The 106,199-nt window shown below is 40.2% G+C and overlaps 3 protein-coding genes and 3 non-coding genes across 6 annotated transcripts; 2 read left to right on the plus strand and 4 right to left on the minus strand.

Moving 5' to 3' along the window:
• Nucleotides 1-28,252: 28,252 nt before the first annotated feature.
• RPS12 (ribosomal protein S12) lies at nt 28,253-34,824 on the minus strand. Its single transcript, XM_060753389.2, has 6 exons — nt 34,745-34,824; nt 34,582-34,625; nt 30,969-31,085; nt 29,516-29,618; nt 29,121-29,222; nt 28,253-28,342 (listed from the first exon to the last, which is right to left on the minus strand). The coding sequence occupies exons 2-6, from the start codon at nt 34,593-34,595 to the stop codon at nt 28,280-28,282; spliced, it is 399 nt and encodes a 132-aa protein (XP_060609372.1). The 5' UTR covers nt 34,596-34,625; nt 34,745-34,824; the 3' UTR covers nt 28,253-28,279.
• LOC132762271 (small nucleolar RNA SNORA33) lies at nt 28,548-28,681 on the minus strand. Its single transcript, XR_009630157.2, has one exon. It is a non-coding gene; the product is annotated as a small nucleolar RNA SNORA33 (small nucleolar RNA).
• On the minus strand, nt 29,292-29,379 carry LOC132762273 (small nucleolar RNA SNORD100). The gene has a single exon (XR_009630159.1). It is a non-coding gene; the product is annotated as a small nucleolar RNA SNORD100 (small nucleolar RNA).
• Nucleotides 29,904-29,979, minus strand: LOC132762253 (small nucleolar RNA SNORD101). Its single transcript, XR_009630139.1, has one exon. It is a non-coding gene; the product is annotated as a small nucleolar RNA SNORD101 (small nucleolar RNA).
• Nucleotides 34,825-45,107: 10,283 nt separating the features above from the next.
• SLC18B1 (solute carrier family 18 member B1) lies at nt 45,108-80,233 on the plus strand. The gene is made up of 14 exons (XM_060753388.2): nt 45,108-45,379; nt 49,821-49,960; nt 52,908-53,003; nt 54,640-54,713; nt 56,584-56,731; nt 61,757-61,913; nt 63,328-63,464; nt 66,574-66,675; nt 67,810-67,901; nt 71,289-71,384; nt 72,963-73,037; nt 77,974-78,067; nt 78,164-78,213; nt 79,711-80,233. Exons 1-14 carry the CDS (start codon nt 45,331-45,333, stop codon nt 79,775-79,777), a joined length of 1,377 nt encoding a protein of 458 aa, XP_060609371.2. The 5' UTR covers nt 45,108-45,330; the 3' UTR covers nt 79,778-80,233.
• A 6,900-nt stretch (nt 80,234-87,133) lies between these two features.
• Nucleotides 87,134-102,135, plus strand: LOC132760979 (pantetheinase-like). The gene is made up of 7 exons (XM_060753386.2): nt 87,134-87,404; nt 87,492-87,622; nt 95,484-95,676; nt 96,108-96,402; nt 97,834-98,207; nt 100,295-100,465; nt 100,909-102,135. Exons 1-7 carry the CDS (start codon nt 87,192-87,194, stop codon nt 101,026-101,028), a joined length of 1,497 nt encoding a protein of 498 aa, XP_060609369.2. The 5' UTR covers nt 87,134-87,191; the 3' UTR covers nt 101,029-102,135.
• The last annotated feature ends 4,064 nt before the right edge of the window (nt 102,136-106,199 follow it).

A 106,199-nucleotide genomic window follows, 5' to 3' on the forward strand; every position in this document is an offset into this window, starting at 1 on the left:
GTAATAAAGAACAACAACAACAACAACAACAACAACAACAACAACAACTGAAGTGACAAGCCATTCTGGTTAAAGAGTAAAGACAAAAGCAAATGCTTTTCTTGAGATAATGCTATTAAAGACCAGACAGCTACCTGAGAGTTCAAAACTGAACACATTTAACTATTTGACTTGAAGGAATGGTGGGGGCAGGGATATGAGTGAAGGAATGTACAATGGGGTTGTGTCCATGGACCAGATAAACAGTACTCACCACAAATTCACCACTGGAAGTCCAGAGTTTGCTTAAAACTTTAGACTATTCCAAAGCTTTGAGGCAGTCCAATTCAGCCCTGTTGAGATGGACCCCAGTGCATTCACCCATTTCTAGTACTGATCAACCACCCTTTACCAGATGTAACCACAGTAGCCAGACACTCAGCTGTGGCCAGCTAGGAGCAGTGGCAACATGAAGGATATGAGAGCCTAGCAGGGCCAGTGTGAGTCCAGCCTTTCTAGAAATATGTGCTGGATCCAGGGTTGTTCTAGGTCAGATTTACACCGTAATAGCCTGCCTGGTATAAATGAGTCCTATAACAACCTGGAACCTTTTCACAGTACATAATTGTACCACTATGTTTCCACTAACTTCCATGGCAATGTCCCATGGACTCCTAGGATTTGCAGTTTGGTGGGTGGCATTCTCAGTCAGAGAGCATGATTGTTAAAAGTGAGATCATAATGCTGTAGCTGTGTGGTGTGAAAAGCTCCAAGATCACGATGTAGAAGAGATCTGTTCCAGCTACTCACATGTTAGGGTCCTACATAAGTCTGTTCCAGGTTACAGTCCTTTAATCAAAGTCATGTGGGAAAAATGCCTGGTCTGGTTATGATGCATTTCAGAGGCCAAATATTATAGTAGAATGCATAACTATGCTCCTTCTTTTGCCTATAGACTCAGCCCAGGGCATCAAGGTGTCAAGAACCTCCTTCAGACATTTAAATCCCCTTGGGTCAATTGCTGTTTTTGCTCATGCTTTGGTCTTTAAACATGGCCAGCTTTTGGAGAAGTAAGTGGCTCTGTGTGTGTGTGTGTTCTCTTAAATCAATCATTTTGCAACTTTTAAAGGACAAGTGTCAGTGATAAATATAACTCACTGCAGTCAGTGTGAGGGGTTGATCTCATGTGCGATACCCAAGAAGGTTAGATGTGTTCACTAATAAGTGCTGAGGGAATAAGCTTTTTAAAAGGGAACCTAATTTGTCAAAGTGCGAAACTAAACCAACTTCCTTTCAATGAAGGGGTAGGGGGACCAACGGCTGAACCCATTTCTTCCAATATGTAACTAGTCTGTCATCACCTTACTTAAACCTTAGAAGTCAGAATGGTCTGGTATGTGCGTGGAGATTTTATGGAGGAATACTTTTTTTATACACACACACACTTACACACACAAAATGCCCTACACCTTTGCATAGTTATTTGACATGCTGCAACAATGAATGATATTTTTTTAAAAAAACACCCCTCTCATTCAAAGCTTTGCATTTTGAAGACTTCTAATTTTAATTAGAACCAACTGGGGATGTTTACTGAATTTTGTTCTCTCTGTACTTTTTGGGAAAACTATCATTTACACGTCTTGGAAAAACATACCTGATAGAACCAGAACTTGAAGAAATTACTTGTTTGGATTACAACTCTTAAAACTCACTGTTTTATATAGCCATGTGGGTTGAGCTATTCCAAAATCCACAGTCCACTCTCAAAAAAAAAAATCCCCCACACTTTTCTAGACTTTGATCAGAATGCATTCATCTTTTCCATTGTGCACTTTGCTAAATTTTGAAATGCAGTTCCCAATTCCTAAATGCATTCAAAGATGTAGTGTTTGAAAATAACAATTGACATAGCTATTTACAGTTAATTCCTTTATCTTACATGCAACTACATATATTACAGTTGTAACTGATAATAGGATAAAAGTAACTCTTCATGGAGATGGAGATGCAAAGCAGGTGGATGGCAACATGGCATATGTTGCAATGGCTCTGAAGGCGGAACAGATGAGAAGCCATCGTCATTGTGTTAATCATGCCACTGGATGGGACCCTCATTCTGTGAAGACTGTGGGTTGATTGGCTGTGCACTGACCTCCACACATTTTTAAAAAACTCTCACACAGGCATCTTCCAAGAAAAATAAAATTAAACCAACAAAAGTCCCATGGCAATCAGTAAGTGACAATGGGGCAGAATTGTGAAATCTGGAAGCCCCTAGTCACATACTGGCACATGGGCAGTGGATATGGATTCAGTCACTTTACCTCAAGGTCCAAAGCAGTTGAGTAGTTCAACAGTTGTATTCACAACTGAGCAGCCCCTTTTAGGATCCACTATGCTCACACGGGTGCTTACGCTGCTCACTCCACCACCAAGACCCTATGCGTGGAAGGCCATGCTACTCAGACACAAGTGCTCGCTGATGGTGACATAGAGGGGTTATGCATACCTTAATAGTATAGGTATGAATTCAGATTAACTTCCAGTATTTCAAGTGCAGTCTGCATTTCTTAACTGCTTGCCTTTAGGAAGAGAGAACAGCAGAATCCACAGACACGCATTTGGACAATTTTTGGTGTGCAGGATATACAGGCTTAGGAAATTTTCTTTTTGGACTATACACCACATTTGCTAGGGGTTGTGTGAGTTGTTTTTCAAAGGAGTAAACCTTTCTAAATTCTGGAATAATAGTTGGAATAATAAAAAGGGACCAATACATATAAAAGTTATTATAAACTACTCGTTCAGAAGGACTGTTGTATGAATCTGCTATCAACCCATTTGCAAATTATGACAAGGAAGACAACAAAAATAGGAGCATTTTATCATTCCTTATAGCTTGGAAATCTGTCACATAGAAATGAAATGCAAAGTAAAAAAAAATCAAAGCCAGTTAGGAGACTTCTACAAAATACCACCTCATGAATCCATGGTTTGGCTGTGCTTATTTCACACTGTGAGTCTGCCAAAGTCACAAGAATTGTGAAGCTTGACATATCACAGAATTCCATGCCCAGTTGGCAGCCATTTGCCAGAGGAAGGCCCAAATATGAAATAATCAAAACAATGGCTGGAAAAGATTTATAGGGTTATTTTGTTCCCCTCCATGCCAGTTTATGATTGCTTCCCACTGTGTGCTATTCTCCATGACTGATGGGTTCATTTTAAATGCTTATGCAGCCCCAAACTAGGCTGATGGAAACCTAAAAGGGTGTCTGTGGAGAAACTGGCATTTGAAGTGTGTGTGATCGAGCTGATGCCACACCACAGCGCTTCTTTATGTCTACTCAGCAGTAAATCCCATTGCATTTAGTTGTGCTTCCTACCTGATCAGTAGGTACTATTCTGAAGCAGGATCATTTGCCACATCCAATATACATTCAGCCTCAAAAAAGCTCCATACTCCAAAGTGTGGGCAGAAAGCTCTGGAATGTTAAAGGCAAAACTTGTGCAGCAGCAGCAGAATATAGAAAAAAAAAGTTATCTCTAGACATTTTAGGTCCTCTGGCACAATTCTCTGGTAGGCTTCTTCTGGAAGTTGACCTAGAAATGCTGGAGAAGTGTTTTCTCTAGAGTTGTTCAAGCCCCACAGTATGATTCTATGGTATGCTTCTACCACAAGGCATTCAATAAGTTTTACTATTATCCACAGTTTCACATTTCCATGGTAAGTCCAGGAACGTATACCCTATGGACATGAGAGTCATACTCTACACTGCCAATTGTCATTGGCTTCACTTGCACACATTTAATAGGGTAGAGTGCTCTTTTAACCTGCAGCTGTCATATCCTGCAAATATGGCTGCCAAAACATCAGGAATGCAATTACGTTACTTAAGTTCCTCCAAGTATTTTAATTTTGTTATCAGGACATCTTAGGGGAATACAATGTTTTTAACTATTATCGCTTCAGGTATTAGATGCAGGTAGGGAGACATTAACACAATCCCTGTAGCAGACAACAAACTTTGGCTGTATCAATACTGCAGAATTATAGCAGGTTGGCACCACATTAACTGCTGTGGCTCAATGCTATGGAATTCTGGGCTTTGTAGTGTTATGAGGTATTTACCCTTCTCTGCCAGAGAGCCCTGATGATACAGTAAACTACAAATCTTAGATTTGCATATGATCGAGCCAAAGCACTTAAAGTAGTGTCAAACTGCTATAATTATACAATATGGGTGTTCTCAACACTACTCTTGGTTCCTTTCATACATCGTCATTATGGCATAATGATTCCACATTTACTACTATAGCAACATCCTGTGGAATCCTTGTTCAGGAAGGAGTGTTAAGAATTCTCAGCCAGAAATCATCTCCTGTTCCTCACCAAACTACAAAACGCAGCATTACATAAGATGCAGCCATGGCAGTTAAAATGGTGTCAAACTTCATTCATTCCACAGTGTAGATGTACCCCAAGACTGTCTTTGGCTGCAAAGAAAAGCAAAACATATGTCTTCCAAACATGGCAGCAAACGAGACAGTCAGACTTGCTGAAACCCAAAGATGGAGGGAAAGCACACAATGTGGCATCAGGTGGGAATCATCAGGAAGAGAGCCAAACCAGTGTTGAAGGAAAGCGTGTGCAGGCGAAGAACCAAAGACAAGAAAATGGTGACAGCCTGTCTTCTTTCCCTACATCGGCAGTGCCCCTGCATATATATAATCTGTTCTCTCACTTGCTACTGCAGTAGAGAACGCCAAGTACAGCAGCAATCATGCTGGGGAACGTGACAGAAATGTCCTTGACAAAATTTCTGCTGAAGCTGAGAGAAATCTAAAATACCCTCAAATAGGCTGAGACTATTCTGGGCTTGTGGCTGTTCATTTATCAAGGTGCTGGGGGAAAGTACAAGAAGCTTCCATTGGAGACCAAATTTCTGCCAAACCCCTGAGATTGCTTTAGTGCCACGTTTCCTTTATTCGTACAATGACCTGATAGAGAACCTTTCACATCTACTAATCCACTGGAGGGGGGTAAATTGACAGCAAATTATAACTGGAGTCTAATAATGCACACAGGAGCGCTGACTCTGAAGCTCAATGAAGATGGCAGCTGCAATGTGAGAGCTAAAGTAAATAATGAAAGAAGCAAAACTACTGCTGTAGACAGAAGGCTCCTAGCAGTAGCATTGAAAACTGTTCACAGCTTTTGGTTCGGAGTTTGGTTCAGATTGACTCAGCTCCAATACAACCCAGTGTTTGAATTGAGATTTGATTAACCTTGACTTGTATTGGGCTACCAAAATAAGCCATGGATGCTCAAGTCCCATTATATGGAATGGTAAAACAGCGCTACCATACTCTTTTGTTTTCCTCTTCTTAATGGATACTTTCTGGTAAAATGAAATGGTGCTAGAAACTTTGGGAAATTCTGGGACAATATCTTTGGAGGCCTCTCATTCAAAGCTGATGTTACTTAACAACGGCTATCAATATATAGTAATAAAATACACTCCCAGTAAGTTTCCATGGGGGGGGGGCAGTTAGTGAACCAGTTGCCCCATGAAGAAAAGGAACACTTTAGGATATTGTTTGCTTCTCCTATCTTTATGATGCTGGCTCTGAACCTTCTCTTTGAACCACCTGTTCCAGTGTAACAAGAGCAGCAAAATATTGCTTGAATTTTTGCAGTAAGTATCAATTCAAAATGATTTTCATTTGTTTATTAAGGAGTTTCTTGATAGTTTTGTAGTTTACATTTCTCTAAAGGTCCTGTGTGTCAGTTGAAAAACAGCAAAAAAATGAGGATCTGCATTGAACCTCATTCCATGTTTACCTCCATAGAAAACCTGAGTTACCCACACATTATTATTTTAGTATAAATGAACAGGAAGGCTTGACCAAAATTGATGACCCAAAGTAGGTGTCACCCCCTCTGACTGTATACTATATAGTGCTGTATTCCAAACTCCAATTTATTAGCTTGTCAGAGACTTCAGTTATATTCATCAAGTGGAGCTTTACATTAAGCATTCCTCCCCTTAATTGGAACCATGCAGACACATTTTGGTCTGCTTCCATATTCGTGCTCAAGTAAAAGGAGGACTTTGTTACCGATTCAGCATACCTTATGGTTATTTTGTGTTTTGCTAGCAATTATAATTAAATATTAAATTCACATTTAACAGCAAGCCTTGTAATTAGGTGGAAATAGTTGTACTTCTGAGAGCAACCTGCAGTGTGAACTAACAACTTTACATTAATAATGAAATAAACCACCCAGAAGATGTACAATCCCAGTATTAATAAGGGACAGGAGTCAGAAGACAAAGTTTGGGGATGCTTCTTAATCCATCTCACCTGCAGCTCTGACCACCCTTGGGACCCACACATTGAAGAATCAGGAAAAATAAATGTAAATCAAGCTTCAAAATGTGGCATAAATTATGAAGGCATGCATTGAATTGTGTCGTTTGAAAATAATATGGCAAATCTGAAATAAAATTTGAACCACAAGATTGCAGAGCTAAACTGAAGGTTCAAAAATGAATTTGAAATGCTGCAGTATAAGAGTCCTCCCATTTAGGTTTCTGCCTTGATCCAGAAAAAGCACACAGAAAGTGCATGCTTGGCAGAGTGTTCAAAACTTATTGGCACATCTAACCACCTCATCAAATGGGCTACTTTCTCTGTCATATGCCGCTTGCTCTCCCCTTTCAGGACGGAGCCCATGACATGACGCACATATATTTCTGGCCCAGCTCCATCAGGAAAAGGGAGAGCAAGCAGCATATGCTGCCACCGCAGCAACACAGGAGGCTTCCATGTTGACTTCAGGACAATTGGGGGGGGGGGGGAAGCTGGGCAGCGATGCTCCCCCCCCCCCCCCCATGGGATGCGAGTCGGGATAAGTCATGCAATGTGGGTTGTGGAATGACAGGTTCTCCACACTCCCTGCCGGGACCCCTTGCATTTGCCCAATTTGACAGCAGACATTCAGGGTTGGTGAAACAAGGGAGACTGAACAGAGGGTCTGAGAACTCTTGTTCCATCTCACTTTCTTTAAAGTATAGTTGTGGGAAAAGTATAGCCTTGGGATGCTATGCTGCCACCAAGACTGTTTCTATAGTCCTAAAACACTCGAAACTTCCTGGACCACATTTTTTCTGGCCAAAGAAATCTGTGATTTGCCTTTTCTGTAAGCCTCTTGAAGCTTAAAACTATCAATTTATCAAACCCAGAAGTGGACATGCTTTGTTTTACCTTTTTGGCAATTCTTTTGGACATGGACCAGGAGACATTTCACACTACACAAATAGAGCACTAAAATTCCACTTTAACTGCTATGGCTACAAACTATGTAATCCTGGTATTTGTAGTTTAATACTTTACTGGAGGAACCCTCTAGCTGAGAATGCCAAATGCTCCTTCCCAAACTGACATTTCCTCTGTAGGAGGAAGATAAGGCAGATACAGTAGAATTGTAGCACTATGATTGTGGAAAGGGAGAATCCTCTGGCATAATTGCCTATCCCTAACTGTATTTGTCTTGCACTAGCTGACAGTAATTTAATTTTAAGTTTTTATCAAATCTTCGTGGTTTTTGTCATATTTCCGCTCTTGCTGGATTGTCATGTACAACAATATTCAAACACCAGTTGTAAAACATAATGATTATTTAGGAGGTTCATAATATCACAATAAAAACACAGCGCTTCAAACAAATGTGCTTGTTTTCCAGCAGCTCAGTTAAAATTATTTTAAATTCATGAATGCTATCAAATCTTTTATTTTTACCTGCACTTTAAAAAAAATTACAAGGAAAAGAAATCCTATGAGATGTCAAATGATTAATGAATGTTCTGACAAGCGTCATCCCCCTTGTTGGCAGAAAACAGGGCAGATGGGAGTTTTCCCTTTCTAAGAAGAAATATTTTTGATCATGGCTTTTGATTTGAACTCCATAGTTCAAATCAATGGTTTTTTGTATTATTGATATTGTTGATGTTGTTGATGATGATGTTTTTAGTTAATGCTAGATTGATATTTTAGATTGTGTCTTGAATTTTGAGCCTTGTTCTTTCTGTGTTGTACACCACTGTGAGTCGCCCCCGGGCTGAGAACAGTGGTATATAAGCAAAGGAAATAAATAAATAAATAAATAAATAAATAGGATCAACCCAGTAACCAGAAAGGATGTGTGTGTGTGTGATTTTTACTTAAAGTGACTACAACAGTTTTCTAGATATAGATACATTTTTCTTCTATTTGTTTTTATTTTTCTTCCAGTGACACTGGATTTCTCCTTTTGATCCATCCTTTTATATTTTTTAGGGCAAAACTAAACATTATATTAAATCCATGCACACATTTAACATGTCTTGTTTTAACCTTTAATAGGAATAGGAAAGGTACTCAACCAGTGACTTCATCACATGCAATAAAATCAGTGTTTCTACACATTTATGAATTGGCAACCCACAGAGGCCATCACATGACACAAGCCTCAACTGTGGGTTCCAGGTATTTCACAGTTTCTTAAATCTTAAAGAAAGTGGGGGAACGGATTAGGTGTGATGAGAGTAGGAAAATCTCCCATTTAATTTCAAATCGGGGCATGGCCAAGATTAAGGGAAAACCAATTATTTACTTTATTTTACTTATCCTGTGGGATGACATCCCAGGATAAAGCTTGGTAAAGTTCTTTTTTCATACCACAACTCACATTTTCCTTCAGGAAGCAGAGGGCATGATTTTAAATAATAACTGTTCATACCATAGTCAATATCTTGTCTCCTGAGCTATTGTTCGTATTATTTTCTTTTATTAAGTGACATGTTTAATGCCACCATAATCTGGTTTTCAGGCATGCAAGAATGTGAACTTTGAATGCAACAAATATTCTATTGCAAGTATTTTCAGATTCATTGACTAGGGAGCTAAAACGAGGGATAGACGATGTGAAATGTGTGATTTGTGTAACCTTAGTTAGATCAGCTAACATGGTAGTCCCTCCTTATACAAAACAAACTGAATTCAACAAGGATTATCTGCCATCTTCTATTACTCCAAATATTCTATTACTGCAATATACAAGGGTTCCCAATCAAGTAAGGTTTTTCATTGTCATGAATGGCTTCAGTAAGCTGCAAATGTATTTTAAGCTCGCAAAGAGCCCATTGTTAAACAGAAAAACATGGTTTTCTTTCCAGCACCTGTATCCAGTCAACCTTCCTCTGTAAAGCTGAACCTATATTTTACAACTCATTGTCAAATCCAATCTGCTCTTTAAACAATTCTGGTTAACAAATGTTTTCTTCTGTATATTTTTAATAGAACATTATCTTTGTTGTATATTACAGCAAATAAGGTATAACCAAACAGTACATTAAAAAAGGTAACTCCATCTGGGGTTTGTTGACATTGATAACCCACTCAGGGGTTCTTTTTCAGTTCAAGGCATCATTAGAGTAATGCAGTAGAATTCTAGAATTTAGGATGGATTGGGATGAATATAAGCATGGTAATTCATGTGGTCATTGGCATTGAGGTGAGTATGGTGATTTAGAAATCCTAGCCAAAGTTCTGGAAGCTTAAAACACGGCTTGTATTTTTTCACTACATAGGCAATTTCTTAGCTGGGACAATTAAATATACAAGTCATATTATTTTCATAAGGCACAATCCAGCCAAAGTTAAACACTTTGAAGTCCTATATGTTTAAAGCAGGAGCAAGTTAAACACTGTTTAACTATCTCATTGAAACTAACAGGCTGCTACCTCAAAGCACTTCAGTTTGGCCACTGCTAAGAAATCTCTCTCCACATTTAAATGCAAGGTCATGGTGACATCTGGCTTGTCAAAAAGCAAAAACTTTGCATACAGCAGGAAGTGGAAGGGAAAAGAGAGAGCAAGCACACTAGATAGCTCACAATTTTAATAAATTACCTGGTCTTGGACCTTGAGAAGGCAAAGCATTCAAGTGATGGTTGTGTCAAGTTTATCTCCTGTATCTCCTGAATTAAAGATAGGAAAAATGGAATGGTGCAGATGTAATGTATATGAGAGTACATATGCAGTAGCCTCTTGGCCATTCCTGCCATGAAAAAGGGGGAAGTGACCTTCTTCGGGAAGCACTGTCATAGACAAGTTCAAAGTTTAGTCAGACCCCAGTTTAAAATTACTCATTGAACTGGGGCCTGACTGATGCAACAAAGCTTGCTAAGGTGTTGGTCATAGCAGGGGTGAAGGTGTCTACTAACAGCTGGCAGCGTTAATAGCTGATGATTTCTCCATCAGATGCTATGTCTATGGATACATCTGCTTCAGGATATAAGATGCGGAACCTCATTCTCAAAATAGGTTCAGCCACTTGGATTGCTCCAAATGAAAACAAAGTGGATTTGCCAGCGGCCCCTGGACTGGAGCATGCATAGGAAGCATGCCAGATGTCATCCTAGTCCTTTTGGCGTCACACTACACAATCATATCAGCGGATGGCCTGACAAGTGATAGCAATGAATTTTAAATATAGCAGTTTGGGTTCAATGACTTGTGCCTTAAAAAAAAAAAACCCTTTTCCATAATAAAGCTAGTAGTAGTCTGCACTTTTGTGTGAGCTGGAAGCCAGGGGTCTAAAGACTAAGTATTCTTTGAAGAACTGAATAAAAAGTACAGGACTCATTGTAAATTTACAAGTCTTCTTCTCATGTTCTTGCACTCTGAAAAATATTAGAGGAAAATTATATTGGCAGAGACTTTGAAAAATCAGTCATACATTCCTCTGGCCACTTACTTCCATGTTCTAGTGGTTCCCAACCTTTGATCCTCCCAGTATTTGGACTTTAACTCCCAGTTTGGCCGATGGTCAGGAATTCTGGGAACCAAAGTCTAAAACAGCTGGAGGGCCAAAGATTGGGAACCACTGCACTCACTTTCCTTTTTTGGGAACTCTTTTCCCCCTTAAAAATGGATTTATATGATGCTCAATTTATATATTGCCACAAATCTTTAACATTTTATATGTTATAGCCTAATATATTTACATGTATGATGCTTCAGTCAATCCAGAAAGATAATGATAATGAAGGTTGTAAAAGAGAGGTTCCAAATTTGGCTACATTCACAGATTTACCACAAACCTGGGAAACATCTGCTCTATAACTGCCTAAATTTGAAATAATGGAATTACACAACGGAGCATTGTGACAACTTCCCCCACCCCACACTATATCCTACAACATCTTCAATGGTTTCCAACCCTCAGAAGAAGAAAAAACTGGAGGAATGGGGGTGATGAAGCAGCAAAGGAAACGAAGTGGGAAAAACTCTGTTCCGTCATCACAAAGGCTATTTTGTTCTTGGAACAAAGAACAGTTGGAACTAAGTCAAGAAAAATAAAGTGAACTGCTATACTAATTTAAACTAGGTATCAAGATCACATCGTGCCTTTGAAAGGACATAGAAAGCAGTATTTGATGCATTGTCTTAAGTACATAGGTACCATGCAATGAAATGTATCTGCAATCCTGAAAACGATTAATTTCCAGGTTCCATTTTTTAAAAGCTGGCAAAGAAACTGCTAACCCAAGTATTTAGACCACACATGTGAAACAGCTTAGACAAAGGGCCTTAGCTGCACCATATTTATCTTAACTCATCCCAACAATTCTACTTTGTTATCATTTGTTTAATACTAGAATCCTATCATGGTTTTTGAACGTTGCACAGCTGTTCATGCCTGTTATTTACATCCATTAATGCAGACTAAGTATCTGCTTAAAAATATAAACTGACTTCTCAGTTAAGCTATTGTTTTAAGGTTTGGATTCTTCGTAGGGTATGATTAAACTATCCACCTGATGTATCTATTTATTTTGCTCGAATTGAATTACAGTATAACGTAATGGGGGACACAGTACTTAAATTTTCTTATTCCAGTAGTTAAATATGTTGGACTAGGATTCATTATACACACACAGTTAAATTCTGCTTGGAAATCTCCATGTGCAGCTACATAAAGGAGAATGTACATTTTGAAACTACTGCCTTCCACTAAGTTTTTTCCAAGTGCAGAAACTGTCACTGAAAATTAGATTTGTATTAGTACATCTTTTTTATGCAAGGAAACTAAGTACTTGTAGTATGTGAAAGAACAGAATCTAAGCAACAACCAACTGGTTAGGAACATAGACAACTGCCTTGCATTGAATCAGGTTATTGACAAGAATGTAAGACTATGAAGCAGATGGCCATCTGAACTCTCCATCTTGCCATCCTGAGCAACTGTTAAGACATTTTCCTAATACTGTAAGTGACAGAAAGAGGAGAAAAATCTGGGGGAAAGTAGGAAAACAATGCAGTTCCAAGCAGAAAGCCAACCAAACTATAAAAAGTGATAATCCAGAGAGGAAGTGCAAACAAATGATTGGCTCATAATAACTCCAACTACTATCCAATTGCGGATGCAATCAGATGTAAAGCAGCACAGGACCACATGTCACCAAGTGTTACATCATGGAGTGAGGCCAATAAAATTTCTGATTTGTTTTGTTGTTGATGCTGTGTCTCTTCAAGTTGTTTCCATCCTATGGCAACCTTATCGGGGTTTTCTTGACAATGTTTATTTAGAAGAAGTTTGTCACTTGTTCCCTATGAAGCTAAGGGAGTATGATGTCCCAAAGGTCACCCAATGGGTTTCATGGCCAAGATAAGGAAAATGTTGATATATACTAATTAACTTTTTTTACATAAGTGGAAGCTACTAAAAGATCATCTCTCTGATTGGACAACTGGATATAAATTCAGCTCTGAAAAGACAGAATCCAGAGTTCAGAGTGACCAGGCATGTCTCTTTCATCCCAAGATAGCTATTCTTGACAGCTTCATTGTGTCCTAGTAGATGAGACTCAGACAGTGAAGGGGGGAAAGCTATCATAAGAATACAAGCCCTCATCACACTAGAGAATGAATCCACTTTAAATCTGGTTGCTACCTCCTGCAAAATTCTGGAGTTTGTAGTTTAGGGAGGAGCTTTTAACAGCCTCACTAAACTACAAACACCAGAATTCTGTAGGAGGCAGAAACCGGATTTAAAATGGATTCATTCTCTAGTGTGATGAGGGCTTGTATTCTTATGAATAGTTTCCAGTTCTTGGGGAAGATGATTATCTTCCATGGATGCATATGTGTTTCTGTCAGATGGCATATTGGTTAGGGCACCTAGGTGTAAAGTGTAATGTCTTACCTCCAATGCAATGTAGTGAATGCACTGTGCTTAGACACTGAAAAGGCTATGTTCCTCTATAAGCAGGGTTTGTGTGTGTGTGTGTATTTGCCTATCTATGACTGCATACAATACAATAGTCCAATAAACGATTGAAGAGGCTGCTCATTCTCCCATATCATGAGATTCCAAGGCTTAAGAGTGCTAACTCTGCTTATTTGGACTTTAGAGTGGTTCACAAGCTAGGAACTCAAATGACCAGAATATGAAAAGAAGGACCTCTAAACACTGACAGATTTGGCTGACAGCTGTTGAAGAACTCTCAGACTAAAAAGATAGGGATGTAAAACCACATCTATTTCAATCAGGTGACGGACTGTTTAATATGAGATACAATTTAAGTGCTGGTTGGAAGCAGATATGTCTATTTATTCATTTACTGAATGATAAATCATTTTTTCTTAATGCTACTGGGATTAAGATAATTGAGATATTATAGCTGATACTTGCAACTGGATTCAAACCATGTTACAAAATTTATACTTTGTTAAAGTGCGCATATGCTTATTTATTTGTATAGTGGGCTTCCATGGGACAGACATCCTGAAAATTATACCTGAAGATGTGCATGTGGGGCACATTTCCTACATTGAATTAATATCTGTATGAGATGTTACTACATGTGAAAACAAGACAACTACAACAAATGCATCTACACCCTTACCAGTTTAAATGCATGAGGGAATAGCTTTGATTATTTCCAGGCACTGTATGTATTTCCACTTTACTGATTACAATAGATTTGTCTGTCTTTTAGTAGCCTTTTTGAGACAACACACATTATGGATTTTATTCTGTTTGGTCCATCATTAATAAATTGGTCAGCTAAGTGCTGTTGAATGAAAGTAATTTGCTTTGAAAATGGAAACACACAGCATTAGAGGATTTCTTTTTTATACCACTGGTAGTATTTCAATTGATAGGAAAGAGCAATTTAAAATGAGACAACTTGAACTGCTAGCAGAGAAGATTCTCATAATGCTGCTTAAAAGTTGTTTGTGCGTACATATACTTTAATGAAAATAACACCATACCCATACAGGAATTGGGCAAAATTATGTGATGAACAGTTTATTTGACCACCTTTTAAAAAACACTTTTCTTAGAGGGATTCCAGATTACATTTTATGATAGAATCACTCCATTAATTTATTAATTTTTACAAGGGCTTTACATAACGTTGCCATCTAATTGTAATCCTCTTTTTCACACTGCTGCTTCTGCCTCTTTTCCTTAGTGTGGAAAATTCATCAAGGAGAAAAGATGGAATAGTGCAGTGCTGCCTAACTTGTAGGGTGCATCTACACTGTAGAAATTAATGCAGTTTAATGTCACTTTAATTGCCAGGGTTGGATGCTATGGCATTAATGCAGTGGTTCTCAACCAGTCCCCAGGTGTTTTGGCCTACAACTCCCAGAAATCCCAGCCAGTTTACAAGCTGTTAGGATTTCTGGGAGTTGAAGGCCAAAACATCTGGGGACCCACAGGTTGAGAACCACTGCATTAAAGTGTTATAGTTTTCCAAGGTCTTCAACCTTCTCTGCCAAAGAGTCTAAACTACAATTCTCAGGATTCCACAGCATTGAGCCACAGTGTAGATGCATCCCTAGAATGTATACTTCCTTCTGGTAGTAGGAAAGTGCTCCATTCTTTTAAAAACAAGGTCTTAGCATAGAATTCTAATGCTTGGAGCCTATTTTCAACTTCTAATGGAAGCACTTTTGTTTAAATTGTAGTTTCATTTCAAACCAAGTTCTAAACTATGTTATTTTTCTACACTTTTAGTGAGGGGGTATTTAGATTCAAGGCACATGTTACAGCAGAAATATAATGTGTGGTACCATTGCTAGAAATAAAATGAGGAATGGCTGTTACAAAGATTTGTTCTAAATTTCTGTAGCTTGAAACGATCCATCCTCCTTTCCTTTCATTTGTTTCAGACTCACTCTGTGCTGGCCACTAGCTTGGACAGAACTGTGAATACAGTTATATGGTTTCTCAGTAATGAAAAGCAAGAAGGGTTTTTAAATTTGCAAACTCCTTGCATTCTCCCCCTCCTCCACATGCCACTAGAAGCATGTCGAGAACTATTTATGAGCTCTTGTGCAAATTCTTCAACTGATAAATTTAATTTCACATTCCCTGGCTTAAGCAAAAAATAAAATATTGCATGCCCCATACACATGTGGAGATTATATTACATACAGTGAAAAATCCAGCAAGCTGTACATTATGAATTTAACCACAAGCTTTTAGGACAGGAATGTCAAATCATTGTGCCGCAAGAGTATATTGCAATTTCGTAGAACTGACATAATGTATTCAGGCAGTGAAAAAAGAACTTTTAAAAGCTAGCCTTATCTTAAAACACGAGTAGAGTCATCTATTTTAGAAGATCTCCAAATGCTTAAGCTTTAGTTTTGGCATTTCATACCTTACTCTATGTTTCTAGATGTAACATAAAATTAAACAATTAATATCAAAGCAGAGAATCAAGGAAACCAAGCTGAAAATGCATCTCTTTTTGGTTTTCTAGCACCAAACAAAAACACACATACTTTTAATTGTGACATTTCATTATAATGGGTGACACATTTATCACATTTGCTGTTGGTCCATTCTTTTTCCTGTAAAGTGTTTCCCTTGATGGATTAACATATATATGTATGTGTAGAGTCAATATGGACTACTGGTTTGGCACTGGGCTATGACTCTGAAGACAAGGGTTTGAATCCCTGGTTGGCCATGAAATCTCACTGGGTGACCTTGGGTAAGTTACACTCTCTCAGCCTCAGAAGCTGGGAAAGGCACCCTTCCCTCTCTGAACAAATCTTGCTGACAAAATCTCTATGATAAGCCTTAAGGTTGCCTTCAGTTGTAAATGACTTGAAAGCACACAACAACATGGACAACAGAACAAGAGATACACAAAACCTGCCACCCTGTGTGCAACTCATTTTAGTGCAGGGTGGGAATCATACAGCTTTCTTGATTTTATTTATTTATCGCATCAAAAGTTAACCGACGGTACAATTGGAATGTATTTAAAAAACACAAAGTTTTAAAAACTCGGCATTATACTAAATGTCCTTTGACCAGTAGCTGGCCACTTGGAGTGTTGCTATAAGAATGTCCTCCATTGTGCATATGGCAGGGCTCAGACTGCATTGTAATAGGTGGTCTGTGGTTTGCTCTTCTCCACATTTGCATGTCGTGGACTCCACTTTGTGACACCATTTCTTAAGGTTGGCTCTGCATCTCATGGTGCCAGAACACAGTCTGTTCAGAGCTTTCCAAGTCTTCTGTGTGCCAAGGGGGGAGTCTCCCATTTAGTATCAGTCATGGATTGAGGTTCCAGGTTTTAGCCTACCACTTTTGGACTCTCGCTTGCTGAGGTGTTCCTGCGAACATCTCTGTAGATCTTAGAACACTATTTCTTGATTTAAGGCATTGGCATGCTGGCTGATATTGAACTATAACTCCAAGTACACCTAGCCAAGTAACAGTAAAGTTTGATAACATTTGGAAGGTCCCATGATTCCCATTCCTGTTGTGGAGGACTTACTGCTGAATAAAGAAGCATAAGATTTAATGGAAGTGGCACTTCTGCCTAAAACAGTTACAACAGTATTTACAACTGAATCTCTAGCCTCAAGCTGCAATAATAAATAAACCAAGAGCATAGTAATTGATTCAGAATAACCAACACCCTCTAATCCTGTAGTCAAACATAATTTAAAATCACATTTCCACACACCAACACAAATTAACAATGTAGTCCTACAGCACAAGTACTTGTTTCCGAGTTTTGCATTAAGCTCTTTTCCTGGGAAGGAAGCCAGTCACATTTCTTCCTTTACTACTTAGTTATGGCAAAGATCTCCACAACTGTTTTGGACTGAAGCACAGCAGTTCACAAAACTAGGATGAAGAATGTCAGTTATAGTGTACTTATTATCTATTACAGAAGGACCAGCCTTGCTATGGGGCAGAATGGGTCAACTGTCCAAGATGACCGATTCTGAGAAACATGAAAGTGAAGCAATTTGGTATTTGTTTCACTTTTATATATTGTGAGTGCTGTGCATGGAAAGGGGTGCTTGTGGAATTTTTTGCTCAAGTTAAATAAACTGGTTTTAATTTTGACATGATTAACTTTGACTTAAACTGGGAGTTGGTTTGCTGTTCCACTGTAGCCTTTCATGATGCCATATACATACATACACATGATGCCATCTACACTAACTATTGTAACATCAATATTATCTCCATTTTGCTCACGGATAATGGCAGTACCCAAAGGAGTGGCTTGCCTAACATCATCTTGCCACTGGTTAGATTTCAACCAGGCACTTTCTTTTCCATAGCTCTATCTCCTGTCCTACATCAGCGTTGGTCATCTGTCATGATAACTTGGCAATACTAGGGCCACTACACTGGCCCTGCACAAATATAGTGGCATGATTCTACTTGACTACATCCTATGAAATCTTGGGTTTTGTAGTTTGATCAGAGGCTCTGAAAAAACTCTGGCTGAGAATAATTCTAGGTGCCCCTCCATATACAGGGAACATCAACATTTCACAGGAAGTTGTCATCACAGTTAAAATATTTTACGATACCATCAATAAAATAGATCAGAAAATGCGAGGCAACCAAAAGGAAGGAGGAACTCCTGCTGGGTCTTTGTCATAGAGGAAGGAGCGACAGTATCCCCCTGTGGCTGGATTTGAGCACAACCTTCCAATGTGCCAAAAAGCTGGACATTGACATCAACACAACATACCTCCTTTCTGTTCTGTCTGTCTCTGTATTGTCTTTCAAAAATGGCATTGAATGTTTCCCATGTATGTCTACTGTGATCTGCTCTGAGACCCCTTGGGTAGATAGGGCAGAATATCAATAAAGTTTTATCATCATCATCAGTATTATCATGGTGCCATATTTGTGTTGTGTGAAAGGTCTCCAGGTGATGGTTGATCATTTCACATTTTCTTTTACCATTCTGAACAGCACATGCATTTCCCAACAAATGAAGAACATGTCCCTAATTAAGAGTTGAATCCTTTTCTTTAATATGGTCAGAGCCCCCAATGTTTGATGGAGTAACACCAGAAGGAGTAGCTGACATTCTTTGGTGTAAAACTTTTTCAGATAGAAATTCATCACTGTAACCCTGCTGACAGTGTCAAGAGAAATATAAAGGATAGAAATTGGGATATGGTTTTTAAAACTCAAAATGTTAAAAACTAATCAAAATGCATTTAAATCTTCTTGTAGGGAAAGGGCTACAAAATTAGAAAAAGGCCATGCAAAGTGCACGGTGTTCTTTGGTGCTAAGGAGAAGCATTGCACATTTGTTTCCTCTGCGTGGAGCCTGAAGGGAGCACAGCAACACCTGCTGCCAGAACTCCACTCTCAATCAGCACTCTCTCTTTCCCCATAGCAATGTGTGCACTTTTTCCTCCTTCTGAAAGCACTTCTTCATTTTTGTCTATAGCAACACTGCCACCTTCTGTTGAAACCATTTCACTTTTGCCCACCAGTACTTCTGAAATATACAGGATGAATACCTTTTATCCAAAAGGTTTGGGACCAGAAGTGCTTTGGATTTCAGATTTTTATTTTTTTTTACCCATGGGATGTTAGAAGATATGAACATTATGGGAACATATAAATTATATAAATACGTGATTAAAGACTATACAAGTGTATCTCTATTCCATTTAACTACCATGACAACATCTTATGGAATCATAGTGAGAAAGGGCCCAGAGAACAATTAAAATGGCAGCTACTTTTCACAGACCCTTTCCTCCCGCATCCTCCGTTTCCAGCTACTCCACCTGATCACTCCCATATCAGGTTGACTATACAATCAGTCTTCAATTTTCATGGGAGTTAAGGACCCAGTAGCACTGGAAAGTTAAAAAATTACAAAGACTATTTTTGTATAAAGGCTTTGAGATATCTCCTCTCTGAGGCTGGATTATCAGCTTTGAAATGGATTATATGGCAGTGTAGACACATATAATCCAGTTCAAGTCTGATAATGTGGATTATGTGATTTGACAATCTGGATTATACGGCAGTGTAGATCAAGCCTAAGAATTGCTAGATCCTCCAGCATAACTCTGTGGTTCACACCTGGTGGAGGCTAACCATGTAATTGCACTAGAGGACCTACAAATACCTAGGGAAGATATATTGATCAAATGCATAGGTGCTTAACCTACAAAGATTGATGGGTAACCTAAACCATGGCTTCTTAAACACTTTCCCCTTTTGGCCTGAGAGATTTTTATGTGACGCAGGATATGTAAGTATATATATAAAAACCCAGACATTCACTAATAACAAATCAGCATTTGCAAGGCTTGATTTTACCTTTTTATGAAGTACAGATAAAGATCTTCTGCAGAGTCTACTAACACTACACAACAGATCTGTGTAAATATCTAAAACAGCCACTAGGTGGTGTTCAGAAAACTTTTACTATTACCAAATCTTTGGGGACCCCAACATTGAGCTAAGGGGATCCCATTTGGGGTCAAGAAGCTGTGACCTAAACCACCTAACTTATTTTCAGTCTACCTCATAAAACTATTCGTGTCCCTATGATTTGAGTGGACAGGATCCAACACTGTGCTTCCAGTAATGGAATCAGAGAGCATACTGATCCTGCTCTTCCCACTGCATCTCCTCTCCCCAGCATGCTCCCAAGTAACTATCTTCAAGTGATACAAAAGGCTGCAAAGAAAAAGGAGGATCAAGGTCAGATAGCTTCACCAGCAAAATGCCCTTTCAGCCCTATAGTGCCAGTCAACATGGCACTCTTCTTTACTCTCATGAAAGCTCACTTTGCAGCATGTGCTTTGCAAAGTATGTGACTCTCTTCTGCCATTTCATGGATCAGCTAATTAATGAGACTGTTGCCACTAGCACAATGGAATAATTCAGTCATCTGAATGGCAGTGTGTTACATTAAATATGAAGTTAATATATCGTAACTGCTTCACTTCACGCCAATGTTTTTAGAGTTAGATCCTGAACTGAATGCATTCATTTAAATAGATCTCAAAATTACTGTCCTTCACCACTCAATAATTTTCCAGCCCATTTTAAATGCAGAAAACTATGTATAACTATGTATAATAATAACTCTGTTGTCCATATTTTTCTCCAAATCAAATCTGTTTATTTTGAGTGGTGCAACAGAATGAATTAATTGTTCAGAATTCTCACTAGCAGATAACACTTTCAGACCTAGCAAACCCTTATATTCATATATAATTTTTATAAAGACACACCACACACCAGAACCATAACAAAGTTGTAATTTTTCACCAATGTGGATGTTAACATGTACTTTTCTCATTATGGAGTACAGTATTTATTATTTTATATCTCCTCTTTACAGGTAATAACCTCATATGCCAGCAGCATGAAATATCATAAAACTTTTAAAGGAATGTTTTCATAATAAGCCAACCAGGTATAAATAAGATTTTTATAACAGTTTATAAATTTTAAAGCATGCACTGAGGTTAAGTAAAGGGGAAACTAGGGTAGTTATATGGAAAGGGGGGTGGGTGAATTATACAATTATTCACTGTGTGTGTGTGTCATTACAAAAATATTTAAATACTTACACTTTAAGTCTGTGAGAATAATGCCCTGATTTAAGTAAGCTTTTGCTGGTCTCAAGGGTCCAAAATTAATTTTAAAATTATTTTCCTTACATCTTTGAAAATGTAAGGTTTTATGTTTACAGTGTAACTCTTTAGTGGTGGAAGAAAGCTCTTTACAACAGAAAAATAATAATTTGGAGAACAAGAGTCCAAGCTCCAGTACATAAACCAGTGGTAGTCCACTCTTTCTCTCAACCCATGCACTGAAGTAGTTCTGTTTCTGCCCTATTCAACGAGATAGAAAGTTGTAATACAAGAATACATGCTTGCCCAAAAACTGGAAATGTTTATTTTGATCACAAAATTCTATGCTGTGCTTAGGCCTGCACGTTAATCAGCTTCTGTCCACATATGCAACGAACCTAGAGCTTGGAATGTTACTTCTTTCCTACAATGACCAGAATACTCCAGTCCACATTTCCAGTGACCACAAAAGCCAGAGGATTCTTGGAATAGCAATCTAGACAAGAAACTTTCCAAGCTCTGCACAGAATTATGATTCCATTGTCACAGATTGACCAACTATTTATTATTTATTTACAGTATTTATATTCCACCCTTCTCACATCGCAGGGGGCTCAGGGTGGATTACAATGCACCTATACATGGCAAACATTCAATGCCATAGACACACAACATATATAGACAAACACAGAGGCAATTTAACATTCCAGCTTTGTGATGGTATGCTCAAATTCTGACCACTGGGGGGGGGGGGGCTGTCGCTTCACGGTCCACTTGTGATACTGAGTCCTTGATGGAGTACTTCCTCATTCTTTCACCCACTGCTGGAGGTTTTTATTGCGTCGTAAATTAGTTAAATTAGCCTCCCCACATAAGCGGTACCTACATTTCCTACTTCACAGATGCAACTGTCTTTTGGGCTGCAAAGGTCAACAGCAAGCTAGACAAATGGTTGGGAACTTACTTCGACTCGGGCTGGCTTCAAACTCATGACCTTTTGGTTAGTGGTGATTTAATGTAGCTGACTCCTAGCCAACTGCTCCATAGCTCGGTCTGATTTCAGCAAGTTCAATGAGAACTTTTTCCTGCTGCCTAAGCCATGAGGCTGCTACTACCTTTATTACACTTGCTCCTGTTCTATAATATATATAACTTCTGAACAGTTGGTCAAGACAAATGATGTGACAATGTGCTCTCACACAACATCTACCCACAAGGCTTCAGCAGGGAAGATAGATACCCATGAAGTGTATCCTACCTCCTAGATCTTCCTTCGCTTCAGGGTTAAATATCATTTTGAGCCCCCCCCCCCCCCCCCCTTTGAACTTACAAGACTGGCACACTCAGAAGTTTGAGATACCAACTGCATTAGCCCCTGCCAGAATAATTCATGCTTAGGAATTCAGAAGTTGTTGTCCAAATCAGTTGTAGTACAAAGCTTCTGGGTAGTACCAGGTTGCAGAAGGCTGTTTTAATCTGTGCATGTTGAAATCTAATATATTCTCATGAGTCATGAAATAACAGTTTCTGTTTCAATTTTGAAAACAGAATCACAGAGTTGATTCACCTACAGACCATCCAATGCTGGATTTCTAGCTAGAGCATCCCCAGCAAGTATCTGTTCAACATCTTTTTCAAGACATCCAGAGAAGACCCGATCACATCTCTAGGAAATTGATTCTCTTGTGGAACTGCTGTCCTTCTAATGTTCAATTGAAACTTATCTTTCTGTAACATAAAATCAAAATACCTGGACCTATTCTCTAGAGCAGTAGAAAATCAATTTGCACCCTTCTCATTGAGGTATTTAAAGATTGCAATAATCTATATAAATAAGAATGTAATGTTCATTTGTGGGATTGACATAACTCAAAAACCACCGGACGAATTGACACCATATTTGGACACCATACACCTAACAACCCAATGAGTTACCATTACTCAAAAATTGATTTTGTCATTTGGGAGTTGTAGTTGCTGGGGTGTATAGTTCACCTACAATCAAAGAGCATTCTGAACTCCACCAACGATGGAATTGAACCAAACTTGGCACACAAGACTCCCATGACCAACAGAAGACACTAGAAGGGTTTGGAGTTATAGTTCACCTACATCCAGAGAGCACTGTGGACTCAAACAATGAAGGATCTAGCCCAAACTTGGTACGAATACTCCTTATGCCCAAATATGAACTCAGATGGAGTTTGGGGGAAATAGACCTTGACATTTGGGAGTTACTGGGATTGATAATTCACCTACAATCAAAGAGCATTCTGGACCCCACCAACGATAGTATTGGGCCAAACTACCCACACAGAACCCCCATGACCAACACAAAATACTGTGTTTTCTGATGGTTTTTGGTGACTCTTCTGACACCCCCTTGAGACCCCCCACCATGGGTCCCGACCCCCAGATTGAGAAATGCTGCCTTAAGGCCAGTCCAACTCCCTTCACCAGGGCAAGAAAACATAAGTAAAGCCCTTCTGACAGAGCCATCCAGCCACAGATATAGATGATTCACACACACACACATATGTATGTGACAGATACATTATCATTGATCCAGGCCCGTAGCCAGGATTTCATTTCGGGGGGGGGGGGGAGCTGAATTTTTTTCAGGGTGGGTTTCGGGGGGGCTGAGTTTCGGGGGGGGGGCTGAGTCTGAGTGAAAGAGGGTCTACCCTAGCAAACCTTTTGTATCATTACCCCAATACCCCCATGCATATGGGATATATTGAGTATGGTGATCAGATCATGATATGAATAAACATAACAGTTTAAGTAATGCATCAGTTAGGCCTTTTCGCGAACCACCATGAGAATTTCGGCCTGAAGCCCCCCGCCCCCCGGCTACATGCCTGCATTGATCTAAAAGGGATCTTTAAAGAGGGACAATTCTATGTTGCATGTTCCAGAGTAGGCAAACCAGACAATCTCTACATCAACACTGACAAAGAAACAAGAAATACTGTTTACCCACAAGCATAAAAATTACAAAAAAATAAAAATTACCCTTGGAGAAAGAGGCAGGTCTAAAACTCTGCATTCCTGAAGTCTGCCACACTTTTGGAAAGTAAGGACTCTTATATAGCATTTCTGCTGGGTTTTTTAAAAAAAAATTAAAAAATTCTATAAATCACACACAACTAACATTAATACAATAAATCAATTGCTGAAGTTGAAAATTGATTAACTTGCTATTCACCTAAAACATGCTGACAGTCCATCACTTCTGGACAGGTTGGTTTTCTTTCTTAACAAATGTTGGTTTTCCTCCTTAATTTAACTCCTTTTTTGACTTCCTTAACTAAGTTATCATATTTCACTGTAAACATGTTTTCAACCGGAATTCAATAGGTCAGTAATGTCAGCAGTTCTCATCAACAACTTTTTATCTCAGTTCAGAAGTTCATGAATTTTTAACCTCCGTTTGCAGTTTTCCAGGCTTCAGTCCCAGAATGGTGTCTTCAGCCTTATATAGGCCTCAATCTTCTTAGGACGGTATCTTCAAACTTAGCCAAATCCCAATCATACACCAATCATACAAATTTATTCAATCCACACATCACACTGAGAGTATGTGACTTCCCAATTATATAGCTAATTAAATGGTTACAATGTTGTGTTCTTTGACAGTAAGCTTTTAAAACACATTTTGTTATTTTAAAAAATGAAGGCTTAAACTCAACATCACTTTTTAAGAGGTTGGTTCATCAACACTGGGAAAAAACCTCTCCATACTATACAAGAACTAAATCAATATTGCTTGAGGTCACATAGGCACTAGTCTTGTTTTGATTTATTTGCCACTCACATAGAATCAGAGTTGGACGAGACCACAAAGGCCAGCCAGTCCAACCCCCTGCCATGCAGGAACACAGAATCAAAGCACCCCCAACAGATAGTCATCTGGACTTTGCTTAAAAACCTAGAGAGAAGGAAATTTCACCATACTACAAGGCAGCACATGCCACTGTTGGGCAACTCTTTCTTTCCATCAAGAAGTTCTTCTGAGTGTTTAGGTGGAATCTCCTGCAGATGAACTTATTTACAGTGATTCAAAGTGTGCAATGAATAATTTAGAAATCCTTTGGAGTTCTTTGAAGTGCGTTTGGCTTTCTGCTATCCAGAATAATTTTGTTACTCTACCCTAGCATATACCATGTAATCATTGGAATTCATGCCATTGTTAGTTTCCCCAGTTCCATTGACACAGTGGATCTTAGCAGCAACTAGAATTAGGTCTTTGCATTTTCTTTTGACTTGGCCACTTCACTGTTATATTGAATATATGTTCATTTGAAAATGAACAAAAATGGTTTGATAACCGGTTACCTCGTTCAGGAGCAACCACCAGGTATTTATTTATCATATCGAAAGCAAATTTAGAAGTTTTAATGTATAAAAAACCACAAACAAAGTTTAAAACTTGGCATTATGCTAAATTTCCTTTGACCAGAAGCTGACCACTTGGAATGCCTCTGGTTACACTGTGAGAAAGTCCTTCATTGTGTATGTGGCAGGGCTCATGCACAATGGAACATTGTGAAAAGGTGAACCACAGATAAATCAACAGGAAAAGACAAACTATAATGGAAGAGTGCATCTACACTGTAGAATGATTACAGTTCGACACTACTTTAAGTGCCATGGCTCAATGCTATGGAATCCTGGGAGTTGTAGTTTGGTGAGCAACAGCACTCTTTGGCAGTGAAGGATAAAGATCTTGTAAAACTGCATCTCACATGACTATAAGCTATATTACCTTTTTTCCTCTCTTAAAAGAAACCCAAAACAACCAAGATCCTATTTGCCCCAAAGAATTTTGATATTTACTACCTGATAGTCTATTCCTTCATTGGCAAGGATTTAGCATAGCTAATGGTTTAAAAAGGAATGGCTGGAAGAAACAGCAACGTTCTTTGCCTAATCTACTGATTTCATGCCGGCAATCCCTGACTCCCCGCCACTGATGTGACTGCAAAACATATCAGTATATAATAATGGGAAATTTAATGGGAAATGAGATCAGTCTACATGATAATGGATTTTAAAGTCAGTCACAGACTCATGGAATGTTGGCAATGTGAATTTGCTTCACTAGAATTTGCATAAAGAATAAACTTCTGGCATTAGTCACCCAGTTCGAAATGGCAAGAAGGTAGCCACACTTAAGAGAAAGTTTGGCAAGATGAAATGACCTGCCCTATTACTGGAGAGTGATACATTTCTATTTTTCCAAATATGTATATCCCTTCTTTTTGGCTAACTGGAGATATAGATTAGATACCCAAGTAATTTTCTTTTATACCAGTGGAATGCCAGCAGATCACTATTGCTGAATTACATAAAGCTCTCCATGAATATATTCAGGGGTTATACCTCCTAAGGAAGTTAAAACGTACCTCCCATCTTTGTAGTTTCACTAGTTGGCCTTCCAAATCTACACATTCCATAATGACTTGAATATATATAAATATTAAAACACCCAAAAAGCAAGCCTTAATGTTGCTATTTTATACAAGACACACCATTTTACACCATTGTACACAATGAGACTTGAGCACCTATGGATTTTGGTGTCCCTGGGGGAAGTCCTGATGCCAAATTGCAACAGATACCAAGGGCTTATGTACTCTTTTCATCAGCACTGAGTGTATTTTCCATTTTGAATTCAACATATGAAGAGCCCTTTACAATTCTAGGAACTTTGGGCTTTCATCACACAAAGTGCTTTTAATTAAGGTTTATTATCACACATACTGCAAGTCACTTCTGGTGTGAATGAGCAGTCTACAAAGATCTTGTCCAAGGGACACATGAATATATTATTATCCTGCAGAACAGTGGATGTGGCTCTTAATGAGACATGCCATATTAACACAGGATGTCTATGCCCTAAACCACTGGAGAAATTATACTGTCTAGCCAGTATTGCACCACCTGAAATCTGACAGGAAGAGATCTTTTAAAACACTTTATGAGACTGAAAGAGGGTTGTAGCATTCACTATTTAGACACAGAGGAAGCAGACTTAAATCTAGAGGTTTATGCTTCCAACTCTTAGTCTCAAAAGTGCAAAAATATCCCTTTGCACACTATACAGCACTGAAATTGTTTACTTAGATATGCTGTAGGCTTTACGATTCGTACGTGCTTCAGAAAAAAACAGATTACACAGGTTCATACATGGTTATCAAGTAACTATATTAACTCTTATACTTAATGGGGCTGCTTCACTTTTTCTGTGTGAAATCCAATGAATGGATTGGAGTAAATGTAAGTGCTAGGTCATGTGCACCTACTCAAATTGAGCTCAATGTAATAGTTATATTATATTAATACATACCACCTTTTTTCCATTTCATAAGTGACTTGAGAAAATGCAAGTAGTTTCTGGTGTGAGAGAATTGGTCTACAAGGACGTTGCCCAGAGGACGCCCCGATGTTTTATCTTGTCATGTCCCTGCATGGGAAGCTGGAGCTGACAGACGGGAGCTCACCCCATCTTGTGGATTCAAACCACTGACCTTCAGGTCAGCAGTTCAGCCGGCACAAGGGTTTAACCCATTGTGGCACCTCGGTTCCTTGTATTCATACTAAAAATCAAGATAAAAAGAGCATTTGCCCTTCTGCTCCACTGGAGGTTTCTGTCCTCTCTCATCTGATAGAGGTAATGACAAACCTGACACTTACAGCAATTACTTCTCCAAGTAACTAAGAACTATGGAATTTGTGTAATAAGGAAATATGCCACCTGGTCTCATGGAATCCGAAGTGTGCCAGTACTGTAGAAGTGTCTTTTTCTCCCAATGCTCCTGAACCCATAATCCAAAAAAGTTATTTTCTAAGTGACTTATTCTAATAGTCTGTATGAAAGAAATCACTTTCCAAGTTTTCAGCACCTTTGTACTTCTGAGGGAAATGTTAGACATTTGTAACCCATTCATCTGCTTAGGGTTAGCTTTGATTTAACCCTGGTAACAGGGCAAACCTGACGAATGAGAGTAGCACCACAGCACAGGATCCTCTCCTCGCCTTCCTTGCAGGAAAATTATGCATCGGTTCCAAGCTTACATGCCCCTAAGTGACATTTATTATAAAGTGGTGGGAGAAAGCATTGCTTTCAAAACCAGTTTTCATCAGATTGTCCCTCTTAACTTTGTATCTATATTTTGTACATTTCTGAAGTTAAAGTCGTAACCTAAAGCCCGACATCATCACTTGAATGAAGTGTCTACATGTTTAAACCTAGCCTCACTGGGTGTTTCGAACAACTCATCACTGGCTGTTCCTAAAGTTAGAAAAAATCCAAAAGTATCAGGCTAAAAAATATTTTATTTGTTCATTTCTTGCACTTGAAGTACTCTTCGATGACATCTTTAGCCTGAGATTCTTTGCCATAGTCCTACAATAAAATAACACATTAATATTACAGTGGTTTCTGACCAAGCACTATGTGTAACTTACTTGATGTGTAAACTGTACATACAAATATTAGGCAAGACACTAAAATAGAGCTGCTGTAAATACATTAAAGCTCCAGTCTTTTAAAACCGTTCTAGAAGTAGGCCAAACTAAAAAAAAACCCTCATATTTAAAACATAAAACACCAATGTAGCCATTTATTGGGACCTCAATGACTACTAAGTCTTCAAGGCTCGTACCCTGGCTTTACTGTTGCCAGCATTATTTTAGATTTCTGCAGAACACTTAAAAGGTAAAGCAGACTTCATTCTACTGGCGGAAATTTGCCATACAACAATGTGCAAAGTGAGTATTTATTCCAGGTGTAATTTTACCGTTTCCAATAATTGGATATGATCTGCCCATTAATTAACACTTGAAAAGTACTGGAATGAAGAAAGTGGCACTCTTTTTTTACATGTAACCCTCAAGCCTTTTTCAGCTGCTTTTAAACCCCTCAACCTTCCTGGACGAATACCGTTCCCATTTAAAAAAACAGTAGGTGAAACATTTCCATTGAAAAGCCAAAGCAACATTTTCCCCATAAACACTTCCCAACAGTCCTAAAAATAGGCAGAAATGGACTAAACACACTGAAGCACTACAGCATAACACCAGAATATATGCACTATTTGTAAAGGTCCAGTAAATGATATAGTGCATGCTGCTACTCTAAGATGATCACCAGTTTTAATACAAGGAAACTTTTGTCAACTTACTTTCACAACCACACAACTGCAGCCCACAACTTTGCGGGGTTTTCCTTCTCTGTCGATCTTGCAGAGACCTACCCACTCTCCCAGCTTCTTGTTGTCATCAACCTGTCAAAAACAATTTCATTACATCAGAAATGCACCTGATAGAAGACAGTAAAGAATAAATCAAAGCAAACTGTACTCAGATATAATGGGTAACATTTATGGTTGTTTTCCTCAACAGATTTCAGTAGAGGGAGCCATGTTGTCATCACTGTACAGCACAGACAGTACTAACAAAAACTACACAAATTTTATCTAATTTCACATACATAGCTTCAGTATTGTTACAAAAGGTTGCAAACAAAACATGGATTTTTATTTTCCTAATTACTACCAAAGAAGATAATAATCATTACCTTTATAAGGTTGATCTGATGTTCAGCACAAAGGGCTTCAACCAGTTTGACATACATGGGCTCGTTGCAATTTGATGCAAGAACACAAAGATGGGCTTGGCGTCTGAAATAAATTGTCCAATGAAGTCATATCACTTATTCAGCAGTTTAATCTCCACAAGAAATAGAAATATGCTGGCTTGGCTTAAAAGCATCACTCTCCCTCACAACACTCTCTATTAGTGTTCCCTTCCATCACATTGACACTCAAGACAAAATTTAACCACGTTTAGAATTACTATTTAGAATAACATACTATTAGCACAACCATTTTAAATTGTTCATGTTACACACATATTTTATCTTTTTATTTTGTGCCTCTAGCATTATGATACATTGAAATCTACAGGTTTGTCAGACTATTATTCTCACTCATAATTAGAGTGAAGGGGTATCCGACATTTAAATATAATCATCATTCAAACTCTGTAGTTTTCCTTTCTGAATTGACCTCTCGGCTGTATACTTATACAATTAATCAGCCTTTTAGAAACTTCCCATTGGTGACTTTGTGTCAGGTGTAATCTAATTACATTTTCACCCTACAATTTCACACAATCACTTGCCACATTGCCATGTAATTTTCAATTGTCTTTAGAGGGAGTACAGGAGAAATATAAGAGGAAAAATTGTTACAAAATTAACTCCAAGGGCGTGGAGTGCATCTCCCCCAGGTCTGTAAATGCTTAGGCCTACTGGGTTAAAGAACACCCCACTCCATGCAAAACCCCTTTTGCCAGCAAATGCTTCAAAATATCTACTAGGGGACATTTCAAGCCAATTTTGTGGTGCCCCTGGGATGATTTACAGGATGAAAATGCCACCATAGACATTTGGGGCATTTCCCAAATATTTTTGTGGGCACAGGTTTGGCCCACTGAGATCTTCTGAGAGCGAATGCCTTCACAGCCTCTAGACTTCTACAGTTGCTTTAACACAGTGTTCTACAAGAACATTAGTATAGATCAGGGGTTTCCAAACTAAGCCTTGTCAGCAGGATGCGGCCCACCAAGGTCATTTACCCAGCCCCCACCCTAAACTTGAGACTTAGGGGCATCCTAAGTTTGAAATGACTTGATGGCACACAACAACCACTGTAATTACCTTGACCACCTCATCAGCCAAATGCAGGCTCACACTTTGAATTGATATACTGGTAAGGTTTTTTTGTTTTGTTAAACTTGACACTTGAATGCAGACTTCCCAAACTGAGGAACTGATCATCTCTCAGTACAAATATTACTCTCTGTGCTAGTAATAGTGAATGCACAAGACAGCATATATATATATATATATATTAACACATCCCCTGTACATAACTCTTTTTATAACTTTTAAGTCTGTCTCAATTGTTTCACCTAAGTGGCAGCAACAAGCTCATAAGGAAACAAAATCAGTAAAGCTAAGCACTTACTTGTCTAAGGCTTTGGCAGCTTCACGAATTCCACGGGCCAATCCATCGTGGATGAGTGCGGTCTTGAGCACTTCTTGAAGGGCGGTGTTGACATCCATTACACCTCCAGCAACAATGCTAGATAATAAAGTCACATATAATTGAATTCCCAAAGTGTCCATTACGCTCAACATTCTATTTATAGTGGCAAATCAGTACTTTACATCTCAAAATCAAGGCACCCATCAGTGCAGCATTCAATATGGCAGGTCCTGAAACACTGTTTTATCAACTGTCTGGAGTACTGTTACCTTTTATTGTGTTAAGTAGATTCTCCTATTTGCCCTCAAACGTTCATTGGATGATTCAAGAATACTATGTGTGTGTAGAGGGAAGGAAAAATCTACTCAGTGCCATGTATATTCAAAAGTATTCAAAATATTGTAAAAGTATATTCTATTCTCTTGCTTACATCATCTCCTTCTAACACAAATGGTAAAAAATTAGCATCTTCACACAGCAAAGGTGTGCCAATATCGTGAATGCTTTGGTTGCTCTGTCCACGCCCTTCTGATTCTACACAAAACCTTCTGAGGCAAGAATACCAGACTACAGAAAACTGCAGTCCAATTACAGGCATACCTAGATTAACACAGGCTTTAACAAAAGAAGCTTTTTGGTGCAGTATTTTTGGTGCTCACTCAAACTTTTCCCCGCCCACATCCAGTTTTTCTTGAATTTTTTAGCAGTGCAAAGATGGGGAGAATAGTGAAAGTGGGATGGAAAAGAGCAGATTAAAGCTGATCCTATGTACATGCCTTCAAGTTGCTGAAAGGGTATGGTGATTCCATGAAATTCACAGGGTTTTAGTGGGCAAGGAATGCTCAAGAGGTGGTTTTACCAGTTCTTTCATCTGAAATAAAGCCTATAGCACCGAGTATTTAGTTTGTGATTTCCTATTGAAGTACTAACCAAGCCTGACCCTGCTTAATATTAAAAATTAGGAGGGTATCTAGGAATTTTATGGGATTTTGGCCTACTGAACATCTATGTATGTGCTTTCTGCAAGAAGGGTAAACAGCATCTACCTTCAGAATTCTTTACTGAGCATGTGCACACTGAGCATGGGCAGTTCAAGAAAAGCTTGTGCCCCACAAGCTCCCCACAGCATAAAGAAGCATAGCTCTTTACATCTGATCTCCAAAACAGAAATCCTAAAAAAAGTGGAGGCTTTGAAAGACAAGATTATCCCTGGATTTAAAAATAAACTTTCAGAATCGTATATACATTCTATATGTGATTGTTGTTAATTTTGGATTAAAAGTTTAATGAAACATGCTCTTTTTGTGATGCAAAGGCCTATTCCTATGTCAATACAAATTTTGGTCAAGATAGCAATGATCAGGAACACATCTACTTTATTAACTGAAGGATATCTGTACCAACTTGTAAGATATTATAACATTTGCAATGTTATATTTTTCCCATAGTTCTTAAAATTGATTATGCCACACAACTCTCGCTGCATATTCAGTTGCCAGTGAACATACTACCATGATCCAAATATCTTGCCTTGATACTCAAGTTGGGTTGTAGTCCAACTGCATATGGCCCTTTTAAATCTCATTGAATAACATGGTATTATCTTTAAATCTGACATTCCAATGTTCACCTCATTCCAGATCATAGTGATTAAATTAGGCACTACCATCCCAACAAAACATTCTTATGAAAGTTCAATTTACTTTTCTCAACTGCAAATATTGTATAGTCCTGCTCTTTTTTCTTACTACTTACTGATTTGCAGAGGAAAAATTAAGTTTTTGTAGATGTTTGTAGTAAGTGTACCTAATAATCTAAATAGTCCATTTGGAATCACTGAGCATTAATCACATTACTGAAAAAATAGCAAGCATACAAGAAAGCCAATTAAAAACATGAAGTTGTATACAATGGGCTCTCTCTATCTATGAATTCTGCATCTATGGCCCCTTCCTCACAACTAAATTTATTTCTTTGTTCACCATATTTATACCCTGCCCTTCTCAATCCTGAAGGGGAGTCAAGGCGGCTTGACACATAGGCAACTCTTCAATGCTTCAAAAACAAAATATGATTAAAATAAACATTAAAACTGTTAAAAGAATTAAATCAATTATTAAAACTATGCTATCCACAATTGTAATCTGGGCCATGCCAATAGTCACTGCATATATTCCATATAAAATCCCACATTATCTGCTTTGAACTGGAATATATGGCAGTGTGGACTCAGATAACCCATGCAGATATTGTGGTATTTTCTGCCTTGATAGTCTGGGTCATATGGCTGTGTGGAAGGGTCCTAAGGCTTCAATATATTCACTCATACACACCCCGCCAAAAGCCAACTCTGATTTTTGCCATTATATGTAAGGGATACAATTTGACTATGCCATTGTATATGACAAGACTTCAGCGCCCACAGATTTTGGTATCCATAGCAAATTCTAGAAGCAAACCCCATCAGCCACCAAGGACCCACTGTGTAACAAAGAATGGCTTATATATGCTATAAATACAGCACGTTTCCCATGACAAAACCTTGGGAGAAAGACAACAGCATAGAGGGGAAAAACTAAGGCCAGTAGAGCTTTAATCAAGCTGAACACTAAAGTTCAAGGAAAACTTTCTTGTCCGCACATCTTGTGCAACATATTGGAAACAGAGAGATGTGTGCATGTGCTTTCGGTGTTGCCTATCAACTTATGACGGCCCCATTAGTGTCACAGGGTTTTTCTCAGGTTAATACCCAGAGGTAGGTTTGCCTGTTCCTTTCTCTGCATGGTATTCATTGTTGTTCTCATATCCAAGTACCAATTCAGGTTAATCCTGTTTAACTCCCCAAAACAGTGGGGACTTGGTGCCTTCAGAATAGTCAGTACACTTTATAGCAAGTTATGGGTTTTGTAATGGTTTTATGTCTTTTTCTGAGGGAGAAGAAATGAATGTTTCTTGGGATCAATGACAATTCAGCACAATCCAGCGCTGATCCCATCTTCACACAGAACCAGATTTACAAGATACTCCGGGACCATTCTGTTCAACCCCTGCCATGCAGGAAAATACAGCACTCTGGACAGATGGCCATCCAGCCCTTTTAAATACCCCCAGACAAGGCGATTTCGTGTATTTCCCTCTATTTTAAAGTCTTGAATGCTTTGTATTGCTGGAGTCCTTTAAAAGTCTAATTTAATGGGAACATGTTATCCAAGTGGTTTAAATTAAAGTTAGGATGCATATGCAGTGTAGAATTCATGCAGCTTGAACCCTTTTTAAATGCTATGTCTCAACTTTGTGGAATCATCGGAGTTATAGTTTTACAAGCTTTGTAACACTCTCTGCCAAGGAGTGCTGGCGCCTCAGCGAAGTAGAGCTCCCAGGATCTCGGGCAGTGCAAGTGGTGCCAGGCTGCACTAATGCCACAGTGTGCCAGATGTACAACTTTATTTAACCAAGTTTCCCAGCCCCTCCGAGCCCCCTGCTATTCAAAGAGAGCTCTGGGCCTCCACAGACCCGGCCAGCCACGTGTTGGGAGTCCCAGGCGGAAGTGGGAGGAAGCGAAGGCCTAGCCCTGGAAGAAGCCAAAACGTACCCTTCCTCGGCCATGGTTGGTGGTGACGATCCCGCCCGGGGTTCCTGAAACGAGACAAAAGGCTATTCAAGGTGGGAAGAACGAAGGCGCCCCATTCTCCCGCTGCCCGCCGTCTTTCCCAACTTTCTCGCGGGCCGAGGCCTAGCCACGCGCGAGCGCTCACCTCACAGCATCCGCGCGAGTCGTCAGTGAAAAGGAAGGGGCGGAGCCACAGAGCCGATTTATATAGCGCCGCGAGGACCCCGCGCTCGCCTCGCGCGCCTGCCGTTAGGCCTCTAACCACATCGCCTGATAAAATGGACAGCTATTGTTGGGGGGGGGGGGCTCTTAGGATATTGGATTCCAGTGGGGGCAAGGCGCTTATTCAAGTTCCTTGAGGTCCTAGCGGCGCGAGGCTCGTTGTGGATAGGTGTCTATGGTATTGCCAGCTAATGGGAGGAGGAGGAAGGGAGGTTGGTTGGGGAGGCGTGCGTGTTTCCCCTCCTTTTTCTAATTTATGGGAGCGTTCAGTTCTTTTTCTACTTAGGGTGCATTTACACTGTGGGCACACACCTGAAACTTAGTGTGATAGTGAGAGTAACTATTATAACTCCCAAGCCACGGCTCCATAAGTGCAGTGTAGAATGCTAGCTATCGTCTTCATTTAGAGTAGATTCATAGAGTTGGAAACTTGGAAAAAAAATAGTTTTCTAAGATCTACAGAGATACTCGCAGGAACACCTCAGCAAGTGAGAGTCCAAAAGTGGCAGGCTAAAACCCAGCACCTCAGTCAGTGGCTGATTTTTTTTTTGTCGTGTCAGGAGCAACTTGAGAAATTGCAAGTCGCTTCTGGTGTGAGAGAATTGGCCATCTGCAAGGACGTTGCCCAGGGGACACCCGGATGATTTGATGTTTTATCATCCTTGTGGGAGGCTTCTCTCATGTCCCCGCATGAGGAGCTGGAGCTGATAGAGGGAGCTCATCCACCTCTCCCCGGATTCGAACCTGCAACCTGTCCGTCTTCAGTCCTGCCGGCACAGGACTGCGCCACCGGGGGCTCCGGTAGTGGCTGATACCAAATGAGAGACACCCTCCTGGGAACACAGAACACTCGCAACTTGGAAGGCGCTGAACAGACTGCGTTCTGGCTCCACGAGATGCAGAGCCAACCTTAAGAAATTGAGATACAAAGTGGAGTCCACGACATGCGTGTATAGAGAAGAGCAAACCACAATAATGCAGTCTGTGCCCCACCACATGCACAGTGGAGGACCTTCTTGCAGCAACACCAGAGGTATTCCAAGTGGCCAGCTACTGATCAAAGGACATTTAACAGAATGCCAAGTTTTAAAACTTTGCTTGTGCTTTTTTTAAAAAAAAAATACATTACAGCTTTACCTTTGGTTCACTGCTAATGCAATAAATAAATCCTCCTCCTTAGTAGCATTTGACAAACCTCCTTGAATTTGCATGAATTTGATGGGGAAAGCACAAGTGGGCTGTGATCATCCTAAGAATTGCAGCTGATAGGTGTCTTTTTGGGATGTTCAAGGACAAAGACCCAAAGCATAAGAAAGAGTTTACATATTCATTTACAAGCCCTTCCACATTTCTGGCCCATCTCCTGTTTGGATATCAGCCAGCACACCAACTCCTTAAATCATGAAATAGATTTCTAAGATCTACAGAGATACTCGTGGGAACACCTCAGCAAGTGAGAGTCCTAAAGTGGCAGGCTAAAACCCAGAACATCAATCCGTGGCTGATACCAAACGAGAGACTCCCTCCTGGGCAAACAGAAGACTGGGCGACTTGGAAGGCGCTGAACAGACTGTGTTCTGGCACCACTAGATGCAGAGCCAACCTTAAGAAATGGGGCCACAAAGTGGAGTCCATGACATGCGAGTGTGGAGAAGAGCAAACCACAGACCACCTATCGCAATGCAGCCTGAGCCCTGCCACAGGCACAATGGAGGACCTTCATATAGCAACACCAGAGGCATTCCAAGTGGTCAGCTACTGCTCAAAGGCCATTTAATAGAATGTCAAGTTTTTAAACTTTGTGTTTTCTCAAATACATTGGTTCGCTCCTGATACAATAATTAAATAAATAAATAGAGTTGGAAGAGGCCTCGTGGGCCATCTAGTCCAACCCCCTGCCAAGAAGCAGGAAAAACCACATTATAGCATTGTAGAGTCCTGTCATTACTGTGTCGATCGTTACTGCAAAATAGTGAAACCTACACCTGAAAGTTAGTATGATAGAGTAACCGTACACACTTCATTTTCAAATGGGTCAATTCATTGTTGTTAAATGGAACATCTCTTTGGCCTGCAATGTAATGTTTAGTCACTAGGTGACAAACTTCCCTAAAAAAACAGATCTCCCTGGGATAGTGATCCTCAGTGGCCTTGGGTTTTGCGTACTCTACACTTCAAATAGCTGAGAAATTGAAGCCCCATCTACACTCTCCATTTAACACAGTTTGAATCTAGCATCAAACTGCAGCAGTTAGGCAACAAACTCCCACAAAGGTGTGTGAAAGTAAGCCCGTAATGTGTATCAGTGCTCCTTTTGTGTGATCTGCACATCGAAACTACTTCAGTACCGGTTTGAAAGTGCATTAAATTGACAAAATAGGTGAGCTCTAGGAGTGGATCTGAATTCCTGTCATGACAGAATGTGGGCTCTTCCACACAGCCGTATAACCCAGAATATCAAGGCAGATAATCCACACTACCTGCTTTGAACCGGGTTATCTGAGGGCCCTTCCAGACAAGCCCCATATCCCAAAATCTGATCCCCGGTTTTCTGTTTATCCCAGATTATCTGGCAGTGAAAGCCACTTAGTCCAGTTTAAAGCAGAAAACCTGAGATCAAATCCTGGGATATAGGGCCTGTGTGAAAGGACCCTGAGCCCACACTGCCATATAATCCAATTCAATTTCGATTTTATACAGCTGTGTGGAAAGGGCCAGAGAATCATCAGAAAGAGGGAAAATAAGGGGTGAACTAAAAGGGTAATAATAATTGCAGGGGAAAGAAAATTGAGGATTAAGATGCACAATTCTTGCAAAGTTGGGTACTTATAATATGTTTATGTATTTTATTATGAAGCACTATCACCTCCTTGTTCTTCGTTTTTCTACTGAAGTAAGCAAAGAAGCCCTTTTTATTTATTTTTTAATGTCCCTGGGAAGCCTGAGCTCGTTTTGTGCTTTAGCCTCACGAACCATTTCCTTACAAGAGTTGGCTATTTGTTTGAATTATTTTTTTTGTGATTTCTCCCTTTTTCCACTTCTTGCGCATGTCTCTTTTGAGTCTTAGCCCAGTTAGAAGTTCTTTGGACATCCATTCTGGCTTCTTGTCCTTTTTGTTTCTCTTTTTTGTCACTGTTTGCACATGTGTCTTGAGTATTTCACTCTTGAAAAACTCCCATCCATCTGTAACTTCCTTGTCTTTTAGTATCTGTGTCCACGAAATGCTGCTCAGTATTTCCTTCATTTTTTTGGAAGTCGGCTCTCCTAAAGTCCAAAATGCGGGTTTGACTTGTCTTAGTTTTGGCCTTTCGCCTCCTCTCCCCTTTGTTCGGTTTCTGTGAAAGAGGTTTTAGCCCTCGATATCTACATTCCAGCAATAGGAGTCATCCCATCACTGGAATGTAGATATCGGGGGCTATAACCTCTTTCACAGAAACCGAACAAAGGGGAGAGGAGGCAAAGTAGCCTTATATGTCAAAAACTGTTATGCCGAAGAAGAGATGCAAGACTACCTGGCTGCTTCCTGTCTGGGGGAATTCTTTGTTTGGGAGATGTTAACTGGCCCTGATTGATTCTTGTCTGGATTCTTGTCTGGAATCCCCCTGCATTTTGAGTGTTGCTCTTTATTTACTGTCCTGATTTTAGAGGGTTTTTAAAAATACTAGTAGCCAGATTTTGATCATTTTCATGGTTTTCTTTCTGTTGAAATTGTCCACATGCTTCTGGATTTCAGTGGCTTCTCTATGTAGTTTGACATGGTGCATGTTAGAGTGGTCCAGCATTTCTGTGTTCTCAAGTAATATGCTGTGTCCAGGTTATTTCATCAGGTGCTCTGCTATGGCTGACTTTCTGGTCGAGTCAGTCTGAAAAGTCTTTCCTGATTCGTGATTCGTGTTTGGGCAATGCTGCGTTTGGTGGTCCCTCTGTAGACCTGCCCACAGTTGCATGGTATAAAAATTTCAAAAAGTGACATTTTATTCCAGTAGATATTTGGAATATTAGCACAAACTGGAATTTCATACTCAGACTACAATTAATGTGTATTTGTGTGGAGTGGAGGTTACTTTAAACAGGCATTTTACGAAAGAGCTCTGTCAAGCAAAAAGAACCAGGTGTATTTCAAGACATGAGTAATAACTATTTATTGTGTAAAATGACTCTAGAAAGGTCATATAAGTATGAGTAAAGTTTTAACATAAATTAATAGGAAATAATTCAGAGTTGGTTTGTTTTATGTTGTCTATAATCAGGTTTTTCTTAACAAAATTCTTTTTATATTTAACATGCAAAATTATATAAATACCTCAAAATCCAAAAATATAATGATATTTGTATAGTACTTTGTGTCAAAAGCATTGCATAAATAAGTATAAAACTGATAAAATATAGGGAACGTAAGTGGCTAAATAAATCTTGACCAAAAATGGGCAACAGTGACCGTATTGCCTGTATCTTTAAACAATTCTTCCTTTGTAGATAAGGCAGGGCATTGTGGACAAGCATACAGATGTAGAGTTGTTTGTTCTGCTCCACAGTCGCACAAGGTGGAGGATTCTTCTAGGTAGTACCATTTAGCCAGGTTGTCTTTTGATCTGCCCACTCCGCTTTGAAGTCTGTTCAGGGACTTCTAAGTTGCCAATTCTTGGTTTCTTAATATAAAGTACAAAGTACTTTGTATTAAGAACAAATTATAAGAGCATTACTTTGTAGTTATGATGATGAGGGGAGATTGCAAATTTTAATGCACAGAGATGAATGTGAGGCGAGAATCAAATGTGGGTTGACGTATGGGATTGAATAAGACACTTTCCAAATGAAGCAATTCATTTATATGTAGTAATTTGATGGTTTCACATCTCTTCTCCTTGCTATCTATGCTGGTTAGGTCCAATGGAACGGCAGTCCAACATCATCTGGTGTAGCAACAGGCCACCTACTTCTATTTGAAATGATCAAAATTTATCTGCCAGTCTTCAACAAATACATTTTCAAAAGACAGAAAATAAGGTAAATTCTATATATTTTGGGATGAACTTTTAGGATGCAGCTATTTTATTATACGTGTCTTACTTTTATTTTGCAAAACAACTCCTTCTACTACACTTAAAATATCAGTAAATGAATGACCAGAATACCCTTAGTATCCACTGGACTTTGGTTTCCAGGGCATGGATGTTCACTCATGCATATAAAAATATGTGAATGCTAAAGTCCCATTATATAAAATCATGTAGTAAAATGGTGTCCTTTATGTAAAAGGGAAAAATCAAGGTTTTATATATATATATATATATATATATATATATATATATATATATATATTCAAGCCATGGAATATGGAGGGCCAATTATATTCCCATTTAAACTTTACTATTAATTACTATATTATAAATAAAGCTGGGAGCTAAAATATTTATCAGATATTAATATAGGGGAAGTAATTTGTCTTGTGTGTACACGGGGAAGGGACATCCTTCTAACAAAGTCCCTATAACTATAAACAGCTATTTCAGTTGTGTTAAAGGGCAACACCCTGTTAGATAGGATGGGCACATGAAGCAGAGGGTAAGGCTCCTATAACTTTTAGTTGTATAGAACCAACATTTTCCTGCCTCTCATTCCAGCATTAAGACTCTGTGTGTGATGTGCTCTTCTACACTAACACTTGGTTGCCTGGGGCACAAGCATTTTCAGGATCATGGCGTCAGTGTAGCAGGCATTCTTATCCTAAACACACTCATTTAGAACACAGTCTTATTAACCCTAATGAGATTTGCTTCTAAGGAGGACAGTCATAGAGTCAGCTTGTGAGCATATATGTTAGGAAGCAAACTCAGTAGATCTTGATTCTGGGGAAACAGAGTTAAATTAAGATTAATAACAATGAATATGGAAATATGAAGGCAATTTAAGAAAACCTTCCTTGGTTTCTATCTAGTGCTATCAATTGAAGGACGGAGCTGGCTGCAGCCCATTAGGTTTTTCAGGATTTCTCATTAGTTTTACCCTTGATCATTATGTCTTCCTCTCTTGAATAAATGACTTGAGTTTAAGGGCCCTTCCACACAGCCATATAACCCAGAATATTAAGGCAGAATCACCCACAATATCTGCTTTGAACTGGGTTATCTGAGTTCACACTGCCATATATCCCAATTCAAATCAGATGATGTGGCATTTTATTCAGATGTGTGGAAGGGGCCTAAGGGGCATAACATGGTGGTTCCAGTTCATCCTTAATATTATTTTCTTTAATAGCGATAGTAAATTCATTTGGAAGGCTCATCCAGATGTTTGCCCTCCAGTGTCATCTGCATGTAAGCTGTTTCTATCGCTTTTCTCTCCTCCAAATAATGCAAAGGAATAGAAGTATTCAGCAAATGTTTTCCAAACTTCAAATGCTTTGCGCTTAAACTCCCTGAAGACCCAACCAGCTTGGCTAATGGTCAGGAATTCTGGAGAACAAAAGTTTGGTAACCACTAGTTTAGATGAAAGAAAGAAAGACTCATATCTCTGGTTTGGTAGCACAAGGTTTAGCTCACAATGTGGAGTGCTCCTCTGCATCTGCCATAGACTTTTCAAAATTTTCTGCTATCTGCACTGGCTACTGGCATGCTTCTAGACCAATTCCATGTCACGGTGTTACCACTTAAAGGTCTAAATGGCTTGATATATATTACCCTCATTTAGATTGACTATCCCGTATCTAAAATGCTTAGGTCCAGAAATGTTCCATATTTTGGATTTGGGGGGGGGGGTGGATTTTTGAATACTTACATATACATAATGAGATATCTTGGAGATGGGATCACATGAAATTCATTTATGTTTCATATACACCTTTATACACCTAGCCTGAAAATAATGTTACACACAGTATTTTTTTTATGCATGAAACAAAGTTTGTTGCATTGAATCATTAGAAAGCAAAGGATTCACTTTTTCTGCTACTCATATGAATGATTTTGGAGTATTTTGGAATTTGGGATGAGGGATGCTTGACCTGTACCATGACGAATCTTCTTGAACGTTAAACTCTACTCCTGTAGTCCTCACATTTCTGTTAAAATTAAGTTGGTGCATGCAGAAGGTGCATCCAGCCCCCAAATTTGTATTTCCTTCCTAATTACATGCAAGTCTGCCTCTTTCCCACATATTACCAATTGAGCACCGGATCACTTTCAAAGTGATGGTACTCACCTTTAAGGCCTTGCATGGTCTGGGGCCAATGTATCTGAGGGATCGTCTCACCCCCTACCAACCCCAGAGATCCCTCCGCTCTGAGGACCAAGATCTATTGGAAGTCCCCAGTGTCAAGACCTTGCGTCTAACGGCAACCAGACGCAGAGCCTTCACAGCAGTGGTGCCATCAGTCTGGAATGCTCTGCCACCTGAAGTTAGTGCCCTGCGGGACTTACCAGCTTTCCGCAGGGCATGTAAGACATACCTGTTCCGACAGGCTTTTAATGTTTGATACTGTTGTTTTTAAATTGTTTTAAATTGCTTTTAAACTTTGTTAGATTTTAGCTATTCTTGTAAGCCGCTCCGAGCCCCAGGGGAGTGGCGGCATATAAGTTTAAATAATAAATAAATAAATAAATAAATATGTTCAGGTGAGCCTTGAACATCTTATTCTTTTATTGAGATTAAAATTAATTCATTATTTTTAAATATTAAATTAAGTATCTCTTTGCAGCATGCTTCTGCATTCTGTGTGGAATCAAAATGATTTAAAGCCGTAAAATTGTTGAATGATTGATATTTCAAACCACAACACAACAGATTGTTAATTTTGTTAAAGAGAGCATCCTAACAGAATACAATAGCATTGTATACCAGTCACGAGGAGCAGGTGTGCACAGAAGTAAGGAAGCATTTCAGAATTCCATCTTTGAATGGTTTTCTATACTATTGGTAGTCCATAGCATTTGTTTTTGGAGTCTGTGGAACTTCAATTCCTTTTATTTATTTAGTTGGGACAAACAAGTAGAGTATAACATAACCACTTTTCCTCATGAGGAAGTTTAGAAGATAACACAGGAGACTTACGGAACATATATTTTAGCAATTTAACTAAAAAGAGATTTAAAAAATCATAGATAATCGCCCTTGTCTCTACTTGTTTTCATTCTTTTTCCACTGTTTTCCCCCTCTCCATCTCCCGTTCACCTCCCTCTCTCTCCGGGAACAGCCATACATTTCCTTTATCATTCATTCTGTTTGTTGGATTGTAAGGATAGTCTGGTTTAATTTCTTATGTTTTCTGTTGCCCTTAGCCTTGGCTATCAGTTATCCCCATTTCCCTTTCCATTTCCCCCTGGGGTATCCATTGGTATATTTATTTTTCCTATCCATGATGTAATCTTGAAGCATATAGCCTGCTAAATATTCATACCATTTTTGTATTTCCCATTTTTATGTTCTTTCCAATGCAGGGTGACCATGGCTTAGGCCACAGCTAACATATATTTAGTCTTCTTGCTTTAGTCTTTATTGCCCCTTTTCTCCTCATTTCAGGTAAAAAAGTGTTTATCATTCCACTCTTATTTTTTGCTCTAATAATTCCTCCATTTTCCCCTTTATTCTTCTATAGAATTTGTGTACCTTGGCACAGTCCCACCACATAAGGATAAATTTCCAGTTTCCCCACATTCCTGCCAACAGATTTTAGATGTCCTTTTTGTAATATGGCTATTTGCCAGAAAGGGGTTCTATACCATTTTGTCAGTATTTTCCTCTGTATTTCTTTGATTTTTAAATGTTTAAGATATTTTAATTGAATTTACCCACAGTTCTAAGTTCTTCTGGTAATTTATTTATATCTCGTTTTTCTCCCATGGGTGGGATTCAAAGCGGTGTACAATGGTTGAACGACCAAATTACATAACATAAAAAAACACAAAACATCATATAAACAAAATTAAACAGAAATACACACTACATAAACCAGGTAAAGGTTTCCCCTTGACATTAAGGTAGTAAGTCTAGTTATGTAAATTAAAAAATTGTTCTAGGGTCCTAAAAGCTCCATATCCTTTTGGTTGTGTAAAAAAATACCGGTCCGAAATAACAATTCCAAAGATATACCATTACCCCTATGTTTCTGGCCATTGTCTATTGTTGATCTTCGGGAAATGTCTGGTACCATAAAAAGGCTTTAACTTGAGAGTGAAAGGCCAGCAAGGAGAAGATTACAGATTATTTCTTCATTCCATACTTCAAACAGGTATGAAACTTCAGTTCCTGGATCTCCTGGCTGTTGCTTTTGGAACTGAAACTGTAAACACCTGAGAGTCCAAAGACTGAGATGCAGATATTCAACTGGTGTGTCTACACATGCAAGAAGGAATAATTAATTGTGTTGTTGTAGGTTTTTTCGAGTTGTATGGCCATGGTCTAGAGGCATTCTCTCCTGATGTTTTGCCTGCATCTATGGCAAGCATCCTCAGAGGTAGTGAGGTAATTAATTACTTTAGATTTGTCTATACTGCAGGAGGAGGAGGAGGAGGAAGAGAAAAAGAATATTTCTGTACCACATTAGCCCCAAATTCAAGTGATACGTGTTCCTTTGTGCAAAAATAAACGCTTCATTGAAAATGTGCCTGGCTTTGAAGTCCCTTCCTTGAAAATTTCAACACAGAAAGTCACCCCTGGAATTCACTGATTTTTCCTCAAATAATGTGTAGGAATGGTCACAGGCAGGCCCGTAGCCAGGATTTTGATTCGGGGGGCTGAGTCTGAGTGAAAGAGGGTCTAGCCTAGCAAACCTTTTGTATGGTTACCCCAATACCCCCATGCATATGGGATATATTGAGTATGGTGATCAGATCATGATATGAATAAACATAACAGTTTAAATAATGGACCAGTAAGGCCTTCTCGCAGACCACCATGAGAATTTAGGGGGGGGGAGGGGCTGAAGCCCCCAAAGGCCCCCCCCCCCCCCACATGCCTGGTCACAGGAAAGCCTGCAAATTAAGGACATGGTGGTGAAGTTGGGATGTATTTAGTCTTTATAGACCAGACTTGGGCAAACTTTGCCCTTCCCTCCAGGTGTTTTGACTTCAATTCCCACAATTCCTAACAGCCTGTGGTATGGGTAAACTTTGGCCCTCCCTCCAGGTGTTTAGGACTTCAACTCTGTTAGGAATTGTGGAAGTTGAAGTCCATGCCTGGTCTATAGATATACACACCAGTTACCTATAGACAGAGGAGTATTGGTTCCCCTTCCTACTGTCCCTTTAAACCTCAAACGGGGAGGGGGGGGCTCCGCGAGGGAGTGAGGCAACTTCCGAGCGGCGCTCCAGCCAAAAGGGCAAAGCCTCCGGCGCCGAGAGGGAGGCTGCTTTTGCCGGGAGAAGGAAACATGCCCAGGAGAGTCAGGGGGAGGCGCGCTCCTTCGGGCTGAACGTCTGCTGAGACCTCGGGTTGGGGAAAAGAGAGAAGGAAGGAAGGAAGGAGGAGAAGGAGAAACTGCCTCCGAAGCCCCTCTGCCCGCCGCTCCTGCGATGGGGAGCCACGAAGCGGCCACTTTGGAGCCCAGCGAGTTCCCCCCAGGTGGGTTGGGTTGGGTTGGAGAGGCGCTCCGCTTGGGCTTGGCTAGCCTTTGCCCCTTGTTGCCCCCATCTCTGTCTGTCTGGGCTGGGTATCCCTGGGCTGAAACGCTTGGGACCAGAAGGGTGTTACATAACTTTGGGGATGGGGCCCAACAAGTCAACACAATGCTCACTGATACCTGTAGGCAGTAATTGCATACTAGAGAGTGTGTATGCAATCTTCTATATAAATAAAAATGTAATGTTCGTTTGTGGGATTAACATAACTCAAAAACCACTGGTCGAATTGGCACCAAATTTGGACACAATACATCTATCAGGCCAACGAGTGACCATCACTCATAAAAACACTGAAAAACACAGCAGAAGTGACTTAAAAAGCCAAAATACAAAAAAAACCCCACATTACAACGCATATGCAAAACCACATATATATGCAAACACACATATACACAAATACACACACACACACATATATACACACAAAACACATTACAGACTGGGCCATAGCAACGTGTGGCAGGGGACGGCATATATATATATATAATTATAATTATTAGAAAAATAATTTGGTACATGGAATAAAGTATGTTTGTATTGACCAGAAAGCGATCTCAGCCACTCATTGGGGTGATTTTGGAATAGTTCAGAATTCCCAGTAAGGGACATACAGCCTGTATGCATGTATTACATATGTGTTTATTATTACATATGTGTTTCAAGGGATGAGCTCATTGGAGTTTACTCCCAGGTGCAGCAGGCTTGCAACCTATCTATACAGAAGACCAGGCAAGGGAAACTTTGGCACTCCAGGAGTTTTGGACTCCAACTCCCACAATTCCTAACAGCCTACCAGCCAGGGGCAGCTCAACCCATTACACAAAGTAATCATTTGCAGTATGGTTGATTTTGCCCAGGGGCGCTCTTGAGGCGCTCTTGGGGGAAAATAGACCTTGACATATGCGAGTTGTAGTTACTGGGATGTATAGTTCACCTACAATAAAAGAGCATTCTTAACTCCACCAACGATGGAATTGAACCAAATATGGCACACAGAACTCCCACGACGAACAGAAAATATATATCAGTGATTGGTTTGGGGGGAGGGGGGTGTGCCAAAATACTGTTTGCTTACCATTGAAAATTACCTAGGGCCGCCTCTGCTACTGGCTGTTAGGAATTGTGGGAGTTGGAGTCTAAAACCCCTGGAGGGCCAAAGTTGTGTTTACCGGAACTCAACCCCACCAGCCAAAACTGTATTAAAACTGCATGCTACACAAAGCTGTTTTTATAATGCGGTAAAACTGTATTACATGAAGTTTGTCTTCATGTGTTTTTAATTATTGTATTTCAATATGAATATCTAGTCAATAGGGGCCCCTGGCAGCACAGCGAGTTAAACCACTGAGCTGCTGAACTTGCTGACCAAAAGGTTGGCAGTTCGAATTCTGGTTGCGGGGTGAGCTTCCGCTGTTATGCCCAGTTTCTACCAACAGTTCAAAAACCTAGAAGTGTGAATAGATCAGTAGGTACCACTTCAGCGGGAAGGTAACAGCACTCCATGCAGTCATGCTGCCCACATGACCTTGGAGTTGTCTATGGACAACGCCGACTCTTCGGCTTAGAAAAGGAGATGAGCACCACCCCCCAGAGTTGGACACTACTTGACTTAATGTCAAGGGGAAACCTTTATTTTAGTGGTTCTCAACCTGGAATCATAGAGTTGGAATAGACCTCAAGGGTTATCCAATCCAACCCCCTGCCAAGAAGCAGGAAAATCACATTCAAAGCACACACCCCCCCCCCCCCGACAGGTGACCATCCTGTGGGTCCCCAGGTGTTTTGGCCTACAACTCCCAGAAATCCCAGGTAGTTTATCAGCTTTTAGTATTTTTTGAAATTCAAGACCAAAACATCTGGGGACCCACAGGTTGAGGACCACTGCTTTACCTTTACCTAGCAAGTCAGTCCAGAGGTTATGGTATGGTGTATTGTGGAGTGTAGTATTAGTCCTACTTTTAATAGTAACTTTCATTCAACCAGAAACTATGTTTATCCAACATTTATCAATCCCCATGAGTGCCGGTTCATTAAGAGACGTCGTACATCCACACACACAAATATACACAAACACACACTAAGCAATGCACACACTTATTGTGCCGTCACTGTACAGGGTGCTTTACAAGGAAAAGCACAACAAAACATTTTCCCTGCTCTCTCAGGCTTACAATCTAAAGAGTTCAGTTTGGAGGCAGAAATCTCTGGCATTCCTTTTATTTATAGAGTCGACTATGGTGAAAACTGACTCCGTGCCAATTAATCGCAATTCCAGAATAATTTCCTATCCCCACTCACTGCAGCCCTTATCTGTGATCCTGAAAAGCAAGCAGGCTGAGTCAAGGAATTGCTCACTGGGGTTTACTCCCAGGTGTTGATGGCTATATTTCAGAAGGAGGAACTGGCCAAACCACTTTTCAGTCCTCCTTGCTTAAGACAACATAAGATATTCAAAAGCCGTTCAATGACGCACACAGAGAATTCAAGGACCAGTCCCTTTATGCCACGGATTATGTTTCACCGGTGTAATGAAATTAAGGAAACTACTTGTGGAATGGGGTGGCTGCAATCTCTCATTTCTTTCTGTCTTAGAAAGTAAATGAATTTTGAACTGACAGCGTGGTCTGGTCATAGTTGACTTTTTGGACTATGTCTCTTGTTGCCAGTCTTCCAATCCCCACATAACCACAGAAACCCACTGGTCCTGGGCCAGTCACACATGCTCAGCCTCAGAGAAAGGCAAAAGGCCATGTGAACAAACCTTGCCCAGAAATCCCTGTGATAGGTTCACTTTAGGGTTGTGATTAGTCAACTTGAAGGCACATGGCGGCAAGCTATGCAGGGTCAACCCTGGTTAGAACTGTGGGTGGAAGACTGCCAAGGAATGCAGGTCTTGCAGCTGTGTTTCAGAGGAATGTGCATTCAGGAGGCGGAACGTGTGGACGAGGCTAAGGGAATTCCTCCTGCTTTGGCAATACTCAGTAGCAGAAGATGGTCTGAAAATGCCATGCATGTGTCATCTGTGCTATAGATAAATGCAAATTCTATTGGGAATGTCTACCACTGCTGGGCACCTTTTGCCACCTGCTAAGCCACAGAAACATGATTTTTCCCTTCCTAGTTTGCTGTTTTATTTTAAGGGTCTTGTAATCTTTAGGTTCTCATTTACCCAGATTGCCCTTCTGGGTATTTCCAAGATTAGATGTCACAGCCCCCTTCTGTCACAATGACCCGCTCACTGACCTCAAGTTTTAGCCCTACAATATTAGAATCTAGATATAACAATAATAATTATCCTGCCCTATCTCCCCCGAGGATCCAGATGTGGTGGATCTAGTTGCCTGCTTGAAAATTAGGGCTTATGAATGGAAACGCTACTAAAGATGATCACATTTGCATTCACTCTTCCTGTTCGGTTTAAAAACAGCCACTGTTAACAGCAGTCCTCAGTCAGGAAACTAATGCTTAGTGCTTTCGAAGAAATCTCCATATAGTTGAATTCTAAAAGCCAGGAGGACTCAAGGGTGCAGATCCATATCATCATGTTCCTAATTGAATTGAACCACCTAACAGTTTCTTAATCGAATCAGTATATGATTACGTTGCATGCTTTACAATTTCTTATCTTTGTCAATGTAAACAATCTTATATAAAACTGCAAATCCAAAGTTCAATATTTTCCATATGTTGGCTTATTCATTAATTGGAATGGAGATTAGGATTTGAAAGAGTATTTGTGAAGGAACTAGACAAGATCCTGAAGTGTCAAGATACATCATTAAATACCAAAGTTTGAATTATCCGTGACATCATATTTCCTATTACTCCATATGATTGTGAAAATTGAGAGGGAAGATAATCAACTAATTTGAAATATGGTGCTACAGACTGCTAACAGCAAAAATAAATGCTTCCTATAGCAAATCAAGTTTCAACCCTCTGCAAGCCAGGATTACTAAACTGAGGTTGTTATACTTTGACCATATCACAAGAAGATATGTCTCACTTGTAGAGACAATGATGCCTGGTTAGGTAGAAGGCAGTAAGGAAAGGATAAACTCAGTCAAGGAAGCCAAACTGCCTGGAGTCTTCAAGGTACCAGGAGGACTGTTGATGATAGGGTGACTTGGAGGTCTCCCATTCATGGGGTTGCCATAAAACAAGGTTGACTTCGTAGCAATGAATGACAACAAAAAGCCAAAGTGCTTAGTCCCAGTTTGTGGGTAGACCTGGGACATGGCTATAGCTGTTAACATTTTTTAATCTGTTTCTGCATTTCTTTTCAACTTAGCAAATCTAAACTTGCAATAGTGTTAGTTTTACTTTTAATATTGGAATATGCTTAGCTTCTTATGTTATAAGATGTTTTTTCCCCTCTTAAGACAATGACAGACCACAAGTTGCCTTTGATGAATCCAGACGGCTCAGCAAAGAACAGATGTTTATATTGATAGCAACAGCAAGTGTCAACTTCAGTTCAATGATCTGCTATTCAATCCTGGGGCCCTTTTTTCCAAGAGAGGTAAATAAATATACAACAGTTGAAAAGAATTCTGTTGCAAAATTGCTTAATGGTACATTTATTTATTTATTTATTTATTTGGGGTTCTTGTACCCCGCCCTTCTCACCCCGAAGGGGACCCAGGGCGGCTTACAGCTGCAAGGCGCACTTAGACGCCTGCTACACAAACAATCATCACAAAAAATATAACAGTACAAATTCCCACAATTCAACATTATCCAATAAAATCAGTAAAATGATAAAATCAGTAAAAACAATACAAACCTGGATCTTCGTCCTACCCATCAGTGTACAATTAACTCAAAGATCTGTTTTGGTTCCATTTCGACAATCCTGCCGATCTTACACATCTGATTGTCTTATTTGGTTGTCATTGTCTAATTGCCTGGTTGCCCAAAGGCCTGGTTCCACAGCCATGTCTTCACCCTCCCTAGGGAGCCCCTGGTGGCGCAGCAAGTTGAACCTCTTAGCTGCTGAACTTGCTGACCGAAAGGTTGGTGGTTCAAATCCGGGAGTGAGGTAAGTTCCCGTTCTTAGCCTCAGCTTCTGCCAATCTAGCAGTTTGAAAACATTGAAATATGAGTAAATCAATAGGTACCACTTCAGCGGGGAGGTAATGGTGCTCCATGCAGTCATGCTGGCCACATGACCTTGGAGGCATCTACAGACAACCCTGCTATTCGGCTTAGAAATGGAGATGAGCACTCCCCCCCCCCCCAGTCAGACACGACTAGACTTATTGTCAAGTGAAAACCTTTGCCTCCCTAAGGGCATCCCTCCCTGTTGTCCTTCAGAAAACAAGCAAAAACCTTTCTCTGGAAGGAAGCCTTTGGGAAAGACAATTGATGGACTTCGTTAAATGGCAGTGTACTTTGACTATGTCAATGTGATGGAGCTGGTTTTAAATATTATTGATTTTTAATACTCTTTATCATCTATTCTTGTTTTAATTTTTGTATACCTTGAGTACCGCATCTTGGCCTACGAGCCCACGAGGACCTTGAGATCATCCGGGGAGGCCCTTCTCTCGGTCCCGCCTGCCTCACAGGCACGCTTGGCGGGGACTAGAGAGCGGGCCTTCTCGGTGGTGGCCCCCCGGCTATGGAACTCCCTCCCTGTTGAAATTAGACAGGCGCCTTCCCTCATGGCCTTCCGCAAGGGCCTGAAAACCTGGCTCTTTGAAAAGGCCTTCAATTAAGTGCTATGCTTTGGAATGACCACCGGAATGGAATATGACTACGAGACTGATTATGACCCAAACAAGACGAAGCGGATTTTTAGTTTAGTTTAGCTGTGTGTTAGTAAGATGTATGTTGCCCTGAATTTATTGTAACTGTTGTCTTTATGTTCTATGTTCTGTACACCGCCACGAGTCGCCTCCGGGCTGAGAGTGGCGGTCAACAAATGCAAATAATAAATAAATAAATAAATAATATATGTGATGTTTTGTATTTTGAGTTTATACTGTCATATGCCTGAGAGGCATTGAATTGGTACCGATTGTTAGCTGCTCTGAGTCCCTCAATTAGGGGGACGGGATATAAAACGAAGTAAATAAAATTAAATAAAATGCATGAGTGTAATATGTTTCACCCTTTACTGTATTTTGGGTGTGAAGAAATCTATTTCTCAACATATGATGTTGCTGGGAAATTGCAATTTTTGTTGTGCCCTACAGCAGTGCTTCTTTTGCAACTATAAGTGCAATGCAGATTGAAATGGTACAGCTGACGGTACATAGTGTTACAACATTTGCAAAAAACATCTAACTAGTGATAGAGCTTTGTCATGGAAAAGTACAAAAAAGTCAGTGATAAACCAAACTCTATCTGGAATTTAATTCTTTTTGAGGTTTAACCTACCTTTTAACAACTTTGGACATTCCCCATTGTTATTGCTTCAGAACAGAGATAGGCTGTTTGGTAGTGTTAGATTCCAACTCCCATCAGTTTCAGCTAGTATGTTCAGAAATAAATGAAGTTTGCAATCCAAAGGACACCAGTGTTTCAAAGTATTTCAATGTGTTCTTCTCTCTCTCCCTTTATTTTGGTAAATAATCCCAATGGTTTTCATATCCATTGGGATATGAAACAGATCACAAATATTGTACATAAGTCATCAAAGAAAACCAACCACAGAAAAATATTCCACTGGGGAAAATTATGTATTGTAAATAATGTGGAGAATATATATTGATATGTGTTTAGGAGTGTAAGGAGGAAATACCCAAATTGTGATATAAAATTTCCTAGAAGGCCTGAATCTGGTCTTTTATGTAAAAACAAACAAACAAACAAACAAAAACCCCAAGTACCTAGCATTGTCTTTTTCATTTGACCAAAAGAGCTGGGAGATCTAGAACACTTTCAAAGTTACATACAATAATCTTTTCCCATTTTCTGATATTTTCACATGTGACATATGAGAGCATCCAACCAAGTGCACCTCTGTGTGTACCAAGGGTAGAGAAAGGGTCTGTAATTCATGTATATATATTATATGGGACAGTCATGAAATGCGTGGCTTTCCCCTCTTTCATGTGTATTTGTAAAAGCTGGAGAAAGCTACATTTTTGAAGTACCATGCTGGCTGGGGGACTTCAGGATCTCTGGTCCCCAAAATTAAATTTTCCCAGCTCTGGTGCCTGGTAGAATGTGAGATGATAAAGAGGTTCTTATTAAGAAACTTTTTTTTTCTCTTTTTCCCACATTCTCAAGTTTATACAGAAAACCCAAGAGGTCTTCAAAACATGGTTTGCGACAGTTGTTGAGCAGCATATAACTGGTGCTGTAGTGTTTTTGTGGTCTTGGGCTTCACTGTTCATTGTCTGATAAAGGAGACCTAAATTAGAATTTCAAGGAAGACATACACACACTGAAATTTAAATCAGGCAATTATTTCCTGCAGGTGCTCATGTTCTGATCCTTTTTGTGTATGTTTTTTTAAGGCAGAAAAGAAAGGTGCTAACAGTACAATAGTTGGATTCATTTTTGGATGCTTTGCTTTATTCAACTTCCTGGCATCTTTGATCATGGGAAAGTATGTAAGTATCTTTGCCAGAATTTCCATATAGCAATGTTGTATAACGCAGAAAGGTGAAACTAAAGTTTTGTTGCAGCATCTTAACTTCTTGCCCACTCACCTCATTAAGGTCTTGACTCTAGTACTGTAATGATAAAACCCCATAATGTTGTAATTTCACCTAGCTTTTAGCTGGGCCGGATTTAATGCAATCAAATCAGCCATGCTACAGAGTAGATTCAAAGGGACTAAATATAAACATAGAGTATGCCCTTGTGGGGAGGGAAAAGTTGAAACTATCACGCATGTGCTTTTTATCTACAAAGATAATAGACTGAGGTTAACATCCCCTTTACTCACCATAAGGCCGGGAAGAACTTTAAACTGGTACTTTAGTTATCTACTGTCTGATCTTGACAGAAGGGTGATGGAGCAGGTGGCCAAATTTCTTCTTGCAGCGGCAAAAAACCACAAGTGCTTCATAAACAATGTGCAATTTGTAATAGCTGAGAATGAAACAAGGAGCACCTAAGCGACTTATTACTAAACTGTAATCGGCACCAAACCTAGAATATAAATATAGTCACTCAACTGGTAGAGAATGGAAATATTTATTAGCATTATATTATGAGCCAGATTCGATGTTATAAATGATTCAGATGCAGTATTTTGCTATTCTATCCTTATTTGACTTCAGCCAAATGTTTGTTGACCGAAATAAAGGCTACTGACTGACTGATAATAACTTATCACATTTCACAGAGCATGTTTTCCACTCGTATGAGGTAGCTACCAGAAATTGCTTCTATTGTATCTGTACCATATAGACTCCCTTCAGACAGCTCTTAGGTATTTAAATGTGTTTGTTGTTGGACATAGAGCTGGGGAATTTTCTTTGCTTTTAAGACTGGAACAGAGTGATTGCACTGTAATCCAAATGTAGTAACCATTCCTATCTGGCTGGATATGACTTGTCCTTTCTGATAATGAGCTTATGCACTGTATTTTTTGAATGGTAGTTTAAGAAGGAAAGACAGCATGTAAGTTTAATAAATAAGTTCAGTTGGAGAGTGCTCTCAACAAATCTATGGGTAACCAAGGAAACACTGCCCTGTGAATTTTAGTTTTTCTAAGTCACTTCAGCAGTATAAGTGTAATCTAACTTTATGTTTCTAAAATATATTGAGATTGATCAATACTGATGTGGGATTAAGTTTGTCTTAGTGAACACAGTTGAGCATTTCAGTGTATCCTCCCATTTTGTTGCTATATCACAAAACTAGGAGACAACATTTGTGAATTCTTCAGTGCTTTGAGATGGTTGTCCAAATGGCTGTTGTGATATGGATAGGTGTATTGCTATCAAATGTGGGGTCATTGATAGCAAAGAGTGCTGAAACAGTTAACTGCACCAGTTTCCTTGTCTTTGTAAAACTGGGTTAATTCACTTATCCATTTAGAATATTTTTAGGCGTGATAATAAGCTGGAGGTAAGCCAGTGGGGTGAGGTGGGGATTAGCTACTTCACCTGTCCCCCTTTTTTCTTTCCTGTAAACTGAATGACAGACAGTGGACTTTTGTAGCATGCTTCGATAGAATGCTTCTCTTAAAGGACCTGAATGTTATGCAAGTGTAATGCTTGTCTTCTACAATTACAGCTTGTACAGATTGGAGCAAAGTTTATGTTTGTTACTGGAATGCTTGTTTCAGGAATTGTGACAATTCTCTTTGGGTAAGTATATATGTGTGTATATATATAACTTTCAAACACTGTGTCTTAAAAGCCTCCATTGTTTTATATGTTTTGGTCTTAGAAAATTATGGCTTTGAATTAAAATTATTGTTACTCAACTTTTTACTCTGTTTGGGATATCTAGAGGCTGCTGGAATACTCTGGGGTGTTTCCAGGCCAAGCATGACTAATGTTGTTATTCAAAATGGCCTTTAAACCTATTTCATCTTTTTTCTTTCTCAATGTAATTTTTCTGATAAGAAATATGACGGAAGAAGCTGTGAGAAAATGAAGGCAAGGGTCACAAGTGAAAGAAGGTGTCATTTGAACAGCCTGTAAAACTTCATTTTTGAGGCTGTAGAAATTGCAAAATCTGTGGCAGGAAGCACTAAAACTATTACTGTCATTGTAGACATGATGTATTTGGCAGGATGTAATAATAATTAGTAGACAGTAACTACTGATAGTACTTTTGTCAGTGGGAGTGGATTATGTTCTACTTTGAACTTTAAGGAGCTATCCAAGGTGCTGAATCTATTTTTTAGCGAGCTCTTCAAGATTTCAAACTGAAACACAAAGCAGATTCACTGCCCCACTACCATAGTTTTGATCACAGTTGAATCATGCAAATTTCTGTCTTAAACAGTGCAGAATATGACTTGAGCACAAATGAGTATAATATGACTTTGTCTATCATCTATATCAAGGCTTCTTAAACTTCTTACACAGGATCTAAGTATATAGTTACAGACTCAAACATTGACTGATAACAAATCATCATTTGTAAGGCTTGCTAAACAGGCTGATTTTTCTCTCTATGAAGTACAGCTGAGGTATCTTCTGCAGAGCCCACGGTAAACACTATGTTTGTAAATGTCAAAAACAGCCCACTAGATGACGTTCAGAAAAAAAAATGGGATCCAAGATTGGGCTAAAGATACCCCATTTGAGGTTGGGACTCACAGTTTAAGAAGCAGTAATCTATATGAATGGGAAACTAAAACATACTGCTTTCTGATTAATGTGATTGATAATTACACAGTTACACTAATTTAGAAAACCATTTTGGACAGCGAGAACAGTTACATAATTTCAGCTGGGAAAAGGAGCCCCCAGTGGCACAATGGGTTAAACCTTTGTGCCAGCAGGACTGCTGACTGAAAGGTTGGCAGTTCGAATCCGGGGAGCAGGGTGAGCTCTCATCTGTCAGCTCCAGCTTCTCATGCGGGGACATGAGAGAAGCCTCCCACACGATGGTAAAACATTCAGACATCCCCTGGGCAATGTCCTTGTAGATGACCAATTCTCTCACCCCAGAAGTGACTTGCAGCTTCTCAAGTCGCTCCTGACACACACACACACAAAGCTGGGAAAAGGGTCTGCTACACAGTGGGTCCAAGAAATTAAATCCAAACATCTCTCCTTAAGAGAAGATAATCTTTGATACAGTTTAGAGCTCTTCATAATTGGATGGGGAGCACAGAGAAAATAACTGTTTCCACTTACCTTTGATTCTTTTGCTGTCCATCATCAATATTCAGCTCCTTGGCAGAATGTGGCTGTTATTTTAAAAAATATCATTGCATTTACATCAAATCCTTCCAACAAAGGTTCAAAGTAGATTCTTCTTGCAGTAGATTAGGGTGATGGATAGTAGTAATTGGCATCAAATAACTTAAAGAGTTTCTTAATCAAGTGAAAGTTTGACCTTGCATGTCCCTTACCCTAGTCTGACACTCAAACTACTACACAACACTGCTCTTTGACTGAGAGAATGGGTCTTCTTTTGTAATAGCACTGCTTGCATCAGATGATGTGAGTTCTTCTTTCCGCATAAAAGAATGGGGAGCTGAATCCATTTTCTTTTTAGGCTGTTGGATAAAGCCCCAGATGGGCCCATGTTCATAGGACTCTGTTTTTTGGTCCGAGCAGTGGATGCAATTGGTTTTGCTGCCTCGATTACTGCTTCATTTTCTATTATCGCAAAGGCATTCCCCAACAACATAGCTACAGTTATGGTATGTATGAAAACCCGTTACATGTAACATTTGTTAACTGGCATAATGGAGGCAGAAGTGCAGCGTAGGGGCAGATGGGCTAATAGCAACAAAGTGCAGCAACACTTCAGTATGATCATTGAGTTATGCTTCCAGTGGAGAATGCAATGATGTAAAATGATGATGTAAAAACTTTTTATGCAGTTTAACAAGTTATATGTTAAAGCAGTTTAAAACCATGTACATTTGTTAAGTCCTAAAATCTTCATAGCCACATTTTAGCTTGGTGATGGGATGCAACATAAAATTGGAAGAGACTTCAAATTCCATCCAGTCAAACAACCTGCCATGCAGAAATATACAATCAAAGAGCTCTCTTTAACCCCCCCCCCCCCAATAAAAAGATTTTATCAAACTCCAAGATCACATATTCCACTCTCGAACAGCTCTTACTGTCAGGAAGCTCTTCTTACATTTTGTTGGACTCTCTTTTCCTGTAGATTCTATTTCCTAGTCTCTGGAGCAGCAGAAAATAAGCTTGTTCCATCTTTCACATGCAATTCTTTCAAATATTTAAACATAGCTATCATACCACCACTTGACCTTCTCGTCTCCAGGCTAAACATACCCAGTTCTTTAAGCCACTTCTCATAGCCACAAGCAGTACCTTCAGTCAGATCATCAAAGGAAGAGCCTTCCTCAAATAAGGTGCCACATCCTAGAAAGTTGTTTTCCATGCCTCCCTGTAATGTGTCGTTACCGCAAACGGGGGAAAGAGAAAGGAAATAGAGGGCTGACCACCAGAACTAATTAACATGGTGGGCAGTTCTGCTTTTCAAATTTAAACATTGCAACTCCTCACATGTTTTGTGAAGAAATACAACGCTCCAGAAAAATGTACTCCCAGTCCTAATTCCTCCCCCACCTAGTTTTCTACACTCTCAGTCTTGCCTCACAGTGGAGTGTAAATATCTGTGGAAAGAAAATAAACATGCAAGCCTTCAATTGTATTCTTTTTGTCACTCTATCTGCAAGGATTCTGTTATCAGTACTGGCAGCTGAACCTGGAGAATATATTCTTCCAATGTTTACTTTGACTCCTCATTTTTCCCAAGGGCCCTGATAGATAGCAGACACAATAAATAGAAAGACTTCCACAGGAAGGGGGAACCAAATTAGGGGGGGGGGGGAGTAGGAGGGCCTGTTCATTTCCAGATCCCTGATAGGTAGGTTATTAGCTTTTCCCTTCTCTTTCCCCCATCATTTACCCGTTATAATCACCTTTCATATATAGCCAGATGGGATGTGTAATACGCAGGAGCGTTCCCTTTTTAATTTCCTGTGGACCTGGTAGTTTTAAATGGAAGAAAGAGGGTGACATGATTCCTTAAGAGGAGGGCACAGTCTCTGTTGCATTGGTTATCAAGAAGGGGAGTATCTTCACTGTAGAATCAATGCAGTTTGATACCGCTTTCACTGCCCTGGAATTCTGTGCTATAGGTAGCTAGGAGCTAAAGTTTGGTGAGACACCAGCACTCTTAAGCAGGGAAGGCTACAGACCTTGAAAAATTACAACTATGATTCCATCACACTGAGTCTTGGCAGTTAAAGTGTTGTTAAACTATTCATTCTACAGTTTGTATGCAGCCAAGGAGGTGCACTTTGGATTTTCTGATCATGACAAAACATTGGCGTGGTGCAGTGTTTCTCAACCTGTGGGTCTCCAGATGTTTTGGCCTTCAGCTCCCAGAAATCCTAACAGCTGGTAAACTGGCTGGGATTTCTGGGAGTTGTAGGCCAAAACACCTGGGGACCCACAGGTTGAGAAACGCTGCCATAGTGTAAAAGTCCAGAAGGCAGGCAACCCGTGCAAGAACAGAGAGGCCCCTTCACACCCTAATAGTTTGGCAGAATCACAAAAATGCTTCCAAGAAAGATTTGTATGGAGAGAATTGAACAGACATCAATTTTATGTCAAAAATAGTGTTACTAATGACATTTTAAAAGGCAGCATTGTTGCTTTTAACTGCTGACAGCGTCAAGTGAGTTTTGATCTGAATTAAACTAGTTTAAAAACTATTGAATCTTAATGGAGCATATATTTGTTTGAGCACATGGTGTTCTTTAATGGTTTCAGTACTTCATTTAATCTCATTTCCTTTGGCTTTTATGAAAAAGAAGCCATTGTATTATCCTAGAATGTCAATAGAAAGAGTAACTTTGTAATCTTTACAAAGAAAGAAAGAATGCTAAATATTTATGATACCTGTTTCCTGAGATAAATCTCTTTTTTCCCTATAGAATAGGACTTATTTATTCCCATAGTATTTCATAGGGGTGTAATCAGATGAGTCCAAGACAAAATTGAGTTCATGTGGACAGATCTGAGAGGTGTCCAAATCAATTTAGGTGTTACTAGAGCAAGTTGAATCCATCCCTGTTAACTCAATCACAATTTGAGTTTGGAGGGACCAGGGAGCATTGCTTCAGAAATTGACTCATTTCTCCCCAAGCTCTCTTTAAGAGAAAAACACCAAGATGGGAACTGGGAGAGAAGAGGAGAAGGGTGCAATTATGCAACTGGCAGGTTTAGCTTATATAGTTAGCCCTCCACATTTGCTGTGATTACAGATACAGGATCCCAAGAAAGGCGGGCGGGGCAGGGGATGGGTGGGTATGAATTGCTTTGAGTATGAATTGGCCTGAATCCCAGCTCTTGAACTGGTTTTTATTCATTGCAACTTGCTAGCCACTGGATTTATCCTCCTGTATTTTTCAGATTTCTTGCCAGGGGTGGTGGCATGGTATGACATGTGCTTCATTATTAAGTGATTGATTGGTTGGTTTTAAAAAGACATGAAATGCAAAAGGAAGAGGTAAATTAGTTCTCTGTCTCCATTTTTGTTAGAGAGTGAAAAGGGTATTCAAAACTGACCCTAAATATAACCAACCAGCCAAAGAGAGTCTGCTAATAACAATGAAGCATTGCTGTGTGCCTTCGATCCATTTCTGATTTATGGCAACCTTAAGGTTAACCAATTGCAGGGCTTTCTTGGCAGAGTTTGTTCAGATGGGTCTGCCTTTGCCTTTCTCTGAGACTGAGAGAGTGTGACTCCCCAAATGGTCATGGTTAAGCAAGAATTTGAACCTGAGGTTTTCAGTGTCCTAGTGAACACTCAAACCATTGCACCATAGTGGCTGTTTGGCAGTAAATGCTATAATAAAACTTTATTTGTATTCTATCCTATCGCCCCAGGGGGACACAGAGTGGATTCCAACATACAAAAAAGGCAAACATTAAATGCCTCAATACAACAAACAAATATTAACTCATAATCATAATTTCCTGAAGTCCATACTTCAGGAAATAAAGCCCGACTGCTCATTGGAGGGAAGGATATTGGAGGCAAAGATGAAATATTTTGGCCACATAATGAGAAGATAGGAAAGCTTACTGGAGAAAATGGAAGGAAAAAGGAAGAGGGGCTGACCAAGGGCAAGATGGATGGATGGTATCCTTGAAGTGACTGGCTTGACTTTGAAAGAGCTGGGGGTGGTGACGGCCGACAGGGAGCTCTGGTGTGGGCTGGTCTATGAGGTCATGAAGAGTCAGCAGTAACTGAACGAATCAACAACAACAACAACGAAAATCAGAACCTAACATCAATAACTTAAAGAAATCATATTCAAATGAATGTATATAATGGCATAAAACCTAAACAATAAAACATCTGCAATTGATTTACAGAGAGCCAAGTTCGCAAAGGCTATGTATTTGTCACTAAAGAGGAAAAATAAGTAAGCAAAGCTCAACACTAATAACAAAATTCCCTCACACTAGAACAGCAAAGCATCCTTTTTGAAGACACTTACATAAGGTTTGCCTGACCTCTATTATTTAAAAACATACTTTACTGTTTCATTAATTTGCAGCAGTTTTACGTAAATTGCTGCAGCTACAAAGGCTCAGCAAAAGCCAGCTTTAACAAAAGAGGCATACATAAATTTCATGACGTTTTTGATACATTTATAGCTTTAGTTTGAAAGCTTCCCTTCTTCCCCAACCTTTTCAGCTGTCTTCTTTAAGTTTTGCAAATTCCTTCCTCAGTATTTCTTTGGTCAATTAGAGATCATTTAGAGATCACAAAAGTTCTAGCATCTATTCTTCTGAAATTTGTTAAGCTCTAACCCACTAAAAGAAAACCATCTTTCTCAATGTAATTTAGTTTCCCCTCTCTAATTGAAATGTTGTTTGAAGGTTTAAAAATACCCCTCTTAGAGGCACAAATAGCCACAAACACCCCCTTTCCCCACCTCATCTCTTGTTTGAACAGTGACAGATGTCTTTTTCTCCTATGCAGCTCCTATGCCATGCATTTTCATCTAATTCTGAAAAACAAATATGGGATTTGGAGGGAGGGGGAGTACAGCCGGTTTGTTATTGTTCAGTGATAGTTGATGGGCGGCATGAAGGTTTGGGTTTCTAAACTGGGAATTAGAAATAAATCAAACTGAGTAGCCCCCAAACCCTTTTGAGCTGAATAAGGCAATTTTCCCAATTGCCGTATCAGATTTTGTGGTTAATGCAACTCTTAATGTGTTACGGATAAGCAATTCTTTTCTCTTCCTTTTAGCCAATGGTTCTCAACCTATGGGTCCCCATATGGTTCGGCCTTCAACTCCCAGAAATCCTAACAGCTGAGATTTCTGGGAGTTATAGGCCAAAACAGGTTGAGAACCACTGCATTAACCATTGCTTTTAACATAACAAATGTGCATTGGGCTGTGTATCCATGTTGACTTATTAGCACCTTCCCTGTGATCCAACCATACCATTGCCAAAGCTGTCTCAGGTCCTTGGTCTGATCTTTACCTTTGGTTTTCACCTGTAGTCTTGTGGCAGACCACCTGAATGCAAAAGGTTCTAGATTCAATCCCGTCCATCTCCACATAAATTGAGGAAAATCCTCTTCCTGAAACCCAGGAAAATATCTGACAGAATTATCATGCAATCTGATTGCGTTATTACTCTTTCTTCCTTTTTAGGGCAGCCTTGAAATTTTTACTGGACTGGGGCTAGTATTGGGGCCACCTATTGGTGGCTTTTTATACCAGTCATTTGGCTATGAAGTCCCTTTCATTGTACTTGGAAGCTTAGTGCTGCTCATGGTGCCTCTCAATATGTATCTCTTACCAAAGTACGGTAGGTGCTGTTTTTATTGCTTTTATGTGTCTTCGCCAAGAGGAACAGCAAATATGCTTTTTCTTTGACCTTGTTCTCTTCCATATTTAAAAGTGTGAGACTACCGTATATTCTGGCATATAAAACAACTGGGCGTCTTTTCCACAACTTTTCCAGCTGTAAGTGTAACCAAAAGTTGGCAAAGTTGCTTTTGGGGTCCAATTGTGACATGTGGCCATGCTCTATAGAGCAGTGGTTCTCAACCTGTGGGTCCCCATGTGTTTTGGCCTACAATTCCCAGAAATTGTGGCCACTTTACCAGCTGTTAGGGTTTCTGGGAGTTGAAGGCCAAATATCTGGGGACCCACAGGTTGAGAACCACTGCTCTAGAAGCCGGTTTGAGTCCCTCTACGGAGGTGAGAAGATCGGATACAAAAGTTTTAATAAATAAATAAATAGTAGGTTTTTAAAATGTAATGTTTCCAAGCTCTTGATAGGTTCAATCCACAAACGCAGAAAGAAGTTATATGAAACTGTAATACTACATAGTTGTGCTTATGCCAATGGCCAGTAGACCTCTGGTCCTGATATGGATGTACTTTAATAGGTACTCCTGTGCATGCAATGCCATCAGCACAAGATATTTTGCCAACAAAGCCATAGGTAGCTGAATTTTACTTCTCTGTTAGTGATGAACCAGTATCCTGTGCTACAACTAAGGAGAATAAACTTAATCATAGGGCACTACATACATTTTTAATTTATTCTGATAGTGGTCTCTCTAACTAAGTATTGTCTCTACTGACTAAGAGAGGCTCACAAAATTCAGTCAGGAGTCTTTTTCAGCACTGCCTAGAAATGTCACTGCCTGAACCTGGAACTTTCTGTAAACAAATCCGGTTCCTTGTTACTGAACTACCGAGTCCTCCAAACTTTAGCACACAGAAACCCCTCTTTTCTAGCATCTCCCCATCCCTACCACTTCCTTCGACAGACTTAACTGACTGGCAGCTGTATGTAGAGGACTACTCACGTCTCCTCAAAGTTTTGAAAGCAACTTCTGCTTTTAAACTATTTTTTAATGAGTCAGGAGCGAGAAAGTGGAATCTAAGCTGAGTGGGAAGCAAGGAAAAAGGCTCACTGGTATTGCCAGTAGCAATATCCTCCTTCATACAGGGATTTGCTGTGGATTTTGTCTTCAGAGAAGTTTGAGGTTCATGAAGCCTGGATACCAACACAATACCATCTTCAGTCTGTTGAAAATGTCATAAAAGTGGCATCTTCATCCAGGTGTGTGTCCTCAGTCTTCTTTTTAGCCCTAGGTTAAATTTAATTTCTAATGTCAGTGACTTTTTGCTCTGTGAAACACCACATCACCAACAGTATTACTATTTAATGCAAAAATTAGGATACCTTGTGTTTTATCTCATTGCAGATTCAACTCCTGGTAAAGATTCATTCTGGAAGCTTGTTATTATACCCAAAGTGATCCTCCTCTGTCTTACAATATTTTCATTAAGTGCATGCTTAGGTTTCCTAGATCCTACAATGTCCCTATTTGTCTTGAAAAAGGTACGTAATGTTGTGGATAAGTCTCTTTTGGAGACATGCTATCTATCTAAACCAGATGTTTATGGTGTAATTGTCAAGGAAGAATGGCAGTGGGATGTCATGACAGTCTGTTAACTTATCTAATGAATTATTATTATTATTATTATTATTATTATTATTATTATTATTACCCACCTCTCCTCGTGGCTCAAAGTGGGGCACAACATATCTAAAAACACATCATTGTAAAAAATTATATAAAATACATATATTAAAATACACAGAACAAAGATTAAAAGAGTAAACACAAGATGTGAGTTTAAAATGCATAATTGAAATGTATTTGGCAGGCCTGTCAGAAGAGATAGGTTTTAAGTTGTGTTTTGTAATCCCAACAGCTCATTTAGCTGCTGGAGCAATTCTGGCTTGTCTTCTTGGGGTGGCCAATGGAAAGGTCCTCTGGGTGATGGTCGCCTTAGTTGATGATCTTCGCTGGGAGCTAGACGGGGGGGGGGGGGGTGTATCCCTGTTGGTTTTGCTGGACCTCTCATCAGCCTTTGATACTGTCGACCACGGCATCCTTCTAAGATGCCTCGCAGGAATGGGCCTTGGATTTACTGCCTTGCAGTGGCTCCAGTCCTTCCTCAACGGTCGTTCCCAGAAGGTGTTGTTAAGGGACTCTTGCTCAGCTCCACAGCTATTGTACTATGGGGTCCCACAGGGTTCAGTACTGTCCCCTATGTTATTCAACATATACATGAAGCCGTTGGGGGAGATCATCCCGAGTTTCAGGGTACGGTGTCATCTGTACACAGATGATGTCCAACTCTGTCACTCCTTCCCACCTGCTACTAAGGAGGCTGTTCAAGTCCTGAACAGATGCTTGGCCGCTGTAACGGACTGGATGAAGGCGAACAAATTGAAACTAAATCCAGACAAGACAGAGGTACTCCTGGTCAGTTGTAAGGCCAAACAGGGCATGGAGTTACAGCCTGTGCTTGACGGGGTTACACTCCCCCTGAAGGCGCAGGTTCACAGCTTGGGAGTGATCCTGGATTCATCGCTGAGCCTGGAACCCCAGGTCTTGGTGGTGGCCAGAGGAGCTTTTGCACAGTTAAAGCTTGTGTGCCAGCTGTACCCGTACCTTGGAAAGTCTGACTTGGCCATGGTGGTCCATGCTCTGGTTACATCCCATATAGACAACTGCAATGCTCTCTATGTGGGGTTGCCGCTGAAGACTGCCTGGAAGCTGCAATTAGTCCAGCGCTTGGCAGCCAGACTACTGGTAGTAGTGGGGTACAGGGAGCAGACAATTCCCTTGTTGTGCCAGCTCCATTGGCTGCCAACTAGCTTCCGAGCACAATTCAAAGCACTAGTCTTAACCTACAAAATCCTTTACGGTTCCAGCCCAGTTTACCTGTCCGAACGTATTCTCCCCTATGAATAACCAAGGCTGTTAAGATCTTCTGGTGGGGCCCTGCTCTTGGTCCCACCACTTTCACAATTGTGTCTGGTGGGAACGAGGGACAGGGCCTTTCTCTGTGGTGGTCCCTCCCTGTGGTGATCTCCTGATTGAGATCAGATCTGCCCCCTCCCTCCTAACCTTCAGGAGGCTAGTGAAAACCTGGCTATGGAATGAAGCATTCCCAGAATAATGGCTGAGACTGGCTACAGACCAAGTTATTGACTACGTGGACTGAGTTGGATATGATTTTATTTTGGCGATTTGGCTTATATGTATTTTATTGTATTTGTATTTTAATCTTTTTTGTTGTAAGATGTTTTAGATTGTATTATTGCATCGAATCCTTGTTGTGAGCCAGTCTGAGTCCCTCTGTGGAGGTAGAAAAGATTAGGATAGAAAAGTTTTAAATAAATAAATAAATAAATAAATAAAATAGCTGGTGTATCAGCTGAAACTGATAGTAGTAAGCACTCCTGACCATTGCATCTACCTGGGCTGAGATTTGGAGAGACAGATTCAGGACACTTCCAAGCTTTGAACACAGTCTTTCAGGGTGTGCGTGGCGCCATCCAGAATTGGATGTTTTTCCTCATCCAGCCCATTACCTCCTCCAGGCAGTTGTCAGAAGAGACATGCTATCCTTAGCTGAGGCTGTTTTTGAAGGCATGGAGAAATATATTAGGGTATAATCAGCATACTGATAGCACTCTGTCCCATGTGTCTGTATAATTTCACCCAGTGTTTTCATATACATGTTTAAAAGCATTTGGGATAGATTGCTCCTGGTGGGATGCTATATAACAGCTTGTTTAATGATGTTTGTTTAATGATAGTTGCTCCAATGTCCGTAAATAGTTATATGACTATCAAGTGTGTGTCTGTATTCAGCCTGCACTAACATCTCAAATAATTTCTGTGCTGACTTGAGCCTTATTTCTGTTCCTTTTTACTTTTACTTGCTTATTATTTGTATAAACGAGACTTAATTCTATGTAATTTACAATACTCCTAAACTGTAGTGATAACAAATAATTGCATTCCAAATTCAAGGAATAGCACCAACACAAACAAAGCAGCTAATAAAATCATATCCTGTTTCAATTTCTTCTTTACTTTAAGACAGTTTTTTTTTCCTGATCACTCAGAAAAAACATGTCTTTCACCTTTTGAGGCTTTATGGTGTTGGCAGTTTTGAACTGTTGTTCATTCAGTGTACACTTTAATGGCAATCAAGGCTGTTAATAGTAGTTTCAAAAGAAAATAAACAACTTAGAAGTATTAAAATACCATGAAATATGCACAAATAAAAGAACAAAAGTGTTCGACTCAGTCTTGTTTGTTCATACAGGCCTTCATGCATTGCTTCAATGCAAAAGGCCTGTATGAACAAACAGAACTTAACACATAAGCAAGCTTGTAAAGTACAGGGTTAGTCAAAATGCATAGGCCAATAAGCCATTCAATTGAATGGCTTATTGGCCTATGCATTTTGACTAACCCTATATAATAATCTTTCAAGTAGCCTTATCTCAAGTCATTTCTGGTGGTGTTATTCACTGTTGGCATATGTGAGATACCCTGTATATTACAAAGATTATAGCTGAAGGAATTTTGTAACATAAGATATTTTTTATAGAATAATTCAAACATTGCTTTTTTCTATAGTTCAAATTGCCTGCTGGCTATGTTGGACTTGTCTTCTTGGGGTTGGCACTTTCCTATTCCTTATCCTCACCATTACTTGGTTTTCTTAGTGATAAAAAGCCGGTAAGTATATCTGCATCTGCTATTTTTTTAAAACAAATGTTTTATATTTTTGTCACTTTTAATGTATTGTTATAAATGTTTGAACTTTGATAGTTTGGTTGTAGAAATTCCTTTTATTGGACAAGAACACTAAATGTCATAAACCGAATACGTCACATGTTAAGTCACATGTTTCTTTGGGTGTTATTTTCAGCCCACATCTGCCTCCCACCACTGCCAATGACATAATAGCTGTGTTTTCATATAATTAAGAACTAGTTATAATTGATAGCCATTGGTAATAATGAATGTGAGGGCCAGTCTGGTGTACAGTTTAATAGTTTAACTCTGGAGATCATTGGACTATGTCTGTGGAAACCTACTGGGTGACCTTGAGTAAGTCAAACTTGCTCAGCCTGTGACTGAACTTGTGCCTCCTCTTTTAGGCTGGCCCCTCTAAATGCAATTCAAGGATTTAATTAACTTTAGATGTGTAAGAAGGTCAGCAAGGCCCACCATGATAAAATATACGAACAAGTCTCACCAGATCCAGAGGCTAATCTTAGAATATGATACTGGACACAGTCTTTCAATTGATAGCCATTTCAGCAGCCTATCTTGAACATAAAAATTTTGCCCTAGAACATCTAAAGCAAAGGGGGCAGCTGTCGAAGGCTTGAGGGCCACATGAGCACCCTGAAACTTGGAAGGATACACACATGTGTGTGTGGATGCACAGAAAATATTTCTCCAGACACTTCTAGTAACTATAAAGACATTTTCACAATGTTTTAGATTTCAAAAAAAGGTCTGTCCTTGAGCAAAATCGGGGTCCCTTCAAAATGTTGGAGGAAATGTACCCCCAGTGGACTTTCGGAGCATTTGGAGGCTGAATATTTTTGCAAAAAATGTTTTTGATCTGTGGGGGAGGGAAGCAGAGGGCCTCCAGAGTGCATTTGGGGATATTCCTGGCACAAAAAGCTATTTTTTATTTCTGGGAAACACTAGGGGACACTTACAGCCTGCAGGCCACATTTTGCCCATTACTCATCTGAAGTGATTCTAAAGTCCATGAATTCCTTATGTCCACATGGCAAAAAAATGTGATAGTTGGATAATAGTCATGATCTTCATCTCTTGATTTATCTCTTACAGCATTCAAGGAAATGGCTAATAGTCTTTGGAGGTCTACTGACAGCACTGTGCTATTTTTTCTTGGGACCAGCACCCATTTTTCACATAGAAAGGTAGAATCTATTTATTTATACTGCGTGCTTGTTTGTTTAGTTGTTTATTATCACTTACACTATGCCTTTGTTTGTTGAAAGCTTTCACATTTTTGAGGAAATTAATAAGCAATTATGTATGTCCCCTGCCTCAAATATTCAAACTTTCCCATTTAGAGTCATACATTTTTCTTGTCATCTCACCCAAGAATTAAAGGAATAATGGTGGAAAAAATTTCACAATTATTCCTTTCTTAGCAAAAACAAAAGTGTTTCCCCAAAACTGAGAAATCCAGTGTGGAAGAATAACACAGTGGAAGAAATTTTGTGCCATTTTTCTGAATATTCAAAGTAATTTCGAAAATCATTCTGTGCAGAACATGTGGGGTTTATTTTTTGTGTTGCGAGTATTGCGGCTTTTTTTTTTTTTGCAAAATGTACTTGCTGACTGCCTATATCATCTAATTCCAAATGCATAAGTATTAAGTAACATTCCCTGACTAAACTGCGCAAATCCACCTTAATGTGCATTGAGTGAAAGAGGTTGTTCAGCTGGCAATCACGATGTAATAAAATGATATTTCCATGCCCCTCCTGCCAGGAAACAAGCCTGTGATAATCAGGAGCAGAAACACTTTCACAGTTCCTCTAGTAAACAGCCTTGTTTACTAATGGGGGATGGGATGGTTTGGGATGGGATGGGATGGTTCGGGATGGGATGCAGGCTAGAAATCGCCTTCTTCAATTTCTAACACCAGAATTCCTTTGCTTAATTTTGCTGCTGGCTATTAAGTAAGGTTTGGGGTGCATTTATGATTATGGCAATTGTACAACATGCCTACATTGATTATTGAATACAGATCAGTTATGGATCTCCTACATTTAGGTTACAAAAGAATTGTTGCTGTGGCTTTGAAGTTATTTCTGAATTATGGCAAAGCTAAGGGGTTTTTTTAAGTTTCAAGAGGGTTATGAATACTAACTGTAATTTGGAATATCAGTCACTGATTCTGGACAGCTACACATGTTTTTTTGTGTAGGGTTGTGATTTAATGTGAGATAAACATATGCATACATATGTATGATGATGATGGCGACGATGTTTATTTATACCCCACTTTTTCTCTCCACAAAAGAGACTCAGAGCAGCTGTACACACACACACACACACACACATGTACATAGGCTCACTGCACACCAAAAATGTTATGCAAAAAGCAGCAATCTTGAAAAAGAAAGGTCTTACACAAAAATCTTGTGCAAAATAACCAGCATCTCTTACATCATCATCAAATAGGAACATAGTCACCAAAGCTGATTGTTCTTTGTGTTGTTGAAGGCTTTCATGGCCAGAATCACTGGATTGCTGTGAGTTTTCCAAGCTGTATGGCCATGTTCTAGAAGCATCTCTTCTGATGTTTCACCCACATCTATGGCAGGCATTCTCAGAGGTTGTGAGGTTTGTTGAAAACTAGGCAAGTGAGATTTATATATTTCTGGAATGTCCAGGGTGGAAGAAAGAACTCTTCTCTGCTTGAGGCACATGAAAGGCACTGCAGACCAGTTCAACCTGAGAAGTCAGCCATAGCAGAGCACCCGATGAACCAACCTGGACACAGCATATTATTCGAGAACACGGAAATGCTGGACCACTCTAACAACCACCATGTGAGACTACAGAAAGAAGCCATTGAAATCCACAAGCATGTGAACAATTTGAAAAGAAAGGAGGAAACCACGATAATGAACAAAATCTGGCTACCGATATTTTTAAAAACCTCTAAAATCAGGACAGTAAACAAAGTCCCCCCCTCCCCAGCCAGCAACCAGGCAGGCTGTGAAGGTGCGAGGCCATTAAATGCTAATCAAGGTGGCCAGCTGCAACATTCAGGCTTGCCTTAAACAGAGAAGAGTTCTTTCTCCCACCCTGGACATTCCAGAGATATATAAACCTCATTTGCCTAGTTTCCAACAGACCTCACAACCTCTGAGGATGCCTGCCATAGATGTGGGTGAAACATCAGGAGAGAATGCTTCTGGAACATGGCCATACAGACCAGAAAACTCACAGCAACCCACTGATGATTCTTTGCTTGATATGAAAGAATACCTATGTTAGTATGTTTTCAGATCCTTGAAGTCATATACCTATAATTTGTGCTTTTGAAAGCTCACACCAAAATTGCTTTGTCTCATTGGTGGCTTAATAAAGGTGCTTTTTCTATCTCAGCTCATTGACTGCCTTTAGGTATCCTGCATCTGCCCCATAAGTTTCTTGGCAGAAGCACCATCCTCCCAAATGTATTTACAGGATAGAAGGGGGATGGGAAAAACTTCTAGGATTAGAGGTCTAGATCCTCCTCCACAGGACCAATCAGGGGGAAAGCTCAATTTTCCAACCCACTTCACTGGAAAGGAGGCAGCTGTGAGTGGGGAAAGAACCACATGGGCTGGATGAGACCACATGGGCTGGATGAGACCACCTTGCTGAAAATACAAGTTAAGGCTGAAAAGCTAGGGTGAACAATTGCATTGGGGGCCAGATTTTGCTTCCTTTCTATCGATAAACATGGAAGATTGAGGTAGTAACTCTGAAGCTGAACAATTCATTAGCCCGCAAACAAAATCTATTAGAGGAAGAAATCTTTGACTTCTTTGTCAGGAATATAAAAGTAATTTTACTTATGAGTACTTTGTCAACACAGCTTCATCTTGAAGAAAGGTAAGAAAAGGAAAAGTACTATGTGATATTAGAAGGGATGGAGCATTTCACCCAGAAAGAGCTCTTACCATGCCTGCTTCTTGAATGACAGGCAGGGAGAAAGATGTGTGAAAGCAGATGAGAACTAAAGAACAAAGGAAGGTTACATGATGCAGGAAGAGAGTGTGTGAAGAAACAAACAGAAAGTTCCCGGAAACATACTTGCCTCAACTGCTACAGAGTGACATTCAATCTAAACACCAGCAAATCTAGATATGTCGAGATTGCTAACTCCAAAACTTTCCCCTCACTTGGTCAGACTTGTACATTTTCATCTATTCTCTCACACCAGGAGTCACTCCTGACACGACAAAAAAAAATCTACAGAATGTGATGATGATAATAATAATAACAACAACAACAACAACAACAACAATTTTATTTCTTACCAGCCTCTCCTCATGGCTCGAGGTGGATTACAACATTGTTAAATCACACAATTAAAATAGAGTACATAATTTTTTAAAACACTCTGTAAAATATTCATATTAAAACATTTACATACAATACATATTAAAATACACATTAACTTTGTAAGCCTGGTGTTTAGGATGTTTTCCTGTGATAAAATTTGTCTTGACTGTAGTTGACATTTATATATGGTTAAGTATCTTCTGAGATTGCATTAGGATTTTTTTCTTTTACAGCAAACTTTGGCTCTTTGTTCTAATGTTGGTTTTGATTGGTTTTTCTCTTGGGATGAATGGTATGCCAGTATTCCCTGAGATACTCAGCTGCGCATAGTAAGTTACCTTTGCTAAATAAATTTTTAATTCATTATTCCAAAATGGCTTGAAATCATATGGTTCAGGGATATGAAATGTTTGGTCCTCCTTGTGGTTTTTGATTGCATGGTTTTTGGTTGCATTTCTCATCAACCCTGGCCAGCATGGTTAAATTATGGGATTTGCAGTTCAGCAGCATCTATAGGACCAGAAATGTTCTAACTGTGAAGTAGGTAACTACAGATTTGTGTCAGGATAAATATGCAAAGCTAAGTACTTTGGTTTAAGACAAGTTAGATTATCTCCCATCTGTGAGATAATGCTCCACTCACCCAACACACACAGCGTCTGAGTGAATCCTTCCACATGCTGTGAGCTTGATGCAGTATTTGATGTAGTTTTGTGGATAGTTTGAAGTTTTTAATGACACAATACTCTATTACATTCTTCTTGGAGGGAAAACCCTAGGAAAGGAAGACTTGGAAGTACTCATTTTTCTTTAAGAACAAGGCATTATTGAGGGTCAGGGTTGAAGTCAGCATTAGAAAAGTTTCATATTCAACATCCCACATTCCAGGGAATAGATGGGTCAAAGTGCAAAAGCCTGGGATAAAAAAATATCCAGCATGTTTTAGCTTGAAATTCTCACTGCCAAATACTATAGGCACCTTAAGTTTTTAGAGTGGGGGGAATATATACAAACATTTGGGCGAGGGTCAGTAAAGGGTATACCCAAGTAGTTGACATTTTTGATGTTACTACTTTAACAGAAGCATAATAGCGAACTGTTCCAAAGCTTTCAGTAAATATATGCACACATGAAATGAATCAGATCAAGTAAAACTTCCATGGGTAAATAAAAACATTTTGAACCTTCTTGAAAATCATTCTAAATTGTATGCAGGGATGATTTATTTTCTCCTTTCATCCGTAATCATTTTCTTATGTTTTCCATTTTGGTTATCAAATGTATATGCACATTTTTAACATGCTGAGATGAGCTGATGAGGCTCCCTTTTCCCCTCAGTTTTGCTCCATGCAGTCCCAGTAAAGATTCTGAAGACAGTTGCTGTTTGCCTTTCCTCTTGTAGTCAGATACACATGGCTACAGTGGAATCGCTACAGCAAAATCTGGCTTTTTTTAAAAAGCTCAGGCTTTCTTTATTGTGTTGTTTATTGCGCACACACTGCTGCAACATGACATTGGAAGGCTGTGTTTCTTGGGCCGCCTCCTCCACCCTCCTCATGTGAATGCAGCTTTTTTAAAAAATCCAATTAGACACAGAGGGCAAAAAAGGAAAGGGAGGTTGAGTAGATATAAAAGGGAGTTCCTTTGTCAGATGTTTTGTTAATTGAGGCATGTCTATGCAATCCCAAAGAAAATAAGAGGGCTAAAACCCAGGCAGGCTATGATCAACCCATGGTCCAAAGTTCACTGCAAACCCATCTCCTCTATAGAGGATACTGCTTTTTCTGATTAAACCAGACTTGACTCTTACACTGCTCAGATCCAAAGCTTATAATAGTTCAAAATGAAAAAAAAAAAAACAATCATCAGTCTTGGCAGATAACCGGTTTGTGCATTTCCTTTTGCAGTGAGAATGGATTTGAAGAAGGATTGAGCTTGCTAGGGCTGGTCTCTGGGCTCTTCAGTGCAGTATGGTCACTTGGGTATGTAGAAAGTCATGGAATGCTGCCTTGCTTACAAATCTGTGTACCTGAATGTAACACATCAATCTTTATGTAGCTATAACTGTAGAGTAAGTTTGAGGTAGAAGTTTCAGTATTGGACTATTACTCCAAACAACTCGAGTTTAAATTCCTGCCCAATTGGGGAAACCTATTGGGTGACCTTGAACAAATCATACTCTCAGGCTGCAGGGAAGGCAATGGCAAACCTCTGCTGATAAAATCTTGCCAAGAAAACCACGATAGCATTTGTGTAGGGCACTTTGCCAACAACAACAACAAAAAAAAAAAGGTGGACAGTCCCCCCTTCCCTCAAATGTCCATCTCATAGTTGGTTTAGCATTATTCATGGACCCGGTATACCTGGAGAGGTCATTGTGTCCTTAGTGGATATGTAATTTATAGCTGTTCTTTATCTGTTCACTATTAATTTAAAAATCCCTAAAATTTGTTAGCGGCAGCCATGCTTCTGGTATCCACAAATGAGGATTGTCCAGGAACATTCCATCAAGTCGATCTCATTTGAAATTAATTTTATATCAGTTAATTGAGTCAAGACCTCTTTTGCAAATGAGTCAAAAAGCCATGTACAGGCCATTTACTTCATTCTGAAATTGCTCTTGCATTCAATTTACAGACAATAAATTAGATTTTGATTAGCAGCACCAGTGCCAGCATTGATATTCCTAGTCATTTAATAGCAACAATAATAATATCCCAGGAAGCGATGCAGAGTAGCAGTGAAGAGTCTAAGCCATGAATCAGAGAGAAAATACCTGAACTGAATATCATATTTGCTTGGTAGAATCCAAAGGCACAATCCTAAACACACTTTCTAGAGCAGGAATGGGCCCTCCAGGTGTTTTGGACTTCAACTCCCACAATTCCTAACAGTTTGCCCATGCCTGTTCTAAAGAACAAGCTCCATTTAACATGGAGAGATTTATTTCACAGTATCCATGCATATGGTGGTGCTTGTAGCAAATGCACTGTCTTTTCCACTTTTCCACTGGTGGCAAGCAGAAAAGGTGAACTACCTCATTTAGTAGTTGCTTTCTTTTAAAAAAAGTCCTTTTGGAGTCTATGTGCTCGGTGGAGGATGCCAGGTTAGAAAATTGTTCCCTAAACTTATTGATCAAAGAGATTGGGAAGACCACAAGGGCCTTCCAATCCAACTCTCATCCATACAACACACAACCATAGCATATTTGACAGATGGTCATATAACTTCTGCTTCAGAACCTCCAGAGAAAGAGACTCCACCACACTCCAAAGCGGTATATCCTACTGTCAAACACTTTTTATCATCAGGGCATTTTCGTAAAGTCTAGGTGGAATCTCTTTTCCTATAGTATGATTTCATTGCTTTGTATCCTCATCTTTGGAGCTCAGACTTCCTCCATCTTTACAATGACATCCATTCAAATATTTAAACATGACTATCATGTCACCCCCGGTGGCGCAGCAGGTTAAATCTGACTTTCTCACTGAAAGGTTGTGGTTCGAATTCAGCGAGCGGAGTGAGCTCCTGCTGTTAGGCCCAGCTTCTACCAACCTAGCAGTTCAAAAAAATGCAAATGAGGGAAGATAACAGCGCTCTATACAGTCATGCTGGCCACATGTCCTTGGAGGTGTCTATGGAAAATGCTGGCTCTCGGCTTAGAAATGGAGGTGAGCGCCACCCCCCAGAGTCGGATATGACTAGACTTAATGTCAGGGGAAACCTTTGCCTTACCTTTACTTATCATGTCACCTATTAACCTTCTGTTCTTCAGGCTAAATATACCCAGCTCTCTAAGATGCCCCTCATAGGTCATGGTTTCCAAACCTTTGACCATGTGAATATCATTCTTGAATTGCAGTGCCCAGTACTGGAAACAGTATTACAGGTGAGGTTTGACTAAAACAGAATAAAATAGTATTATTACTTCCCTCAACCTAGACAGTGTAGTCTTATTGATGGAGCCCTGGAGACTTGAAATCATTTAGCATAGCCAGGTATTCCTACATTTGGCCACCTTCCCCACGCAGTGACTCTACCAATTCTTTGTTCCCCTTTTAGCTCTTTTTAGTGTTTTTGACCTCTCTAGCCTCTCTAGTGTAAGTGCTGTCAAAATACAATCTTTCTGAAACTGAAGTATTTATTTGACAAAAACCGTCTGCATTCTGTGTGGCCATTTTTCTTCTTACAAAATCCATGGTCAAAAAATAAAATTGTTCTAATCTAGGTTTGTACACATTTAGTCTGTCCTATAGTAACCTCTCCAGAGCATTAAAATTGGTCTTGATTTTGCATATGTGAAAGTAATTTATGTTCTGTGGTGAAGAAATCTCACATTTCTTTTGACCTCCTTCAGGGTTCTCCTCTGTTGTTTAAGAGATCACAACTAAGCTGGTCATGATCATAACTAAAGAACAGCAGTTGTAAGAGGATTGGCTCTACCATAAGGTGGAAGGAGGAAACCATTTTATGTGGTGGATTGGGGTGGGGGGAGGCAGTAGTAGCAACCCCACCTCCCACTGTCTTTCTTGATATTTCTGGCCCTTTCCTTCTCTTATATAATAAAGCTGTGTGCATCATGCATTCTGTCCTGTACTGAAGTAATCCTTTCAGGTCTGGTGAAGACTCTCAACCCATTGAAATAAGGTTCAACTAGCAGTCCAGTAAGCTTCAGCACATGGAATTGAGAGGGTGCCATCTTCTCCTTTGTCTTTGTAAAGTATCTTGAATTGACATTAAAATAGCAGTATGCAAAATGGCAGAAGTGTGTTCTGTTTTCATTCTATTTTTGGAACCCGAACCCATGCCCCTCCCCAGTTCTTTTTTTGGGAAGATTCCAGGAGATTAGGAGGGGGCAATTCAGATTCCTAATACTGGATCTAGAGTTCCATTTCCATTTTGGGAAGAATCTTCCCCAAAATAGAAAGGGGGCACCCAAAATTCGAAACACACACAGGACTGATTTCTGCCATTTCACACACCCCTACTTTAAAATACATTGTTTCGTTCACACCCACCTTGTTGTACTATATGGCAGGGAAATCCATTATTGGCCTGCCATCTCTGTCATAACTCTGGAGTAGGAAAAGAGTCCATGCCTTCATTTGTTTAAATCCTATGTATTTGGAGCCCCCAGTGCTGCAGTGGGTTAAACTGCTGAGCTGCTAAAATTGTTGACCAAAAGGTCACAGGTACGAGTCCGGGGAGTGGCGTGAGCTTCCACTGTCAGCCCCAGCTTCTGTCAACCTAGCACTTTGAAAACATGCAAATGTGAGTAGATCAATAGGTACCGCTCCAGTGAGAAGGCAACAGTGCTCCATGCAGTCATGCTGGCCACATGACCTTGGAGGTGTCTACGGACAACGCCGGCTCTCCGGCTTAGAAATGGAGATGAGCACCAACCCCCAGAGTTAGACACGATTGATTTAATGTCAGGGGAAAACCTTTACCTCTACTAACGAGGGGGGGTAGTTTTAAAATTCCTTACTAATGTCTGCTGCAAATATTAATCAAGAGTTATTATGTTATATAAAATCATTAAAGAGTTAGTTGTAATAAAATGAAAGCTGTGTGTATCAAAAATAGGGAAATTATATGGAAAAATATGTGAACAAGTAAAGGTCAATTCAGATTCCAAGCACACCCTTGGGTTGCATATCAAAGCTTCTGAATATTACAAAAGATTTTTTGTTTCTGGAAGTATGTTATTGGGTTTGAGCCAGGTAAACACAAGCTCAGCTCAGAGCTGGAATTCTTTTATCCATGATGGGATCAGGCAAGTTGAGGATATGGGAGGTACAAACAGAGTCCATAAGCAACCTGAAAGTATGCTTGTTAATATCATAAAGAAGAAGACAAGGGAGCCAGGGACATTCTTCTAGTGCAGTGGTTCTCAACCTGTGGGTCCCCAGATGTTTTGGCCTTCAACTCTCAGAAATCCTAACAGCTGGAAAACTGGCTGGGATTTATGGGAGTTGTAACACAAAACATGTGGGAACCCAAAGGTTGAGAACCACTGGTCTAGTAATACCCTCACTCCCATAACCTAGTAGTCAGCAACACCAGCAGTTCTGTTAAATTTAGTCCACTTGGAAAATTTTCAACACACAGTTCAAGCAAGCAAAATTATCTCTTCTATGTGACATCCAACATTCATTTATTTCTGGTTGGTATGTTAAGGCAGAGGTCAGTACCTGAAAGGAAAGTAGCAGAACACAAAAGTGGCAAAACAAAGATATCTCAAAATGCATTGGAAGTATAATGTATAAATCCCAGTTCATTTGGAGCCAATGACTCTCCTCTCCAGAGGAACTGATGAAATCACACTTGGGGGACAACCTGTTGCTTTGTAGATATCATTGGACTGCTGCTCGCATAATCCATGGCCATTGGCTCTTCTAGTTGAGTCTGGTGTTTGTTGGACTCACACAGTATTTGAAAGACTTGTGTGCTTTAGACCCTTTTCTGATTTCTGGAGCTCCTAAGGGATCTTCTGGGACTGAACATGTGTGAATTGCCTGAGGTCACCCAGTGGGTTTCTATGTCCAAGTGGTGAATTGAACCCTGTTTTATAGAGCCATGGTACACTGTCTCTTTCTTAAAGGTTATTGGGTGAGGGGGTGGAGACTATTTTTTTAACGTCTTTGAGTATGTTATTGGGTTATGCTGTGTTGCAGAAGACAATTTTAGCTTTTGAAGGCAAGGGAGCTCTCCTTCGCCTCTGTCAGCAACCATGATAAAAATTGTGTTATTTGATGTATTTTTTGTAGAGTAGTATATTTTTGCCTTCTGAAAACGAATGAGAAGCATATCATTCTCCAATCGGATTAACCATTATTTGCATCCCAGGTTGTGACAATTTTGCATTCCTCAGATTTACATTAAAATTGGTATATTCTTTCTAATCTTTCTTTTTAGGTCTTTTGTGGGTCCAACATTAGGTGGATTTCTTAATGACAAGCTGGGTTTTGAATGGGCTGCAGCCATTCAAGGTGGATTCCCACTGTTAAGTGTATGTAAAATAACTTCATTTGACATCACTCTTATATATTTTATCATAATGTAATTCAATCACTACAAATGTGCTGACCAGTTGTTTTCTCTCCAGGGGATCGCTGTAGGAATATTCTATATCTATGAGACCTCACATAGAAGAAGGTACAGTCATAATTCCTCTTTGTCATAAAATATAATTAAAATTTTCTTACAGATTCTGAATAGTAAAATGTTATCACAACCTCAATTTTCAGTTTGGTTACAAATCATTGATACCAACATACCTTTCTTTCCTGTTCAATTAGTCAAAAAAAAAATCTGCTGAATTATCTGGCTGGTTTTTATCTAGGTGCCAGCAGTGAGTATTCCAAGAGCATGATAAGCAGGTGCCAATATTCTCTTTAGTTCTTTAACAGCAACCTGCCAAGTGTATTTGCTTTGACAGTAGCCTATTTCAAGTACCCAAAAATGTTACAAATTGGCTCTGTATCTCATGTGTGTGTGTATGTGTGGCTTACACTTCATCTAAACAAACCTCTATTAATAATAAAAACCTATGATTCTATTCTTCCCATGATACTGCAAAAAACAAAACAAAACAAAAAAACCAAAACCTGCCAGTCTTTCAGAAATGTTCCTACTGGTTTTCTGTAATCAAAGCAGTGAAACGTGTGTGTGTGTGTGTGTGTGTATGTATATATTCTGATGCTGTTCAGCCTTTTTATTACTTTACTAGCTGTCCCCTGCCATTCGTTGCTGTGGCCCAGTCTGTGTATATGTGTTTTTTGTGTGTATATATGTGTGTTTGTGTATATATGTGGTTTTGCGCAGTGTTGTAATGTATTTTTTGTTTTTTGGCTTTTTAAGTCTCTTTCACTGTGTTTTTCAGTGTTTTTATGAGTGATGGTCACTTGTTGGCCTGATAGGTATCTTGTGTCCAAATTTTGTGCCGATTCGTCTAGTGTTTTTTGAGTTATGTTAATCCTACAAATGAACATTACATTTTTATTTATATAGATTAGCAGCTATTTTGGTGGTCTTTTCCCTTTGTGAACATCACCGAACTGAACATCACATTGAAATCTCCACTTGCATTGAATGTGTCACTTTTTCTTTTAAAAGAAGGGATGAGGAGAAGAATGGGACCATTGGGACTGATTCATCTTTAATGTTTAATCTTCTGACCCAACTACTATTTTCCCCAAGAAGGAAACAGCTACACGTACCAGTAACAAAATCCTTCTAAGGCCATATTCAGAGGAGAGGGCGGAGAAAGAAATTTTCACTGACAATAAGGCATTATCTAGTTTGGTCTCGATGTCTCAGCCTTCCTAGCTTTGATAAGTTATGTTGTTTAGTTTACAAACAACTCTGATATCAAGTGTCAATAAGATCTCTATTACTGAAGCCAGAAAGATAAATGGTAAACTGATGACAAAAAGAGCAAAGAAGGGAGAAGGAAAGAAGGGAGGAGAAAAACACTGCTATGGGAAGTGGGGATGGGAACATAATTGTATTTGCCCTGAATTGCTAAAATAGGAAAATATTGACTGCTTCATTTCAGCCGTAGTGGTTTCATATTCTTTACTTCTCTCTCTTGATTCAGTAGTATTATATGTGCTGAAAATATTAAAAGCCTTCCCTCTCTCTCTTGCATAGATCCAGTCACGAAAACCTGTTGGCCACAGAACAAGAAAGAACTCATCTATTATCAAGTGAAACGTAGCTGGAAATGTTTACTGTTCCAGGCTGAAACCTGACATTTGGTGGCATATTTAGAAGCCTAACGCACAAACAAAGAGTAATAAATACTTATATGTGGCCATCCTTTTCATAATGATCCAATATGACCTCTGGATTCTGGAACTGTAATGCACCTCTCCATTATCAGAAGAAATGCCTTCAAAAATATTTCTGTAATAAACTATTTGAATTGGCTACATCTGAGACTGGCAAAGATAGTAGATGGAGAGAGAACAATTGTGCACTGTGAAATATGTTATGTATTTCTCTGCTTTTGTACTTTAACATCACAAATAGAGTCAGTACTAAATAAATCTGCAGGTTCAGTTTCTTAAGAAGTATATTTTGTTCATACGTTTCAAAGAATATTACACTGAACTTTTTAATGAATGTTATAACATTGTTTGCTTACTAATTTAAAATAAAGAATGAAACACTATCATTTATAAAAAAAAAATTGTATGTTCATGGGATCACAGAGTTGGAAGAGACCACAAGGGCCATCCAGTCCAACCCCATTCTGCCATGCAGGAACACATAATCAAAGCACCTCCAACATAAGGCCATCCAGCATCATTATTTGCTAGCAAAATAGCCATTAAAATATTTATATTAACCATTATTACTAATTATAACCATTATTTGTGTAGCTGGATGGAAGGGAAAGCAGAAAACAGCAAGGACTTGGAATGATTACTGAAGAAAGTCAAGGAAGAAAGTACAAAGGCAGGTTTATACATGAACATCAAGAAAACAAAAATATAAACCACAGATAGTTTACATAATTTTAAAGAAGAGATGAAGACATTGAAATAGTTCAAGGTTTTTCATCCTTTGGCTCAGAATAGAGAGTTGGAAATCAAGAAGACTAGGGACCTCATCACATGGAAGTTTTCCTTCATTTTATTTTATTTATTTATTTATTTATTAATGCACTTGTATACCGCTAATATCTCAGCCTAAATCGGCGACTCATTGCGGTTTACAACACTTAAAAAACAACAATATTCAGATTAAAAGCATAAAACACATATACAGTACACAGTATTGGTCCACCAATACAGACCAATGCATCTCTTAACTAAAATCATAATCCAATTTCGTTGTCTGTGATTGCCAGTCCTTGATCATCAACTTCATCGCACCGGATTAGCCGAATGCTTATTCAAACATCCATGTCTTCAGTCTTTTTCGAAATACCATCAGCGAGGAGGCTGATCTTATCTCTATAGGGAGGGCATTCCAAAGCCACGGGGCCACCACAGAAAAGGCCCTGTCTCTCGTTCCCGCCAGCCGCACCTGTGAAGCAGGTGGGATGGAGAGCAGGGCCTCTCCCGAAGATCTTAGGGTCCTGGTGGGCTGATAGGCCGAGATACGTTCGGATAGATATGTTGGGGCAGAACCGTTTAGGGCTTTAAAGGCCAACGCCAGCACTTTGAATTGGGCCCGGTAGCAGATCGGCAGCCAGTGGAGCTGGTACAGCAGAGGAGTTGTATGCTCCCTGCGCCCTGCTCCTGTTAGTACCATGGCTGCCGCCCGTTGGACTAGTTGGAGCTTCCGAGCCATCTTCAAAGGCAACCCCACGTAGAGAGCGTTGCAGTAGTCAAGACGGGATGTAACCAGAGCGTGGACTACCGTGGCCAAGTCAGACTTCCCAAGGTACGGTCGCAGTTGGCGCACGAGTTTTAACTGTGCGAATGCTCCCCTGGTCACCGTCGAAACCTGGGGTTCCAGGCTCAGCGATGAGTCCAGGATCACACCCAAACTGCGAACCTGTGTCTTCAGGGGGAGTGCGACCCCGTCTAACACAGGCTGTAACCCTATACCCTGTTCGGCCTTGCGACTGACCAGGAGTACCTCTGTCTTGTCTGGATTCAATTTCAATTTGTTCGCCCCCATCCAGACCGTCACAGCGGCCAAGCACTGGTTCAGGACCTCGACAGCCTCCTTAGTAGCAGGTGGAAAGGAGTGACAGAGTTGGACATCATCTGCGTACAGATGACATTGCACTCCGAAACTCCGGATGATCTCGCCCAGCGGCTTCATGTAGATGTTAAACAACATGGGAGACAGTATTGAACCCTGAGGAACCCCACAAAACAAAGGTTGTGGGGTAGAACAGGAGTCCCCCAGTAACACCTTCTGAGACCGACCCTCGAGGAATGACCGGAGCCACTGCAAAACAGTACCTCCGAGACCCATTCCCGCGAGGCGTCCCAGAAGGATACCGTGGTCGACGGTATCGAAGGCCGCTGAGAGGTCAAGCAGCACCAACAGGGACACACTCCCCCTGTCAAGCTCCCGACGGAGATCATCCACTAAGGCGACCAAGGCTGTCTCGGTACCATGCCCCGGCCTAAAGCCAGACTGTGCCGGGTCCAGATAATCCGTGTCTACCAAGAATGCCTGGAGTTGTGAGGCCACCACACGTTCCATGACTTTGCCCAAGAAGGGGAGATTGGAAACAGGCCGATAGTTGACAATTGAGTGGGGTCCAGTGATGGTTTCTTCAACAGCGGTTTTATCACAGCTTGCTTTAAGCTGGCTGGAAATATGCCTTCCCAAAGGGAGGCATTAACCACCACCTTAACCCACTTGGCCAATCCCCCTCTGGCCTCCTTTAGAAGCCAGGATGGGCAGGGGTCTAGGATGCATGTGGTAGCTCTCATTCCTCCAAGCACCTTGTCCACATCCTCGGTTTGAACCAATTGAAATGAATCCATCAAAATTGGACAAGCAGATGCTCGTGTTACATCCTCAGAGACTGCCGTTAATATGGTGTCCAGTCCAGAGCGGATCAAAGCGACTTTGTCTGCAAAGAACTGAGCAAAGGCTTCACAGCGAGCTGCCGAGTCATCAGGGCACCCATCCTGAGTGGTGGGTTTTAACAGGCCTCTGACAACTCGGAACAGTTCAGCCGGACGGTTCTTTGCAGACGCAATAGTGGCCGCAAAGAAAGTCTTCTTAGCGGCTCTTATTGCCGCGGCATATGTCCTTAAGAAGGACACAAACCGTGTTCGATTTGGCTCGCTCGGATCCGAACGCCACACGCTCTCTAGTTCCCTCTTCTTTCGCTTCAACGCTGCCAGCTCCTCAGTAAACCAAGGGACTGGTTTAGCTCGGCTACTTGAGAGGGGACGTTCTGGAGCGATCGTGTCTATTGCCCTAGTCATCTCCCCATTCCAGAGAGCGACCAGGGCATCAACAGGATCACCAACCGAGGTGGCGGGAAATTCCCCAAGAGCCGTCAGGAATCCCTCCGGATCCATAAGCCTCCTGGGGCGGACCAATTTAATAGGTCCTCCACCTCTGCGGAGGTTAGGGAGTGCAGTGAGTCTAAAGCTGACCAGGTGGTGGTCGGTCCATGGCAACGGAGAGATGGTTAACTCCTCAATACCGCCACCTTCCTCCCATCCCTGACAGAAAACCAAGTCCAATGTATGTCCAGCACTGTGGGTGGGGCCAAATACCTGTTGGGACAGCCCCATGGTTGCCATGGTGGACATGAAGTCCTGAGCCGCTCCCGATAAGGCAGTCTCGGCATGGACATTGAAGTCCCCCAGCACAAGTAGCCGTTGGGACTCCAGTGCCAGGTCTGAGACCACCCCTGCTAGCTCAGGTAGGGAGACTGTAGTGCAGCGAGGTGGGCGGTACACTAACAGAATCCCTAATCTGTCCCGGTCACCCACCCTCAGGTGGACGCATTCAAAATTTGTTGACTGCGGGATGGGGGCCCTGGTCAGAAGAATGGAATCTCTATAGACTACTGCAACTCCGCCTCCCCGCCCTCCGGATCTCGGTTGGTGCTGCACAGAGAACCCAGGTGGACAAAGCTGGGTCAAATTTACACCTCCCACTTCGTCCAGCCAGGTCTCTGTGATGCACGCCAGATCTGCCCGTTCATCCAGGATTAAATCTTGGATGAAAGTTGTTTTACCATTGACAGATCTGGCGTTCAACAGCACCACTTTCAATCCAGAGGGACCGCCATCCTGGTTACACCAACTTACCGTATCAGGAGACCGATTTGGGATTACTAATGTTGTTCCACGTTCCCTAGGCCGAATTAAAGGTCTCCCTTTCCCGTATCTCCCCCTCCCCACCACGACTTCTATGGGGGCTCCCCGGTTAACGGAAGCCTCTCCCTCCTCCATGACGCATTCAACAGCCATGGTAACAACCCATAGTTCATTATTGACTGTTTGATATATTACAGCTTCAGATTGCCATGGCTTCGCCTTCCAGTCATTTCCCGTTCCTATTATGTTATACTCGGGTCCCTCTGAGCTACTCCGTTCCCTCTGTCCACCATAAACAATTAGCAGCAAGATTAACAGATGCCAGGGAATGGATAGTGACATGAATGACAGCTGTTAAACACAGTCAAGGGGTTCGTTAAGGCTCTTAGAGTGCAGATGGAAAATTATGTCAACATACACGATGGAATAAGTAATTAAAGTGCAATGGCTTGTCAATTAGCTCTAAAATGCTAAATGAAGTGCGTAATGGAGGGCTTAATTCAACGCTAGATGTATCGAATCGGTTAAAGTGCTAGAGTTAGTTAAAGTGCCACAGAGGTAGTAATTTAAAGTGCTAATAGAATAAAGTGCTAGAATCACACAAAATAATGAGGTACCCCGCACAACCACACTGAAGTTGGTCAGCACAGTTGAGAAAGGTGGTCACACAATCAAGGATGGTCAGCACTATCAGAAGAGATCAGCACAATTAGAATGATCGGCACAGTTAAGACAATGGTCAATACAATCGAAGATGGTCAACACAATCGAAAAAATGGACTGCAAAGACAAGGGGGTCAACACAGACAGATTAACGACATTCAACCCAATTTATCCAAAATTGGAACAGCGAGATGCCAAAAAGGTAATAGTAATTTGGTCACAAGGTGGCCGACCCAGTCTTCCGGGAGATGGTGGTTACCGGACACGATGATGGAATTTCGTGCGATGGCGGCAGATTAATCCCAGTTCTAGTGTACTGGCAGACAACAGAGGATAATGGCCAGGTAGCTGTTAAATTAAAAGCTGGGTCTGTTATCTGTTGCCCATCGGAGGTAGAATTTCTTCAAGGGCCTGAGCGTTGGAAAGGTCGGCTGAGGCCTCGGTGAAGCAGACTGGCCCTCGAGATGGCGGCAGCGTGCTGAGGCCGGCGAGGCAGACCCAAAATGGCGACGCGGCGCCGCCCCACGGTGATCCAGCCAAAGCGAGCTGGAGCGGGGCCCAAGGAATAGTCGGCCCCAGCGCCAGCCAGAGCAGCAACCAGCCGATGTGAAGGGGCCCGTCACCCAGGAGGCCAAGCGACCCAGAGCAGCTACAACGCGACCATAGGACAGCAACGCCGGGGGAGCCGCGTCGCAGCGGCAGCGCAGCCCCGGGAGTCAGGCAACCCAGCACTGGAGCGAAGCAGCCTACAGAACAGTCAGTCACCGGGGCAAAGCGGTCCCAAAGCCGCCACGGGGCGGCAGCGCTGGGGGAGCCGCGCCACAGCAGCAGCGCAAAGCAGTCCCGAAGCAGCCACGGAGTGGCAGCAGCGCAAACGCCGAGCAGTGGAGACGCCAAGAACCAGTAGCGTCCCGCGTCGCCGCAGCAGCAGCCACCGGACCCAGCGGCGTCCCGGCTCGGCGTCCACGCCAGGAGTCGACGGCCCCACGGCGGCCGAGCCCAAAGGGTGCACGGCCGGCTGAATCCAGGAGGGACCAGGAGGAACCCCCGGAGGGAGGAGGGAGCCCGCCCTGTTTTAGCACACTGGCAAAACAGAGTCCCATGGAGGCCATCTCATGATGCACAGCAACTTCTATTGGCCACCCATGATAATCCATCTTGCCAGCACGCTAAATCAGAGAAGACTCAATTTTCAGGAATCAGATGTTACCAGACTACTGATTCAGAGAAGCGGGAAGAAGATTATAAGGAAAGGTCATGGAATGGCTGGACATCCCTAATGATGGACTTTGCCAGGAGAAAGCAGGGTAAGACAGGCCCCCACTCTTCCCAACCCTATCCCTCACTTTCCCCTGCTTCCCTGCTGCCTATCTAATGAAGTCCTAGGTCTTGAAAGCACAGCTATGGAGGAAAGAAAAGATCCTAAAGTGTGAAGATGGATAATTGAAGTCAGGATGATCTGCACCATCATATTCTCAATCTCTATATGGTTGTGAAAACTGAGCAATGAAAAAAACTGATAGGAAGAAGAAATGTTGCATGGAAATTATCCATGAAAAATAGTTCCATGGATACTGTGTACTGCTAAAAAGACAAATAAATAGGTCTTTGAGAAAATGAAGCCTGAGCTCTCCCTAGAAACCAAAATGATTAAATTGAGGCCGTCATAATTTGGCTGTATTATAATAAACCATGACTTAATAGAAGGTGAAATGTAGTAGGAAAATAGGTAGACTGTATAGATAGAACATGTAAAGGAAACCATGGGTCTGCAATTTGAAAACCTGATTAGGACGGTCTCATTCATAGGGCAGCCATAATTTGAAGTTGAGTGCAATTCACAATAATGAAAGGTAAAGAAGGGCCCATACTTCGCAGTGATTCCTGAGAAGACCTGGCTTTCAAGGGGTGAAAACAGTGATCAGCTTTTAGAAGGAATGAATGTGGCACTTCTACTTGCTCTGATAAGAATAAATTAGCATTTGATTACTCATATGAGACAAAAAATGGGGTGGATTTTGAGACACCAGGGGGAGGGGGTGCAGGTAAACCCTCTTCATGTTTTTATACCTGTCTCTGGGCTGCAAGAACAAATAATGTGCGTCCCAAAATGACTTTACTATTTGGAGATTCCAGTAGAAATATTTGACTGTTCTGGTTTGAAAATACATTTATTTGCTATTCTAGGCTTCAGGCCTTTCAAGTGCTTGGGCATTGAATTAATCTGCATATTCAGGGTGTTCCTAGGCATTCTGTCACTCATGTATTAACTGAGCAAGTCCAACCACCTTAATTTCAGGAATTGATCTTTATCAAGTGACATCTAGGTATTCAAATGCACCTCAAACTACTCAGCTCAAGCATTTGCTGGCTTTACTCATAGCTCAATAAATACATATGCCTTATTCGTAAGTTTGTTATATTTCCTTTTAGGTTAACAAACAGTACTTTACAAAGAATATGCCTGCCTGCCTACCCATGTGCAATCCTAATGTAACTGAGTACAAAGAGTATACAGTATTTACTGAATAGAAAGCAAAGTATAAAGTGTCTGGTTTCCTCTATGTGGCAATCATTTGATTGTTTCACAATGCTGTGTTCTCATACCTTGGACTTGTTATGAAATAGGATTTCCCAAAACAACTTATTACTCAGTATCAATCTCAGCAACTTCCTGGTTTTCCTCATTACAAGTAAGAGACTCACTTGGTAAGCATGATTGCCTTCCAACTTGCTGCTTGTACTCTCTTGCTGACTGGTATTATACTTCAGACCTCAGCCCTAGATACCTACATTGCTGCTGTCTATGAGCATGCTGTTATACTCCCAGGAGCTACGCCAGCACTTGTCTCTCGAGAAGATGCCTTGAAGCTAATGAACAAAAATCTAGATATCTTAGAAGGAGCCATCAAAACAGCTGCTGAGCAGGTACTGCCCCATCACTTTGCATGATGGCTTTCAAACAATAGTATTTCCCCTAGGATTGCATGTATGTTAAAAGATATCCTTTTCTAGGGAGCTCACATCATTGTGACACCTGAAGATGGAATCTTTGGCTGGGTCTTCACAAGAGATTCAATTTATCCTTATCTTGAGGATATACCAGATCCTCAAGTCAACTGGAATCCATGCATTGAGCCTGGAAGGTATTGTTCCTCTTCCTATCTTCATCAAGGCAAAACATAAATGGGCTCCTCCCCAGAATTATGTAATGTTGGCTGTGCTGCTCCTTATCTAACATTTCCTTTGGGTTGTCCAGCTGCTTCAATCATTTTCACTAAAATATTTTTTGTGGAACGTGGAAAATATTGAAAGTAATGGGGAAACACAAGGTAGTTAAAATGCCTTGGGTGATACAGGATAGTTGTATTAAAATAGCTTCAGCTGGAACCACACAGGGTGTAGTAATTCCATTTTCTTTCCAATGGAAGAACAGAGTGGGGATGTTTATTTATTTATTTATTTATTTATTGAACTGAATTTATGACCTGCCTTTCTTTCACTTTAGGATCCAAGGCAGCTAGATTCCTCCATGTAATAATCATTGTTGATGCATTGTGTTTGCTCCTTCTTTGAATTCATAGTGGTTGCTTCTGCTGCTGCTATTGTTTATCCTGTGAATACAGGTTGGGTATTCATTATATGTAAGAATTGGGTCCAAAAATGCTTTGGCTTTTGAATTTGTTTTATTTTATTGGACTTTGGAATACCATCAGAGGCGGCCCTAGGTAATTTTCAATGGTAAGCAAACAGTATTTTGGCGCCCCCCCCCTCCCCCAAAACCAATCACTATCTATCTATCTATCTATCTATCTATCTATCTATCTATCTATCTATGGGGGCATGGGCAAATTTTGGCCCTCCAGGTATTTAGGACTTCCTACTGGCTGTTTGGAATTGTGGGAATTGAAGTCCAAAACACATGGAGGGCTGAAGTTGGCCCATGCCAGCCATACATACACACACACACACACACTAGCCATCCCCTGCCACGCGTTGCTGTGATCCAGTCTAGTGATCTTGAAAAGAAAGTAATAAGAAAGTTGGTTTCTAATATATGTAATTTCTTAATGCTTGTGGGTAAATAGTATTTCTTGTTGTTTCTTTGTCAGTGTTGATGTAGTTCCAACACAAAATACTGAAGGGATTTGGGGAAAATAGACTCTGATACTGGAGGGGTTTTGGGGAAACATGTACAATAATTTAGATTTGCAGTACCTTCAGTCACTTCCGTTCATGAAGAAACCTCCTTGCCGCCCTGAGAGGGGTGATGGCACAGCTGCCTGGAGAGGCACTTGCAATACTGCCCCTCTTCACACAGGAGAAGAAGCCCTGTGCTCCATCGGCTCCTGGGTATGCGCTTTGCATTCTCTTCCCCCACACGCTTTGCAACTCCGGGAGAGGGACACGCGCCGGCATTACCAGGCGCACGGAAAAAGAGCCCTCATGCAGGGAGCACGCTCTCCCTCCATCCTTCCCTCACAAGTGCGCACGTTGTCCTCCTCTCCTCCTCCTCCTTGCAGGCCAAGGGAGACAACAACGCCAGTGTGCATTCTTCTCCCAGCGTTAGGAAGTGCATGGAGAAGGAGGGCGACGCAGGGCGCACATTTCCTAATGCCGAGAGAGGGATGCGCAGCGGCATTGGCGGGCACGTGGGAAAAGAGGCCTCGTGCATGCCTCTTTTGTGTTTCATCTTGGGTGCTATCTTTGAAATGTGTCATTGTGTATGTAAACAGCTATCCCATGATCCCAAACATTTTATTTATTTATTTACAGTATTTGTATACCGCTTTTCTCACCCTCAGGAGGACTCAAAGTGATTTACACACTTCTAGTTCAAAGCACTTTGGATCAGGGATACTCAACCTGTATTACATTACAAACTGCTAGACCGGCTGTTAGGTATTGTGGGAGTTGAAGTCCGAAACACCTGGAGGGCTGAAGTTTGCTCTTGCATGTGCTTGACCCAGAAGCAGATGAAGAGCCCTCCTTCCATCCAACTGCCACTGCTTTGGCCTTGGAGAAACAGGTGGCATGTGAAGCCATGGAGCCCTTCCAGACAGGCCCTATGCCGCATCACAGGGTGTTTACGCCCTACACCACTGGAAAAATTATACTGCCTAGCCGGTATTGCGCCACCTGACATCCGCCGGGAAGTGGCGGCCAATAGTGAAAGGACCAAGGCAGAGACATCTCCAGTTCATCCCTTGTTTGGGTATCAGCCAGCACGTCAACGACTTAAATCTAGAAATAGTTTTCTAAGATCTACAGAGACACTCGCTGGAACACCTCAGCAAGCGAGAGTCCAAAAGTGGCAGCCTCAAACCCAGCACCTCAGCCCATGGCTGATACCAGATGAGAGACTCCCCCCTGGGCACACAGAGGACTGGGCGACTTGGAAGGCGCTGAACAGACTGCGCTCGGACACCACGAGATGCAGAGCCAACCTTCAGAAATGGGGCCATGAAGTGGAATCCTCGACGTGCGAGTGTGGAGAGGAGCAAACCACTGACCACCTGCTGCAATGAACCCTGAACCCTGCCACATGCACAAGGGAGGACCTTCTTGCGGCAACACCAGAAGCACTCCAAGTGGCCAGATACTGATCAAAGGACATTTAATCAACTACCATACTCACAAATTTTGTAATCTGCTTGTTTTGCTTTGTTCTGTTAGAAATGTAACATAATTTGACTGGTTGTTCTGACATGACAAATAAATAAATAAATCCCAGGTTTTCAGCTTTAAACTGGATCATATGAGTCCACTCTGCCAGATAATCCAGGATAAACAGAAAACCTGCAATCACATCCTGGGATATAGGGCCTGTCTGGACAGGCCCTTCATCCCTTCCCACACTGGCATCCCTTTGCCTTTGTGTCATGTCTTAATTACACAGGATCATATTTTTGCAGTCCATTAAGTGTGTTGATGACAAATCAGATAAAGGAATACTGGGGAAATTAATATAAAGCAGTGTGTATAAAGGGACATTACATTTGGTAATCTAATGCAGGCTTTAAAAGGTTTTAAAGATCAAGTCAGGGTCTGCTGCAGTTTTTAGTTTTGGATATGTTTTTTATGGATTTTAACTGAATTTTTAAAATACCAATGATATTTAATTACATTTTAATGTTTGCATATTTGTGGATTTTAAACTGTACTGAAATGTTTTTAATCTAAGCCAATTTGAGTCTTCTTGGGGAGAGAAAAAGCAGGGTATAAATAAACATAATAATGTGTTGTGGAAGGCTTTCATGGCCAGAATCACTGAGTTGCTGTGAGTTTTCTGGGCTGTATGGCCATGTTCCAGAAGCATTCTCTCCTGACATTTTCCCCACATCTATGGCAGGCAACCTCAGAGGAACAAAATCTGGCTACCAGTACCCTCTAAAATAACCCTCTAAAATCAGAACAATAAATAAAGAGCAACACTAAAAAAAGGGGGGGGGGAATTCCTGACATGAAGCAATCAGGGCCAGTTAACCGCTCCCAACAAAGGATTCCTGGGCAGCAACTAGCTCGGCTTCGAAGCTGCAAGGCCATTAAATACTCATCAAGATGACCAATTGCAACATTCACACTTACCTCAAGCAGACATGAGTTCTTTTTCCCACCCTGGACATTCCACAGATATACAAACCCCACTTGCCTAGTTACAAACAGACCTCACAGCCTCTTGAGGATGCCTGCCATAGATGTGGGTGAAACATCAGGTGAGAATGCTTCACCAAGCACCAAAGAGCATTCTGAACTCCACCAATAATAGAACTGAACCAAACTTGGCATACAGGACTTCCATGACTAACAGAAAATACTGGAGAGGGGGTTGGGAAAAATAGACCCTGACATTTGGGAATTGCAGTTTACCAAGCACCAAAGAACATTCTGAGCTCCACCAACAATAGAATTGAACCAAGCTTGGCATATAGGGCTTCCATTACCAAATACTAGAGGGGTTTGGGGGAGGCATGTACAAAAGATGACATTTGCAGTACCTTTTGACCAGGCCTCCTTGCTGCCCTGAGAGGGGTCCAGGCTCAGCTGCAGGGAAGGAAACGGAAAGCGAAAGAAAGAGCCTGGATGGCTGGCTGCCTCCCTCCCTCCTGGCAGCACGTGGAGGGAGGGAGGACTTCCCTCTCGCCTAGTGGGCGGGGCCTGCGCTTCTCCATTAGAAGGCTGTGGAGGGCGCATGGGGCCTGCAGGAGGAGGCGTGGCCTAAGGACAGAACAGCGCCCCCTGGCAAAAAAAAGTATTCCGCCACCGCTTACTTCGAGTAATGGACGGGCCGCCCCTGAATACCATACTGTATGTACATAAAGTGTTATCTTGGAGATGTGACCCAAGTATAAACACACAATTCACTCAATACACTATAAGTGCATGGCCTGAAAATATGGGTATGTACCTTATATACATAGCTAAAGGTACTCTAATCAGGAATATTTTTTATATTTTAATAATTTTAAGCCTGAAAATTTGTGTACATTGAGCCAGCCGAAAGCAAACATATTAATGTCTCAGTCACCTATGTGGACAGTTTTGAATTTTTGGTTAAAACTTAATTTGGGTTTTGGGAGTTCTAGATAAGTGCTGCTCAACCTGTACACTGGTATTTTTATTTATTTATTTGCTTCATTTATACCCTGCTTTTCTCCCTCTCAGGGGACTCAAAGCAGCTTACAACTCCAGTAGAATTCAATACCAGTAAAATTGACAGTAAAAACAATAACATACCTCCTCCATTAAAACAGTAGATTGAAACATATAAAGTGCATAGTTCCACTTTAGTGCATAGGGCACCAGAAGCATTGTTCCATAATTGTTACATAATTTAATTAAATTCCATTTAATTAAATTATTTTAATTAAATAAGAAAAATGCAGAATGCTGTTTATGTTACAAAATAAACATTCTGTGATTTTTTTCTTGCATTTTATTTGGATGTTTTTCAGACGGGATCCATATCCTTATTTTCCAGTATCATAATTCAACACACAAACCACTATGCCACACTGGCCCTCATTACTAACAAATAAAAGTTACAATGAATGTTATCAGAAGGCATCTGGTAACACTTAACAATGAATATTGATATTTGTGTCAATGTAAATATGTGTAGAAACATATGTAGATTTTCTGTAATAGCAATATTGAGTAAAGCAGATATGAAGAAATCTTCAAAGTTTGAGCATTCTGAAATGTGTACCTTGTAACAAATAATAAAACAATTTCCCTCAATTTCCCCCATAGGTGGCAGTAACTGTGTGTAGCAAGGATTGCAGGCGGCCTTTTTCATTCCTAGGAGAGATCAATAACAGTTCATGTCTTAATCGTCTAAGCGCTTCATCAATTGGCACATTTCTATTCAAAAATGAAATTAACATTCTGGATTTAATACAGTTTGGCACCACTTTAACTGCCATGGCTCAATGTTATGGAATCATAGGAGCTGTAGTTTTACATGGTCTTTAGCATTCTCTGTCAAAGCAGACTACAATTCCCAGGATGTAAGCTGTTGTAAACTGCACTAATTCTTCAGTGTAGACCCAGCCCTACAAAATCCAACTACATAAAAGTCTTGGTGATCCAGTTTTATCTGATCATTTCGGGCCCTTCCACACAGCACTATGTCCCATAATATCAAGGCAGAAAATCTCACAATATCAGCTTTGAACTGGGTTATTTGAGTCCACACTCAGATAATGTGGGATTTTGTGCCTTGATATTCTGGGATATAGGGCTGTGTGGAAGGGCTCTCAGGAGTAATGAGTAAATTCTCTCTCATCTCACCAGCAGCCTAATCATCAAGGGGCCCTTCCACACAGCCCTATATCCTAGAAGATCAAGACACAAAATCTCACAATATCTGCTTTGAACTAGGTTATCTGAGTCCACACTTAGATAATGTGGGATTTTCTACCTTGATACTCTGGGCTATAAGGCTGTGTGGAAGGACCCAAGGACTCACTCCCTGCTCATCCCCAATTTGCTTCCCTTGTTGTAAGCTCCATGATAGTATGAGATAATGAAGAAAATAGTGGAGACCATTCCCCATTGTGGCAACATAAAATGGAACTGGAACATTAGGGTATATGATAAAGATTGCAAATAAGCATAGAACCATCAACGGGAGGATGATCACCATGGATCATCTAAACTCAAGTAGGAATGTGGTTGTCAAAGCTTCTTTTGTGACAGGTGTAGAAAACGTGCCTTCATAGTGTAGTAGTTTGAATATTGGGCTGTGACTCCCAAGACCTAGATTTGAATCCCCATTCAGCCATGGAAACCCACTGGGTGATCTTGGCCTCTGAAGAAGACAAAAGGCAAACCCTTTCTGAACAAAGGTTGCCACGAAAACCCTGTGAATGGGGTCACTATAAGTCAGAAATGGTTTGAAGGCATACAACAAAAACAACAAAAAGTGCAGCCCTCCAGATGATGTTCAATTGTAGCTCCCAGCTTTAATCATCACTGTGCATGCTGGCTAAGAGATATAGGTGTTGCAGTCCAGCTACATCTGGAGGACAGACCATTGCCTAGTGCTTTGTGGAGACAATGAGTCCAAAGTTTTAGTATAATCTGCTGAAAGGCCAAGGTAAAACAAATCTAAGTTTTAGAAAGCAGATATTAAATCAGAGATGGGCAACTTTGGGAAGCTAGAGGGCTGCATTGATCTTGTAATATTGCTTCAGAATTGACCACGGGGGTACATGCAGTCTGCAGTTTACACTTTGCCCATTCCTTTGTTAGCTTTGCTAAAGGTCCCTTTAAAATAACAGCTGGCATGGTTTGTTTTTGCAGAAGTTATGCAAATGTTTGCATTAGAATTCTTAGTCAGAATGAGTAGCTAGATTTCCGCTCCTCCATCCCTCAGATCATTAATTCTCATTGTAATCCTTTTATTGGTGCAGACAATAGGGTTTATACTGTAGATAATTGTTCATTTCTTCATGTATTCCGCATGGTTCCCTCAGCAACTGAACATTCCTGTCACCACAACTTGACCAAGCCAACCCATTTGAAAAACATATTTGCTTTCTTAGCTAGAACAGGTAGGCTAAGAAAACTGAACAGACAAGTGACCAACTTCAAAAAAATGATATCCTTGCACAGGTATCAATTTACAGCCCTTTCAGACTACATAGTTATAGCACTGTGTTGCCCTTTTAGTGCCATGATTGAATTGTGCTGGGCTTGTTGTTTGGTGGATAGGTAAAGGTAAAGGTCTCCCCTGACATTAGGTCTCGTCATGTCTGAGGGTTGGTGCTCATCTCCATTTCTAAGCTGAAGAGCCAGCATTGTCTGTAGACACTTCCAAGGACATGTAACCAGCATGACTTCATGGAGTGCTGTTACCTTCCCACCTATTGATCTACTCACATTTGCATGTTTTCAAACTGTTAGGTTGGCGGAAGCTGGGCCTAACAGCCGGAGCTCAACCCGCTCCCTGGATTCGAACCGCCAACCTTTTGGTCAGCCAGTTCAGCAGCTCAGCAGTTTAACCTGCTGCGCCACCAGGGGCTTTCTGTTGGAAACCCATATAAAAATGCTTAGTATTAGGAGAGGGGACATCACTGATGAATTTACAAGGAAACTCTGTGGGGTTACTGGGGCCCCCCTGTGTGCTGTTGAATTCAGTCTATTGGTCAGAGATTGCCCATTCCTTACACAAAGTAAATGTCACATTGGACCACAGTGTGAAACAGCTCATAAACAGGCTGTTTTTTTTAAAAAAAATCATTGTTTTTGTAAGGTTTCCTCTGGTTAACTCAAGATTTTTTTTGCCATTCATAAAATTGCCATCATTTGAAATTATATTTCAGTGTTGCCAAATCAACCAGCATTTCCATCTTTCTGGTCTTTCATTTCTTTTCTTCCTGTTTCCACCCTTTATCAGACTAATAAATATGTATTCTTCCTTAACCTGCCAAATTCTGAATTCCTTTGTTTCTCCTCATTTTCATTTATTTGTTTTTGTTATTCAAATCTTCATAATATTAGGTTTGGCTCAACTCAAGTGCAGGAGAGACTCAGCTGTATGGCAAGAAACTACTCCATTTATGTGGTTGCTAACATGGGGGACAAGAAATCGTGTAATTCCAGTGACCCACAGTGCCCCAGTGATGGCCGCTATCAATACAACACAAATGTGGTATATGATTCAGAAGGAAAATTTGTGGCACGTTACCACAAGGTATCCATTATATCAAACTTTCTAATATTTCATAAGTGAAGATGGGGAGATGTGTGACCAGGTAGCACCCAAATGTGGCAAAGATGGAAAAAGTTGTTAATGGGAAAGAACAGACAACCTGGGAACTGCAGTCCAACAGGACCTGCTGGATCATATGATTCCCACTCTTGTATTCCATTCCCTAGTGGGTTTTGACTGTTGTTGGGAGGATACAGCACTTAAAAGATATATAAATATCAAATGTTACTTAGACATTGTATTTGTTTTCACTAGTTTATCTGTAAATGAACCTTTTCTTTCATGTTTTGTAAAGAATAACAGTATAAAAGGTGAAAATAGCATAGATGACATATAACATTAAAAACTCTTTATCCTGTCTTTTGTTGTATAATTTTCTTCCATTGTCTCTCCCCTCTTTATCTTATTAACAGTACAACCTTTTTGCATCTGAAGTCTACTATAACTATGCCAAGGATCCACAGTTTGTAAACTTCAACACGCCCTTTGGGAAGTTTGGTGTTTTCACTTGTGCTGACATGCTAAATTTTCGTGAACCTGCTGTATCACTTGTTGAAAAGTACAAGGTGGACACTGTCCTCTTCCCGACTGCTTGGATGAACACTCTGCCACTTTTGTCTGCTGTTCAATACTACTCTGCCTGGGCTATGGGAATGCGCATCAACCTCCTGGCAGCTAATATTCACAAGCCCAAGTTCGATATTACTGGTAACTGGAATCTCAATTTACTGTGCAGCAAGGCTAGAAGGCATGTAGAGATGGGGAAAACATTTATCTCATAGATTTCATGTCAAAAGTTTGTCCCCATTTAACAGAAAATCCTGGGAACTACTTGGGAAGAACAAAAAAATGATGATAACTTAACAAGAACAATAAACTTCCTGTCCTTTTTAGGGTAAGATAAAGAATAAAACAAAATACACAAGCTGTTGCATTTCATATTTAATGTAGCTGTTACCTTCCCTTTTGCTGGCGAAAGGGAAAGTACGCAGAGTGTCTTGTGGCGCCCCATCCACCCCCTCCTTCCCCCATGATACAATGGGGATAGGAGAGTGTATGTTGACACCATGTCCCCATCAGATGGGAGAAAGGGCAACAATGTGCGACAACACATGTTGCCCCACTGCCCTTTTCTCCATCGTATGGAGAAAAGGGGAGGAAAGTGCAGGTAGCTTTGTTGGAGCAACCCAAAATACACTCTCCTCCCTCTAGTGATGGAGGAAGCACTTTTTGGCACTTTCCCTCTACTTTGGGAGGAATGTGGGCAGGGCCTGCCATGTATCATGTGATGGCACACGGCAGGCCCCATCCTTACTGCAACACAAAGGGGCAAAATGGGGCTAAAAGAAGAGGTCCTCATAAGGACAGTGCTGTTAATGCCATCTCAAGCTGTTATTCAATTAATGCATTTTAACACCAGTTTGCTGCCATGGCCAATGTTATGGAATCATGGGAGTTGTAGTTTGGTGAAACACCAGCCACAGTTGGCAGGGAAGACTCAAGACCTTGTGAAACAACAGCACCCAAGATTTCACAGTGTGGAATGGCGCCAAACAGCATTATTTCTACTGTGTAGATGCATTCTTATGCTTCTTTCTGTGGTGGCCTCTTCCTTCCCTGGTAAATCACACTTATTGTGAGTAGTCTGGATGAATTGCTCCATTGTTATTTCATTCATCCTTCTTCTGACATACTACTCTCTATCTCCTTCTTTGGTTCAGAATAATGGGGGGAGGGAGTTAATTGGTGGTTAGCATTTTAATTTTTTAGTGCCAATTAGGGCTTTATCCAAACCACATGAATATAATTCTCTCATTTCTATGGAGTCCCAGGCTTTGTAGCTTGGTGATCATTTTAAATGTTCCTCCCAAAACTGCAACTCGATAGGATGGAACCATGTCAATTAAAATTGCCATGTAACACTATAATTATACATTTTGAATTTAACAATTACTTTTTGGATTAGAGATAATAGAATACAACAGTCAACATTGCCATGGCAGTAACTTGTCCGAACTCAGGGCAGAAGTGGGGGATTAGTGGCTCTCCAGACGAGTTGGACAGTAAATCTCATCATTGCAATCTTTAAAACTGAGTAACAAAACCTGGTCTCTTCTTAATCTCTTTTGTCGCCCACAGGGAGTGGTATCTTTGCACCTGATGGTCCCAAAGCATATCATTTCAATATGGAAACAAAGAGTGGCAAACTTGTGATTGCTGAACTTGATGTCCATCCGCGCCTTTCCTCCGCATATCCTCCTCCTGTTAATTGGAGTTTATATGCTTCAAGCATCAAGCACTTCACTCCAAAGAGCCAGGTGTTCAATGCAAGCATCTATTTTGATAATTTCACTTTCACAGAGCTATCCCAAGAAGCAGGAAACTATACCGTGTGCCATAATGGCCTTTGCTGCCACTTGAGCTACAAGATGTCTGAAAAACAACAGGATGAAATTTATGCACTGGGGGCTTTTGATGGACTTCATGTGATTGAAGGAGAATATTATTTGCAGGTAAAGGAGTTCTATGGAACATCATTTGTCTAGGAAACTTGAAAATAATACAACAATGATGTTTTCTAGTTTGAGTAACAATGGTGAAATTATGTTACTTTGGGAAAATATGTTACTTTGGGCATTAGGCTTTTGGAGAAATGTGTAACAGTTGCTTGTTATCTCAAATTGCTTTCCCCTCATCATTTGGGAAGGGGGGTTGTGGTCATTGAATCCAGGTTATAGATTTTAATGGTTAAAAAAGTTACTAACAAGAAACATCATTCATCAATTTTGATTAACAAGTAATAAGACATTTCTTTAAAAAGTACTGTTAATGATTACACATTAGCTTTTGCAATAATGCATCTAAGATTTGATCTGATTCAGAAGAACTCCAAAAACCGTCACCATGATACAAACAATTCATACTTTCACAGTGGAAAAATAACTAAGGAGTGGATTTGTGCTTTTGCATCACGAGTCAGCTAGCTCAGACAGCAGATCATGGAAAGACAAGAAATTATTAGTTATTTTGAGCATTTCATTATGCCAGGGCTGGAGAGAGGTGCGTGTGGGAATTTTCTGCCTCATGGGCAGAACTAGCACTGTTAGATTTAGGCACACCCCTCCTTGATTTTTAGCTTTGGGATCTGCTGTTCTTCCCTGAAAAACAGGATACTGTCTTCTCTTTGTATAAAAAAACCCAACATCATTTGGCTTATGCAAACAGCTCTCCACATTTGTGAGTTTAACTTTTGCACATTTGTTTATTAATGTATGTTATTATTGTGTTCTTTTAGGAATGTCTAGGTTCTCCAACATGGCTCTATGGTCAATGTCTACTAAATGTTGACCATTGAGTCATGTTGGAAGACTTAGAAACTCCTAGAGAGAACATCCCTCTAGGCATTTGTAGGTCCTCCAGCACAAGTCTATGTTCAGCTTCCAGTTGACCATAGAGTTCTTCTGGAGAATCTAGAGGGGTGCTTTCTCATGTTTTTTTAAAATCATGTTATTTAATTTTTTCCCACTTTCACAAGAGTTCTCTAACCTTAACCTCCATGAAAGAGGAGGACCTAGTATATATTTCAATGAATATCATACACAATAATACAATAAGACATATATAGTATAATGTATGCCATTCCAATCTTTGTAAACATCTTACAACATAATACAATAAGACATATATAGTATAATGTATGCCATTCCAATCTTTGTAAACATCTTAGAGCCTGTAAGTTCTGATATGAAATCTAACTGTAGAAATTTCTGAAGCTGAAAATCTCATTCCATTTCCCAAACAGAAAAGAAATATACAAATAAGACACAATGTTTTTCTTTTACTCTTTGTAGCTGCTTGGGGAAAAAAGAGGAGGAATTAAAAAAGGGAAAATTTATGTAAACTTAAAAACCAATGCCTACCCTTGATTGCTTTCCTTTTGTCTCTGCAGTCTATTTTTACATTGTGTTGTATCTTTTAGATCACTGCTTCTTAAATTCTGGGCCCTGACCCTAAATGGGGTATCCTTAGTTCATTGTTGTCATCCTGAAAAAAGAAATCAGAATCTCACCTTGTGGCTGTTTTAGATATTTATTTACATGAATCTGTGTTCACAGTAGATTCTGAAGAAAATGCTTCAGCTGTACTTCATAAATAGGAAATACAGCTTGTTTAGCAAGCCATGCAAATGCTGATTTGTTATCAGTAGAAGTTTGATTTTTATACCTATTTCATATACCTATATACTTGGGGTTATGTAAAAATTTATCATGTGGAATAGGTTCATGAAAAAAAAATCCAGATCAAAAGGGGGTGTGAGTGGAAAATCCCTGTTTTAGATAATACTGCTATTAGCATGAATGTCTTGCTTTTATTCAACTTATGTAAACCCTGTTGGGAGGGTTTCTGGCTGAAAAGCAAGATGAAATTGTTCACCAGCAGTCAATAACCATGTAATCTTAGTTTAGGACTGTTCCAAATCAGAGTGCCACCAACATACAAGAAATGCATTTCCCCCATTCTATGAACATGAAATGATTTTCTTGTTTCTATGACTGACTTAGACCTATGATTATTATCTTCCTCCTCTCTCTTTCCCTAGATATGTACACTTCTGAAGTGTAATAGCACAGATGTAAAATCATGTGGGCAACGAGTAGATGCAGCTCAGACAAGATTTGACTCGTTTTCTCTCAGTGGCACATTCAACACTAGTTATGTTTTCCCAGAAGTCTTGCTCACTGAGACTCAACTGGCTCCAGGAGAATTTCAGGTAAGTAGCTTCAAATATTAGCACAGATATCCAGTTTTATTTTTTAGAAACAAAATTTTATTTATTTATCGTGTCAGGGACAAGACCAAACAGTTACATTCCATTTTTTAACAAAACAAACAGACTAACAAAACACAAAGTTTGCAAGCTTGGTAGCTGATTAAATGTCCTTTGACCAGTAGCTGGCCACTTGGAGTGCCTCTGGTGTTGCTGCAAGAAGGTCCTCCATTGTGCATGTGGCAGGGCTCAGGTTGCATTGCAGCAGGTGGTCTGTAGTTATGGCAACAAATAAAATAGCTTATTAGATCTCTTTTGCAGAAGACAAGAACAAAACAGCTAATTTCACATGGCTGAATCAAATATATGAGCAATTAATTTTGCCCTTATTAATATGCTAAATTACATACAAATATGTTTTTATTTGTAAAACAAATTTCTTACAGGTACTGACCGATGGACGTCTCATTAGTAAAAGAAAACTATCAAAGCCAGTCTTATGTGTGGCTCTTTTTGGAAGATGGTATCAAAAGGACTCCCCACATCCTTTGTACAGTTCAACATGAGATTTTTTTGTTATTTTGCTTCTTTTTCAAATAACCAGAATTCATTTATCCATTCAATACAGTTATGTCTCTTTTCTTGAACTTTTCTTGAACTTTGGGATAGGATGGTGATTTTTGCAGAGCAAAGGCTAAATACTAATTTCAGGGCAAACTTGACTGATGTTATCAGGAGCAGTTGTCAGAATTAATACAATGTCTGGTGTTTCTGTGTAATTGTTAAAGCATAGATCATAACGAAACATAAGGGATGTTCAGGAAGGAAATATATTTGCTTTGTATTTTATTAAAGATGTTCCTTTATAAATGGAGTTGTTCTAGGCAAATTCAGTCTTCATCTTTAGAATGGAGAAAACTTTGTGATTAATGCTAATCCAATTTATTCACTTCAGACAATCTGTCACCTTAGGGGAAAATAATTTTTTTGATAAATTTGATGTGCAGTAGAACCCCCTTATCCAATGATTTGATACTCAGAGTTTAACTTACAATCTCAAAAAAATTCCACCCTCGGAAGTATTTGTGGACCTCCTTAGATCCTCCAGTGCACCTTCCTCCTCCAGTTCACCTTCCTGATCCTTAGCTGCTCTCTGTCATGTTTGAGGACCATGTTTGCTCTCCAGCTATGTGGATCTGAGATTAGGAACTTTATCCCACACTAAATTTCCCCCTGTTTTCTGACTGTGTTTTCACACTGGTGTACAGAGTCCCTTAGAGGTCTTTCCATGATGCACAATCACTTCCAGTGGCTGGGTGTGTAAATCCATCTCACCAGTGTGCAAAGACAAAATTGAGTGTTCCCATGATTCCTGATAGAAGACGGCATACAGAAATTAAGGACGTTTTCCCTCAGCTTTCCTCTGCTTGCCCCCCTTCCCCTCCATCTTCCCCTCCTGCCCATGGGATAACATTTCAGATGTACACAAAGGGATTTTTCTAAATGCTGGGAACTTGTTCCTAAGTTTTGGAAATATTCTACTTGTTCTAAAATCCTAGTAAATGCTCTTTTTAAATGAACTCACATGCTTTTGATGAATAAAACATCTTGAGTGGTTTTTTTTTACTGTTTACTTGACATCCTTCCTTAATAAACATCTTGCTTAACTTCTCCTTGGCTTATCTGAACATATAAACTCTGGTTTAAGACACCATATAGTCATAAATTGCCACTACATTGTACTCTAATATGTGAAGATTTTAAGAAGAAGAGGAATTATGAGCAAGGGGAAAAACCCCTTTGTGCTATAAGCAAAGGAGAGAATGCTTAGATCACAGCTGAATGTTCCATTAGATGAAGTGGCTTCCTGAGGCAGCTAATTGTTTAGGCAGCGAATGTGGGTGTCAGGTGAAGACAGTTGATTATGTATTGCTGAATGTTCACTCTCCAAAAAGTACAACAGAGTATCTTCTGTTCATAGAGCCTTTCCATGGAAATTAGAGTGCTGATTTTCCCTGGTTCTTGATCACACACTGAGGTCCCTTTTACACTACCATAAAAATCCTGATTATCAGCTTTGAAATTGATTATATGGCAGTGTAGTTCAAAGCAGATGATGTGGATTATCTATATGGTAGTGTAAGAGCGACCTGAGTCTTAATGAATTGTTGAATTATCAGTTACTAAACAATCCTGGGATTGTCAACCTGCATACTCTGGAATCACAACATCCTTGAAATTCTTTAGGCCTGTGATGGAATCTTGACATGAGAGAAGAACAAGATGGAAGATGTGGAAAGAACACAGAACACAGAACAACCTTCATGCATGCATGATATCTGCAAAGACAAGTAGTCAATGACCCCCCCCCCCCCCAAATATTTGGCAACTCTTTTCCATTTGTTTTAATGTTCTTGAATTTGGCAGCAGCGACCTCCTCATATGGCCACTTTAACTATCTGAATATGAAATGTCTTTTCATGTTACACTTTTAAAATGTACCTGTTCTGACTCCCAAACAAATTCAATTTGAATACAACCCACAGGATCTATCTTGGGTTGCCTTGAGTTAGTAGGCCCTGATTGTTTCCTGTTCTGGAATTCCCCTGTTTTTTTTTAATTGTTACTCTTTATTTATGTCCCAATTTTAAAGTTTTTTAAAATACTGGTAGCCAGATTTTGTTAATTTTCATGTTTTCTCCTTTCTGTTGAAATTGTCCACATGCTTGTGGATTTCATTGGCTTCTCTGTATAGTCTAATATGGTGGTTGTTAGAGTGGTCCAGTGGATCTTTTGTCTTTACTCTCAGAGGCACTGCACCATCATATTCCCAATTTCTATGTATGGTTGTGAAAGTTTAGTTTGTGTAAACTAAAAAGATGGGAAGAAAATTCATCATTTGAAATATGTTGCTGGATACCAGTTCTATGGATACTGAGTAGATAATAGCAATGTTGAGTAAAGCAGGAATTAAGAAATTCAAAGTTTGCCCATTCTGAATGTGCACCTTTTAAATAATAAATCAGTTTTCACAATGTTCCCCAATAGGTGGCAGTAAACAAGCATGTTTTTCACGTGTGACATAAATTTCCTTGCTTTCTGAAAGTCCGGAAATCTGTAAAAATCAAGTCTTACAGACAATATTATTAATGTAATAGTTGTAGCCCGATTATTTAAATTATAATGTTAAAGAAATGTGTAAAAGTCCTGGAGTTGCATAAATGTACCAATGTCATCCACCAAATATTGCTTGCAAAAGGTTAATATGGCGAATATTAGAGAATAGAAACAGCTTTCATGCTTGAAGAGGATCACCATTTAGTCTGAGTTTCCATGCACACTTCTTTGGGAACCAACACAATTGCAACCATTTAGGATTTATTTATATTTGGATATGCACTGTGACAGATATTTTGTACATAAACCATGTTGTATCAATGCACCCCCTTCTTGGGGTCCTGAGAGCTATAAAAATGTCCATCAGGTGGGGGAGGAGGGGCATTCCTAGCTTACATTTTGTCCATTCATGTGACAGATACTATAAGTTTTGCTAAAGGTTTTCACTTGACTAACTTTAAAATAACAGCTGGCACAGTTGTTTTTGCATAAGTAATGCAAATATTTGCATTAGAATTCTTAATCGGAATGAGTAGCTGGGTTTTCAGCTCCTCCAACCCTTGTATTGTTGGTTCTTACAGTAATCATTTTATTGGTGTAGATAATAAAGTTTATGTATTAGCTGTGTGGTGAACATGGAGGCTGCTAATACATGATTTTATTGCCTGCATGTCTCACTTCACCTGGTTTTGCTGCAGAAATGAAGAGCAGCTGGGGCAAATCCATTGTCCCATGTGCCACTCTGTCAGATATCTCAGTTCCAAGCTGTGTAGGTCTGGATAAATCTCCTATGAAGGATCACGCAGAGAATCACAGGAAGAGTAGATATCAATGTGTTTATTGTTCTGAATGCAAGAGCCTCGACTTTGCCTCCTATTTAGTACTAACTACAATACCATAAATCACTCATTCAGGAATCCTGGCACCTTTCCCATCCAGAGCCTGGTTCTCCCCTCACCTTTAGGCAATTGAGTTTTATGGCTGGTCCATTTGTCCTACATTCCCTTTTGGCCCATTGACCCATGGCCATGTGGTTTGTGTCAGTTCTATGGCATGAGCTAGAGATCATCATGGCACACTCCTTCACAGGGATGCTACCCTGGAGCCAGCACAACACAGAAAGTTTCCTGTGTTAAGAGTGATACTTGCACTCCAGTTGGAGGAGAGGCCTCCACATTAAGTTCCTCTTCATCGTATGATAGGCAACTTGCCCATCCATCTTCCAGCTGAAGTGGAAGCATTGTAGGATGCTTTTAGAGGTAAGTATGCTGGTGAGGCTTGAATCCCATTTAAAAGATATATTTACTTTGTTCTTGAACAATGGACCTCACAATTCCCTCTATATCTGTATCCTGTCATCATAACTTGGCCAAGGCAATCTGTGTGAGAAAGATATTTGCTTTGTTAGGAAAGGCAGCCTAAGAGAGCAATTAATACAGCGCTGTGGTATTCAAATTCACTGCCATGTATAAATTCTCTAGAATCCCGGGCTTGTCATATGGTGAATCTTGATAGCTCACTCGCTGAGAAATCTAAATGATTTTCTGTAAGCTACAAAGTCCAGAGTTCCATGGGATGCCTCCAGGGCAGTTAAGGTGAAATCATAGCACTTTAACTGTGGAATGTGAAAAGGTCTCTGGTCTTGTAACCCATTGCTCATAGCCATGAAATAGATTCCTCTTCCAGATGAAAATGCTAACGTTATGGTCCCACAGAATCCTTCAGAAGTTCACAAGAAACTTCTGCGGGATTCTGGGAACCAGTCTACTGGCCAGAGATTGCCCAATCCTGACATACAGTAAATGGAACACTGGTTATGGATTTTTAATTCATTCTGGCCACTATAATGTGACTCAGCTTCATTGTATTCATAAGGGTTCTCCAAACTGTTTTCTCTGGATATCTGAAGAATTTTTTTCCCATTCATGAAATCCTCATCTTTAGAAATGGTATTTCAGTGTTACCAGATCAACCAGCATTTCCACCTTTCTGGTCTTTCGTTTCTTTTCTTCCTGCTTCCAGTATGACAAGAATGGCCCTTTATCAGACGAATAAGTATGCACTAGTCTTCTTTAACCTACCAAATTCTGAATTCCCTCTTTTTCATTTATTTGTTTTTGGTTATTCAAATTTTCATAACATTAGGCTTGACACAACTCAAGTGCAGAAGAGACTCAACTGTATGGCAAGAAACTACTCCATCTATGTGGTTGCTAACATGGGGGACAAGAAGTTGTGTAACTGCATCGTCCCACAGTGCCCCAGTGATGGCTGCTATCAATACAAAACAAATGTGGTATATGATTCAGAAGGAAAATTTGTAGCATGTTATTACAAGATAACTATTATATCACATCCTCCAACATTTCACAGGTGAAAACTGCGACATGTATGGCCAAGTAATATCCAATAGTGGTCAACATTTACTTTAAAGCCCTGTTCCAGTGTCCAGCTTCCTGTTCCTTATGTGCTTCCTGTCATGTCCAAGGCCCATGTTTGTTTTCCAGCTACAGTATGTGGCGCCAAGAGTAGATGTATACAATGTTTTTTTTTTCTAAACCCTGGAAAGTCATTATTCTTTCTGATTAATCAACTCAATATGCAACATGCTACTTGTTTT

This window comes from Anolis sagrei, chromosome 1, assembly GCF_037176765.1.
Source record: "Anolis sagrei isolate rAnoSag1 chromosome 1, rAnoSag1.mat, whole genome shotgun sequence".
NCBI lineage: Eukaryota > Metazoa > Chordata > Lepidosauria > Squamata > Dactyloidae > Anolis > Anolis sagrei.

Excerpts from the sequence above, each read along its gene's own strand:
- RPS12 (XM_060753389.2), bottom strand. Across the intron at positions 29,619-30,968 it reads GCTGCCAAAGCCTTAGACAA|ACGCCAAGCCCATCTTTGTG; the intron begins GTAAGTGCTTAG and ends AATTTATTTCAG. Across the intron at positions 28,343-29,120 it reads GCAGTTGTGTGGTTGTGAAA|GACTATGGCAAAGAATCTCA; the intron begins GTAAGTTGACAA and ends ATTTTATTGTAG.
- SLC18B1 (XM_060753388.2), top strand. The coding sequence starts at position 45,331 with ATGGGGAGCCACGAAGCGGCCACTTTGGAGCCCAGCGAGTTCCCCCCA. Across the intron at positions 67,902-71,288 it reads CCCATTTTTCACATAGAAAG|CAAACTTTGGCTCTTTGTTC; the intron begins GTAGAATCTATT and ends TTTCTTTTACAG. Across the intron at positions 78,068-78,163 it reads GTGGATTCCCACTGTTAAGT|GGGATCGCTGTAGGAATATT; the intron begins GTATGTAAAATA and ends TTTTCTCTCCAG.
- LOC132760979 (XM_060753386.2), top strand. The coding sequence starts at position 87,192 with ATGATTGCCTTCCAACTTGCTGCTTGTACTCTCTTGCTGACTGGTATT. Across the intron at positions 87,623-95,483 it reads CCATGCATTGAGCCTGGAAG|GTTTGGCTCAACTCAAGTGC; the intron begins GTATTGTTCCTC and ends TCATAATATTAG. Across the intron at positions 98,208-100,294 it reads AAGGAGAATATTATTTGCAG|ATATGTACACTTCTGAAGTG; the intron begins GTAAAGGAGTTC and ends CTCTTTCCCTAG.